Consider the following 123,422-nt stretch of genomic DNA (forward strand, 5'->3'; position numbering starts at 1 on the left):
CCTAGATGGCATAAGGAAGAAACCTTGAGAGGAACCAGACTCAAGAGGGATCCATCCTCATCTGGGTCACACTGAATGTCCATTTTTAAAAGATAAACGATGTTGAGGTGTGCAGTGATGGTGATCAGAAGTCCTGAGTCAGTGTAGCAGACTGTTGACATTAACTACAGTTCAAATCCAAATCCTCAGAGTTCCTGTTCTTATTCAATAATTTCATGGTTTCCTAGGGTGTTCCCCAGTTGCACAGAGTGGCCTCCCTTCAAAGAGAACATCATCCAGAGGCAGGCTGGGTAGAATTGGGCAGATCCAAGGAGAGGAGAGGGCCAGGAACAGTGGTCACTGAAACCTCAGGAGCATGTTTACCTGGACTTAGAAAGAGAAAGAGAGAGAGAGAGAGAGAGAGAGAGAGAGAGAGAGAGAGAGAGAGAGAGAGAGAGAGAGAGAGAGAGAGAAGGGAGAGAGACGAGAGAGAAGGATATGGATTATTAAGTATACTTATTGTTGTATGAAAGTTAGGGACACTGTGCAGTTGGGGACTCTGGCAAGACTCACTATGGCAGCATAACTAAAATGGAGATTCAGAAGGTAACACAACCATGAGTGATCTCTGGGATAAGAGACAGCCCACTACACCACCGTGAACAAACCTGAGTGAACATGTGAGAGTGAGGGGAGGACATCATACAAATATCCCAGTTCACCGAACACTATATATCCATGATCCTTCCAGATCTGCTCCTTTACCTAAGAAAAGACCTACTGGTAAAAGACGACTAAATAAATATGCTTTTAGCCTCGACTGGAACACTGAGACTGTCTAAGTCCCGAACACTGATTGGAAGGCTGTTCCATAACTGTGGGGCTTTATAAGAGAAAGATCTACCCACTGCTGTAGTCTTCATTATTTGAGATACCAACAAATAGGCTGCAGCTTTGTATACATGGCTGATCATATTGGTACACTGGTACATTGGTTCACTCAGATACTGCGGCACAAGACCGTTAAGTGCTTTATACATCAGTAGCAGTATTTTATAATCAATGCGAGATTTAATGGGAAACAAGTGTAGACTTGAAACAAGGGTGATGTGGTCATATTTCATAGTAAGAACACTTGCTGCTGCATTCTGAACTAACTGAAGCTTATTTATGCACTTACTCGAACACCCAGACAGTAAAGCATTACAGAAGTTAATCTATATGTAACTAAAGCATGAACTAGTTTTTCTGCATCCTTAAATGACATCATATTTCAAATTTTATCAATATTTTTAAGGTGAAATAAGGCGATTTTGGTAATATTATACACATGAGCCTCAATGGAAAGACTAGGTTCAATGATCACACCTAGGTTTTTGACTGCTGTACACACCGAGAGAGAAACTATTTAGAGATGCTACGTAATCGGAAAGTTTACTTCCAGCTGAATGTGGTCATAGAAAAGTACTTCCGTCTTATCCGAATTACGCAGAAGGAAGTTATCAAGCATCACCTGTCTAATGTAATTTACACAGTCCTCAGCATTTTGAAATAAACAACTGTGTATCATCAGCATAGCAATGGAGGCGAATACCATGTTTATGTATAATTTAACCCAGAGGCAGCATAAATAAGATATATAAGATATATATAAGAGAAAAGCAGTGGGCCTAAGACGGATCCTTGCAGAACACCAAACTTTATCTCAGAGAGTGTGGAGAACTCACCATTTACACCAAGAAACTGATCAGTCAAATAAGAGCTAAGCCAGGAAAGAGCTGTTCCCTTTATTCCAACAACATTCCTTAGTCTAGCAAGGAGGATAGTATGATCAATGGTGTCAAAAGCTGCCAATAAAAAGGTAATTTACCACTTTAACTAACGCTTTCTCTGTGCTATGATGAGGCCTAAATCCTGACTGATAAATATCATAAATGTATTCCTAAATATAGGTGAGAATAACTGTGTGCTACAAACTTTTCTAGAATCTTGGAGATAAAGGGGATGTTTGATATTGGCCTATAGTTGGACATCTGACAAGTGTCAAGGTCAGGTTTCTTAATTGGGGGTTGATAACTGCCAGTTTGATGGATTTAGGTAAATAACCAGTGCTGATGGAAGAGTTTATTATTTTTGGAATAGGTTAAATTACTTCTGGAATAATCCGCTTGAAGAAACTTTTAGGCAGGGGATCGAAAATACAAGGTGACAACAGATCTTTGCAGATTAGGCTATTTAGACCCAAACAAGCAGGACTAAATATATGCCTCTTTATCATACCTCTATTCTTAAATCATATTAACCACAGTTTCGAACCAGTAAAGCATAACAATCATAAGTAGTCTTAACCAGAGAAAACAATTAAGCACAGAAAGTTTATATTCATGTAAAGATAAATCAGAGATAGACATGTTGTGAATCCAAGCCTTCAAACTTTTATTGAAGGCCTTAAAATCTATTCTTTCTCAAACTTTTCTTCCATTACCTGGCCTTTCCACCCTTGCCTGTTTATTCAATAAGGTTTGAAATATTGCCTGTAGATTTAGTTTGGTGCTTTATTAACAAAGGCACAAACAACACAGCACCTAATATATTGTAGTTACAGGGATGGTAGTCCACAGTGTGGCAAGCCCTTGTGGACCTTGCCATACAGTTCAAGGTCCCGATCTGGAGAGACATTGTATCTCCTGCCCCACCAAACTGAAACCTCTTGCCAGAAAGTGGCTGTGACAGGGAATTCCCACAGGGAACACTCAATACTCTCTGTACCCAACAAGATAACAGGATATAACACCCCATCTGTAGCAACACATCTGCAGGAGACACAGTCATTTGAAGCATGAATCCTAGGCCTCACAACAGACAAACATAAACTCAAACATTCTACATGTTCTGTTTCTCAATTATTAAACATTTAAAAGATCTGTCATGGAGGAGTTATGTTGTATCTATCATCAAGGATAAAAACATACATTTAAATATAAGTGATGTGTTTTATAATTCTTACATTCTGTTCAGCTGCTTTAAGACAATCATCCATCATGTAATGAATTGTATTGCGTATATTTTTTTTACTAAATATAAATCATAATAATAATATAAAGCCATGGTTCAACCGACTTTACCATAAACCAATGATCTTTGGTCAAATTAATTACATTTTGTATGGGGTCACGTCACAGAATTCTGTCATTTATTTAATAAAAATTTTTTCCCCAATATCAGCACACGCAATCACATTTTATTTATAGCATTACTTACATAAACATAATTATTCTTGGTGTTTATTTGTTATTTATTATTTATTTGAAATTCTCATTTTTATCATAAAAACAAGTAGAATACTACTTCCACTGCTACTACTACTACTACTACTACTACTACTACTAATAATAATAATAATAATAATAATAATAATAATAATAATAATAACAACAACAACAACAACAACAACCATTATTATTAATAATAATAATAATAATAATAATAATAATAATAATAATAATAATAATAATAAAAACATTGTAAAATAAATTACTGAACTTGCAAGTTGGTAATATTGTGAAACTGTACTATTCAGAATTGGTTTGTACGGATTGTAAAAAGTGTATTTTTGTTTCTTGCATTCTAGCTTGCTTCTGAATGTACATACACATGTACATACACACACACCCACACACCCACATACACACTGTAAGCATAGTGGTAGGCACAGGATGAAGCACTGAAATAATAGCTCCAGTGTCATGGAAGTTAATGGCCAACCCCCCATCCACAAGCTTCAGCCTACCACATAACCCCCCCTTCTCCCCTCGTTCCTTAACCTCAAGTCCTGCAGAGGCACAGATCTCTATTGTCCATTCATGCACAAAGACTCAGTTTGTACATGCATGCATTTCACTCTGTTGAGGACAGCTAGAACAGTCACAGCAGCAAAACCGTATGCATCCTGGTGCAAAGAATCAGCTAAGGTAGTTTTGTAATTTTAATACAATTACAATAACTTGAATTTAGTATGAACATCAGTGTGATTAGTTTTCTGATTGATTGTGTGCTGTGTAGTTTAACATCTTTTCATAGACAAAGATTCATTTTCTTCTTATGCATCTTGGGACCTACACCTGAATATTCAACATGGAGGTAAACGAGAGTCACAATTTAAACTACCAATCAAACAGCTGTGTCTAGTAACAGTCAAAATTTAGCTTACATTCTACAAACCTAATCAAAACTCAGACCATCTAATCTGATGAAAAAATTGATTTACTAATTACAGACAAATGTATTTTACAGGCCCATACTAAATTTAAACTAAATTTAAAGCGTCCTCTTAGACTGAAATTAAATATAGCCAAACTATAGTCTCTGAAATGCATCAAATAAAGACTTTCATTAACTGGACTAAAACATTTTCCCATTAATCTCTCATTTAACTAACATAACCACCAACAGTACTAACCCAAAAACACAATCTACCACATTCAGTGTACTCATGATCAAGTTTTGGAAGATATCTTTATGAAAGTACATTTATTTTAACTATGACTTTCTCGTTTATGTAATTTTCCGTTATCTAAGTATTTGTGGAACTACTTTTTAATAGTGTTGTCTGTTGTTTAAATAATGTCAAGATATACAAGACAAATATTGAGATTATGCTAGACAGTAATTACTTTTTGTCCACTTAATTATGTCTTTAGAATGTTTTTGTAGTATTTCCTCTTTTCTTATAATTAACAGGCCTCGGTTTAGCTGGAGCTCTATTAGCAGACTGCCAATTTTGTTTAAAGGCAAAGTAAAGTAAAGGTCAGAGTTAGGACTTGTGTTATGTTGTCTCATCTTTTGAAATGTTATCCGTCAATCAGTCTGTGTCATTTGGCTGCATTTGGTGGAGATTTTGTTGCTCTTTTGACTCTGGCTATTGAACTGAGGGTGTTGTGACTAGAGTGACCTTTTTCTGCAGACATGATGTGGGTTGGAGAGTTGGCATGATTACGTCTTTGCTGTCATTTTAAGCATGTTTCCTTTCTTTCATTCACTTCTCATGTCTATCTTCTTCTTCTTTGTCTTCTTCTCCACCACAAGAAATGTATTTAAAAACACAAAACTCTGGCATTCTTATCTTTGGTGTTTTTTATTCTGTCATAGGCTCTGTGTATTTAATTAATTGTTTGTAGCAGTGTACAGACAATGTTAGTGGTTAAACCATCAGACAGAACTAACAGGCTCCTTATATGTATTATTTCCCTTATTGGTCACCACTGTATTCCGTGTATTCAATCTCAAAGCAGGGGTGAATCTACAGTTGTCTTGGCTAGTGTTAGGCTTTTACAAATATTTTTATTACATTGTTATCCTGCAAACTTTTCTAGTGGCTTCCATCGACTGTATACCTTCTCCTCTGTTTTTCTTTTTACTAAGCTGTTAAATTCATTATAATGGTATAGAACAATCAACTGGATCCAGTAGATCCAAAACTATTTGGATTTGCAGAGCCATGCAAGATTAAGTTCTATTGACTCCAGCGAAATCTCTGCTGTATCTGTATATAATTCTGAAGTCATACTAATGCAATAGGGCTGCAAAGTAAAAAAAAAATCTAATTTCTAGTTAGTGTGCACATAGTATGCAAATGCAGGAATTCATGACAAACTCCATTTTCCACAGATTACACCATATTTCTAAAATATATGTTCTGTGTTCTGTAAATTCTAATGCCTATTTCATTGGGCCACAGTATCTCTAAAACAGCAGGTCTTTGTGGGGTGTTCCTAGTATGCATTATTTAATGACTACCAAAAATAGTACAAGCCCCACCAGTTACTGTAAGTGGTGGCTAGCCTTGGGCACCCATGGCTTGTCAGATTGGTTAAAGTGCATATACTGACACCTGAGCACCTCTAGAGCACCTACAATGGGCATGTGAGCATTAGAACTGGTCATGAAGCAATAGCAGAAGGTAGTCTGGTCTAATAAACCACTTCTTTTATATCATGTGGCTGGCCAGGTATGTGTGTGTCGCTTACCTGTGATTAAGAGATTGCAGCAGGATGCACTATGGGCTGCAGGCAAACCAACTGAGGGTATATGATGCTCTGGTCATTGTTCTACAGTGTTCTGTAACTAACATAAGCATTTGTGTGTTTGTTTATGGACTTTTAGGTTTCCTGGTTTATTGATGGACTTTTAGGTTTCCTGGTTTATTTATGAACATTCAGGTTTCCTGGTTTATTGTCTGCCTGCCTGTTTTTTTCTTACATTAAAGCTTTATATGCAACTGCATACAAATTTTTTTTTTTGAGTGTACAATTTTTTTACTATAGCTTGCCTAAGGGAATAATGGCCACAATCCTAAACATACTAATTTGTATCTTTTACTTGCCTGGGCTGAACATAGTGCTTAGTTTTTCTGCTAATCCTTGAATTGCTATTTCATCCGCTTCTGTGAATACAGGGTCAATGTAATTAATGCATGTGTTGTGTATTTTTAGATATTTGTTCTAGGGATTATCATCGCAATATGTGGCAATCTCCTCATCAGTATTTCATTGAACATTCAGGTCAGTGTATCTAATGTGAAAAGATTCTAGCAGATAACTGCTAGTATCTGACTGCTACTTACTGCTTCTCTTTCTATAGAAATACACCCACACACGCCAATCGGAGCAAGGCACCAAGCCATATTACACCAGTCCTCTGTGGTGGTATGGGATTCTACTCATGGGGCTTGGTGAACTTGGTAACTTTGCTGCATATGGATTTGCACCAGCTTCCCTGATTGCTCCTCTTGGTAGTGTGTCTGTCGTTGGTAAGCCCTGATGCTTCTCTCAGCAAATAGCACTGAAATGCCAGCAGAAGTGTTGGCCCACTAGCACATATGACAAATTTGATTATTTTACTCCTCCTTTCTCACACTGATTTTGTGAGATTCAAGTTAATTCCTTTAAATGTTATTTATATAGTGCTCTACCTACCAATGACCAAATGCAAGAAAAAGAAATTGTGTGTGTATAGGGATGAAAGTATTGGGACACAAGAGTTTAATAAAACTTTACTGTTAGCTAAAAGCAAGATAGGTTTGTTAAAATTGACAAAAAAAGACAAAAATTCCCTTGAAAGCACACAAAAAGCAGAGCCAAGGTCTTCGGTATATTAAGATGCTAAATTACAGCTGTGCTCTTCATAAAATCAACAATACCAGTATTGAGGCAAAATAGAGGCAAAGATGGGCAAAGAAAAATACAAAAATAAATTCATTCATTCATTCATTCATTTTCTCCCGCTTATCCGTAATTCGGGTCGCGGGGGCAGCAGTCTAAGCAGGCCGTCGCCTTCGACTGCTGCCCAATCCTCACAGCACCGTCCCTTACGGTCCCTCCTGCAGGTGGTGAGCCCACGGGAAGGCGGCCCCACATCACTCCGACGTCACGGACCTTGATATTTCCCTCGTAAGGGACCCCCGGAGCATAGAGGGTTAAGGGCCTTGCTCAAGGGCCCAAGAGTGGCAGCCCAAAAATAAAAATAAAAATAAATTATCTCAGATAAATAATAGCGTCACTGTAAGGGATAAACAATCCACTTTGAACACTGCTGCTGCCACTCTACCAGATTAGTGCTGTAACACACAGGGAGTATATACTCTCAAATTAACAATCAAAGTGTAGTTTTTCTCTCTCTGTTTCTTTGTCTGTTTTAAAAGCCAGTGCTGTAATCTCAGTGGTTTTCCTGAAAGAGATGTTACGAGCCTCTGATCTACTTGGTAAGATCTTATATCATGATTCAATAATAATTTAAGGGAGATATTATTTGTAAGCAATTCTACATAAAAAAATTGTGACATGAAACAAATTTCAGGGCTTCAAAAAAGTGACTCTACAGTGGTCCATATGTCCAGTGTATTTGTCTTGTCCATAGGGGGTGTTCTTGCTCTAACTGGTACATACCTGCTGGTGACCTTTGCCCCACACTCTGCCCCCCATGTCACAGCCAACATGGTGGAGCGCTGCCTCATCAGTGTGCAGTTCCTCGTCTACTTTGTATGTCTCTTTAACTGGTTTCAAATATCACAACAATCTGTTAGTTTTAGAAACGTAAGCACAGTTATTGCATTGTTAATTTTGACAAACATTGAAAACGGGTATGTTTTTTTGTAGTTATTATATGTGACGTGACAGTAAGACTATGATGTTATAGCCATGTACATATTGACAATTTGTTACTACTGTTACTACAGTGTTTTCTAGTAAATTGTATTTGTTAATCTCTCCTCTAGTTTTCTGAAGTGGTTCTGTTTTGTATCCTGCTCTACCTGTACAAATGCAGGAACTTAAAACACATTGTTGTTCTCATGCTTCTGGTGGCTTTGCTGGGTAAGAGTATGCACATCTCATATAGTCAATAAACAATTGGGGTCCAACATTGATTTAAAAACAGAATTTTGGAAAAATGTGTGTATTTCAGCTTCTGTGACTGTGATTTCTGTAAAAGCTGTGTCTGGAATGATCACAGAGACAGTCCGGGGGAGCCATTTACAGCTCACTTACCCCATCTTCTACATCATGTTTATCATCATGATAGTCTCATGTGTCTTCCAGATTAAGTGAGCATGCAAGAATATTTTCAGTTCTTTTATATACTAAATTATAGCCACAAATGTATTGGCTTAGTCATATGAATAAATTATTAGACCGGCAAAATTCTGGAAATATGTTTGAAATTGTGACTGTAATAATCAATTATTTTCCTCTTCTTGACAGATTTCTTAATGAAGCAATGAAGATGTTTGATGCCACAGAAATTGTTCCTATTAATTTTGTTTTTTTCACAGCCAGTGCTGTAATAGCAGGTATCACAAATTATATTTTTTATTTTGAATTAATCAACATGATTTTGTACAAGAGTATAATATGGTATAGAACATAATCAAATCACTTAATCAAATCTTTATGCCAACAAACTTATATTGAGTTCAGTATGTTTCTTATAAAGTACAAAGCAGTCACTAGCATTGAATAGTATAAAGTGTAAGTATAAACTTTTGTAGTATAGTGTAATTGGCCAGATATCCTCAAACTAGAAAAACAGAAAACACTGAATGAACAATTCCTGAAACATTATTTATATATTCACTGAAATCATAGTCAATACTTTAAATGGACCTGAAAAGTTGCTAGTTGCAAATAACCTTTACAATACAATACATGTTTACAATACATGTGGCTCAGTTCCAGGCATTCCTTGACATTTTCTCTTGAAATATATGAGCATTCAGACCACTTGTTGTTCAGAACACAGTTCCTTTACCACTGCATCTGTTTGAAACTCAATTATTTTAGTTCAACTGGCCAATTATTGTGTTTATATATGCACAAAGAAACTGATCTGAAATCATTTGGAACACTTTAATGAACTATGACACCAGACATGTCAATCATCTATATTCTATCTTTAAAAACATCTTTAGATTCACATTGTGGCTAATTCTTCATTCTCCTTTGGTAATTTTCTTTGTGTATATTCGTCATTGTGTTCATGACAATTGTATTTAAATGTTTTGGTTATTTAATTGTTATTTAAGAGTAAAACAAAACTGATATATAATATGTTTCTTTTTAGGTATTTTATTTTATGAAGAGTTTTACGGTTTATCAATTATATACATCCTCATGTTTGTGATTGGGTAAGCATTGAATTAAAAGTTGCAGGTGAATACTTTGCACATTGTATAGAGAACAAGATTTTCCTGTGCTGACTATGGATGTTTTTCTTGATAATTAATAGGTGTTTATTAGCATTTACAGGAGTGTTTCTGATTGCTAGAAAGAGACCAAAAATAAAAATGGACAGTGTCATTATCTCTATGGGTAAAAGCTCAGGTATGTTTATTAAAGAATAGCAAAAATCCATTACAGTCCAATGTAATTCAAGTGCTCTACAGTAAGTGTTCTGTGTTTTCCAGGTAAGAACAGCACTGCTAATATACAGCCAGAGACAAAGGACAATAAATTTGGAGGTCTGGCTTCCAAACTTGTGTGCAACACTGGAATACAGCAGGATGACATTTAAATCTACCTAATGTTCTAGTGTGCAGAGTGAAGTGTGTGTATGTGTGAGACATAAAAGTCTGGTGTGTTATATGTCTGAATAATAAATGTGGGCTGCATGCACATGCATCAAACTTCATAAAGAAGCAATAAATTAGAACTGGCTGTCTTTTTTTGCATGAATTTCAAAATGCCTGTAGAGCATCTTGATCAGTACTGTTTCTCTGTCAGTTCTGAGTGGAAAAAGCTAAATGATATTTGTAAGATATATGAAACGAAACTGTAATGAGCCAATTTAATTAAAAATAATATTTATATATTAATAGATTTTTTTTAATTTATAGAAAGGGTGTTTTTTTACATTTTGATTTATTCTGTAATAAATGATTGTAGTATAAAGAATGCTTGCCTGGGTTTTGCTGAAATGTTGGAACACTATCACAACAAATGATTGAACCACAGTGAACAAATGGGGCTTTATTTTTTTTTAAAGCCTGCGTTGAATAATCGTAAATGCACACAATAAAAATTTTTTAAATAATAAGTTGTTATGTAAGGCCCTTGTAACTGAGAGCAATTTACTTAGAATTAACATTTCAATTCTGCATTTTCTTCTACAAACCCGATTCCAAAAAAGTTGGGACACTGTACAAATTGTGAATAAAAACAGAATGCAATAATGTGGAAGTTTAAAATTTCAATATTTTATTCAGAATACAACATTGATGACATATCAAATGTTTAAACTGAGAAAATGTATGATTTTAAGGGAAAAATAAGTTGATTTTAAATTTCATGGCATCAACACATCTCAAAAAAGTTGTGACAAGGCCATGTTTACCACTGTGTGGCATCCCCTCTTCTTTTTATAACAGTCTGCAAACGTCTGGGGACTGAGGAGACAAGTTGCTAAAGTTTAGGAATAGGAATGTTGTCCCATTCTTGTCTAATACAGGCTTCTAGTTGCTCAACTGTCTTAGGTCTTCTTTGTCGCATCTTCCTCTTTATGATGCGCCAAATGTTTTCTATGGGTGAAAGATCTGGACTGCAGGCTGGCCATTTCAGTACCCGGATCCTTCTTCTACGCAGCCATGATGTTGATACAGTATGTGGTCTGGCATTGTCATGTTGGAAAATGCAAGGTCTTCCCTGAAAGAGACGACGTCTGGATGGGAGCATATGTTGTTCTAGAACTTGGATATACCTTTCAGCATTGATAGTGCCTTTCCAGATGTGTAAGCTGCCCATGCCACACGCACTGCAACCCCATACCATCAGAGATGCAGGCTTCTGAACTGAGCGCTGATAACAACTTGGGTTGTCAATGTCCTCTTTAGTCCGGATGACATGGCGTCCCAGTTTTCCAAAAAGAACTTCAAATTTTGATTCGTCTGACCACAGAACAGTTTTCCACTTTGCCACAGTCCATTTTAAATAAACCTTGGCCCAGAGAAAACGCCTGCGCTTCGGGATCATATTTAAATATGGTTTCTTTTTTGACCTATAGAATTTTAGCCGGCAAGGCGAATGGCACGGTGGATTGTTTTCAGCGACAATGTTTTCTGGAAGTATTCCTGAGCCCATGTTGTGATTTCCATTACAGTAGCATTCCTGTATGTGATGCATTGCTGTCTAAGGGCCCGAAGATCACGGGCATCCAGTATGGTTTTCTGGACTTGACCCTTATGCACAGAGATTGTTCCAGTTTCTCTGAATCTTTGGATGATATTATGCACTGTAGATGATGATAACTTCAAACTCTTTGCAATTTTTCTCTGAGAAACTCCTTTCTGATATTGCTTCTAATTGCTTTATTGCTTTTTATACCCAATCATGTTGCCAATTAACCTAATAAGTTGCAAATTGGTCCTCCAGCTGTTACTTATATGTACATTTAACTTTTCCGGCCTCTTATTGCTACCTGTCCCAACTTTTTTGGAACGTGTAGCTCTCATAAAATCCGAAATGAGCCAATATTTGGCATGACATTTCAAAATATCTCACTTTTAGCATTTGATATTTTATCTATATTCTATTGTGAATCAGTTTATGAGATTTGTAAATTATTGCATTCCTTTTTATTCACAATTTGTACAGTGTCCCAACTTTTTTGGAAGAGCCCAGACATTAAACCACCCCTTTCCTAAAAAAAAGTATCCACTCTTCTTCCACGTTTCCAACTTCCCATTGACTTTTTTTGTTATAAGCAGTGGCTAAATGGAATTTTGCAGGTCGCAGAACTCTGACAGTGATCAAGGAGATTAAAGCAGATTAAGTTTTAATTAGATCTTAACGTACATAAAAAAAAAAAAAAAAACAGTTTTACAAAATAAATCACACATGACCATGGAAACCTGTTTTATGTGCTGCAGGACTGCTATAAATCATTTATGACATATTGGTTGGAAAAATTTACCGGATCGGTCGATGCCCGGGTTACCAACGACCGCCACAGGTATTGTTAGCTAACAGGGTACTGGTGGAAATTGGGTTACTGTTGAGGAAGACATCTACAGAGACGGCAGGGAAAGGAGAAGTATAGGGGAGTGGAGGTTCGGGTGGGCACTTTAAATGTTGGTACTATGACTGGTAAAGGGAGAAAGGTAGATATGTTGTGTGTTTAAAAAACCAAAGGGGAGAGGGAGTAAGGCCAGGAACATTGGAGGTGGGTTTAAACTGTTCTATCATGGTGTAGATGGAAAGAGAAATGGTGTAGGGGTGATCCTGAAGGAAGAGTACAGTAAGAGTGTAGTGGAGGTGAAGAGAGTTTCTGATAGGGTGATGAACTTGAAGCTGGAAGTTGAACGGGCGATGATAAATGTCATCAGTGCTTATGCTCCACAAGTGGGTTGTGAGATGTAGGAGAAGTAAAAATTCTGGAGTGAGTTAGATGAAGTGGTAGAAGGTGTACCTAGGAATGAAAGATTGCTGATTGGGGCGGATTTCAATGGGCATGTAGGTGAAAGGAACAGAGGTAATGAGGAGCTGATGAGTATGGATGGCATTAAGAAGAGGAATGTGGAAGGGCAGATGGTGGTAGACTTTGCTAAAAGGATGGAAATGGCAGTGGTGAACACTTATTTTAAGAAGAAGGGGGATCATAGGGTGACGTATAAGAGTGGAGGAAGGTGCACACAGGTGGACTATGTAGGAGATGCAACCTGAAGGAGATTGGAGACTGTAAGGTGTTGGCAGGGGACAGTGTAGCTAGATAGCATCGGATGGTGGTCTGTAGGATGGTTTTGGAGGTGAAGAAAAAATGAAGGAGAGTGAAGACTGAAAGAAGAATAAGATGGTGGAAACTGAAGAAGAAAGACTGTAGTGTGAGATTCAGGGAAGAGGTCAGACAGGGGCTCGGTGGTGAAGAGGTGCTGGATGATTGGGCAACTACTGCAGAAGTGATAAGGGAGACAGCTAGAAAGGTACATGGTGTGACATCTGTTAATAGAAAGGAAAACAAAGAGACGTGGTGGTGGAATGAGGAAGTGCAGGAGAGCATAAGGAGAAAGAGGTTGGCAAAACAGAATTGGGATTGACAAAGTGATGAGAAAAGTAGGCAGGAGTACAAGGAGATGCGGCAGCAGGTAAAAAGGGATGTGGCGAAAGCAAAAGAAAAGGCATATGAGGAGCTGTATGAGGTTGAACACCAAGGAGGGAGAAAAGGATTTGTACCGATTGGCCAGGCAGAGGGACCGAGCTGGGAAGGATGTGCTGCAAGTTAGAGCAGTAAAGTATGGAGATGGAAATGTGTTGACTAGTGAGGAGAGTGTGTTGAGAAGATGGAGGGAGTATTTTGAGCAGCTGATGAACAAGGAAAATGAGAGAGAGAGAGAGAAGGTTGGATGATGTGGAGTTGGTGAAGCAGGAAGTGGATAGTATTAGTACGGAGAAAGTGAGAGCAGTGATTAAGAGGATGAAGAGTGGAAAGTTGGTTGGACCAGATGACATACTGGTAGAAGCATAGAGATGTTTAGGTGAGATGTCAGTGGCCCTGACCAGTCCTGACCATTAAAAGCATTAACTTCTTCAGCAATTTCAGCTACAGAAGCTGGTGACCTTGTTGCCGGTTCACCACTGTTCCTTTCTTGGACAACTTTTGATAGATACTGACCACTGCAGACCAGAAACATCCCACAAGAGCTGCAGTTTTTGAGATGCTCTGACCCAGTCATCTAGGCATCACAATTTATCCCTTGTCAAACAAAGTTTATTCCATTATAATTTTTAAAAAAAATCTTACTTTTGATTCAACAGGTTAAATAGTAAAATGGCATGGACAAAAATTATGGCACCCTTTATCTAATCTTTTGTTGCACAACAAAAATCTCTATTCATTCATATTTTCATCATTTGAAAGTCTCTAGTAATTAATAAATCTACACTGGTATGCAAGATTACAAACTTAATATAAATATAACCCTTGAATTCTACAAACTTGGAAAATGCTAATTTAAGTATTTCAGGAAGAGGTAGGTATTCAGTCGTCGCTTGAAGATAGTCAGGGACTCTGCTGTACGGACATCTAGGGGAAGTTCATTCCACCACCTCGGTGCCAGAACAGAGAAGAGCCTTGAAGTGTACTTACCTCTCATTCTGAGAGAAGGTGGTACCAGTCGAGCAGTGCTGGAGGATCTCAGCCAAGCATCAGTGTTTTGAATCTGATACGTGCAGCTACTGGAAGCCAGTGAAGGGAGCGCAGCAGTGGGGTGGTGTGGGAGAACTTTTAAGTTGATTATAGTGATCTATCTAAATAAGGCCTTAAATGATCATTTCCAGAACTACATTTATACATAATCTTTAGTTGTTGGATAATCGTGATGATAATAGTTTATTTTGCCTTTATTTGATTTGTTTGGTTTTACACCTAATTCATGTGTCTCAGAGGCATCTTATTAAACAACAAAGACCAAGATAAAATCCTCACTCATCCAACTTTATGTAAGCAGTCTGGCTGGCTGTTAAATTGATCTAAACATGCAGGGAAAACAGTACAGGGTGTCTCATTTCTCTTAGTACCCAGGACCTCTGTTGCACACAATGCCTTCATATGTCCAACAAATGTTTGTTGTTTGGGAAATAAACTTGATATGTGCACTTCCTGCAACAGGTATTTTATCATTTTTAGCTTTCCTGTTGCTAAAATCAATGATGCTTGGTTTACTAAAGATGAACAAGCAAGAACATTCATGTAAGATAATACAGGTTTGTTCAAAGGATGCTTTCTTTTCAGTCATTTAATTCATGCTGCGGTCATTTCTTCATGCTGCAGTGACACTTCAGAAAATCAATTCATAAATGAATTTACACACTTGTGCTGATCTCCAAACTTTCCAAAGGAGCTGAACTCAAAGAAGCACATTAGAAACTTTTAAGTAGTCTATGAATGGTATGTGTGAAATAGACTAGTAAACAATCTTAAATATGAAGTAAATCAAATAAAAAAATGAATCTTTAAAAATCCTATTCATGTTTTTGTAAACAATTTTATTGGTATTTCCAGCATCACACTTTTACTCAATAACCAGAAACTAACAGATTTATTTATAAAAAAAAAAAATAAAAAAAATAAAAATAATTAGATGCTTCAATGTTTTGTAACTTAAATACTCTTTACAGTGAAATGTTTTATTTACTATACAACTAGCCTTTATTCATGCAGATATTCCAAAGCCCTTAATGCAAATCTGTATCAAGCAGAACTATCAGCTTAGATGCAGACCTGTGTTGGTACACAAGACAGGTATTGATGCTGATCCATTTGAACAGTAGTGGTGCAGAGGTCAGGCTTCTATATGGAGTCTTACAAAGCGATACTGGAGGGAAGTAGGATTGCGCAGAAGCAGGATGCCCCGCTGATCTGCTGATTGCCCGAGAAGTATTTGCAGGAGGCCCGCCAAGCTTACAAACCCTAAAGCCTCCCCAGTTCCTGCTGCAAGAGAGAAATCACCCTGCATAACCCAACCAAGGGTCATACGGGAACAGTGAGATGAGACATTGGTCGGTTGCTCGGTCCACAATCCATGCACTAAATTTGAGTTACTGCAGCCAGTGGCAGAAAGTGAGTCAACAGAAGAGTGGCCAGGATCTGTTGTAACACAAACAATAGACTCAGAACAAGAATCTTTGAGCACATCAGAGGGGTTAGAGCATTTGTCATTAGAGACAACAGTGTTTTTCTCCATATTGAAAGCTGAACTAGGGTCACCCTTTGTAGAAATGCTGCAGTCTTTATCTTGCCTAAGAGCGGTACAGCTTAGTGAAGCTTCACCACTCTTGCCCCTTTTTTTCAACTGTTGCTTTAGGTGGTCTATATGTTGCGGCTCCATAGGGCCACTCCAATGGGGGTCTTCACGAAAGTGTTGCAGGTCTTCAGTGGTGGGCACACAAAGCATGGCATGAAGTGCAGGCTGTCCCTTACTCAGAGCACGGACACGCACCCACAACACACACCGTTTCCACTGTGCCTGTAGACACATGCTGACTACTGGGCACAACGATGGGGCACAGGAACCTCTTGGCGCTCTCCGAGTGTGTGAAGATGATGGCCTGCACCAGACTGATAGCTGCCTCAACACCTTACGGCTCCTAAAGATAAAAAAAAACAAAAAACAAAAAAAACTTCCATCCATCCATTTTCTCCCGCTTATCCGATACCGGGTCGCGGGGGCAAAAAAAAAAAACTTAATTGAGAAAATCCACAGCTCAAATAATACTTTATTTAGAATAGAACTAAGAAGCTTTGGCAAGACTGTGTGTTTACCTTAATGCAAATCAAATCATGTCACATTTTATTTATAAGGCACATTCAAAATTAACCTTGGTTGGCCAAAGTGCTGTACATAATAGCAAATGATATATATATATATATATATATATATATATATATATATATATATATATATATATATATATATATATATATATATATATATATATGTAAAATTAAATGTGTATATAATAGCATATAATAATTTTCTTTCTCTCAACTATTTATTAAATGTGTTAAAAAAAAATGTTTCATCTAAAAAACAAACAAAACAAAAAACAACTATTATACCTCAGTACAGTAAAAGTTGATGTTCCAGACAGTGATGTCACATCTTCCATTTTGATTTCACTGGTGTCTTGGTTGCCTTTTTGTTGTTCCACTCTCTCCTCCCATTCCTCTACCAGCTGTTGCCAGGGGCACCGGAAAGGAGCCACAACACCATATTTGATGTAGTTTGTGCGTTTGGAAGGTGGGTGTCTGTAGATAATTACAAGGAAATCACATCACTGGCAAAATTAAACTATTATATATATTATTTTAATGCACACAAGCCATTGCAAGTTTCTGCTAAAATCTGTCAAGCCAAAGCATTTCAAATCTTAGTGTCGTTCTCTGTAGAGTGATACTAAAAAAGGAATGTTAAACATCACACGGCTCCAGAAGAGGTTCACCACACAAAGCTACAGCAACAATCTAATACTGATATATTTTTTTGCACCTCTTAAACTTTTCCAGCAGTTCCAGCTCCTGCTGCTCCTGGAAGTGGACACCTGCAAGGCAGTCTGGGTAATTGTGAGGAAAGTGGGGCGTGCCTTTATTCTGGGAGTGTTTTAAACTCATCTGAAGACCACCAACACGAACACCACTGTATACCTGACACACAGATTTACATAGGTTATGGGCATGCATTATATGGTTACCTGAAATATCAAATAGCATTTTCCTTATTACTAAAAATACATTTCACAGCTTAATACATATAATTTTTTACCTACAGTTCCTAACATTGTGGTGCCAGGATGGTTGACATTGGCAACTTTAACATTTCAATGACAAACTTTTATAAAAGAAATTAAGGGGCTTGTAATTGACAGGTAAATGGACTTCATAGATAATATCTACCCAATATAATTGACAAGTAATTGACCCCAAAGTACACCAAGTGAAGATTTCTTGGATAAGGAGCCTTATCTTTACCAAAGGTACCCAGAATGCCATGCCCCAACCCTTGGGCAGTAGCAAGTCCCAACCGGATCCCCAACCAAGTCGCTCCTCTCCCAGCTGTTTCCCTGCCTGGTTAACCAGTAGAATTGGCACTCGGCCCTGTGCAGGGGTCGTCAACCTGGAACCTGGAACGAGCAGCTCTCTTTTCATCCTGTTCAGATCCTGATGGATGTATACACACATTGTTTACTCTATAATAAGGTTAACAAAGGTTAGCTCTAGTACAATACAGGCACAACAGAACATGTTTGCTATACAGCCCCATACTGCATGCACTGTATTTTGTTCAATTTGAAATACATCTGAGTAAGCCAGCATTTAATTCAACTTATTTCCACTGTGTATTAATGTACTATTGCACACTCAGTGGCTAATCTGTTCTGTAGTCATGCTACAGAATACAAAATAATTCATAAGTCTATAATTTTAATTTTATTTTTTTTTTATGTGAAAGGAACCCCAGAACTGAGACTACAATAACCTGGTATTATGTCTATGTTCGAAGAGGGATTTGTTTTGTGAAAGGGAGTTAAGAAAAGACCATTTGACTTTTTGGACCTTTCTTTTTGTAGCTTATATAATTAAATATTATACCAATAATCACCTTTTACAATATCTTTATCAGTGCATAAGTAATTCCTGGTAGAACAATTGTAAATGTAAGGTAGTAAGAAAATATATTATAAATCTGTGCCTTTATTTACACTGTATGGACCAGGACTTACATTTGTTTGTTTGTATGTGTGTGTATGTGTATGTGTGAGTATGTGTACGTGTGAGTGAGATATACCCTTTCTGAAATCTTGTTGTTTGTAACATTCTCACGAACAGACTTATCCCATAGAGAACTCTGAGCACAGAAAGAGGGGACTCCTCTCAGTGTCAAATTTCTTCTCTGTTCCTCGTCAACACCTACCCCACACACAAAACAGCAAGCACTGATAAGAAAACTTCACTGCATTCCACATTTTAAACCAAAAATACATGTATGGTAGTAATATGGAATGGTGACATTTTGAACTGTAGTCTGCTCATAAGTTTAAGAGCGGTAAGGAGATATTGCTTTACTCAGTCAGGTCAATATACTGGCTAGTTTCATGTCATTATCGCTGTTTGCATGTTTAAAATAAAAAATAAAATAAAAAAACAGAAAAGAAAAGACGATGGAACAGAATTACAGATTTCATTTCCTGTTTTTTCCATCTAGATGTGATAACCTATTAAAAACATAGTACCTTTTGTTTAAACCCACCAATTGTGACCAGAAATATTGTACATGTAACTGACAGGTGTTATATAGATTTTGAACTTTTGTTTAAACCTGGAGTCACACTCCTACAGCTGACTCAACATTTGGAATGGCCCTCTGAACAATGGCAAAAAAATATTGTGAAAATAAAATTTTTTATTTTATATTTTACTTGTATCATATCTGCATTTGATGATAAAGATTGGCTTTCAAAATAGAATTTCCCTTATTTATTAATAGAGGTCAAGGTATTTAAAGTTGATTGCTGGAAAAAATCCATACTCCCTTTCTGGAACTTGAGCTGCATCAACAATGCATTGGGAAAGCGCTGCCCATGCTCTGAATCACGTGTGTAATCTGTCTAATGGAAAGCCTAGTGTCAACGGTGGAGTGACGTCACAACCCGGAAGCTGTAAAAAGCACAGTTGATGGCTTGTGCGTCGCTTGCTTGGGAGCGAAGCATGTTAGGTCGGTTCCAGAGGGAACCGGGCGTGTAAACTCCGCGCACACTCATTCCGCCGCGCACATTGTGCTCGCATGTCTATGCAAATGCTTTGCTTCCAGAGAGCTCTCCTCGAATGGGGTGCTCTCACTCCTCATGGTTCTGGCCCCACTCTCGCTGAGGTGGAGCGGCGGGCTGGTTCCTGGGGCTCGCAGATGGACCTGGCAGAGGGATTCAAGACGGGCTTGTCCCTTTCTCCTTCCTTACTTGCCTGACCAGCACTCGCTCGCAAATTTAAAGCATGACTTTCTGCGTTCTTACTCCCTTCCTCCAATGGCTTTGATGAGCTATTGGGAGGTTGTGACCCGAGCCGTAGCCAAACTTGATAGTTTTGTCAGCCGATGAGCAGAAAGCTGCCCGTCCAGTAAGCTCAACGAGTGCTTTCTGTGACCCAGGGGTCTGCCTTTCTTCCCGATCTGCATACCAAGGTGTCCAGGTCCTGGGCTAGGCTGTATTCGGCCCGCCTCTTCAGTTACAGTCCTTGTACTCCAACATAGTGGGACTGAAAGAGTGTGGTTACGGGTCGATGCTCTGGGTTGTAGAGACGCTGGCTAGCTATCGCTCCCCAGGGCAATAAGTCACCCCGCCCAGAGTTGTAGAGGCTGTGACTGTGGTCACTGAGGGGGCACAGCTCAGCGGTTCCGGTCTCTCCACTGAGGTGGTAGAGACGATTCTCCATTCCAGAGCTCCCTCCACGAGGAGGTTGTATGGCGCAAGATGGCGCCTGTTCAGTGTGTGGTGCGAGCATCACCGATTGGATGTTAACTGCCCGGTTGGTTCAGTGCTGGAATTGCTTCAAGAACAGTTCGCCAAAGGGTTGGCTCCGTCCACCTCCAAAGTCTACAGGTCTGCCATTTTGGCGTATCATGCCCCCTTGGGACAATTACTGGGCAGAGACCTGCTGGTGACGTGGTTCTCCACGGCACAGCCTCCGGTGCAACCTAAAGTGTATGGGTGGGACCTGGCCGTTGTGCTGGAGGCTCTATCTGAGCCCCCACATCGAGCCATTTGCAGAGGCATTTTTGAAGTACCTGACAGTCAAGTCCTCTTGGCTATTTGCTCTCTTAAGAGAGTAGGGGATCTACAGGCCCTCTCAGTGGCCCCCTTTTTCTGGCGTTTACTCTAGGCATGGCCACGGTCTTCTTGTACCCCAGAACGGGTTACATCCCCAAGTGCCCTGGGTCATCCCACGGCCCGTTAGTCTCCAGGCCACATACCAGGAGAAGCTGAACCAGCTATGTATTGGACACTTACGTCCACAGGACGATTTCATGGAGGAAGCCTGAACAGCCCTCTGAATAGAGGCCTCCCTGCAAACAAGCAGAATTTGAGCAGTTGGTTTGTCAATGCTATTGCATCTTACTACGAGTCCCCTGGTCACCCCACCCCGTTCAGTGTCAAAGCGCATTCGACCTGGAGTGTGGCAGCCTGTAAGGCCACACTGCCAGGTGATTTTGATAGCTTCCTAGTCGTGACGGCGTGCTTTCCATTGGACAGATTACACACGGGATTTAGAGCGTGGACATCGCGGAAGCGTTCCCAAAGCGTTGTTGACGCAGCGTCTCGTTCTCTCAGGGAACTAGACATTTTTAGGAGACATTTTTCAGCCTTTCAGTCTGCTGTCCTTATGAGAGTGGCCTCTAGGGGGTAAGTCACTGATGCTACATGCTGTTTGTTTTTACATGTGGGATGGTGTGCTGCACGGAAAGCACTATATTATATTTATAATTTATTAATTATATAATTATATTTATTAATGAATATATTCCTATTTATTTCCTTTAGCACATTCACGATTCAGTATATATATATATATATATATATATATATATATATATATATATATATATATATATATATATATATATATATATATACACACACACACACACACACACACACACACATACATACAGTGAGGAAAATAAGTATTTGAACACTCTGCTATTTTGCAAGTTCTCCCACTTAGAAATCATGGATGGGTCTTAAATTGTCATCGTAGGTGCATGTCCACTGTGAGAGACATAATCTAAAAAAAATAATCCAGAAATCACAATGAATGATTTTTAAACTATTTATTTGTATGATACAGCTGCAAATAAGTATTTGAACACCTGAGAAAGTCAATGTTAATATTTGGTACAGTAGCCTTTGTTTGCAATTACAGAGGTCAAACGTTTCCTGTAGTTTTTCACCAGGTTTGCACACACTGCAGGAGGGATTTTGACTCACTCCTCCACACAGATCTTCTCTAGATCAGTCAGGTTTCTGGCCTGTCGTTGAGAAACACGGAGTTTGAGCTCCCTCCAAAGATTCTCTATTGGGTTTAGGTCTGGAGACTGGCTAGGCCACACCAGAACCTTGATATGCTTCTTACAGAGCCACTTCTTGGTTATCCTGGCTGTGTGCTTCGGGTCATTGTCATGTTGGAAGACCCAGCCGCGACCCATCTTCAATGCTCTAACTGAGGGAAGGAGGTTGTTCCCCAAAATCTCGCAATACATGGCCCCGGTCATCCTCTCCTTAATACAGTGCAGTCACCCTTTTCCATGTGCAGAAAAACACCCCCAAAGCATGATGCTACCACCCCCATGCTTCACAGTAGGGATGTGTTCTCATTACTCATCATGCTTCTTCCTCCAAACATGTTTAGTGTAATTATGACCCAAAAATTATTTTGGTCTCATTTTGGACCACATGACTTTCTCCCATGACTCCTCTGGATCATCCAAATGGTCATTGGCAAACTTAAGACGTGCCTGGTCATGTGCTGGTTTAAGCAGGGGAACCTTCCGTGCCATGCATGATTTCAAACCATGACGTCTTAGTGTATTACCAACAGTAACCTTGAAAACGGTGGTCTCAGCACTTTTCAGGTCATTAACCAGCTCCTCCCGTGTAGTTCTGGGATGATTTCTCACCTTCCTTAGGATCATTGAGACCCCACGAGGTGAGATCTTGCATGGAGCCCCAGTCCGAGGAAGATTGACAGTCATGTTTAGCTTCTTCCATTTTCTAATGATTGCTCCAACAGTGGACCTTTTTTCACCAAGCTGCTTGGCAATTTCCCTGTAGCCCTTTCCAGCCTTGTGGAGGTGTACAATTTTGTCTCTAGTGTCTTTGGACAGCTCTTTGGTCTTGGCCATGTTAGTAGTTGGATTCTTACTGATTGTATGGGGTGGACAGGTGTCTTTATGCAGCTAACGACCTCAAACAGGTGCATCTAATTTAGGAAAATAAAACGTGCCAAATCAAATATGCGGATCACGAATCAGAATTTCATACCGGCTCGATCCAGGCCTGGGTTAACAACCACCACCACAGGTATTGTTTGCCAAAGGAGGCGATGGAGAAGACCTCTACAGAGACAGCAGGGAGAGGAGAAGTGTAGGAGAGTGGAGGTTACAGTGGGCACTTAAACATTTTACTATGACTGGTAATGGGAGAGAGGTAGCTGTTCAGGAGACGAGGAAAAGTGTAAAAGAAGTAAGGAACATTGGAGGTGGCTTTAAACTGTTCTACCTTGGTGTGGATGAAAAGAGAAATGGTGTAGGGGTGATCCTGAAGGAAGAGTACAGTAAGAATGTAGTGGAGGTGAAGAGAGTTTCTGAGGGTGATGAACGTGAAGCTGGAAGTTGAAGGGGTGATGATAAATATCCTCAGTGATAATGCTCCACAGGTGGGTTGTAAGATCGAAAATTCTGGAATGAGTTAGATGAAGAGGTGGAGAGTGTACATAGAAATGACCTAGGCAGATTTCAATAGGCATGTAGGTGAAGGGAAAAAAAGTGATGAGGCGGTTATGGGTAGGTACGGACTTAAGGAGAGGAATGTGGAAGAGCAGATGGTAATAGATTTTGTGAAAAGGACAAAAATGGCAGTGATGAATAAGTATTTCAAGAAGGAGGAGGAGCAAAGGGTGATGTATAAGAGTGGAGGAAGGTGCACACAGGTGGAATATTCTATGCAGGAGATGCAACCTGTAAGAGATTGGACACTAAGGTGTTGGCAGGGGACAGTGTAGCTAGACAGCATCAAATGGTGGTATGTAGTATGGATTTGGAGGTAAAGAAGAGGAGGAGAGTGAGGACTAAACAAAGAATAAGATGGTGGAAACTGAAGGAGGAAGACTGTGGTGTGAGATTAAGGGGAAAGGTCAGAGACAGGGGCTTAGTGGTGGTGAAGAGGTGCTGGATGATTGGGCAACTGCAGGTAAGCAGGTAAAAAGGGATGCTGAAAAAGCTAAGGAGAAAAGGATTTGTTCTGATTGGTCAGGCAGAGGGACCGAGCTGGGAAGGATGTGCTGCAGGTTAGCGCATTAAAGGATGCAGATGAAAATGTGTTGACTAGTGAGGAGAGTGTGTTGAGCAGATGGAGGGAGTATTTTGATCAGCTGATGAATAAGGAAAATGAAAAAGAAAGGTTGGATTATGAGATGGTAAAGCAGGAAGTGGATAGGATTCGTAAGGAGGAAGTGAGATCAGCGATTAAGAGGATGAAGAGTGGAAAGTCGGTAGGACCTAATGACATACCGGTAGAAGCATGGGGATGTTTAGCAGAGATGGCAGCAGAGTTTTTAATAAGATTGTTTAACAGGATTTTGGAAGGTGAGAGGATGCCTGAACAATGGAGAAGGAGTGTGCTGGTACCGATCTTTAAGAATAAGGGAGATGTGCAGACCTGCAGTAACTACAGAGAAATAAATTTGATCAGTCACACCATGAAGTTATGGGAAAGAGTAGTGGAAGCCAGGCTGAGAGAAGAGGTGACCATCTGTGAGCAACAGTATGGTTTCATTCCAAGGAAGAGCACCACAAACGCATTATTTGCTTTGAGAATGTTGATGGAGAAGTATACAGAAGGTCAGAAGGAGTTGCATTGTGTGTTTGTGGATTTAGAGAAAGTGTACGACAGGGTGCCGAGAGAGGAGTTGTGGTATTGTATGAGAAAGTCAGGTGTGTCAGAAGTATTTGAGGGTGGTGCAGGACATTTTTGGTGCAGGTTTAAGGTGGAGGTTAGATTGCATCAAGGATCGGCTCTGAGCCCTTTTCTGTTTGCAGTGGTGATGGACAGGTTGACGAACAAGGTCAGACAGGAGTCTCCGTGGACTATGATGTTTGCGGATGATATTGTGATTTGTGGTTAGAGTAGGAAGCAGGAGTTGAGAAGAGCCTAGAGAGCTAGAGATATGCACTGTAGAGAAGGGGATTGAAAGTCAGTAGGAGTAAGACAGAGTACATGTGTGTGAATGAGAGGAAGGGCAGTGGAGTGGTGCTGTTGCAAGGAGAATAGGTGGAGAATGTGGAGGAGTTCAGGTACCTGGGGTCAACATTAAAAGTAATGGAGAGTGTTAGAGAAGTGAAAAAAAGAGTGCAGGCAGGGTGGAGAAGAGTGGCATGAGTGATTTGTGATGGAAGGGTATCTGCAAGAGTAAAAGGGAAAGTTTATAGGACTGTGGTGAGACCTGCGATGATGTATGGTTAGAGACAGTGGCATTGACTAAAAGACAGGAGGCGGAGCTGGAGGTGGCAGAGTTGAAGATGCTGAGATTTTCATTGGAAGTGACGAGGATGGACAGGATTAGAAACGAGTTCATTAGAGGGACACAGTGTATGTAAGATGTTTTGGAGACAAGGTGAGGGAGGCTAGATTGAGCTGGTTCAAACATGTGCAGAGGAGGGACATAGGGTATATCGATAAAAAAAATGCTGAGGATGGAGCTGCCAGGAAGGAGGAAAAGAGACAGGCCAAGGAGGGTTATGGATGCAGGTAGTTGGTTTGAAAGAGGCAGATGGAGAGAACAGGGTAGTATGGAGACGGATGATCCGCTGTAGCGGCCCCTAACGGAAGCAGCCAATAGAAGTCAGCATTATTTTACATGGAGTGTTATGCTTGTTTGTTTTTTATCCAGTATCCATATATAAAACTATCTGTTATTAATAGGTTATCAGCAAGTCTGATACAACATAACTATCGGTATAATCCACAATATGCATAATGAAGTGAAATGTTTTTATTTCAAAAGCAATGAATATGAAAAAAATTGTCATTATGATATTAATATTTCTATTTTAATAGGCAATATATCTTTTGAATGATAATGCTCATTTGTCTGTACAGTACACATGAAATAATGAACTATTCTAGAATTAAGAGGCAAAATAAATACATTTAAAGTCATGATAAAATGTCCACAATATTATTGGTAGTGACTCCGGCCCATCTAATTTTCTGTTAAAGACCGACCTGGCCCCCCTTAAAGAAAGACAAAAATTATGTGGCCCTTACATAAAGTTTGGGGACCGCTGGTTTAAATAATAGCTTTTGAATATCTACTCTTAGTTTAAGCCCTTTGCATGCTCTAGAGAAGTCTGCATTTATTATTAGAATAACCTAAATTAAAGGCCAGTCTAAGTAAAAAAGCAAACCATTTTGAGCTGAGAAAAGACAGAAACTTGATCAAAGCATCTTACAGGCATTGGGCAAAGCAAATGCAACAATTTGACCCGAAAGCCTTAAAAAGAAGAAATGAACCACTATATTACTAAAACCTAATATAACCAGATCAGCAAAGGAAAACAACAGCGACTAATGGCAGAAAAAATAATTTATGCAGTAAAAGCTATAAAAATATAGAAAACTAAACTTAAAAAAAAAGTCACACAACCTCCTGGGATGGGATGTAGGAGTAACCATCCACAATTTGATGAAAACTTTAAAAGCAGAGACCATATTACAAAAAGGCAAGAGAAGAAAGAACACAGAATAAAGACAAAACATGAGCTCATCGGTCAGGCACACCAGATGCAATGCCGTGGCTTTGGGTTACATAGCTTTAACGTGAAATCATGCAGCAAGACAATGTAACAAAAACACACTCCAACAAACAGAAAACTTCATGAGGAGGGGAAAAATAGACAGTTTGCGAATTAATCACCACACCTTAACACAATTGAGCATGATTTTCACCTCCTAAAGAGTGAAAACAAATAACAACTGAAATAATTTGTGGCACAAGCCTGGAAAAGAAGAATGTAACAGTCGAGGGCAATAGGAGCAAGGTATATGTCACTAAATACTACTAACAAAGGCAAACAATTTCAATACTTTTGCTTATCTACAAACTGAGTGGTCTGCCACCAAAGCTGCTCAAACTTGTTCAACACATTGAGAGGTAAATATGAGGAATTTAATGAATGATTTAAAACCCAAACATCTTCAGTGTATTTGCAAATACAAATTTGACCTTGACATTTTACTAATACTATTGGAGGGGACAGTTTGCCAGGGTCTAATGATATTTAATTAAATGTAAAATACTTTCAATGATTGTTCTTTTTGTTCTAAGTTGTAGTCCTAAGCCATTGTAGCAATGTGGATTTGGACTGTAACTGATATGAATAGTTTGCTACAATGGCTCAGGATTACAAATGCCATGAAATGTTTTGCAAGTCTCCATCAGTGAACATTTACTTGAACATGCATTCATTATTCAGACTCTAGGTTTCTTCCTCATACCATCTCAGAGTGTTGTTTCTTGTGACCTTCACCACTTGGCTTATCAGAAATAACACTTATAAAGGCTAATTTATACATTTAAATGTATTAAATACATTTAAATTTATATTCATCATCAAGTTTTTTCTGTAAAGCTGCTATATCACAATGTGCATTGATGTGCATCCAATAAAACAACATTGAAGTCTATTGTAATAATAAAAATCTTCTAGACAATCTAGAAATTGTCATTATAATTCATTATTAGATAAACATATGCAATATGAAAGTATCTTAGCTTTCTAGCAGATTGAGATGTGATGTATAAATCAGTCAAAATATTATTACATGGCTGTAAAATTAACATTCTTAATTTGGGAATTACATTGCTTGCATTGCAAGAGTTTGACTGTTCACATTAGACAGCAGAGAGAAAGCTTGCAAGAAAAATCCACACAGCATGCAGTTGACACAGTGTTTCCAGAACATACTGGTTAACCAAACATTCATGTGATAATCACAGCACAAATATATAAACTGTGTACATAAATGTTAAAATGAGTGTTCACCTTGGGTCTGGTAAAAATCTGTTGTAACTTTTCCTCGTTTCGCAGACAAAGACAGTCTTGGGTCGTTTACGGTCATCCCCAGAACACACCCTCCTGGAAGCTCAACCGTAGAGTTTATACCTTATTCAAAAATAATTTTTTGTTACACATTTTATATTCTGCTGAATATATTGCAAAATAGTTATATGCTTGTCTGTTGATGAGCAACATTTGCTGATCTAAAGGAGAGGAATTGGTGTATAACTACAATCTTGGAAAAAAACTAATTATAGCAATAAATACAATACCTTTCAAGAGCTGAAAAATATCTGTTTGCTGGCGATGTAGGGACATGCTCTCCTCTTTCTTACACTCTTCTGGCCACCAAAAATGGGATGAAGCCATTTCAATATTGTTCTTTAAAAATAAATAAATAATTAAATAAATAAAAAATGGATATTTTACATATGAATGCAATTCCATTATTTAACGAGACACATCAGCACCTCAATATTCATGGGAATAAGCCATTTTCTTAGTGCTTAAGCTGCAACTCACCTCACAGTCAGTTGCTGGTACAAGCATCTGAGTCAGCACAGCGTGGGAAAGCGGACCAATTAGACGATACCGTACTATTTCCATGGTGAGATCACTGAAAAGGAAAACCAACATATAGAACTCGTATTGGATTTATTTTACATTTGATTCCATTACGTTGCTCACCTGATCACAATCTCAGTTTTGCAGGACGTCCAACTAACAGGAGTTGTAAGTGATCGAGTGCCATCCCCCACAATTTTTTTGGCAGTGCAGCCATACTTATGGTCAGCTTTCAATTTCCTCTTGGCACACCGTGGCTTAGAGTCAGAAGATGCAGCTGGAATGAGACTTTCTTCTACCAGGTTCTCTGAAGGGTCCACGTCTACATTAGCTGGAGCCACTGCTTCAAAGCAATGGCATACTGACTGCAATTCTTGTAGAAGATCCTGTGATATATATACACACACAGAAGAACATTCATAGAGACACTTTATAACTTTATACTCCAGACCAAAACACCCATATGTGCTGATTCAACAAACAGAGTCTAGGCAGTAATGTCAGGCAAAGAGGACCTTAAAGCTCAGACACTAGTACTTAATGTCAAAAGACTTTTCTTAAGATATTTAAATTAAATACACTAATTTAAAATGTCTGTGTGCTTTTCTATCCATGTTTTCAAGGACCTCACTTCCAAAATCTCAATAATAATACATACAAGTAAAGCATACAATATATTCAATAGATATTTTAGACAACTGTATGCTTTCATAGTAAATGTATGGGGAAGATCCACATATGGGTGTGATGCTCGTGTGTCCACAAACATATTGCCATATCAATGACCTTATATGTATATCTGAATATTATTAGTTGTAGTAGTAATAACAGTAATGCCATCAGTTGCTGCTATTATTAAGATTATGATCATTATTATTTCAAATAATATTGAAATTAAATAATTATATTTATTTAAGAGTTTGAAGGTCCCCTGGTGGTCTAGTGGTTAAGATGCAGCGCTCCCACCGCTGCAACCCGTGTTCGATTCCCGGTCAGGGAACCATCCCCAGCCACTCTTAGTGCCGGTCCCAAGCCCGGATAAATTGGGGAGGGTTGCGTTAGGAAGGGCATCCAGCGTAAAACATGTGCCAAATCAAACGTGCGGAGGATCCGCTGTGGCGACCCCTAACGGGAGAAGCCGAAAAGAAAGTTTATATTTATTTAAGAGTTTCCATATTTATGGCTATATGGTTAGTCTCCCTAAAATAATAAATGGGAAAAAATGGCCGCATAGCAATAGGTCGACTAGAAGCTGCAGTGAGCTATGAAAGGTATAACTGATAAATGGCTAATTATTGCAAGTATACCTAATAAACTTTAGCTTGCTACCTGTTTTAAAGTGGGATGTGCCCAGATCCACAACTGTCTGTGAGGTGATGCAGTAGTGCATGGTCTCCAGAGAAATTGCACAGGGCCCAGAGGTTGGTAGGGATACTGATCAGCCTTATAAAGCACAACACTCCCCTCTTTCTGCCCTGACACACATGATGCTGCAGCAAATGTTGGGCCTGCAGGGACACAGAAACCAACACCACTTATTGGGATTCCAAAATGATATTAATGACAATATTACACGTATACTGGTTATGAGGAATATACTTTTCATATTTCACAAAGGGTCATTTAATTACCTTTAAGCCATAATCATTACATTTAGTTATTTTTTATTCATTAGTATTGCTATTACAAGCTTCATAAAACAGACATTATTTTCACTCAGCATGTGCTTAGGTAAATGTGCATTGTACTAACAGTTGAATTATATTGTGCTTTGTGCTGCACTGTGCTTCGTTTAACTTATTTGTCAGCATTTCCACCTTGCTGCATGCTTCGGGAAAAGACGGCAAGTTATCTAATACAATTAACTTAGAAAACATTTGTTTGCAGCTCAGCACATGGCAGACTTGGGAATCTGTGCTTATTTTAGTTATGGCATCGAGGTGAATTGTACCACCAAGATGTGCATAATATGGCCATGGTTATGGACACCAGTCGATCATACACACACACATTTTTTGAACAGCAATTCATAATTTAAAGTGTTTTTTTTTTTGTTGTATAGGGTGGAGCTTTAAAAAGCTGGTGAAGTATTCACCTGCATCTTTGTTGGTGAGTCTGGAGAGTGCAGTGAGTAGGTGTTCCTCTGGACCATGAAGCTCTATGCAACAATAGTATGAGAGGTCCTGAATAAGACAAGAAATGTGTAAAATAAATAAATAAATTGACCAAGAAAGAGAAAAAACTCAGAGAAAAAAAATGGTTGAATGTTGAACAGCATTAGAAGCATAGAAAGACACAATTGGGTAATAAGGGTTATAATTGCTTAAGAAGCATGAGGTATTTAATGCTACTGTTAAGAGTGATAAAATCTTCAGCAAGCTGACCTGCAGCAGGCAGCCAGAATTCATGGCCCTATAGCTGGCTCTGTAGCACTTGTATGTGGGGCGGTCTCCCAGACAGTAACCCCATTTCTTCAGCATGTGAAAACGCTTGGCATGCCAGATGTGAGTCTCTAACCATTTATTCTTACGCTGCCGTCGGTTGAATTCCAGCAACAAGCTGCCATGGCGGCGACGGGCACGTCGACTTTTGGTCTTTGACTGCTCTTTTTTATCTTTCTTCCCTGTCTGCTGACTCTTCTCCAACTAGACAACAAAAATAAGGTTACAGCACTAAAAACAGTTTCTACACACACAAAACACCACTACAATAAATCAAGTCACAATAGTGTTCATTACAGTGATTTATCATGAGAAAAGGTGTTCTTAGGCATGACATGCAGCAGAGTAAAGCACACCTTTCCCATGATACAAATTACTGCAATACACACCCTTGAATGGTTTAATGTATATTTAAAGAGTAACAATAAGAAAGAGAAAGCAGTAAAAAAAAGAACCCTGATAAAATAGATTTTTTGAATATTAGTTATATCACAAGTGTGTATTTAGGCATCAAAATTGACTGATCAGAATTCAGCACCAAAACTATTTGTTATATATCTTCACAAGTTGGGCACGAAAAACAAATCAACACAACAATCCTAAATGATGAGCTGGTTTGTTACACGTAGGAAAATGTTGGAAATGGCCCACTATTATCCCTCAGAACATTATAAAGCCAATGTCAAATGTTGAGGGAAAGTCACGTTGCAACTCTAAAATGAATCAAACTTTTTATAGTCAGGGACCTCTTTAAAAGAAAAATGTTGAGTATAGTATGTCCAATGTCCATTGGTTGAAATCTATACAATAAATAAAAAAAAATTTTTTTTTTTTTTTTACTCTAATTAAATCAAATGCTCAATTAACCGTTTTCATTGTCATAACAGCAGCAGGTTATGGTTTAAATCACCCGAACAGGTGACATACAAATCCGACTTTAAACAAGAAATTGTGTACCATTCTCTGTGCCATCTCTCTCAGTCTGCAAGGCAATCTCTTGATGTTGTGGCTCATGGCTCTTCGGCGCATATGCTTTGGCAGAGCTCCGAACACATGGGAGCTACTTGTCATTTTTGTAGCAGCCCTTAACATGGCATTGACTTCTGCAGCTCGTGCTTTGGCAAAGAGTGATGCTGGAAAGAAACAAAAAAAATATGGAAAAACAAAACCATAAAAGCCGAATGCAGCAGTATCTAGCAAAAAAAGTAACAGCTATTTTATTTCATATTTTATTTGCTGTTTTATTATTCTGGTCCTTCCCAGTCATGTACTTGGGCAGTGCCTGCTCATGTCCATTCTGATGCCCCCAAAGCACATTGTATATGTACTGTTTTACTCTTCTGATCCTTACCAGTGAGGCACTTGGGCAGTGCCTGCTCATGTCCATTCTGATGCCCCCAAAGCACTTAGTTCATGTACTGTAATACTGTTCTGATCCTTACCAGTGATGGACATGAACAGGCACTATCTAAGTACATCCTGATGCCTCCAAAACCATAATAAAATGTCCTGTTATTCTGTTCTGATCCTTACCAGTGATGTACTTGGGCAGTGGCTGCTCAGGTACAGCTCTTTCACCCTGATGCCCCGTCACCCAGGTGCTGGGGTGCTGTAGAGACCCCTTCATGTGCTGCTGCTGCTGCTGCTCCTGAGAATCGGAGCTGCGACCTGAACATAAGTATTTTAATATAAATGACACACAAACTCGGCAACCCACAGCTTAAAAAGTCGGAAAGGAAGTATTTAATATATTTTTTCCACCAACCTGTACCATCATGTGACTGCGAATAAGTAACATTAGAAGGCTGATTTTTCATTTTCTTGTGTCGCATTCTGTCTTTGGCCCCCGACATCTACAGCAAAAAGAATGAGCACGTTATATTCACACACATCTCGTCTCGTCTCGTCTTCTTTAAGTTATTTGGCTGTAATGAGCTAGCCACTTCTATAGCAAATACGGGGAGAAGTTTCCTAATGTGAATACATTCGCCAAATTACAGCCTTCGTTTGTACCTGACATAAATGGAAAGTACTTACTTTGTATCCTGCTTGTTATGGGAAAACTTATAAATGTATAAATGTATTAAAAAAAATGGTCCTGTCGTCCAGTCCTCAGCATATCAGCGCTAACACCGCGCTTGTAAAACACGTGTAGCAGCACTTCCGCACCGCGATGCTCATGGGTAATGTAGTGCGTTTGTGGCTTGGACTTGTGTGTTTAATCAAAAAATATTTACATCCTTTTAATAAAGTCACTTTATAATGTAGATGTTTAGAATTGTATTGTACAGTTGGACATTTTGTGTATTGTTATTTATTTTTATTATAAGGAATTGGGTGAATCTAAAGACTATCTGCTGTCAACCATATCATTTTGATTTGTTGGAGTGGACGATGACACTTAAGAGTTTTAGAGTTTTGGCTCAGCTAAAATACATTACATGGCTAAACGTCTGTGTACACTCAACCAACACAAACACAACTGTGGGCCATAAACCGTTCTTACACAAATTAAAACACACAAGTTACACTATTAATTTCATGTGTTACATTAGTGCAATTAACGAAGACTACCATAGAGCTTCCCTGCACCGTGGACTTAATTGGCAAATATTATCATGTGCACTGCCTCACTTTTAAATAACCTGCACAAATTGTATAGAGTAATGTCTCTATCTTTATTTATTACTTTATTATTATTATTATTATTTTTATAGCACCACCACACCTTCCAAATTTCTTGTACATGCAACCCATGATACTTGGCAAATAGGGGACTAATCCTGAAATGGTATGACCAAACAGCACGTACCAGTGTTATGTGGAAATTACCACAGAATTAAGCCATGTAATTTAATTAAACGATAAGTCAAGTCAAGTTTATTTCTATAGCGTTTTTCACAAAAGACATTGTTCAAAGCAGCTTTACAGAAATCAAGTTTGGCATCTACTTCTTTAAAGGTCCACAATCTTCATGAGGTGGGACGTGACTGGGGCTTAAGCAACTTCAGGATGCCTCGGGATGGGTAGAGAAAGAGAAGCAGTGGAGAGAAATTAGCGTAGCTGCTGTTCATGATATTAACAGCACAAGTTGATAATGTGCATTTGATCAGATGTTCTGGAGAAGAAGGGTATGATGTGATGTGTGTTATGTGTACGCTTTGCTAAAAAAAACAAAAACGTTTTTAAGAACGTGTATTAATCCTTATTTCTCTCTTCCTGTCACCCCTCTGTTTTCTCTCTCTCTCTCTGTCTCTCTCTCTCTCTCTGTCTCTCTCTCTCTCTCTCTCTCTCTTTCTGACTAGTTAAATACACTCTTAAGGTACCAATGATTAGTGATTCTTTTCCTTTCTTCTTTTTGGATCTGCCTGATTCATCAATACCCTGCCTCTGGATGGAGTTCTCTTCAATTGAAGAACATGTTGTGCAGCTGAGAATAGTTCCACATGAACAGCTTAAAGATGGCTTAGGACTGCAATTTGCATGAACAGTTCTGCATTTAAATGCCAATCACTGAACAGCACACCTTCACAGTTAAGGGACTATAATAAATAGACATTCTGTGCCACCCAGATGAGGATGGGCTCCCTTTTGAGGAAAACAGGTTCCCTCTCTCTCAAGGTTTCTTCCTCAAAATATCTCAATGAGTTGATCCTTGCCACTATCCCCACTGTTTTGCTAATTAGAGATAACCTTATAAAGGATAGATTTATAGGAACTTACACATATATTCTGATTTTATAACTTATATATTTATTAACTATGTAAAGCTGCTTTGGGACAATATCCACTGTTTAACAGCACTATACAAATAAAACTGAATCGAATTAAATTGAATTGAAAGTAGTTTATGTGTATATAAGAAATCGTTTTGGAAGTATATTCGTGTTGTACATTTTCATGACACTTTCTTGACTGAGAGGGGCTTTGTAAACAAGTTTCAAAAAGACACCATTTAGCAATTACAGATAGGGATATGTCGTTGTGAGAAATTCTGTCAGTCTGTGTCTTTGGCCTCCCATGTGAGGCAAGACTTTAGGGGACTGAGATGGCATAAGACATAAGATATTTTGTGCAAATTTCATGTGGAACACTATCATTTATGGATGTCGGATATAAACTTATAGGGGGCATATACCTACATTATGACATGAATTTTCAAACAGTTCTCAGAAAGGGCAAGCACACTTAAATGTACAGATGTATCTGCAAGAACAATTCAGGCATTTCATATTTCATGTTTATATTTGTTGAGATTTTTTTTTTTTGTAAAATTTTGTTTTGTGCTCCATAGAACATACTCCGCCATGCATTTTCCATGGGGACACTGAAATGTGGGTGGGGTTAGGAGACGCGCAGCCACTAGAGGGCGTCGGAGACACTTTTGCTTCACTTTTCAATCTCTTTCTCGTTGTCTGTCTTTTACAGGCAATAAAGGTTCTCGTTTACTTCGTAGTTTCGTATTTTATTATTCGGTTAAAAAAATATATAGATCATAGCATCCGGGCAAATGTAATATATAATTAAAAAATATGTATTGATTCCTAAATTCCCAGGAAGAACTAGACTACGGAGCGGAGACTGCACTCTATTAGAAGAGGTGAAACTTTGTTTGCAGAATGTGACTAATAACAGGAATAAACGTAAGTGGGGGAACATGGGGCACAAAACAAATCAAAATAACTGTAAACCGATGGAAATTGTATTGCACAGAAAGCTGTATTTAGAGCATACACTGTATTTGGCTGTAGAAGTGTTAGGAAAACATGAAACCTACAACTGCTTTGTAATGGTCGACATGAGACTTCCGGACAAAAGAAAGCGTCCGCTTTTGTCGAACTTCGTCAAAATTGTCAAAAACCCGACCAGACTCATTCCTGTAAGCCTGAATAGTTTGGTGTTTTCAATCCGTGAACCTTTCACATTGGGTCGATGTAATTTTACAAACTGTAAATCCATCTTAGACAACCACCTTTAAGGCGTAACCTGAAAACTTCCCGACATTCCAGGATCAGCAGCGTGTCTGAACCAGAAGCCTGTAAATATGTTTAATCACAATGTTTTAAAGTATCGGTTTCTCTTCCAATTTTACATCAACAAAAAATAAAGAGTCAAATCAAGAGAAAGGTTGGTTTGATCAGATTTGCCGCAAAGTCCACTTTTATTTTGCATTAAGAAGTGTGTGCTGTTTAAGACCAGGCAATGTGAAACAGGTTAAAGTTGTGTCTCATGCTTGCTGCTTTTTGCATTTCCATGACTTTGTTGTGTGGATCTCTGTTTTAGGCTCCTTGTGTGTTGGAGTAATTTGTGCTCAAATCTGGCTTGTGGTCATAAAGTCGAGGTGTTGCTCGTCTCCATGGACATGGACGTACCTTTTGCCCAAAAGCCAAATAACACAGCCTTTCAGTTTTGCCCAAAATACTGAGCAAGTTTGGTTTTCTACAGTAGCACTAAACACCGTGGCGTAGTAGTTCACCATGTGGAGTTGCACCTGGCTCTGGCTGTATGTGTGTGCGGTGCATCTGGACACATGCCTGACACATAGCATGTTCACCTGCGAACCGGTGCACGTGCAATGGTGTAACACCATGCCGTACAACATGACCTTCTTTCCTAACATGTTTGAGCATTACGACCAGGATGTTGCTGCTATCAAGATGAAGGTGGGGCTTTATCTCAATACTAACCGCACTAAAATGTACTAGTTTCATATATACTCTGTTTTCAGTAACCCAGCATTGGGTATTTCGGTGACTGTGACATGGTTTCAGCTGTCATTTGTCAGTCATTGGAGACTGACACAGGTGTGATAGACACATTTAAGTGCTAACTGGGTTTTAACTCGCCCAACAAGACCTTACAAACTGATCAGGGATGAGTGACACATGAGTAATTATAAAAGTGGTGGGTAACAGCACTCAGTAATCCAGTTTGCCATAATTCCCTGAGCCATTAAAAAAAGAGAGAGGTGATTAAACTAGGTTTTTATCATGGTCCTAGAACAACTGGAACAATCTTCCATAACTTCTGTTTGGTCTCTTTATTGTAAGTACTAACAAAAAACCTGCACCTTTTGACCATTTAGTGCTTTATATGCCATTATTAATGTTTTGTATTTCAAATTGTATTCACAACTGAACTATTTTATGCACCTAATGTATCATTCAGAAATCAGTTCTATACAGTGATTCAGGGTAGAGGTAACCAAAGTGGGAACTGGTTTTCATTCTTGCTGACATTGTATTTGTTTTTAGCTTAGCAATGTATCTGCTTCAATGTTTCAATTGAGGTACTGGAGTCGATAAAGACACTAAAGCAGAGTTGCTCAAATTGTGGGGCATACAGTATTAAAAGTAAGTTGCAGTTTATTAAAAATAAGACAATACAAGGCTTACAACATCAAAATGTCTTAATATTAAAGCTATTAAATTAAATTCATAATAGTTTTATTGATTCACATTAAATGCATACATTTATTAGGGACTTGTGCAAGTTATCAAGAAACTAGGAAGGTGGGCTCATGCAGAAAAAGTTTCATACTTTCACTGCCGAAAACAATGTAATTGTGAGTATCTGGAGTTACTGTGGAATAGTAAGAGCACTATGTTATTATATAGTAATAATTGTACTTACAATGGGTATAAATATCTGCACACACAAACAAAACCAACAACAGATAAATAATGTCAGAAATACCCACCTCCACCCCCCCAATGTGAAATTACAATCTACATCTTGACTTGCTTATACTTTCCACTTTTTCTTGTGAAAACATTCTAGATTCATCAAAATGTAAGAGCATTTTCTACACATAGCTTGCATAAGTTTACCTCAAATATTCTTAGTTGGCTTCAGGTCTCGGCTCTGGCTAGCTCATAAAATACAATTTGATGGTTCTTAGGCCAATGCCTAAGAGGCCAATGCCTTTATCCTTTGTCTTGTTAAATAGAGGAATTAATTCCATGTTCAGTGTTTTAGAAGACAACTAAAATAATCTGGTATTTATATACAAACCATGATTCCCTCCACCTCACCTGAAGAAAAGTAATGTGGGTATGGTGTGCTTTATGGATTTATGGATATCTTTTACAGTGGTTCATATCAGACCATAATACATTTTGGCAAAGGGTTTGCTTGGTTAATTTGGATGTTTTTTTTTTTTTTTTAAACGGATGACTTTTGTCTAGTCATCCTACCTCATAGCCATAACATAAAATAGAATATATGAAGAATATGAGAGATTGTTTTTTACATATTCAACATAGTTGATGTTTGTCATGAAGCTAAAACATATACTAAATTTGCATCATCAGCATAGCAGTGAAAGCTAAAATTGTCCTTATGAATAATTTGTACACTGAGGAAGCAAATATAGGTTTTATGGGCAGTGGGCTAAGAACTGAGTAGGGCTCAGAGTATTTAATAAAAGGCATCAGAGTAATTAATAAAAGTATTAAGTATATACAAATCATAGAAACAATTTATAGAAGGGCATTTTCTGTTATGCCTGAGACATAGTTCAACCTCTTTGTTTTTGCATTTTCAGCACTTCATGCCACTGGTTAGTCTACACTGCTCACCAGATGTGCATTTGTTCTTGTGCCAAGCCTTTGTTCCAGAGTGTACACAGCAGACACAAGTGCATCAGCCCTGTAGAGAGCACTGTGTGCGCGTCCTTTCTGACTGTACAAAAGACATGCTAACCTTCGACATCACTTGGCCATCGGAGCTGTCTTGTGACAGGTCTCAAAACACACACAGCACATTCTTATTCCTTTTTTATATATTTTTTAAAAGTTTATCCAACATATAGTTATAATGAATACTTATTTAACCATTTAAAATAATGCACATTCTCGAGGTTCATAATAATTGTTTTCTCTTTGTGATTTAGGCTAAAGCCCTGTCGCACCTCTACAGATGAATCTACAGAGCTTCCTCAAAACGACATAACAACACCCAAAGCATCTTTATTAGCCAGTAGAGAATTGGGCTTCTGGTGTCCTTTACAGTTGAAGACCCGTTCTGGTCAGGGTTCCTCCTTCCTGGGTGCTCAGGATTGTGCCCCTCCATGTGATAACATGTACTTCAAAAGACACGAGATTGAGTTTGCCAAGAAGTTTATCGGCATCACCTCTGTTGTGTGCTTGTGTGCCACGCTATTTACTTTCTTTACCTTCCTCATCAATGTCAAGCGTTTCCGCTACCCAGAGCGTCCAATTGTCTTCTATTCCATCTGCTACAGCTTTGTGTCTCTTATTTACTTTATCGGCTTCCTGCTGGGTAATGAGACGGCATGTAACAAGCCAAACATGCCCACCACTGTATCCACAGTGGTGCAGGGGAGCCAGAGCAAAGTCTGTACACTGCTCTTCATGATGCTCTACTTTTTCTTCACTGCTGGTATGGTCTGGTGGGTCATTCTCACAATCACATGGTTTCTTGCAGCAAGGCCCAAGTGGAGCTGTGAGGCTATCGAGAAGAAGGCTGTGTGGTTCCATGCAGTGGCCTGGGGCCTTCCAGGGAGCCTTACCGTCATCCTGCTGGCCCTCAACAAGGTGGAGGGGGATGGTATCAGCGGTGTGTGCTTTGTTGGCCTATATGACTTGACAGCCCTGAGATGGTTTGTGCTGGCTCCACAGGCTCTTGGTGTCATAACTGGACTCTCATTTCTCCTTGCTGGCATTGTTTCACTTAATCATGTGCGACAAGTGATCCAGCATGATGAGCGCAACCAGGAGAAGCTGAAGAAGTTCATGATACGCATAGGTGTGTTCAGTGGCCTGTACCTGCTTCCTCTACTCACACTGCTGGCCTGCTACTTGTATGAACAGGCCCTGCGGGGCATTTGGGAGAACACATGGATCACTGAACACTGTCAGGAGTATAGCATCCCCTGCCCGTACAGAGTGAGCCCTGCTTTTCTTATATTGAACTTAAAGACTGATGAGCACAAATATATCATTTCAGTGAAAATGATTAGAAATGAATTCATGTATTGCAGTTTTATCTTGTGATTTTTTTTCCTTTATAGAAAATTGATGCTGCTCACCCAGATTTATCACTGTTCCTGATTAAATACCTGATGACACTTGTAGTCGGCATCTCAGCCGTTTTTTGGGTTAGCAGTAAGAAGACCTGGTCAGAGTGGGCCTACTTTTTCAACAGAACACGCAAGAAAGAGTGAGGCCTATTACCTTTCCTGACACTAATAAATAATTCTAAAGTCATGATTTATATTACATTTAGATTAGAGAAATATAATAGGAAAACCTATTAAAATTTGTGTTTTTTGATAGGAGATTAACAAAGTCAGAGATAAAATTACAGTGTTCATTAGTAAAATGACTCTTCGCTAATGTCTGTTGACCAGAACAACACTGTTTGAACTTTTACAGCAATGGTGGCTACTGTGGGTCCCTCTACTGAAAATATTTCTCATCTTTAAAACAGCATTTGTTTTTGCGCATACATAATGGTTTTACTATAAACTATACATTATAACACAATCTATTCTTTCTCTCTTCCAGTCCTATCAGTGAGAGTCGGCGTGTGTTGCAAGAGTCTTGTGAATTCTTCCTGAAGCATAACAGCCGTGTGCAGCATAAGAAAAAACACTACAAGTCTGGCTCACACAAGCTCAAGGTCATCTCCAAGTCAATGGGCACAAACACTAGTGCTGAAACAACCAACACTACTAACCATGACTTAACTTTCACCACTACCAACTTCTACAAGGGAACACCTGGTTCAGGGTCTGAGATGCGAGGTTCATCTAAATCATCTGCACAGGAGCAGGCTGCCTCGGGTAAGGTGTCCAGTCAGAACAGCAAGGATCAAAAGAGCAGCAAGTCTGGCAGTTCCATTCGAGTCAGTGGCAATGGGGAGCCTCAGCAAAATGAACTCGCCTAGTAAAGGCTCTGAACTGGTCTTACAACTGAATTTAATTTAACATCATCTTAAAGACCATAATTGAATTGAAGGATAAAAAAAAGTTAATATCTGTTCCTATTCCACTGGGGGCCAAAATAGAGCTTTAAAATCAGGGCCAGAACCCCAGATACTGAAAAAATGTGTGAATGATGCTAATGTAATTCATTATCAAAATAGAAAATGTTTTGATACTTTAAATCTTGTGCTGGAAATACTTAATTTAGCCCGTTTCAGGTTCTAACACTACCAATTTGTGGGAGAAATACAAGGAGTTTTAAACCATTAAAACTGTTACATCTATCTAAAAGCATGCCCTTATATTTCCCTTTTAGTAAGCCTACCAGTATTTTACTACTAATAAATTATTTATTGAGCACTGGAATTAATGATATTGTTTTTGGTTCCTTTTTATGAAACAATAGTAGAAGAATGTGCCTTAAAGAAATTCTATCTTGTTTTTATCACCTTTACTACATACTGTGCCTAAGAACATAAAATGACTTGAGTGTAATTATTCTCATTACTAAATAAGGTAATAAGCACAGGCCCCCATTGGCTTTCATATATTATATGTTTATGGACAAAAGGATGGCCTGTTTAACACCTGCTTTACAGAGTAAGTCCAGTTATATATCTAATTCGGCTCTTTTTTTTAACTTATTGTTTCCTGGGTTAAGGGTGTGTGATTGAAAATCTTGCTATGCAAGCCAGATTCACTTTGGCCACAAGACACTGTACCCATCACAACCAGTGCAGTGTACCCCCAAAGTAACTGTCTATGTGCTTCATTTGAAGTTTGCTGCCAAAATGACATGTAACAGTCTGTTGTTTGTTCTTATTTTAAAATCACCAATATCAGTTCTGCCCTACAGCCAGAAACAAGTCTAGTTTATCAGAAATATGCACACACTGCACAGACCTGTTCATTTTACCTTCAGCACACTAAATATAAAGAATGAGTTCAAAAATATGTTGCAATGAAATGTTACCATACATCCTAAATGGAATATATCTAGTATTTCACTCATGGAAAACATGAAAATTGAAAAATGTGATCAAATGTTTTGGAAATATTCCTGAGGTGCTGGATTATTAGTCTGCTGTTATAAAGAATTGATAAGTGGCTGTTTTTTTGTTGTTTGTTTTGGTTTTCTTTTTTAGAATTGTACACTGGATAAATAGCACACCTTTCTGGTGTATAATTATGATTGACATGAGGTGAAAGGGTATATTAACACTGTAGTTATGTGTCATATATTTAGTTTACATCTGTATAATCATCTAAATATGCTTTCCCTGCTTAATTAACCGGTAGAAAATGAGTAATGCTTTTTTATGTAGCTAATACAATGCATTTACACTTTTTATTATAATTTAGATGAAATCTAAAGATGGCACAATGCTTTTTAACAATGATCTTTTTTTTAATTTTTTTATTAAAAACATTGTTTGTTCTTGACACTTAAGGAATTAAAATTGGACATTAGTTTTTGTAAATTAAAACACTGGATGTAATTCACCATGAATTGAATGCAAGTCTGATAAAAAAAAAAAAAAAAAACATTTATTGTGTTACTGCATCGTTTGTGCTAGTTGAAAGTACTTATGTGAGAGACATAAGGCCAAATGTTTATTAATATCTAGTAAACATTTATCAAAACTTACACTAATTTACACCTCATGTTAAAATACCTTTCTTTGTTCAGAATGTACGCTTTGGAAATGTTAACTTTGCTAAGTGGGATGAGTATTTATGTGGTGATGGAAAAAAATATATAATGACATGGAACAGCCATTTGGCACTCAATTACTTCATGCCACTGTTTGTGTTGTGGAGAAATAGGTTTATCTTATTTTTCATATTTTCTATTTTATGATGTTGGTATTTTGCAAAATATTATTTTCAATCATTATGTATTTAATTTCTTTTTGTATTTTGCTATAAATAATTATAATAAAACATTTTCAGATAAGCAACTCATTGTTTGTGCTTTTATATATTTATTTTACATAAGGCTAAAGCATGTAGTATTTTCTTTTATAATATATATACAGAGAGGGAAATAATATATGAATAACATTTTATATATATATATATATCCGGAACTGAACGCTTCCGGAAACGTTCAGTTGTTATATTGCGTAAGGAAATCGATTCATTCTTTTTGAACAACCTTGTATGTACATAGTGGGGAAAATAATTATTTGATCCCCTGCTGATTTTGTGAATGTACCCCATTTCAAAGAAATGAACATTATAGTATTGTTATGGTAGGTTTATTTTAACAGAAACAGAAAGAATATAAAAAAAAAAAAATCCAGAAAAAAATATAAACTAATATTATATGAAATAGGTATTTGATCCCCTACCAACCAGCAAGAATTCTCCCACACACCCAAATTAGTTCTGTACCTTTAGGAAAGTACTCCTAATTTTAACTCATTATGTGTATAAAAGACACCCTCACAGAATCAACCAGAAATTCAAACCTCTCCACCACCATGGGCAAGACCAAAGAGCTATTAAAGGACATCAGGGACAAGATTGTAGACCTGCACAAGGCTGGAATGGGTTACAAGACAATTAGCAAGAAGCTTGGTGAGGAATAGACCACTGTTAGCGCATTTATTTAATAATGGAAAAAATACAAGATAAGTCAATCATCCCCTGGAGCGTCATGCAAAATCTCACCTCATGGGGTAAGAATGATTCTGAGAAATTTGAGGGATCAGCCCAGAATTATATAGGAGGAGTTAATGATTGTTAATGATCTCAAGGGAGCTGGGACCACAGTCACCAAGAAAACAATTGATAACACACCGAGGTCCTTCTGCACAAGAATGCACATGACCAGACCCATCTGAAGTTTGCCACTGAACCCCTGAATAATTCAGAAAAGGCTTGGGAAAATGTGATGTGGTCAAATGAGATCAAAATTGAGCTCTTTAGCATCAACTCCACTCACCATGTTTGGAGGCAGAAAAATGAAAAATATGACCCCAAGAACACCATCCCCACTGTCAAACATGGAGGAGAACACATTCTGCTTTGGGGCTGTTTCTCTGCTAAGGGTAAAAGTAGACTTCACCACATAAACGGGGCCATGCAGTGTAGAATCTTGGATGAGAACCTGCAACCAGATCACTGAAGATGGGTGGTGGAAGGGGTTGTCCAGCATGACAATGACCAAAAACATACGGCCAAGGCGACAATCTTGCAACATAGGTCTTGCCTATGGTGGTGGAGAGGTTTAAATAAAAGATTGATTCTGTGAGTGTAGTCTTTTATACACATAACGAGTTGATATTAGAGTACTTTTTCTAAAGGGGCACGACTAATTTGGTCAGGTGACAGGGAAGCTCAAAGTAAATATGGTGTTTCAAAGTAAATATGGTGTTTTAAATGACATAAATCATCAGGTCACCAAATGGAACTTTTGCTATGTTTCCACATGGACGGTTTTAATTGCCAGATGTGTGCATCATGGGAGATTTTGGTGCTTGATCTGAGACTTGGTGCATCATGAAAACAAATATTTAATAATAAAAAATTATTTTCGGTGAAGTTTATTATTATTATTATTATTTTATCTGAGTAAAGAAAGGGCGTAAATAAATCTGTATTGCATTGCATTCTTTGCCTCTTTTATATGTTTTTATATAATTAGTAAAAATGGTCAAACAGAAATTTCCCTGCATTAATCGCACATTAATAAAATGTTGTCGTTAATTTGCGTTAGCATTGTTATTAACGCATAACATTATGACTTTATAACATTATGACTGGTGAGCGAATAACACTAATTATCTATTAATTATGGCACCTGTTAGTGGGTGGGTTGATGTGTTGGAAGCAGGAACAATGGGCAAGCGTAAGGATTTGAGCGAGTTTGATAAGGGCCAAATTGTGATGGTTAGACGATTGGGTTAGAGCATCTCCAAAACTGCAGCTCTTGTGGGATGTTCCCGGTCTGCAGTGGTAAGTATCTATCAAAAGTGCTCTAATGAAGGTATAGTGGTGAACCAGCAGCAGGGTCATGGGTGGTCAAAGCTCACTGATGCACATAGGGAGCAAAGGCTGGCCCGTTTGTGGTCTGATCCAACAAACAAGCTCCTGTAGCTCGAATTGTTGAAGAAGTTAATGCTGTTAATACTCGATTAGTCAGAACTGTTTTGGCAGCAAAAGCTAGACCAACACAATTTTAGGCAGATTGTCATAATGTTATGCCTGGTCGGTGTATGCATGCATGTATGTGTGTGTGAATATAGAACACACACATATACCCACATATATACAATATATGGACAAAAGTATTTGGATACCATACCTGTCCTGCCATATGTGGTTCTTCTCCAAACTGTTACCACAAAGATGGTGGTACAGTTGTACAGGACGTCTTTGGATGCAGTATAATAACATTTTGCGTTCACTTGAACTTGGAAACACAAATCTGTTCCAGCACAGCAATGCCCCTGTGCACATAGTGAGCTCCATACAGATATGGTTTACATGGTTTATAGAGGAAGATCTTGAGTGTCCTGCTATAAAGTTTTGATCTAAACCCTACTGAATACATTTGGGATGAATTGGAACACTGACCGCACCCCAGGCCTCCACACCCAACATCAGTACCTGACTGTACTAAAACCGTGGTGGCTGATGAACACACATGTCCACATGCACATTTTAAGAATCTGGTGGAACATCTTCCCAGAAGAGTGGAGGGAATTATAAAAGCAAATTGGGACTAAATGTGGAATGCAATCCTTAAAAGCACATACCATATTTATGACCAAGTGTTCACAAACTTATATTCACACACACACACACACACACACACACACACACACACACACACACACACACACAATTAATTATGTTTATTATGTTAATGTTTATAACAAAAAGCAGGCAATGCTATCTTAACCAGATTTAACCGTGTATATACAATATATTAGCCTCTATAATACATTTTTAAAACAAACTTATTTTAAAGAGAAGGTTGGCACCAGGTTGCGCCTCAGACTGTCCAAGAGCTTAGTGATGCTCTGGTCCAGATATGGGAGGAGATACCAGGACACCAGGACATTGTTGGGCATGCATACAGCACACGGGGGCCATATATACTACTGAGTACTATTTTGAGTTGCTGCAATAAAATTTCAAATAAATGAACTAGCCTGTCTCATAATTCTTTTTTACTTTTAATTTTTGTGGTGTCCCTCTGTAGGTGGATAATCGCCATTTCTATCAAACAGTATCTTTATAGGTAACCGGCATGATTTTTTTTTACCATTGAGATCTAATGTGTTTTCAGAGTGTTCTTTAAATTTTTTGTAAGCAATGTATATTAAAACAGTTACAGAACACTTGCTCAAAGGTCTTGGGTACAGTCAAGATTGTTTTTGGCAAATGTAAGATGAGCCTTCGTGCTCTGGTCAGCAGTTGGTTTGGCCTTGGAACTCTCCCATGGATGCCAATTTTGCCCATTCTCTTTATTGTTGGATCTTGAACAATGACCTTAACCGAGGCAAGTGAGGCCTGTAGTTATTCAGATGTTGTTCTGGGTTCTTTTACGAGCTCCTGGATGAGTCATCGTTTCACTCTTGGAGTAATTTTGAAGGCCAGCCATTCCTGGGAGGGTTTACCACTGTTCCAAGTTCTCCATTTGTGGATAATGACTCTCACTGTGGCTCTCTAGAGTCCCAAAGCCTTAGAAATGGCTTTTGTAGCACTTTCCAGACAGAAACATGCCAATTACCTTGTTTCTTATTTGTTCTTGAATTTCTTTTGATCATTTTTGCTTTTTGAAATCTTTTACCATGCTTCACTTTGTCAGACAGGTGTTAAGTGATTTCTTGATTCAACAAGCCTGGCAATAAACAGTTCTGGGTGTGGCAAGTGTGACAAATGTGCAAAAAATATATAGGCTCTATACTTGTCAAATGTACCTTTTTTATGAGCACACTGGTGAAATTCTTTCTCCACATATCCCAGGATTGTTCAAACTTGATACTTCATATATTTTTGTATGAAGAGAGAGATAACATAAAAAAAAAAACACTGGAATAAAAATGTGTAAAAATCTGCTTTAATGCACACACGCTGATCGGAAACAGATAAGACAGAGAAATAGAGCAATAGCGACATCTACAGGAGAGAAGTGGGGCGTTCCCGACAGTTTTTAGTTATAATAAAACAAAACATATTTCACCAAATAACAGTTAAAATAAACTATTTGCAAATAATTTATAAAACACATTAGAGGTTCTTTACACTGAGATGTCAACACTAATCAGAATAAGCACCTGTTCCTTCCCTTTAGTTTCCCAACAGTTTGTTGTATTTACAAAACTATCTGAAGAAATTTGACACAAAATGCATACTTTTTTTTTTTTTTTTTTACATATACCCAGGATTGAAATGCCTTTAGATTCAGGACCAAAACAACTATTAGATGAACAACTAGATGAGTTGTTCCTATCCCCAGGGAAACATTTCATCTTTTTGTGCACGGGTATAGGAACTAAAAAGTTCCTTATATATTATGTAACAACTAACAGACAACTAGCTAGCAGAAGGAGTATCATAGCTTAAGCTAGCCTCATAAATTGTCAATAAAATAGTGATTTTAAATTTAGTATATCTACAGTGGGTACGGAAAGTATTCAGACCCCCTTAAATTTTTCACTCTTTGTTATATTGCAGCCATTTGCTAAAATCATTTAAGTTCATTCTTCTTCCTCATGAATGTACACACAGCTCTTCATATTGACAGAAAAACACAGAATTGTTGACATTGTTGCAGATTTATTAAAAAAGAAAAACTGAAATATCACATGGTCCTAAGTATTCAGACCCTTTGCTGTGACACTCATATATTTAACTCAGGTGCTTCCATTTCTTCTGATCATCCTTGAGATGGTTCTACACCTTCATTTGAGTCCAGCTGTGTTTGATTATACTGATTGGACTTGATTAGGAAAGCCACACACCTGTCTATATAAGACCTTCCAGATCAAAATGCATGTTAGAGCAAATGAGAATCATGAGGTCAAAGGAACTGCCTGAAGAGCTCAGAGACAGAATTGCGGCAAGGCACAGATCTGGCCAAGGTTACAAAAAGATTTCTGCTGCACTTAAGGTTCCTAAGAGCACAGTGGCCTCCATAATCCTCAAATGGAAGACGTTTGGGACGACCAGAACCCTTCCTAGAGCTGGCCGTCCGGCCAAACTGAGCTATCGGGGGAGAAGAGCCTTGGTGAGAGAGGTAAAGAAGAACCCAAAGATCACTGTGGCTGAGCTCCAGAGATGCAGTCAGGAGATGGGAGAAAGTTGTAGAAATTCAACCATCACTGCAGCCCTCCACCAGTCGGGGCTTTATTGCAGAGTGGCCCGACGGAAGCCTCTCCTCAGTGTAAGACACATGAAAGCCTGCATGGAGTTTGCTAAAAAACACCTGAAGGACTCCAAGATGGTGAGAAATAAGATTATCTGGTCTGATGAGACCAAAATAGAACTTTTTGGCCTTAATTCTAAGCGGTATGTGTGGAGAAAACCAGGCACTGCTCATCACCTGTCCAATACAGTCCCAACAGTGAAGCATGGTGGTGGCAGCATCAAGCTGTGGGGGTGTTTTTCAGCTGCAGGGACAGGACGACTGGTTGCAATCGAGGGAAAGATGAATGCGGCCAAGTACAGGGATATCCTGGACAAAAACCTTCTCCAGAGTGCTCTGGACCTCAGACTGGGCTGAAGGTTTACCTTCCAACAAGACAATGACCCTAAGCACACAGCTAAAATAACGAAGGAGTGGCTTCACAACAACTCCGTGACTGTTCTTGAATGGCCCAGCCAGAGACCTGACTTAAACCCAATTGAGCATCTCTGGAGAGACCTGAAAATGGCTGTCCACCAACGTTTACCATCCAACCTGACAGAACTGGAGAGGACCTGCAAGGAGGAATGGCAGAGGATCCCCAAATCCAGGTGTGAAAGACTTGTTGCATCTTTCCCAGGAAGACTCCTGGCTGTATTAGATCAAAAGGGGGCTTCTACTAAATACTGAGCAAAGGGTCTGAATACTTAGGACCATGTGATATTTCAGTTTTTCTTTTTTAATAAATCTGCAACAATGTCAACAATTCTGTGTTTTTCTGTCAGTATGGGGTGCTATGTGTACATTCATGAGGAAGAAGAATGAACCTAAATGATTTTAGCAAATGGCTGCAATATAACAAAGAGTGAAAAATTTAAGGGGGTCTGAATACTTTCCGTACCCACTGTAATTTAGGTCTGGATCGCTACTGTATAGTTGATAGTTGCTAGTTAAATTTTAATTGTAAGTTGTTTTTACAATTGTATAATTTTGTTATGCAATAGCTTACACACAGCACATGGAAGTTTAAAAATAAACTTATGCAATTTACATGAATACTATTATTTTGTGTGCAGGATTTAAAATGTTAGTGAGGACGGCACAGAGTATGTATTGGTGTAGCCTCAATAGCCCACAAAAGTGTGCTGTGGGCATGTGATTCATGAGGTAGGGTAGAGATTTAACTGAAATTGCAATAAATCTGCAGATTATTCCTGTTATAGGCTAAATATAAGTTTAACTACGACGGCTACAAAGTCGTAAAAATACAAGAATAAAGTTCTAGCACTATGAGAAGAAAGTGACTATTTTCATAATCTTAGATTATTATTATTTTTTTTTTTTAACACATGGCACTAAAACACCATTGTAATTAACAGAAAATGCTTTATTAGTAATCTAAATGCTGCCACAAATAATAATACAAATATAAATAAATGTAATCTTATCCCACTATTTTATTTCTGTTTTAGAGCAGGCAGAATTATAGATGTAACGAACCTCATTTAAAAGCTAACAAAAAACGTTTAATTTGATCTGTCAAATCTTGAAACTCAAAACAACTACTACTACTTCTTTCGGCTTCTTCCATTAGGGGTCGCCACAGGAGATCATCTGTCTCCATACCCCCCTGTCCTCTACACCTGTCTCTTTCCAACTAACTACCTGCATGTCTTCCCTCACCACATTCATAAACATCTTCCTTGGTCTTCCTCTTTTTCTTCTTCCTGGTGACTCCATCCTCAGCATTCTCCTGCTGATATACCCCATGTCCCTCCTATGCACATGTCCAAACCATCTCAATCAGGCCACTCTCATTTTGTCCCCAAAATATTCAACATGCTCTGTCCCTTAATGAACTTGTTTTTTATACTTTCCATCCTCGTCACTCCCAATGAGAACCTCAACATCTTCAGCTCTGCTACCTCCAGCTCCACCTCCTGTCTTTTACTCAATGCCACTGTCTCTATACCATACAACATCGCAGGTCTCACCACAGTCCTATAAACTTTCCCTTTCACTCTTGCAGATACCCTTCCATCACAAATCACTCCTGTCACTCTTCTTCACCCACTCCACCCTGCCTGCACTCTTTTCTTCACTTCTCTAACACACTCTCTATTACTATGCACAGTTGAACTCCTCCACCTTCTCCACCTCTTCTCCCTGCAACTGCACCACTCCACTGCCCTTCCTCTCATTCACACACATGTACTCTGTCTTACTCCTACTACCTTTCATCACCTCTCCAGGCTCTTCTTTACCTGCTCCCTACTTTCACCACAAATCATCATGCGCAAACATCATAGTCCCTGGAGACTCCTGTCTGACCTCATCCGTCAACCTGTCACATCACCACTGCAATCCGTAAAGGGCTCAGAGCTGATCCTTGATGCAATCCAACCTCCACCTTGAACCAATCTGTCGTTCTTACTGCACACTTCACTGCACGATCCGATGCTGTTTAGCTACACTGTCCCCTGCCAACCCCTTAGTCTACAATCTCCTTTAGGTTGCATTTCCTACATAGGATATAGTCCACCTGTCTCTGTAGACATCCTCCTCTCCTTCTCCTCCTTCAGCCAAAAGTAGCCCAATTTCCACCGGTACCCTGTTGGCTAACAATACCTGTGGCGGTCGTTGGTAACCTGGGCCTCGACCAATCCGGAAAGAATTACTGCTTTGTGATCTGCATATTTGATTGGGCACATGTTTTAAGCTGGATGCCTTTCCTAATGCAACCCTCCCCATTTATCCGGGCTTGGGACCGGCACTAAGAGTGCACTTGCTTGTGCAACCCTAATGGCTGGGTTTTGCTCTGCAGAAACTCATAGTTTAAATTTTTTTATGCTAGCGAGTGACCATGTAATTAGCAAAATAATACACTGCAATGTGTGTGTTACATGCTTTTAACGCACTATGTGGATGTCTCTGTTTTGCATGAAGTGCATAAAATCGTGTAATGCACACCAAGCCCTGGGTTATTACCTAATTAGGACTGCAAATACATTTTAATTTTTATGTTTGGACACGAGAGTTTCTTTTGTTGGCATTTTATATTTTAATGTGTCATTTGACGCACAAACTTAAGTTTTGTGTAGATATATAATATATTGAACAGCACAGTAAGTGGAAAGCACCATAAATACGTTACTCTTAGTAATGCAGTTGGCCTTACTTTTCAGACCAAGAACACCCAGAACATTTATCTCTGTAATATGTTGAACAAAGAATTAACTTGAAGGCCTGAAAAACATTGTTAGAATATGGATAATTTTATTCAATCAAATTATTTTTACTACAGTGTTTGAAATAAGACATAAATAAAGGCTTTACATATCCAAACCTTTGTACAAAACCATTTACATTGGTGCTAAACAAAACAGTGTACTATGATGATGAACGAATCATGAGTCCGTAATTTTAGCAGCCATTTGGGCTTTTTCTTCTCTGTACCCTTTTAGAAGCTGGTTAACCAGGTTCAGGTCATTCGTACGTCTAACAGGAAACAATGGGGGGAATGGGTTGCCCTTATACTCAATAACAGCCATAGCAGCCCGGTCCAGGTTTTCCCTGTTTGGAATACGGGCCATCAGTGTATATCCACTGGACTGGTTTTCAAACCTTGGAGCAAGTACTTTGAAAAGTTTCGGAATCAGATCTTTCTCCTGGAAATAATTGAGAAATCAAGTAAAACATACTATTTACTTTTCTTTAAATAAAATGTTTAGGCTCTACACTGCAGCACTTCTGAAGTTTAAGTTCTAGTTTGTGAAAGTAAAGATAAAGTGAACAATAAGCAGCACCTACCGTGAGCCAAAAACTTGCCATTTCCATTGATTTTTTATTAGTATCTCCTTTTTTGCCGTAGTCAATTAACTGGCAACACAGGCAAAAAAAACAAAAACAAAAGTTTTGAACACAATCAATTCAACAATAATTCAAGCTGATTTATTTATTTTTATATTAACTGGTCGTGATATTTATCTGTTCATCTGCCTGTTAACACATCTATGACATATTATAGCATTACATTTCTCTTATCTCCAGTGATATATTGCCATATTACCTACCCAATCTGCTCTTCTTGTTACGGCTACATTTTTTAAGTTAAAGTTTTTAAGCTGGTCACTAACAATGTATAAACCATGATTAATCTAGGTGTATATACATGTCTTTTAAAGTGTCTCCCTTCAAATTTTTTTTTTACTTTTTAGTATTATAAATATTTACATTAAGACATTTGGGAGACACACATATCCAGAGTGACTTACATTTTATCTCATTCATACAACTGAGCTGCTCTGGGGTTAAAGGCATTGCTCAGGGGGTCAGGGGTGGCAGCTTGGTATGGCTGCGATTTGAACCCTAACCCTTCGCATCCAAAGTCCAATATAAGTGATTTTTACATAAAAAGCCAGCCATTATTACAGTTTATTAATACAAAAAACTGCAGAAGGAATGTATATTTATTTAACATCAAACTGGGACATCTTCACCACTGATGATTTTTTACTCACATGGAGAAACACTACCCATGTTTACTCTGGCTTAACAATGTTTCTTGTTATTAGGCTTTAAAAAAAACACTTTTTTTTTAATTTGAGCACTAGATTCCAGCAGCTGTGTTACAAAACAGACTGCGCTTAAGTGCTGCTTAAGACAACCCACTGAAACACAGACAAGCCCACCAAATCAGGTGCAGTGTTTTCTCAGCAACCTAATATATTGATGATGTCCTTATGTTTTAAACATTTATTTCTATCATGTTCATGGTCTCATTAACAAAATCAACCACATTATATTATAATCGAATTGAGCAATTCGGAACATCTGGTGAAGTTTCTGTGCTCCAGACTTGGATTAGCAGCCAATTTATAATGATTGTATTGTACAATTGTACAAACTATTTCTATTTATTTGGACAATTACTTTCTTTGTACCTTAGAAGTCGTTGGGAAACATGTAATTTCAAAGGTTGTGTGCTTTTGTATGATTGTACGGTTTTTACCACCATGGGGATGTTTTAAGTTAAGACACTGCTGAGTTCTGATCTTGACCTGTCTGAACAGCAGTCAGGAAATCTTACCTTTTCAGCGTAAAATCTAACCTCGTCGGCTCGGGCTCGGGTAGTCTCGATCCTCTCATGTCGAACCAAACCCGTTAGGATGTTCCGAAGCATATTTATTCGGGATTCAGGGCCCAGGCCAATTCTCCGTGCCACCCGCCCGTGGGAGATCAGCGCTCGGATAGTGAGACGCATTTTGCAAAGGTACTATGAAGGACACGAAGATTGACAAGATCTCAAAGAAACGATTCCAATGTTTAGATATATATCTCTATGTATATTATTTATGTGTGGCAAATAATAAAACTTGTGTTTTCAGTATCCCTGAGTAAGTATCAATATAACTAAGAAATGACTTGATGCTTTACAGCGACAGACTAAACATTCACACGCTCTTTTCCTACGCATGCGTACCACTGTAACCGTGTTCTTCGAATTGAGGCGTAATCGAACAGTTTGGTATATTAACACCACCTGCTGGACTGGAGAGTGTACTGTATAATTTACTGTATATCTTAACCCTGTAACCCAATCTTAATCATACTGGATTGAGGGTAGTGTGTCAAAATTGTAATATATTATTGTTATGTATAATATTATAATAGGAAAGAGGTTCCGAAGCTTTCAGTTTTTTTCCCTCAAGCCATCAGGCTCCTCAACACACCATACTGAACTGTACCAAACTCACACAAAAACTCACTGAACTGTGTATTAATGAACGTGAACTCATACACATACTCAAAACTTATTTCAGTTCATACATATCCATGTCTTCAGCACCACTAATATTATACTATAACCATATTATACTGTTTAACTGTACATTGTACTGTATAACATATTAAATAGTAGGTTTACTGGTCGGCACTATTATGGGTTTTGTGTATATGTCTCACACTGTCCTGTATTGTCTTTTGACTTGCACTGTTTGCACTCGGTTGCACGCGATGCACTTTATGTGGCGAGGACACTTACTTTAGTCCTTAGCTCTGTTTTCTGTTATGTAGCTCTGTGTTGTGTGATGTAGCTTTATGTTGTTTTATGATGCCCAGGGCTCTGGAGAAATGTTTTATTTCACTGTGTACTGCGTCAGCTTTATATGGTTGAAATGACAATAAAAGCTTCTGAAAAATTGGCTTGACTTTATTATATTACTGTATTATATTAAATTGATAAAAACCGGCCAGAGCCGGAGGTGCTGCAAGGAGTGATGAGGATGGACAATATTCGAAATCAGAGGGAAAGTGCAGGTAGGACATTTTGGAGACAAAGTAAAAGAGGAGCTAATGCAACCACCTCGAATTTTTACTGTTTACTGTCATAAGCATACCATGTATATACACTTTTTTTTTCATATATATCTTTATATATTTTATATAGTTTATACTTTATTCATCTGACTTCTTTTTCTTGGTTTATTTTTCTCCCTATCCTATTCCATCATGCCGGACCGTCGTAAAAAGCATTTCACTGCATGTCATACCCTGTATGTATGTGTATGTGACAAATAAAATTTGATTTGATTTGATTATTTTATGAGATGATTTGGTCATGCCTAAAGGAGGGACTGGGGTATATCAGTAGAAGAATGCTGACAGGCAGGAGGAAAAGATGAAGGCCAAGGTGGAGCTTTAAGAATGTTGAGAGGGAAGACATGCAAAAGACATGCATTTATGATTTCCCAATATTTAGAAATAAATAGATAGAAAACATTACTTTGTAACCTGCTTAACTTTTAAGTACAATTAAAACATATAACCTTCCCGTGGGCTCACCACCTGCAGGAGGGACCGTAAGGGACGGTGCTGTGAGGATTGGGCAGCAGTCGAAGGCGGGGGCCTGCTTAGACTGCTGCCCCCGCGACCCGAATTACGGATAAGCGGGAGAAAATGAATGAATGAATGAATAAAACATATAAACAATTCCTTTTATAGTTCAATAGAGTTTAATGCCTAATACAGCTATTTAGGTTCTAAGCAACACTGGCTCTAGAGACATTAAACAGCTCTTAATTTAGTTCAGAATCTTGTTCCAAAAAAAGATTAGACATTCACTAATATTCTCTAAATTCATTTCAGTTTACATTATTTGCTGATAAACATCAAATAACATTATAATGTTAAATTAAAAAGGACACCCGTGTTAGTGAATGTTTCCATGTTTTTCCACATCTCGTGTATGTACATGGCGAGCCAAATCAAAGGTCACCATTTGCCTTAGTTTTGGCATTTCTGCTTTATACATATAAACAGTGCTATGCTTAGCCTCTGTGAGAAGTGATGTGAAAAACTTATGAGCAACCCGGTGAACAGTTGGAGCTGCTCAATACCGCTTTAAACTATATTTGTCATTGCCTGTCATCACACCTATCACATCACATTTGACACTTTTTATTATTTTCAGTGTTGGATAGTGTCATACTCACAATCTTGTGAACACAGGTTCTTCATTTCTATTTTTTTCCTGTTACTTATCCTGGCCCAACTTTCTTCTGGGCCCTAAGAAAATTATTTTTAATTTCAAAGAATAAAAAAAAATATATTTTTATATATATATATATATATATATATATATATATATATATATATATATATATATATATATATATATATATATATATATATATATATATATTTATATCAAATGGACATTTAGTGCAACCCAGATGAGGATGGGTTCCCTCTTGAGTCTGGTTCCTCTCAAGGTTTCTTCCTTATGCCATCTCAGGGAGTTTTTCCCTGCCTCAGTCGCCACCGGGTTGCTCATCAGGGACAAACTTTCACTTATAAAGAACATATTAATTTTTAATCACCACATTATCTGTGTAAAGCTGCTTTAAGACAATGTTCATTGTAAAGCCTTGTTTCAATATCCTGTCTACTGTGAATTATTTAATTGGATTATCTTCCAGAGCAATATTCTCCAATTTGCAGCACTGTTCTTCTTTTTGCCCCTTATACAAACCATAAAGTTCAGACTCTCCCAATTATTTCTGAGGTCTATAAGTATAGGTTTGTCTCTCTTTTTTTATTCCTTCAATTGTTTATGAAGTATAATTAAGCTAATCGTGATGACCAGACCATAGATCTTTGGACCCATTTGTAAATATTTTCATTTGTTGGTTTTATATCCCATTCATTTTTCTTCACCTACTTTGTTTTACTGGTGATGAAACTGGATTTTGGAGTGGAGGGATTCTGGTGTGTGAAAGTAAGAAAAGGGATGCCATGCAGAAGGCAGTTGGTTTTAACAGGTGAGTGGCAGGTTAAAGAAATGAAACTGAAAAACTGGAATTATGCAGCAAAAATTTTTTTAATATTTCAGTGTGTTTAAATACAACAAATACGTACAAATGGAAATACTTCAGTAAAGTACACATAAATGAACATACATCTACTTAAGTACAGTAAAAAAAATCTTTACTGTGCACCACTGGGTTGTCTGTAATCACTACTTAATCATTATCAATACTTGTTTCTTTAAATTAAATAGCATTGCATTTTTTCCATTGTGTTACCAAATGTTTATTTTGTCTTATATTTTTATTTAGTTCAATGCAAGTGTTTGTTCATTAGCAATGAGCCCTCCACCAACCTTAATAAGGTGTGATGACTTTTATTTTGGAAAATAATACCAGTTTTACCAGGAAGTAAACAATTGAACTGGTGTATCTTTTGAATTTTCGTAGTCTTCAGCAAGTATTGACGTGAAAATGAATGCATGTGGATGACAGGGGCGATGAGAATGATCCAGCGAGATTAAGACTGAGGATAAAGATTGAGGCTTCTGCTGATTATATTCCCTGGCAGACAGTCATCAGGTTATCAAGTGGCACCATGCTTCCAGTACAACTAATGACTTTCAGGAATCTGCACAGCGTCGCGTTTATTATACGTGTGATTTTGCTTGGCTTTGGGATTTATCAAGACAAAAACATGGTGGTCAAATACACTGACATCGACTATCACGTCTTTACAGACGCATCCAGACTTGTAACGCAGGTGAGATCTAACGAAACCAGACTCTGAAACCAGACTTCATGCCTTGAAATACTCAAACCTGTAACACCCTGGTTATTATGAGCATTTCAAAGCATAAAAATACACTGAACACCTATATAACACCCTAAAAGGTGACGTGAATAGCATTGATGATCTTGCTACATCGGCACCAGTCAGGGAGAGGGATATATTAGAGAGCAAGTGAACAATAAACAGACAGAGTAATGCTCAGTGATACATGTGAAGTTCATGAACAATCTTTAGAGGAACATCAACAACAGTTCAAGGTGTTGACTGTTGTGGGCTCCAAAATTTTCCAGATTTTAATCTGATCAAGCATCCATGGAATGTTTTTGGTCTCACAAATCCAATCCTTTAAGGTTCCCACCTCACAGCCTATGGGACTTAAAGGATCTGTTGTTTATATATTGGTGCCAGATTCAGTACCACAGTACACCTTAGAGTCCATGTCAGAAGGGGGACCTGCACAATATTAGTTTCAAAGAAGCTGTTTGGTGACTGTCTATACACCAAATATCTAAAGAAAATATCTGCAAATTGTTCTTTTTTTAGAATAAATTAAAACAAATTATTTAACTAATTAAATGTTTTTTCTAAATATCTGAGTAAAAAAAGATGTCATGAATTAATGTGTGTATTTATTTATATTTTTGATAAAAATGGTAAAAACAGAAATACGTGGTGCATTAATTGTGTTAATAACATCAGATAGATAGATAGATAGATAGATAGATAGATAGATAGATAGATAGATAGATAGATAGATAGATAGATAGTATCCCACAAAAGTAATTACACACTCATGTTTTATCATGGCATGATATGGTATGTCAGTGTCACATGTGAATGATAAAGCTCTTAAATATAGATGTGAAATCCACCCAGCCATATAACACATGCAGAGTTTCTATAGATGCATTATTTTTTTATTTTTACTCATTGAAGCCCTTATAATGCAGCTTGATCTTAAAGTATTTAGGATTTGGTATACTCTTCTGTGATCAAAGATTAATATTTATGTCGCTTTTCTGCAAATGCTCATGTACTGTGCACAGCTTAGCTGTCTATCAAAGAAGCGATAGCAAGCAATTCATCTATTGAGTCGATAAACAAATTTGAGATTTTGAAAATTGCACAATTGATTTAACTTCCCAAGTTGCTTAATAATTATGATTATCTTGCACCTTAACAATAATAATGCTAATAGAGTTCCTACTGCAAGCTGCTAATGTCTTTATACCTGCTCTATGAATATTTATAAATGGTTATCATTTACACTTGATACCCACACATCTTTGACACAAGAACAAAACATTTTATTCAGAAAGTAAATGCTTTAAAACAGTGTTTTGATTATAACTTTCCTGCTTTCATAGGGTGAGTCTCCATACAACAGGTCCACCTACCGGTATACACCACTTCTGGCGTGGATGTTATCACCTAATATCTACTTGACCTTTCACTTTGGGAAGCTGCTGTTTGTGATTTGTGATGTACTCTCCGGTGTCCTCATATACCACATACTGACCCTTCGAGGTTTATCCTGTGATGCAGCCTGTCATTTCACAGCACTTTGGCTTCTGAATCCTTTACCGATTGGTGTATCAACACGTGGGAATGCTGAAGCACTGTTGGCTATTTTGGTTCTATCCACTCTCCTGTGTTTGCAACTGAAGAGACATTTTACAGCAGCATGTCTATATGGTCTCTCTGTCCATATGAAAATATATACAGTAATATATGCCCTTCCCATTGCCCTTTTTATATCAAATCAAAAGGAGTTGAAGAATCGGTACAGAGGTGTTTCTACACTATTCCTTACCCTTTTTCATAAGGATCTGGTTCTATTTGCTGTTGTTGCAGGAGTGGTGTTTCTTGGACTGTTTTTGACTTTTTATTGCATGTAAGTTAAAATAATTTGTATAGAAATTAACCATATTTCTAAGATATTTGTACATTTTCCTCATTTTATTTTGACTGGCAACCACCAAAATTGCTTACATCTGTTTCATATATTAAGAACACTATATACACAAAATAGAAAGAATGCAATATTCAATCCAGTTCTAAAAGACAGCATTAGCTAGTAGTACAAATAACACAGTATCGACTTTGCAAAAGCAATGCAAGTTGCAATGGAATAGTAGAAAAACATAATCAAAAACTGGTTTGCATGTCCAGATATTGTTAGGAGCGTTTTATCAGTGGCAGAAACAAGAATTAATGTAACCTGAATGTCTATATTATCCTTATAGTTTATTGATGCTTTATGCTGTGCCTCTGTGTAAAAAGATTGTGTATGTGTGGAGTGGACAGTTAGATAGATAGAAGATGCAGTTCTAGTGTGTTAGTCAGTCTGATTATCCGGAAGGTTCCATGCCCATGGATGCAGGTTTTCATTCCACCCAAGCAGAAGCAACAACTAAGCCTACTGAAAGTCAAGATTAGCTTAATTATACAGGTGGAGTTAGGTGTGGCTTTTGTTTAATTAGAATGACACACCGCCCCTTTGTGGATCAGATTGAGCACTCCTGACAAGGTGGCTAACAAATCATTTTAAATTTTGAAGCTGGGTCATAGCTTTCTAAGCTTACTCGATAATCCTCAGAAGGGTACAAGAAGGAGGCAACAAGTAGTGTGTCAAGGCACCTTGACTTTTTTGCTCTTCTCAGAAAGTACAGCTTCTGGCTATAAATGCATATGAGACCCAGGGAACAAAACTGGATTCTCACTGGTCTACAGTAATTAAGACTAAAGCATTGTCATCACATTTAGACTACCAGAGACCAATGCTGATGATCTTGGTTTTTTTGGTGTTAAAAGTCAATTGCTCTCTAAACACTGTAGCGGTTCTGGAGCTTCTCTCTGTAGGTAAATTTTTTATTGCCAAAAATATGACTATTGTGGTTTCTGCAGTCATAATGATGTTTGTTGAAATTGTAAATACACCCATTCGGCACAGTACTTTTATAGTAGGACAGTTGTTATTATAACCAGTAAAGAACTAGATAGGCAAAATCTCGACAAAAATCTGGCTACATGATACTCATCACAATACAGGGGTTGTCGTATGAAATTTTCAATACAATGCAATAGCGTAAGCAAGGCGATATATTTCTTATTTTATAAATACGGTCGATTTTTAGGAAAAAAAGATCTATCTATCTATCTATCTATCTATCTATCTATCTATCTATCTATCTATCTATCTATCTATCTATCTATCTATCTATCTATCTATCTATCTATCTATCTATCTATCTATCTATCTATCTATCTATCTATCTATCTATCTATCTAGCGGTCGGGAAAAAAGCACAAAACGAAACAGCAGCTTGTATGAATTTTTTCATTATTAATATTGATATTGCTTTTTTGAGAATTGGTACAATATCGGCAAACAAAATATTGCGATACTTGCATGTATCGATATTTTCTTGCACCCTTATTATATACAATAAATGGGCAAAAGTATGTTGACACCATTACGTGTTGTTAAACACCGCATCCCAATTCCACGCATATTAATATGGAGTTGGTCCTCCTTTGCTGCTATTACAGCCTCCACAGTTCTAGGAAGATTTTGCTCTAGATTTTACAATGTGAGTGTGGGGATTTGGTTATTCATCTTAAAAGGATAAGTGAAATGAGCACTTGTGTAATATTGTTAAGACATGGCATTATGAGTTATACAGTTACACAACCATGCTATTAAAAAGAGCCCTCTCATAGTTTTAAACACACTGGGTGGGTGGCTTTTTATTTTTTAGGCTGTATCGGGTAACACTATATGCTACTGATTTGAAAGTATTTTAATATGTTAGGTGAAATCTAATTGGACAAAGGTTGCCTTGTTTTTACAATTATCATGTTGACAAACATGTTCATACAATCTCAGACAAAATTGAAGAAAGAAAATTGCGAGCTTCATTAGCTTCGTTAATCTTTATGACCAATTAGTTTCTTAATATTATTACCTAGAGGTCAAATTTACATGACCCTTGCATGTTTGTCTTCAGATGTCTTTAATTAATATCATTTATTTGGATAATATAATACCAGTATTTCTTACAAAAACTATTTTTGATTTAGACAATGTAGATCACTTGTTCTTATACCTGAGTATTAAAATTCTGTAAATTCTCTTTACATTTTTAGGTATGGCTGGGATTTCCTGCAAGAAACTTACCTGTACCACTTAACAAGGCGGGACATCCGGCATAATTTCTCCCCATACTTTTACATGTTTTACTTAACAGCGGAGAGTGAATGGAACTTTGTTCTGGGACTAGTGACTTTTCTTCCTCAGGTTATACTGTTGCTTCTTACCTCTCTGGCCTTCTATGAAGACTTGCCTCTCTGCTGCTTCCTCAACACAGCCCTTTTTGTCAGCTTCAACAAAGTCTGCACCTCTCAGGTAACACATGATAAATCATAATTTACCTTGAATTTACACAGCATACATGATATTTTATCCTTGAAATATGCTGATCCTTTTATTTGTTGTATATTGAATGGATTTGATTTTGAATAGATTTATTGCCCATTTTGTCCATCAACCTACAGTTAATTGACTTTAATCATGAATCTAAAATGTTTTTTGAGATTTTAAAACATTTTAAATAAAATTAAAAGAAAAAAAAATTGAAAGAAAAAGAAAATCTCTTATTCACAAAAGAGTTCATACCCTTTGTTTAGTACTTTTTTGAAGGCCATTTGATGGCAATAGCAAGCAGCAAGTTTTTCAGGATTTGTACAAGCTTTCCACCCTTGGATTTGGGCAATTTAATACATTTCTTCAGTCCAGACTGGATGGTGAGCATCTGTGAACTGTCATCTTCAGAATAATCTTATGCAGTTTAAGTCTGGCTTTGACTGGAGTTTTCTGAAGCGATTCTAGATTTCTTTTGGATGTTTAAGATCATTGTCATGTTGAAACTATTGCACCAGTCTAAGTTTGCCGACACTGTGAAAAAGGTGTTTTTTTTCCACGTATGTTTCTGGATTTGGCTTCAACCCTTCTTCCCCCATTGTTTACTAGTACCTGCTACTGAGAAGCACCCTAAAGCAAGCCATTAACCTGATTCATTGTAGGAATGGAAATTTCTTCAGACTTAGTGCTTGTTGTGCGCAAAAAGTAAAATTTTTTTATTGTTTTGCATTGTTTTAAAGATCACAAAATCTTACTTCTTGCCCGAGCCCTTTATTAACGACGTTATTAAGAGTGCCTTTTACTAAACATTGGCTTCCATCTTGCCACTCTTGCAGGGTCTCCTATCGCTGCACAGTATTTCTTTCTGAGTTACTGTTATTATGGGGTATTGTTGGAGAATTTTGTAATAAGGCTGTAACATAACAAAATGTGAAAAAAGTGAAGTGCTGTGAATACTTTCCAGATGCACTGTAAAAAGAATTACAACAATTTCCTATTATTCTACTACTTTTACTAATTCTACGCAATTTTGTTCTTACTCTGTAATTGGGACATGAATACATAATGGAATACCACACATTTACATTTTGAAATCTGTTTTATAAAGAGGTGTTGATTACGCTTCTACAACAACCCAGCCATTAGGGTTGCAAAAGTCAGTGCATTCTTAGTGCCGGTCCCAAGGCCAGATAAATGGGGAGGGTTTTCGTTAGGAAGGGCATCCAGTGTAAAACATGTGGCGAAACAAAAGCGGATCACAAACCAGAATTTCATACGTGATTGGTCGAGGCCTGTATTACCAACGACCGCCACAGGTATTGTTAGCCAACAGGGTACTAGTGGAAATTGGGCTGCTGTTAGCCGAAGGAGGAGTAGTAGAGGAGGAAGACATCTACACAGACAGCATTTAAAGGAGAAGTGTAGGAGAGTGGAAGTTAGGGTAGGCACTTTAAATGTTGGTACTATGACTGATAAAGGGAGAGTTAGCTGATATGATGGAGAGGAGAATGTTAGACATGTTGTGTGTTCAGGAGACCAAGTGGAAACGGAGTAAGGCCAGGAGCATTGGAGGTGGGTTTAAACTGTAAAGTAAGAGTTTAGTGGAGGTGAAGAGAGTTTCTGATGGGGGTGAAGAATGTGAAGCTGGAAGTTAAAGGGGTGATGATAAATGTCATCAGTGCCCATGTTTCACAAGTGGCTTGTGAGATGGAGGAGAAAGAAACATTCTGGAGTGAGTTGGATAAAGTGGTAGAAGGTGTACCTAAGAAAAAAAGATTAGTGATTGGGGCAGATTTTAATAGGCATGTTGGTGAAGGAAACAGACGTGATGAGGTTATGGGTAGGTATGGCTTTAAGGAGAGGAATTTGGAATGGCAGATGGTGGTAGATTTTGCTAAAAGGGTGGAAATGGCAGGGGTGAATACTTATTTTAAGATGAAGGAGGAGCATATGCTGACGTATAAGAGCAGAAGAAGTTGCACACAAGTGGACTATGTTCTATGTAGGGGATGCAACTCTGAATGGTATTGAAGACTGTAGGACAGCTACAAAGTTGCTTGGTGTGACATCTGAAAAGAAAAAGGAAGAAAAGAGACGTGGTGGTGGAATGAGGAAGTGCAGGAAATGCACGTGAGTAGGCAGGAGTACAAGGAGATGCAGCAGCTGGTAAAGAGGGATGTGGCAAAAGCCAAGGGAAAGGCTTACGAGGAGCTGTGTTAGAAGTTGAACACTAAGGAAGGAGAAAAGGATTTATACGGATTGGCCAGGCAGCTGGGAAGGATGTGCTGCAAGTTAGAACAATAAAGGTTGCAGATGGAAATGTGTTGACTAGTGAGGAGAGTGTGTTGCGAAGATGGAGGAAGTATTTTGAGCAGCTGATAAATAAGAAAAATGAATAAGAAAGAAGGTTGGATGATGTGGAGATGGTGAAGTAGGAAGTGGATAGAATTACTAAGGAGAAATTGAGAGGATGAAGAGTGGAAAGTTGGTTGGACCAGATGACATAATGGTAGAAGCATGGAGATGTTTAGGAGAGATTTTTACCAGATTGTTCAACAAAAATTTAGAAGGTGAGATGCCTGAGGAATGGAGAAGGAGTGTGCTGGTACAGGTTTTTAAGAATAAGGGAGATGTGCAAACCTGCAGTAACTGCGGGGGAATAAAGTTGATCAGTCACACCATGAAGCTATGGGAAAGAGTAGTGGAAGCCAGGCTGAGAGAAGATGTGACGGAGAAGAGTGATAGCAGTGATTTGTGATAAAAGGGTATGTGCAAGAGTGAAAGGGAAAGTTTATAGGACTGTGGTGAGACCTGCTATGTTGTATGGTTTAGAGACAGTGGCATTGAGTAAAAGACAGGAGGTGGAGCTGGAGGTAGCAGAGCTGAAGATGTTGAGATTTTCATTGGGAGTGACAGGGATAGAAAGAATTAGAAACAAGTTTATTAGAGGGGTCGTGTATGTAAGACTTTTTGGAAACAGGATGAGGGAGGCTAGATTGAGATAGTTTGGACATGTGCAGAGGAGGGACATGGGGTATGGATGGCCAAGGAGTAGGTTTATGAGATAACAGGATGGAGGTAACAGGATGGAAGGCCAAGGAGTAGGTTTATGGATGTGGTGAGTTGGTATAAAAGAGGCATATGTAGAGGACAGGGGGGTATGGAGACGGATGATCCCCTCTGACGACCTTTAATGGATGAAGCCGAAATAAGAAGATGATTACGATTCTATAACATCTTATCTCTGACTGAAGTTCTTGCTATAAGATACATTTTATGGACAAAAATAAAAGGACACTTGACCGTTGTTCTAATGGGGACTGTAATGTGTAATGAATTCGCATTCTAAATACATAGACATAAATATGGAGTTGGACCCAACCTTTGTAGCTTTCCACTTTTCTGTAAAGGCACAACATTTTGGAGTGCTTTTGTGTGAATTTAGATAGATCACTTTAGATAGAACTTTGTAATTTCTGCCCATTAATCCAGTAGATCATTTGTGAGGTCAGGCAATGATGATATTCCAATTCATCAAAAAAGGCATTCAATGGAGTGATGGTCAGGGCTCTGTGCGGGTCAGTCAAGTTCTTACACACCAAACCTATTGATTCATGTCTTTTTTGTGCACTGAAACACATTCATGTGGGTAAAGAAAGGGGCCAAACTGTTCTTACAAAGTTGGAAGCATACCATTGTCCAAAATGTCTTGGTAAGATTTCCCTTTAATGGAAGTAAGGGGTCTAATCCAACTCCTGAAAAACAAGTTCATACCATAATCCCTCCTCCACCAAACAATACAGTTGGCACAATGCAGTCCTGCAGGAAAAGTTCTCCTGGTATTCGCCAAACCCAGATTTGCTTATCAGACTGAAAAAAATGCGAAGCATGATTTGTCACTCCATAGAACAGGTTTCCTCTGCTCCAGAGTCCAGTGTCAGTATGCTTTACACCACTCCATCTGATGCTTGGCATTGTACTTGGTGATATAAGGCTTGCATGCAGCTGTTGCTGTTCTTAAACACGTCCACTATCCAATAATACCACTGGCAGCTGAACGTAGAATATCTTGCAGGGAAGAAACTACACAAACTGACTTCACAAGAGATGAAACTACACAAAGCTGGCATTCTACCACAGTACTACTTATTTCTGACCTTTTGATCTATTTTATCCCAGAGCAGTTTTCCAACCATTCAGCTGAAATACTTTACCATGCCTCTTGTAAAGTTTGCTAAAAGTGCTCTTTTTTGGTTGGATATTTTTTCTGGCGATCCAGTTCAGCCCAGAACGCGATTTAGATTTGGTGAGTGGGCAGGCCATTTCATGACAGATAAGTCTCCAGCAGACTGTTTGCTCTCTAAATATTGTTTACATAGCCTGAACATATGCTTCAGGTCATTGTCTGGTTCTATTTAAAAGTTTCAGTGTTCAGTTTTCCTTTCACACAGAAAGTGGTCAGGCAGTCTGGCAACACCTTCTCTCCTGTTCTTCTTCTCACATAAGCTCTTTTCTTAGGGGCAAAAATTGTTTCCTGTCCAAAGAAATTCTTCCCATCATTCACTGTCCAGTTCTTGTGCCTTTTTTTTGCATATAAACAAACTGAATATTCTTGTGTCTTAAAAACTATTAAAAACGGTTGTTTCCAAACTTTTGCCTAAACAACACTTGTGCTGTCTGAGTCCCTTTTGTATTTTGAATATCTTCAATAAGGACTTGAGGTCAGGGATGTGGTGGATCTTTAGCCTTTTGTGGTGACGGTATGCAAAATGGAAGAATTTACAATCCAAATTATAATCTCACTGGCAGCAAGATTTTTAATTCCAAAGGTTTATAGTGATGAAATAGTTGCAATTAAATGACTATTAACCACTGTTTTATTCAAAATCTATCTATTCATAACTACAAATGAATCGCCTCCAAACCTGCATGCATAGTAAAATCTATCAATTCTGCCCCTGTTTTGATGCAGTATTTTCTGTGGTACCTGTGTTTACTGCCTCTGGTCCTGCCACATCTGAGACTTACGATAAAGCAAGGGATTGGGCTACTGCTGTTGTGGTTCATTGGACAGGTATGAAATATATTTATGCTTTACATAAAAAAATTATGAAAAAAACCCCAGTTTCTATCATGTTAGCCTCCCTGCTGTTGTTGTTGTTGTGTGATAGAGAAGAGCAGGCTAATGGCATAAATTAGTGGGAAAATGTAGCTATTAAATAGATTTTACGTATCATGAGAGGGTCTCAGCCCAGAGACTGCACCACCATGGGGGCATGATACGCCGAAATGGCGGACGCATACACTTTTCGGGTGAATGAAGCCAACACTTTTTTTTAACCATACGGCTAGTGAACTGGATCCAAATAGTGGTGCTCACACCACGTTTAGAACACGGTGACCCACCAACGCCGGCGTTACGAATGGGCTTGGTGGGCAGTGTCTGGGTCTTAAAGAGTGAATCAACACTCCGGGAGAGATAGCTGGCTGAGCGTATACTTCAGCCCGGGGCATCGACCCGTAACCACGCACTTCCAGTCCCACTACGTTAGGGACTACGAAGAAGGTTGGCCGAAAACGGCTTAAGCCAGGACCTAGACACGTCGGTTTGGAAGAAAGGCAGACCCCGACACAGAGGTTGTGACGTAGGTGCAGTAAGCGCTTACGGGAACCAGCATGCCGCTCTGTAAAAGCACCCCCCTAAAGGATTTGCATGCACAGAATGTGTGCGGCGCAAAGAGCGCGGCGCAATATGCGCAGATCATGCAAAGAATGTGCAGAGTATCTGCACTAAATGTGCACAGAATGTGTGCAGCCCGCTCCCTCTGGAACCACCCTAACATGCTCCGTCCCAAGCAGCCTCATAAGCCAGCCACAACCTCCATAGCTCCTCAAGCCTAGCTCGCAAAGCCCCCTCCTAAGAGGAAGAGGGGCGGAGCTAAATGCTCTTGTCGCAGGGGAAAAAAACGAGAAGAAAGGCGTGCTTCTGAACCTGTGAGCGAGTGCTGGACCAAGCAGGTGAGTTTGAAGAAAGAGACAAGCCCGTCTCAGCGAGAACGGGGCCAAAACCGCCCATAGCTGTTTCGATACCAAATACAGACTACTGCCACCTGCTGGTTTTGGACAGTTATGTTCCCTCATGGTTAATTGCATCAGATTTTTTTTAAACACAAGCAACAAAAATTAATCATTGGCTTAAATAATGAACTTATTGCTAGTTTGTTATTTGGTTCTTATGATATGTAAAATGCATTTTTATTAGCAACATTTTCCCACTATTTTATGCCATTAGCCTGCTTAATTCTTATCATGCATACTTTATCTAGCCTTATATATTTCATTGGTTAAAAACATATCTTGCTATTTTGGATAAAGAATAACAATAACATTTGGAGAAAGAACATGAGTAACTTTTTGGAACTGTATTGTTTTTCCACCAACTGTAGTATAGGATACAGGTAGGTAGGGGTCTTAAAACCTAGTAACAAGTACACTGAATAGAGAGTTTTGTGGTGTGTAATAAATGTTTAATTGAATTAACCTTTTATTAATTAACTGATTTTTATGATGTGGGGTAGGCCAAACATATTGGCTAAATAAATAGTATCATATATCAGTCTTTGGCTGCCTAATTTCTAAATATTGGCATCGGCATCAGCCAGAGAAAAAGCCTCTAGTGAAAATAATTGAGAAAAATGACAGACATCGCTCGCTCTAATAACATGAATCCTTCAACCATCTGCACAATTCTAAAGAACAAGGACAAGAACATGGAACAGGTAAAGTCTGCTGTGCCAATTAGGTCAACAATATCAAAAATATTTTATTTATAGCATTTTTATGTTTGTACACTGAACAAAATTATAAACGCAACACTTTTGTTTTTGCCCCCATTTTTCATTAATGCTGAACTAAAATATCCAAGACTTTACACAAAAGGCTTATTTCTCTCAAATATTGTTCACAAATCTGTCTAAATCTGTATTAGTGAGCACCGAAAGAATCCATCCACCTCACAGGTGTGGCATATTAAGATGCTGATTAGACAGCATGATTATTGCACAGGTGTGCCTTAGGCTGGCCACAATAAAATGCCACTCTAAAATGTGCAGTTTTATAACACAGCACAATTTCTGTAAAGCTGCTTTGAGACAATGTCTGTTGTGAAAAGCGCTATATAAATAAACTTGACTTGACTTGACACAATGTCACACATGCCGCAAGATTTGGGGGAACGTGCAATTGGCATGCTGACTGCAGTTCATCATCGTAACCAACTTGAGTGTGAAAATGCTCACATTTGATAGCGTCTGGCACTTTAGAGAAGTGTTCTCTTCATGGATGAATCCTGGTTTTCACTGTACAGGGCAGATGGCAGACAGCTTGTATGGAGTCGTGCGGGTGAGCAGTTTTCTGATGTCAACGTTGTGGATTGAGTGGACCATAGTCGCGGTGGGGTTTTGGTATGGGCAGGCGTATGTTATGGACAACGAACACAGGTGCATTTAATTGATTGCATTGAGATACCGTGATGACATCCTGAGGCCCATTGTTGTGCCATTCTTTCACAACTATCACCTCATGTTGCAGCATGATAATGCACGACCCCATGTTGCAAGGATCTGTACACAATTCCTGGAAGCTAAAAACATCCCCGTTCTTGCATGGCTAGCATACTTACCGGACATGTCACCCATTGAGCATGTTTGGTATGCTCTGGATCGGCCTATACGACAGCGCGTTCCAGTTCCTGCTAATATCCAGCAACTTTGCACAGACATTGAAGAGGAGTGGACCAACATTCCACAGGCCACAATCAACAACCTGATCAACTCTATGCGAAGGACTCCACTGCGTGAGGCAAATGGTGGTCACACCAGATACTGACTGGTTTTCTGAACCCCTGGACCCCCAAATACAGTAAAACTGCACATTTTGGAGTAGCCTTTTATTGTGGCCAGCCTACGGCACACCTGTGCAATAATCATGCTGTCTAATCAGCATCTTAATATGCCACACACCTGTGAGGTGGATGGATTCTTTCGGCAAAGGAGAGGTACTCACTAACACAGATTTAGACAGATTTGTGAACAATATTTGAGAGAAATAGGCCTTTTGTGTGCATAGAAAAAGTCTTAGATCTTTGAGTTCAGCTCATAAAAATAAGGGCAAAAGTGTTGCATTTATAATTTTGCTCAGTTTATTTTTTGAACTACATTGTATATTTGTTCCAAAGGTGTATAAATCTCACTTTGTTGGATTTACGTAAGTAAACAAATTTCTGAATGTGCTCCCGGAACGGAACTCTGTGATTTATTGTATTATTATCATTATTATTATTATTCATTCATTCATTCATTAATAATGAATAATTTGGTAACTTAACTTTAATACTTTAAATATAAATGTCTTTCTTTAATAACTTTAAGGCCCTATACTCCTAATACAGGTTAATCAGCACACAATAATAATAAAAAAAAGTCCCAGCAATCAATAATTAAATTATTTATGTACACTTCTAATTGTTTGTTTACATGTTTCTTAAGAGTGGTATTTTGCATATACTAAAATGTGGTGAGTTTGACATCATCTTCCTTCATGTTACCTTTACAGGGCTTGTGGTTGGCACCAGCTTACTACTTGGAATTTGAAGGACGCAACTCATTTGTGTTTATATGGTTTGCTGGCCTGCTGTTTCTGATTATCAACTCGGTGGTAATGGTCCAGATTATCAACAATTACATACCAAAAACATTTGATAACCAACAAAAGAAAAGAAAATAAAGCCTGGAATGAAGATGATTAAATAAACAAATGATTTGTATTTTGTGTATGTTTCTTTTCTTAATTCTGCCTCAATTGTCTAGCAAAATGCCCTTAAACAGTACAAAGCAGGTACTTTGTTACAAGGCAGAATTACAGTTTCTTGTCTGTCTGCAGAATAAGCCAGAAGCACAGGTTATAAGGGTTTCCATTTGTTCTATATAATGTTTGTGTAATGGTATGTTTAGAGTTTAGAGATTACAACATGGGTGATTTTTCTTTCTTTCGTTTTTTGGATGAATAAAAGGTTTGATCTAATCAATTGCCCAAAAAATCCATATAATCTGCTCCATTAAATATTGGTATTCTTTTTTAGAATTTTCTTGGAAGACAAGAAAAATATTGACTAATATTATTTAGCATATAAATGCTATTGACTGATAAATATATAAAGCTTTTGCTGGAATTATTGAGGTTTGCAGAGGAGATGTGGATCTGATATGGATTATGTGTATGATTTACATATAATCCATATTATTTACACAGCCCAGGATAAAGACTATACACTCCCACACACGGTGGCAGCAGCAGATGGCGAGCGGCCACCAATAGCAGGTTTTACAGTTGATACATATGGAAGTCTACAGTATGTGCAGAGGGGTATCTTGTATGGCTCTTCAACATGTAAAGGCACAAGTGTTGCTTCAAAGCAAATGGGAGTGAGCCTGTGTAGTAAGGAACCTGCCTTAAAAGTGTGGAACTGGAGGTAGTATGTAAAAATCTTATTTTGTGATTTTAGTATAAGAACTATTCAAGGAAGCTCCATACTATTTGGCTGCTTTTGCCACTGAGATCTGGCAACTCTAGTCATAGTTCTTGTGTGTGTTTGTGGAGATTTGTGCTTATTCAGCCTCAAGGGCATTAATAAACTCAGAAACCGATATAGAGTTTTGCTAAGAACCACATTATGGCTGGAAGTCAGGTGTGCCAATACCTTTGTCCATACTGAGTTTATTGGGAATATTTCCCCACACCTAACTTAAAAAAAACAACAAAAATAAACAGTAAACAAGGATTTTCCATGAATTTTTTAATTCTATTCTGCATCATAAAGTGCATATTTATTAGGTCAAACATGAAAAATGGAAATTATGTAATTCCCCAAATATCCTGTTAGTACATCAGACTCCTTGTTTTTAATATTGATCTTTAGTAATTTAAGTCTAAAATATTAAAATGCACTATGACAACGTGTTACTTTTACTACATAATATCACATTTTATAAACAGCAGGTTTGAGCTCCACTTTACAGTAATATTTTGAGATTAGCTAGCTGCTTTGAAAGTGATATTTTTTACAGTCAAATTAGTCACTATAAAAATGCAAAAAAAAAAAAAACAGTTTGTCTTTCAATGGCTATTAAAGTTCTCCAGAACATTTACCTTGGTGTTAGCAAGTTAATGTAGCTTTTACTTGTCATTTGGCTCATCAGTCAGATTTGCTGAGGGGCCAAATTTCCTGTTTATGCTTGGTCCTGAATAAATTTGTAAACTATACATAAAGTAATGTGTTTGGAATATTTAACCTTTAACTAAAAAATTATTCAAACTATTTTAAATAAATAACATTCATACCAAATTACTTTTAAACTACTGTTTTTATTATCTTCAATGTAGGCTTTATCCTGTTATTCATAAAAGTAATATACCATAGATGGCAAGGCAGTCCATTGCAGGACATTATGCACACACAAGCTTATTAAATTTAGCATAGCCAATCCATGTCGGCATGTTATTTGTGAAGTGAAGAGAAACTGTAGCACATGGCCTACGCTACACCTGTTGCACCACTATGCCATTAAAATGCTATTAGTACCCCTTTGAGGTTTTGTTATTTTAAGGGGAGCATGCAATAAACAGTAACGAAAACATTTGGCAGCTAACATCAAGGTAATTCTTTCCCCTGCACTACTGTACACAGTTCAAATACCAAGAATCTGAACTAACAAATGCTACCAATTATGACATATGAGAGTTAGGTAACTATTCTTTCTTAATAATCTTATTTATAAATAATCTAATATCACAATTAAATCAAATCAGATCAAATATTCACTTAAAAGTGCCTAAAAACAAAAAAAAATAAACATGCAAATCCATCATAATATACAAATTCAATACAAACATGTATTCAATACAAAATAATCCTGCACCATATCTGAAAAATGTAAAGAACCTGTAACATTAAATGTCCTGTTTAATATTATCTTGGAGAAGTTGACCTTTGTTTTATAATAACCACAGTTTACTAAAAACTGTATTATCTTTGGTTGATTATATGATAACAGAGGTAGCCGTCATATGACAGACATTTGTGTACATTATTGCATAATAATATTTGGATTCACTTTGGGCTGCCCTAGATTCATTATGTAATTAGGCATCATATTCCATTGTCCACCATTCTGTTCATATTCCCCTTCATGCCAGGAAAAAGAATCCATAGGCTCACGTTTGATGGAATGAAGCAGTCCCTGTCCTTTGAATTGACAACCCGGTTTGTAATCCTGATGTATGAAGCCCTTGTTCTCCATAGCCCCAGCATTGTAATTGTCCATACAGTTAGCACTTTGGCTGCTACAGAGTGGGTGTAAGTGTCCCAGCCTCTGGGGACGGAGATATTCTGGATCTTTATCAAGGGCACACTTCAGAGGCTGTGCAGTTGCTCCTAAGGCATTTGGGTGCTGGCTGCTGTACAGTTGTCCATTACTTCGTGTGCTTTTTTGGCAGGGCATGTACTGTTCATAATAACTATCTTCTGCTTTCATTTGTAGGCCATCATAAAAGCTGTTATTATGCGCTTGATCTGTCCAAGCCTGTTCATAAAAGTCATGTTCGTTTTCAGCATCAGAGTCATGCTCTACTTTGATTGGTAACTCAGCTATCAGATGTGCATTATAGACTTGTCTTTGGCCTTCATAATAGGGATTTTCACTTTTGTTGCTGTCCATATAATTATTGTCCATGACTTCTTGGGATGGACGACTGGCAAAGATTTTTGGAATATAATGCTCCGGTGTGCTGTTGAGATACACTGGGGATATTTTGTAGGGCTTTCCATAGTGACTATGCTTGCTAACTCTACCACCACGTAAAAAGTTGACTCCATGACCACTAAAGATTGGACCATAAGAGCTTCTGGGAGTCCATGGTGTCTCTAAGTCATGGAGTTTCTGGCCACCTAAAGAGTCCTTGCAGACGTTCAGAGGCTCTATATTATTACTATTGTAATCCTCGTTCTTTAATTTGGCATTTGCTTTGGATAATGGTGCCCATGGTGTTTGGAGTAAGGTAGCTACAGGAGTGGAAGAATTCATAAAGATCGTTTCTTTGCCCTCATTTATCAATGAGTGCCTTCTGGAGTGCTCTTCTCTGTCACTGTAGGTGAGAAAGTTTTAAGCATTTTAAAATAGAGATTCATGTACATTATAAGGCACACACTGTTTAGTAAGAGAACATCTGTGTACCATAGCAGTGTGGTAAATTATGAAATAATTTAAGATGAGACAGTTAAGGCATACCTATGATCAATAATCATGTTACTGCCTGAGATTTTGTTCTTGCCCCTAATTATTGTGTTTTTCATCTTCATTTCTGTGATGGAGGACAAAAGCAGAGGCATGGCCACACAGAACAAAGCCAGCTGTGGGGGTAAAGAAGTGCCAGATGCCATCTTCTTCTTTTGTCCATACAAGAATTTTAGATGTCCCTGGAATTGCAAGGTCTTAAAAAAACAACAACAAAAAAATGTAAACATATATAAGTCAATGTTTTTCTTCAGAGAACAAGAACGACTTCAGAAACATGTCAATTTTGAGCAACCCACGTTGTTTTAATTCATATTCATATTAACTCATTCATAGGTCACTAAAAAGTCATCATAATTAGCAAATTACACTACAAATGCTGCCAGATTATTTCTTTAAGTTTGTATAATAAGGGTTTCAATTAAAATAAATGATTTTCTTTTCTTTTAAATGACAACTAAATAATAAGTTGTAGCTCAATGGTTAGGACTTCTGATCCGAAGATTTTGTGTTCAAATCCCATTACCATTAAACTGCCACTGTTGGGCCCTTGAGCAAGGCCCTTGATCTGAAAACTGCTCAGATAATTATGTTTCTATGAATAAGAGTGTCTGCCAAATGCTGTAAATGTGTGAACCATTCTCTGAGTTATATAGTGTATAGATTCTATTTATGATAAATTGAGAGATTAAGTAACTGCTAAACCTTGAACAGAATACATCAAACACAACTATTTATGTTCTAAATTAAATCAAGACTTGCATGAAAAACTCTTAGGGCTTCGAGCATCACTTACAACAAATCCTGAGGTGCTGTCCAGCAGACAGCGCACTCTCGCAACGAAACATCGATTAAGAAAGGATGAAAACTCTGGAGGAACACAAACTGCATTCTGGGATTGGAATAACCTGCTAACCACAAAATCTTCACCTGTGAAACAAACACTCGAGTAATTAATTATATTTCTCAGGCTCAGGTTTTCTTTTTTTAATTATATAGATTTTTTCCCCCCTGAAAGTATTGAAACAGCAAGGAAAATTATTTTTTTTTAATTAATGACTTTTGAGTTTTGAGATAAAAGGATGTATATGAAATTACATTAGAATTGTAGATTTTATTATTTGATATTTGTTTCACAATAACTGTTATCTTACTTATAATGTGTGATTTATGTGTTATGGTAGGCCTCTATATTTCTTCTTACAAAATCAAATTCTTGTATGTCTATGCCCAATGCATTTAAGACAATGCTTGTCTTCAACGTAGTTTCATACATCATTTCATATGCTTGGTTTAATCTTAAACCCAAATGTCTGACCATAGCAAAACAAATATTTTGCCCTTGCCATTCCAATACTTATGGAGGGGACTGCAAATAGACCAATAATGACACTGTGCTTAAAATACAAAATTAAATTGCAGAAATTACTTTAGGTTACTTTTGAACTAATTTATTATGTCATACCATTTCCTTTGGTTAAATCCTGATCAGAAGTCTCAGAGGGTTTCATGCACCAATGGAGCTGTTGCCTGAACTCCTGCCTATCATCTATGTGAATGTAGTCAAAGAAGTTCTGGTGCATCACATCAGTCTATACATTTAAGAGGAAAGACAGAAAGAGCCAAAAGATAATAGAATTAGATTGACACTAAACTGTTAAGAAAGAAGAATCATTTTTATGCTAATTGTGATTTATCCATAATGTAAACACAATGAAAATGTCATATAATGGGATAACTGCGTTATGCTTTTTTTACATTTATGTTGTATGTAACAATATGTTACATACATTTATATAAATGAAATTAAATAAAAATAAAATTAAATGTTGGTTTGATTAATATTTTTATATTGTATATATTTGTATATCACAAGTTTTCCATATACGTACAGTATATTTAGACCATACCATATATACAGACCACTAATCTATACCTAATAATTTAGTTTGTTTTTCTCTGCCTCACTAAATTAACATTAAGATAATACCAAACAACAGGAAATGTGACAGCTAAAACACCATCTAAAATAATGTACATTTAATTTTCTAAAAATTAATACAATTAAGTTCTGCAATCAGAGCTTTAATTTATTTGGTTTATATTAGTTTAGAAGTGAGACTTATAAGTAAAATGTAGATCCAATAATAAACTTACTTGATTAAATCCCAGATACTCCATTATAGTAGAAGAAGCATAGAAGACCATTCCATCACTGCTCACAATAAGAGCAAAGCCTGTTAGGGACTGAATAAGAGCAAAACAAATAAATATTTTACACTAATTTTCAGCTTGTGTGTTTGAAATTTGTAATTTAAAAGTAAGTGTAGGATAATAACTAAAAATTTTGCTAGTGAACTGAGGATAAGAAGTCAGGATTGGTCATCATCTGTTTTGGTTAATAAATGCCAAAGCCTTCAATAAACTTTATGCAGCATTAGTGCTATTCTAATTTGTGTTATAATGCACATAAATGTATGTAAATGGATACTATATATTGGGTCCATTTACACTACAATTAATGTAAAAGACTCACTTAAACGCTAGTGAGACATTTCTTCCGTAAAGGCCTTTATAAACATCACCAATCCATTCAAATAAACGTGTTAATTTTCTTTGCCTTCATTTATTGGTTTGTGTTGTCTCACTCTCTTTTTCATTCATTCATTCATTTTCTCCCGCTTATCCGTAATTCAGGTCACGGGGGCAGCAGTCTAAGCAGGCCCCCGCCTTCGACTGCTGCCCAATCCTCACAGCACCGTCCCTTACGGTCCCTCCTGCAGGTGGTGAGCCCACGGGAAGTCACTCTCTTTTTAATTATTATTATTTTAATAGATTGTAATCATAAAAAACAGCCGTGTTCACAAATTGTCCAATGGTATTCTTACTCAAGTCAAGTCAAGTTTATTTCTATAGCGCTTTTCACAACGGATATTGTCTCAAACCAGCTTTACAGAATTTGGCACTTAGTCCATGTCCTAGTAAAGTAGCATAAGCACATGCTTTAGATAGAGACTCTAAAGCACTCCTGTACGTCGTTCTGAAAAAAGGCCATTTGTTGTAAACATAATAAAAATCAGCTAGTTAAACTTGATAGTGTCTTCTGAATATAAAAGTGCAGTAATCCATGAAAACAATGTAATCTTAAATCTGTACAATACGCAGGAGGGCTCCTGAAAAGCACAAGCTAGATAGGCTAGATAGCCAGGCTCATATCCCATGCAATAACAGCTTGTATTTTTAGAAATCTAAAATGTCCTAATAATTACAAGTACATAAGTTACTTAAAAGTACAGTAGATATTGTAGCAGAAAGTGGAACTTGGGCTCTGAGTATTATCATCTGTTACCAGCATTTGTTTCTACTGGGAGATGATTATTGCGTGAGTTGAAGTGTGTTGTGGGCCAAGCCCTGTCACTTCCACTTTAATACGAGACAAAGCAGGTCAGCAGTGTGTTATAAACCAGAAACTCTGAAGACAAAAGTCTAATAATTCTGTCTGTTTTGATCATCTTATTGGGGTGTACGCATCACATTATCATTGTGTGCATTCAGAGACTTTGGCTCATTCCATCTGAATGTATTGTGTTTCTTTAGTACCTGCCAGATTAAGACACACATTTGACATTTAAAGACACACAAATCTAAGGTTTATTTTTTTTTTATGGAGGCACAGCAGTAGCGGCCTCTCCTTATCCAAAATGTTGCTTTTCACGTCTTTAGCCCGACTTTTCCAAGTGCAGGGACACCAGAGACAGCTGCGTTCATGTATATGACCACCAGGCTCTATTACGGTACAGAAATCATGCAACAACAAATCTGCATAATTAGGTTACAAAAACTTGTCTCCCAGCCCTCGCTTATGCAGGTGGCCGGCAGAGGGAATGTCGGAAGCGCTGCTCGAGGAAAGGCTAACCCATTCTACTTTCAAACATCTGCTCACTGGACAATAAATTGGACTCCATCTGACTCCAATGAGAGTTTAGAGACTGCTACGTCTTTGTTTTAACAGAAACGTGGCTCAACGACAGAGTTCTGGACGCTGCCATTCAGCTAGATGGGCTAGCCGCATTTCGTCCCGACAGAAATGCAACTCTGTGCGGTAAGACTCGTGGTGGTGGCATGTGTGTTTATATTAACACAGAATGGTGCAAGTACTCTTTGCTTGTCTCCAGCAATTGCTCATCGCTAGTGAAATTTGTGACTGTAAGATGCAGGCCATTTTATTTACCATGGGAATTCACCACTGCTTTCATTGTCGGAGTGTACATTCCCCCCAACGCTAATGCTAACTCTTTACTCTGCACTGTGTGGACTCTATGGGGATATCAGCGACCTGCATAATGCTCACCTGACGGACTGTTTATTTTTGCCAAAGATTTCAACCATGTGAATCTCAGGACTGTGTCCCCTAAACTCCATCAGCATGTGGACTTTGCAACAAGAGGGCTGAAACATGCTGGATCATCCCTGGCACGTATTGTGCGGAGCCCCGCCACCCACCTCAGCTACTCAGACTACATCTCGTTATGCTAACTCCAGCATACATACAGACGCTCTAAACTGGTTCTGAAACAGGTGAAAACCTGGCCAGCAGGAGCCACCTCTGCTCTTTAGGACTGTTTTGAGTGCACTGACTGGGACATGATTAGGGAGGTTGCAACCAACAGCGATTCCATCAACTTGGAGGATTACACATCATCAGTGACCAGCTACATTAGCAGGTGTGTTGACAATGTGACCATCTCCAAGACCATCACCACACGCACCAACCAGAAGCCGTGGATGACCGCAAAAGTGTGCGCTGCTAAAATGTTGTGACTCCGCCTTCAGAGGAGGGGACAGGATGGCATTGAGAATAGCAAGGGCCACACTGTCCTGAGCCATCAGAGAGGCAAAGCGTGCACACGTGTTTCCGCCACTTCCAGTACGGCGGAAACACATGGCACGTGTGGCAGGGCATCCAGGCAATAACGAACTACAACTTCACCTGCTTGTGACCTCCCTCCCCGATGCGCTGAATGACTTCAATGCCCAGTTTGAGGTGCAGAACAACGTGACCCAGTGACCAGGTGCTTTGTTTATCCACAGCTGAAGTGAGGATCGAAAAATTCTATGCAGAGTTAACCCACAGAAGTCTGCTGGACCAGACAACATTCCTGCCGGAATGTGCAAAACAGCTAGTGGATGTCTTTACTGACATCTTCTACATCTCCCTGAGCAGCACCGTTGTTCCAACGTGCCACTTACATAAGAACACTTGCATACGAATGCTGTTTATAGACCTCATTTCAGCATTCAACACAGTCATCCCTCAGCACCTTATTAAAAAGCTGAGCCTACTGGGCCTGAACACTTCCCTCTGCAACTGGATCCTGGACTTCCTGACTGGGAGACCTCAGATCGAGAACAGCATCTCCTCACAACTGTGTAGCAATGCACAGTTTAAATCACATCATCAAGTTCACTAATGACATCAGCAAGAACGACGAGTCAGCATACAAAGAGGAGGTGAAACAGTTAACAGCCTGGTGTAGAACCAACAACGTTGACAAATCCAGAGATAATTGTTGACTTTAGGAGAGCACAGAGCAGCCACTCTCCACTGATCATCGATGGATCCTCCTTGAAGATCCTCAAGAGCACCTCTACTTCCTGAGAAGGAGGAAAGCCCATCTTCCTCCCCCCATCCTAACCAAGTTCTACAGAGGCACCATCGAGAGCATCCTAAGCAGCTGCATCACTGCCTGTTTTGGTAACTGCCCCGTCTTGGATCGCAAGACCGTACAGAGAACAGTGAGGACAGCCAAAAAGATCACTGGAGTCTCTCTCCCCTCTATCACGGACATGTACACCACATGCTACACACCCCTCAGACACTCTTCACTCTCCTACCATCAGGAAAGAGGTTCTGAAGCATTCAGGCCTCACATCCAGACTGTGCAACAATTTTTTCCCTCAAGCCATCAGGTGATCAATACACATAACTAAAATGTACACACACACACTCAGCTGCTTGTTACTGAACTGCACAACCTGAACTCAACACACACGCTGGATGCTACACATGAAGGGTTAGCTAAACCTTCCCATTCATCATCAATAATATGAATATCAGAAGGCATGAAAAAATACTGTCTTCAAATAACATTTATGGTTTATACAACCCCAATTCCAAAAAATAGGAAAATGTAAAAAAAAAAAAAAAAAAAAAGTTTTGTTTAAACTGAGGGAATGTACAAACCCGATTTCAGTTGGGACACTGTACAAATTGTGAATAAAAGAGGAATAATTTACAAATCTCATAAACGTATTTATTTTATTTTACAATAGAATATAGATATATCAAATGTTGAAAGTGAGACATTTTGAAATGTCATGCCAAATATTGGCTCATGAGAGCTACACAAAAAAAGTTGGGACAGGTAGCAATAAGAGGCTGGAAAAGTTAAATGTACATATAAGGAACAGCTGGAGGACCAATTTGCAACTTATTAGGCCAATTGGCAACATGATTGGGTATAAAAAGAGCCTGTCAGAATGGCAGTGTCTATCAGAAGTCAAGATGGGCAAGGGATCACCAATTCCCCCAATGCTGCAGTGAATAATAGTGGAGCAATATTAGATAGGAGAGAGTTTGAAGTTATCATCATCTACAGTGCATAATATCATCCAAAGATTCAGAGAATCTGGAACACTCTCTGTGCGTAAGGGTCAAGTCCGGAAAACCATACTGGATGCCCGTGATCTTCGGGCCCTTAGACAGCAATGCATCACATACAGGAATGCTACTGTAATGGAAATCACAACATGGGCTCAGGAATACTTCCAGAAAACATTGTCGGTGAACACAATCCACCGTGCCATTTGCCGTCGCCGGCTAAAACTCTATAGGTCAAAAAAGAATCCATATCTAAACATGATCCAGAAACGCAGATGTTTTCTCTGGGCCAAGGCTCACTTAAAATGGACTGTGGAAAAGAGGAAAACTGTTCTGTGGTCAGACAAATCTAAATTTGAAGTTCTTTTTGGAAAACTGGGATGCCATGTCATCCGGACTAAAGAGGATTAGGACAACCCAAGTTGTTATCAGCGCTCAGTTCAGAAGCCTGCATCTCTGATAGTATAGGGTTGCATGAGTGCGTGTGGCATGGGCAGCTTAAACATCTGGAAAGGCACCATCAATGCTGAAAGGTATATCCAAGTTCTAGAACAACATATGCTCCCATCCAGACGTCGTCTCTTTCAGGGAAGACCTTGCATTTTCCAACATGACAATGCCAGACCACATACTGCATCAATTACAACATCATGGCTGCGTAGAAGAAGGATCCGGGTACTGAAATGGCCAGCCTGCAATCCAGATCTTTCACCCATAGAAAACATTTGGCGGATCATAAAGAGGAAGATGCGACAAAGAAGACCTAAGACAGTTGAGCAACTAGAAGCCTGTATCAGACAAGAATGGGACAACATTCCAATTCCTAAACTTGAGCAACTTGTCTCCTCAGTCCCCAGACGTTTGCGGACTGTTATAAAAAGAAGAGGGGATGCCACACAGTAGTAAACATTGCCTTGTCCCAACTTTTTTGAGATGTGTTGATGCCATGAAATTTAAAATCAACTTATTTTTCCCTTAAAATGATACATTTTCTCAGTTTAAACATTTAATATGTCATCTATGTTGTATTATGAATTAAATAATGAAATTTGAAACTTCCACATAATTGCATTCGGTTTTTATTCACAATTTGTCGTTTTTGTACTTTTTTAAAGGAAAATATTAAGTAATTTTGAATTTGATGACTGCAACATGTCTTAAAAAAGTTGGGATAGCAGCTCAGTAGCTGTGGGCGTTCTTTGTTTTATTTTCCCTTTCATGATGCACCAAATTTTTCTAATAAATGAAAGGTCTGGACTGCAGGGAGGCCATTTCAGCACCTGGACTCTTCTACTATAAAGCCATGCTGTTGTAACAGATGCAGTATGCATTTGACATTGGCTTTCTGAAATATGCAAGGCCTTTCCTGAAAAGATGTCTGGATGGAAGCATTTGTTGCTCTAAAACCTGTATATTCCATTCAGAATTGATGGTGCTTTTCCATACCATCAGTGAGGCAGGCTTTTGAACTAAGCACTAATGATAAGCCAAATGGCTTATCTCCTCCTTAGTCCAGAAGACTAAAGATGGTTTAAAAAAGAGTTCAAAATGCTTACACCACTGAACAGTTTTCTACTTTGTTTTAGTCCATTTTAAACAAACTTTGGTCAAGAGAAGACAGCATAATTTCTGGATAAGAGCTTTAATATGTATTTGTGGATGACATGGCAACTGTGTTCACAAACAATTACTTATGTAGGTGTTTCTTAGCCCATGCAGTGGAATCATGCTTGTTTTTAATGCAGTGCTGCTTGAGAGCACAGAGAGATTTTTTCCAGATTCTCAGAATCATTTGATGAAAATACATACTGTAGATGATAATATATTAAACGTCTTCACAATCTAATGTTGGGGAACATTATTCTGAAATTGTTTCACAATTTTTAGATGTAGTTCTTTACAGATTGGTGAACGTCTGCCTATCTATACTTGAGAGAGACTGTGCCTCTCTAAGATCTAAGTCTTTTTATACCCAGTCATGTTACTGACCTGTTGCCAATTCTTACTTTTCCAGCCTGTTGCCCTTGTCCCAACTTTTTGAGACATGATGCAGCCATTAAATTCAAAATTGTTATTTATTGTTTTTATTTATTTTAAATAAAATATAGGTTTATGAGATTTGCAAATCAGTGCATTCTGTTTTTATTGACATTTCACCCAGTGTCAAAACATTTTTTTAATTGGGTTTGTACATGTTGTGAAATATTAAATACAGTAAGAAGTATTAGGAAATACATTCAATCAAGTAAGATTATCAATAAACATGTTTAAATAACTAGGTTATAGGAAGATGGACACAGGAAATAGACACACCTCCAGGAGTAGCCCACTCTCAGAAACACAAGGCATAGCTTCACCCGTGATTTCGTTACTGGATGAAGGACTGAGGTGCTTCATCATCTGCTTCTCTTGACTGGCTATAAAGAAAATATAGACCAAAATTATCATTAATGCTCAATACTTATAAATGCACTTGTGTTCTTTAGTTACAAACTTATATCAATTTTGTTGTCCTCTCAAATCAGAAAATTAACAAAAGTGCAACAAAAAAGAAAGACTTGATTTACTGCTGTTAAAAATAAAGGTAGTTTGTGATAAATGTGACTGTGGCTGGGTATTGTTAAATTCACTTAAACTCCTAAATGGTGCCACATGCGAATCACTAGCATTCATAGTTTTTACACAGCTTGCTAAGCTGCTACATGTTGTACACTGTGGTGTACAGAATCTTTTTTTTTTTTTTTCAAACAAGTAAGTGGATGGATGAAGATAGTGAAGGTGCCCATACAAAAATGTACTATAAATATAAGTTTCACACTTCATTCTCCTTTATGACATTTTTTTCTGGGCCAGCATTGTGGTTTCATTCTGAACCATTTGCTCATTTCCTTCCTTAGTAGCAAAGATGACATTTCATGTTTATAACCATGAACCAATGTAAATTCCCTACAAAATCGCTCCACTATTATATTCCGTGTCTTGTGGCAGAGTGGAAATAAATTCACAAGTTGCTCTGAATAAGGGGATTTTAACTAGTATGTTTCTGCAAAATGTCATAAATGTAAATGTAAATCCTTTGTTTCTTTTTGTAAGTCCAATCATGTTATTGTTAAATCTGCACCATCTGAGTGCACTAATGTTCACCTTCCATGACAGTAATTCTAATATTTTACTTTTTTTTTTTTTTATCTCTGCTGCTGAAACAAATATATGGCCTGTTGTTTGACCCAAACATTTTAATGCCATTAGTATGTTTATGCTTGTGGATTATTTAACTTCGCCAAGTTTACCAATCAACTGTAATTTCCGGGTAAAATGTGCAATGATTATTCTGCCACTTTTTAGCATCAGAACATACACTACTACCACAAACCAGACTTTTCCCACATTGCCACTTAATACCGATAGCAACACATAATGTGTGTTTTGCAGGCAATGGAAATACTGCTGGGTATTTAAGACATTCCTCTAATGCAGCAGGGAGTGAAGAAAACAACAGACAGTGTTAGTTTGCTAGATAGATCTTAAAACCTCTCAAAGTAACCACCAAACTAAAATCAGTCACACTTCAAGTTAAACTAAACATTTTACTCAGATGATACACAAACAAGTAAAACACACACACACACACACACACAAACACATTTGTAATGCACAGAATCAGGATAAATATAGACGACTACACTAATCCAAAAAACAGTTAATACATTAAATCAGGAATAACCTGCTAACAAAAATAATTGAAGATCCATTGAACAACATTATACTACAGCCTTCAAAATCCTATGTGAACTTACGCAGATACTAAGTTATGCAAGTTAGAAGTACTGTCAAATGCAGAAAAAATGCCCAAACAAATAACTGGAAAATCCATCAAAGTATAACATCAACAACAATCAGACACATTTTCCTTTGGTCTGTACAGTATATTGGTATATTCACATGGCTACACCTACATCACACAAGATGTTTGCCATCCCAATGGCGAAAATGATCTCTGACTCTGCTCTGAATTTTTTTCAATGGTAAATAATGATAATCACCATGACCATGTTTACAGTCAGGGTTCACTGTTTATTAGTCATTGTCTGCCTCTATTACAGTTTCTGCTGAAATGTGCAAAAATTATATGCACTGTTATATAACTGGGATTTCATTCTTAACAAGCTTATACGTCATATAGGACAAAAAGTTCATGGGGTAAAATAAGTACTGTATATTCAACTCAAGTAAAAATGTACACTCATTGGTATTCTTACATGTAGTACACTGAACTACAGTATTACAGTACAGTACATAGAATATAAAAAGTGACAGTTACAGTATAGTCCTTAAATGACAACAAAGTGAAGCACTATTGTTTGTGTGGTGTACAGTAAAGTACTGTACTAACAATATACTGTCATGTAAGCAGAAGATTGCAAGTTTTGCTTAATTTGTGGACTATAAAAGATGCAGTTCAAATTTGCTCAGCTAAACCCAAGGCCAATTATATGATTATTCAAAATCGTCCAAATTTCATTTCATAAAGATTCTGTCCCTGTCTCTTCCTCTTCCTCCTCACATTCTTTATTGTCTTCTGTTATCGTTTTGGAGCATTTTTGAACAGACGTGTTGTCATTTTAATAGCTCTAATGTGCATGCAAACCATTTAGTGTAGTGATTTATGTGTAAAATTATGCTTATATAGTGCAGTCCATCTGTAGCACAAATTTAAACACATAAAGATTATTAATAGTTATGAGAAACCATTAACTATTAGTGTGTATGCAATTAAGAAACAAATTGTTGTGTTACATAAAAAGTATACCTGACAGCACTGTACAATAGATTTGAGGTTTGCTACTGGGAAAAATTCTACACATCTTCAAATTTCATACAAGGACTCTGGAACCATTCCTGGACTAAGCTGTTCATGCAACTTACCACATGAATCAGATAACGAAGATGTGAACATAATGTTTAAAAGTTTATAGAAAAATTATGATATAAATAAAAATATAATAATATTAAATATTAAATGTATGAAAAAAACATGGTTGTTACCTGGTTGTTAAGAAAATTATGCTAAAATGTGGCATATGATTGAATTCAAAAGTATGATGAGCTTATTATGGGTTTAGGAATTAAGTGAGTACTTGGGCAAAGTGACTTTATAGAATGCAGTCATTATCTTCAAGTAAAAGGTTTAAGGCTTATGTTTTTCCTATGATCATTACTTTGTACATAATGATGTTTGTACATAATTAAGTTTGTTGGCTTAATAAAGTTTGCATGAGTCAACTGTGTGTTGTGGCATATTTTAAATTATTTTTAAACTTTCTATAATTATATACAGTAGTTTCTATTAGATTTGTAAGACACACCTCTGTCCTCATTAAAAATAAACTAAAATGCTTATCTACACTGCATTTAAACAGTTATAGATCACTTTTTGCTTTAATAGTTTTGGAGAACCTCTAATTTAATAAAAGTCATGCAAGTCTAGCTATGTGTTGTGTATGAATTTTGCAATGTAAGCAACATGAAATAGTTAATAACCTATTAAACAGTTCTGACAATTTTCATGCTCTTTTGCATGCACTTCCTTTCTATTTGTAGCTACACTACATTATATTTGAGTAGGCCTATGTCTCAGAGGAACAGAGACAGTTTAAGCCAACTCATTTAAAGAATGTCTCTTGCTAAAAACCCTCCTTCTTTCAAAGAGGCTGAGTAGATTATAGTAGAGAGGCATAGACACAGCTAGGTGCTGTTTTTAGAGACTGGAGTTGGCTGACCGAAGTACTGTTGTCACGCGAACAAGCTTTCTGTCAATCTCCTGGTGTCCCTGACAGACTATTGGCACACAGCCAAGTCCTTGCGTGCAAGCGGGTAAAGCCACATTAGCAGTAAAAAAAAAATCATAACAACAGCAGCTGTTAAATATTGATGACTACTGGCAAAGCATGAGTACGCTATGTAACAGGTTAAGACTATAAAAAGTAATTCAAACTAATTCTTTGACATTTGCAAAAGAATGTGTGTGGGTGTATTTTCTTTCTTTTACAATTAAAACTACAGTTCTTTACACAATAAGGAATTATCTTTTCCCATGTTATTTTAAATTGCTTACTGTAGTTTCTTCTCTCATCATCTCTCTTTATTTATTCACTCTGTTATTGAAGAAACATTTTTCAAATTGAATCCCATTTTCTGCTTTATAAAAGACATACATGCATTAGTGGTATGGGTAATTATATTCCTGTTTATGCTTTTGAAATTATAGTTTGATAAATGTATAGATATCCATACATGAACTGGCATTTACACTTGAATTTAAGACCTTGTTTTTATTTGTATTTTGGCATCTTGAGAGATTCCAGAGAATCCTATCCCTCATAGAAACTAAAAGTTACTTACAAAATTCAACCACTTAATGACACAGGCATAAAAAATTCAAAAATGTTCTGTTCTGGGACTAATCCAAATTAAATATTTGTTAGTAGATTATAACATTTAGTTTGAGTCATAAAAACAATAGGCAAAGCCTTGCAATTTCCACTAATGAGTGCGGTGAATGAGTTGTTTCTGTTGTCGTTGTACAGGGATAATTACAAAACAAACACAAAGTCACCTCTCTGGTGTTTTTGTAAAATTCATTACTGCTGAACAACTTTTTTTCATGACAGTGGCTTTGTGTGAATTGTACAATTGTACAATCCTAATTCAAAGGTTTCAAGATCCCTACCGAGCTTTTACTGTAGGTAAGTGCTATGGTAAAATGCTAGTATTAGGGTCTGACTTCTGTCTGTGTCTATGCAGCTGTATCCTGAGACATTATGAAAGCACAATAAAGCCTGACCTCGATGTTTAAATTAAATAATCACCTGCATCTTCATAACAAAGCAACGGAAAACTGGCAAAGGTTCAAATTCCCAATGCTGATGTTATGTACCCGCTCTTCAATTCTTTCTTTGGTTTCAATAGATTTGTGTGTGTGTGTGTGTGTGCGTGCGTGCGTGCGTGCGTGTGTGTGTGTTTTACTGGCAGCCTCTACATCAGAAATGCCGAAACTAGGGCCCATAGGTAAGGGGAAAAAAGGAAAGGGGGAAAAAAGGAAATAAACTGTAGAGAATATAAGTGAAGACCAGCTTCATTACAAACATGTGGCTGTATTGCTAATAGCTTCAATAAGCTGAATTCGGCATTGAACTCTACTGTATAATAAATGGGATTGTTTATATGTTTTCACTGTACTAAAAAACTACATTAGAAAATAAAGCTGCATTAGTTAAGAAGATTATGGTTTCTATTTATTTATTTATTTATTTATTTATTTATTTATAAATGGTATGAATTATAAATAAGAGGAACGACAGCACCAATTTTGTATTAAAAAACAGCTTGGTGTAATGCAACATTTATTTCAGCCCACGGCCTTCAATCAAAACCAATTTCTGGCCTTTTATAGATAAAAAAATTGGGCACCTCTTCAACACATTTTGACATATATTAGTTGAAATATTTAAAGCAACTTTTAATAGACATTGTAGTCTACATGTGAATATAAAAGGTCTGTGAAAAATATATTAACAATTTTATAAATAATTCAACTTATTTATCTTCTGTTAATAAACTCCAAAACTTGGTATCACACTCTCATTAATATAGTTATATTAATTTCTCTACAAAGAAGAGCTTAATTTATCGGCAGACCACGTTAATAGGTTATAATTAAATAGCAAAAGAAAACAAAGGCAAAAACTATTAATTAAAATAAAATGTATCATCCCTCTGCTGCTGTTTCAAATGCCAAACAACAGAAACGGCCTTCATCAATCACAAAAGCTTGTTTTAATGTTATTCTCATGAGTAATTGTACAATAATTGACTTCTTTCCAGTTTCCCAGTTAAGGAAGCAAGACAAAAGGTTATATATTCTGGGCCAACAATAGGCAGCTAAAACAACATATAAAATGACGCAAATATAAAGTTGAAACCTGTTAGTTCAGCTTTAAAGAAGATTGGTTGAATTAGTCAAGTCAGATAAGCTAAAATGCTGTATTTTATGTTTATTTTAAATATACAGTATATATATATATATATATATATATATATATATATATATATATATATATATATATATATATATATATATATATATATATATAATGTTGCATTTTTTTTAATGCCATTACATTCATTCCTTTTAAATTTTATCAAATTTGAGCAATTTTGGCAAGGGCCAAATTGTGATGGCTAGATGACCAAAGAAGCAGACTCAATAAACCGGTTCTGAGTTATAAATTAAAGGAGAAAATTGAGATTTTGAGAAGGCTCTTTGGAAGTGAATTCTATAACTCTAAAAAACATGTTGCCCATAGAGGAATGTATTAATCTCTAGTTTGTTTTTCAGTTTTTTTACTAAACTAGAGCCAGTTGACACATGAAAGTAACACTTCAGTCAGGTAACCTGTGGTATAGTCATGAAAGGCTGTTTAGGTGAGGAGGAGGGTTTTGGTTTAAATACAATAGGAGCTGGGTAACCAGTGTAACTTAAAGAGTGTGGGTGGAACATGTGTAGAACCTTTAGTGTGGGTTTAAGTAATCAGTTTTTACTATGAGTATTGTGAGTAATTTGGAAATTATGTTGGTAGGGAGACCAGTAAACACAGCAGGTTGTAGTGAAGGCATGGATGAAAGTTTAAGTGTTCCTAAAGGTGAGTATCGATCAGAGCAGGGCTATTATATTAAAAAAAAAAAAGATGCAGTTTTACTTAGATAACTGATAAAAATAAATCTGCCTGGACAACATGTGGTTGAACTTCCTAATTGTTCATGTTTAAGTAGCTGCCTAATTCTTTGAAGGAATTTCATGAACTACAAAATCTTTATGGTGGATTCTGCTCTACTTCTGAGTCAAAGCAAAGCTTGAATAATGTGGTGTAAAATCAGTTTACAGTTTATCATTTGCAGGTTTCAAACTTAACAGAAGCATTACAAAAACATTTAAAATAAACAACATAAAGAATACACATTAACAGCAGACTAACAAAGTACAACAAATACTATTCACAAACCACTATTCACAGAGATGCCATTATAGTTTTATCATCTTAGAATAGGTAGATATACTGATAAACATGTAAACTGGTTACCAGCAAATACCAGCAAAGAATTTTTGAAAGATAAGAATAATCATTTAAACTAAGAGGCAATTTTGTTAATTAATTTCTTCTGACATATATGTAACATAATTCCTAGTAATAAATAAAAGAGTATATGCATTACTGTAAAAATTTGCAGATAATCAATAGTGACACTAAAGGTTCTAACCGCTTCTGCATTTACATGATTGTTCTAACCTTTTAAACATTCTCTCTTAAATGGGCTCTGATGAGAACCATCCTGGTCTCTCTTCCAAGTTCACATGCCTGCAACTAACCAAATTTCAGAACAGAGGTCCTTTATTTGTGAAACATTACTTTTAGGCCTGATGTCTGAATACAAGCCAAAACATACCAAGTTTATACATGAGGACACATATTTGTATGGGAATTCTATATGACTTATGACCTCTCCCACATTAATTTAATATATAGGTTCACAACTCAAAAGCAAATTGCCAGTTGTTGCACAGTTGCACAGTGAGCAATTAAGACAACACAGTCAATTAGTCAAAGCTCTGAACATCTCCAGGTTACGTATGTTCAGGTTACAGTATGCAACCAACCAACAAGACGATTCGCCAACAACGCCTTGGGAACTCTTACGCATTGTCCATGCTCTGAAACAGGTGTGTAATCAGTCCAATGGAAAGGTGATGTGACAACCTGGAAGCTATAAAACGCACATGGAGTGAAATTGGCACTAGCTTCTAAAAGGGAAGGATGCCTGAAAGGATTCAGGCAGTGTGGCATGGAGATGCAGTGACTTGAGTGGCATTAACAACGCTTTGGAAACGAGAGTCCAATAACGCCAGACTGACCAATCTCTGCCTAGTGTGGATGGGCACAGCTAGGTCGAAATACTGAGGGGCCAAGAGTGGCAATAAGGTCAAGGCTATAAATCTGACACAGGTCAGTGGGGTGGACCAGACCACAGCGTTGCAGATGTCTTGGAGAAAAGCTCCAGAGGACAAAGGCTTAGAGGCTGCCACACTCCGAGTAGAGTGAGCTCTGACCCTAAAAGGAGCGGGAGACCAGAGGACTCATAAGAGAATAAAATCGCTTCCACAATCAACCTGATGAAAGTCTGCTTGTTCACAGGGAAACTTTTCCTTTGAGGGCCATAGCAAACAGCTGCTCCGACTTCCTCCACACTTCCGTTCTGTAAACATATGGACACAGTCGTTTAGCTTCTCCTGGTCTGGGGCCTGAAAGGGAGGGGGAAAGAATGCCTGGAGCATAACAGGTTATGGGAGAACAGAGAGTACCTTGGGAACATACCCTGGCCTTGAGTAGAGGAAGGCACTGGCCATACCTGGAGTGAACTCTAGGGAAGAAGGGGCCACAGAGGGCCTGAAGGTTTACCACTCTTTTGAGAGACCATGGCAAAGTCCCACGCAGGCACTGAAAATCGTACCGGAGGTGACTGCCCCACGAGGAAGGCATGATAAGCTGCAATGGTGGACACATAAACCCTTAGGGTGGAAGGAGCCAACCCCTTGGCAAACTGTTCTTGAAGGATTTCCAGCACTGAGCCGACCGGTGGGTTAACTGGATTCAAGGGGTGTTGTTTGCACTAAACCATGAACAGGCGAAATTTGTGGAGGGAGCTCTGGATTGGCTGATGGACTCTACCACCTCGGTGGAGAAGCTGTGCTCACCGGGTGGGGGTGACATACTGTGCCTAAAAAAATCCCCCCCGAGAAAAATCTCCCAGGGAGGGTGTTCGAGAAGGGCTAAAAGGTCCATAAACCATGGCCTGCCTGGCCACCATGGGGCCACCAGAAGAAGACGGACTCCGTCCTGGAGAACTCGCTCCAGAACTTCCGGGAGCAGCGCAACAGGGGGAAAGGCGTGCAGGTGCAGCCTCGGCCACGCCTGTACCAAGAGGGGCTGGGGGTGTCATGGAGAACCAGAGGGGACAGTGCTATGTCTCTCAAATGCAAACAGGTTCAACTGTGCTCTGTAAAATCTCAGACAATTTGCTCCACCACCTCAGGGTGGAAATGTCATTCCCCTCAAGAAGAGCAGCTTCCCCTGGGCCCACAGGAGTATCTGATGTGCTAGCTTGTACAAGAGGCGAGATCGCCCATGAGCTCTGGAAGGAAATGCTTCAATGCTTGAAGCACGGCCAGCATCTCAATTGATATGGCATGTGTGACGAGGCCTTCCCCAGAGCTCCAGCATGGGGCCCCGAGATAAGAATATGGGATCTCTCCATACATCTAAGGCATGTGGGGCTCACCGCATGACCTTGATCGTACGGAGTGGATTGCCCCACAAAGTGTAAAGGTGCGGGGTGAGAGGGTAAGACGAAATGGAGGACCCAGGTTTGGGAAGCTTCGGCCACAAAAGCAAACCTCAGGAACTTCCTATGTTCCATGACCAGAGCCTGCTCGGGCAGGGCGACATGGGAGATACCAAGTCAAGTCAAGTCAAGTCAAGTCAAAAGGCTTTTTTCGTCATTTCTACTATACACAGTGGTACACAGTACACAGTAAAAATGAGACAATGTTCCTCCAGAACCCTGGCGCTACACTAAACAACATAGAGCTGCAACACATAACATAAAGATGCATCGAGTGCAACCTAGTGCAAACAGTGCAGACAAAAAACAGTACAGACAGACAGGCAACACAAGACAACACAATTATTAAAGGTCTACCAACCAGCCAGAACTCTCCGCTCCTCTGGACTTACCTCTCTGGTTGTTCCTAAATGCAAATATAAAAAGTTTGGAGGCCGGTCATTTGCTATCCAGGGACCAACGCTGTGAAACGCACTTCCAGCACACATACAACGCGTCACTGAGCTGAGTATTTTTAAATCGCAGTTGAAAACTCATTTATTCAGACAAGCATTTAACACGTAGCCCTGATTCAACTGCTATTTTATGTTTATTGTGTCTTATTTTTTATTTTAATTTATTTCCTAAGTATTCATTTATTTTTTTATATATTACTTTTAAATAACATTTTTATTTTATTTTTAATATTTATTTTTTGCTTTACTGGAAAGCGCCTTGTTGCCTTTCAGTATATAACATATACATATACATTATATACCAGTAGACACAAGAGTGGCTATGGACCGGCCAATGGCCCTAGAGGTTTCCTTAGATGTCCTGAGAGCTAAGTCTGTCGCACAGCGAAGCTCTGGCTTTCTGACCACTTAATGTGTCTCCCACATCTAGCTCCCATAGTGGGTCAGCCTGATAGGACAGGCGAGCTTGCTGCTGATCAGCCGGCCGATCTATCTCAAGCATGGATCAGCATGGGTCACTCCCTCTAATAGCTCCTCAAAGAGGACTGGGTGAGGGGTTGTCTCAGAAGAAGAGAAGCGGAGCTGGGCGTTCTCAAAGCAAGGAGACGAAACCGCCGAAAGGCGTGCTTCCGAGCCTTGTGACAGAATGCTGGCCTTGTGACAGAATGCGAGCCACAGGTCCTTAAACGCTGCTTTGCCTAAGCGAAAACAGGGCCAGAACCATGAGAAGCAGGAGCTCCCCTCAAAGAGTCCGCTCCCAAACAAGCGAGGAACACATGAACGAAGGGAATGCTTAGTTTCTTAGTCACTTTCGTTTTATATTTTTTCTGGACATTTACCACTTACCATTGACACATACACACATAGAGCGCTTCATGAACAAACAGAAGTGCCAGTTCGACTCCAGGTGCCTTTTACAGCTTCCTGGCAAAGACGTCACCCTGCGGTGATGCCGCGCTTTCCATTGGACTGATTACACACTTGATTCAGATCGTGGACAGTGCAGAAGCGTTCCCAAAGGGGAACTGGCTGCTGAACATTTATTACATTAATCGCTCATAAAGGGCTTATAATATCTTTCACCTGACTAAATTATATGTGAGACATGGTCTGCCAGTTTTTATTTCTTGGACTTACGAAAACCAATATAAAATACTAAAACTCAATCTCCTCTTACTTTGCTTTGTTATTATCTTAATGTCATATGCGCTTTTGCATCTTGTTTATTTTTATTCTCTATATTTGGAAACTAACAAAATAAAGCTGTTTTTTCTGATCCTCATTAGACACTGTGTGTGTGTGTGTGTGTGTGGAAGAGGAAGTACTCTGCCATTTTTGCAGTGCTGGTCTCCTGTGCATGATTTGTCAGATCGTTTTCATAACCACTTCTCTGAGGTCAGCTTCTAGTCAGCTCCAGTCACGCAATCCCCCCCTTCTTTCACCACTAATACTACACATACTCTCTCTCTCTCTCTCTCTCTCTCTCTCTCTCTCTCTCTCTCTCTCTCTCTCTCTCTCCCTCTCTCTCTCTCTTTTTCTCCCCTCTTAAAGAGACAAAGCACAACTTTTTCAAAGCCTACCACTGCAGCTCATTAATCCCCTGTTCTCAGTGATGTCTCTCAATCAAAAGGAGTTTGACTGCCACACAACCAAAGATATTCATAGTATGTTTTAAATACCTTATGTTCATCCACCAAAGCGGGATAAAAGATAGGAAACACTGATAGTAGCTTTCTAATGAGCTATTTTTGTTTGTATTAATAGTTTAAGTGCAAGGGAAATACAAGGTGGAAGAAGAAATCTGAGAGAGTTGCGTGTGAGCACAGAGGCTAATGTCACATCTGGCTGAGTTAAATCTCTTAATTTAATCCAAACACTCCAACCACAGCAAATTCAAAAGCCTCACAATGCATGTACCACCATGGTGACTACAGATGGTTAAAGAATTTTGGTACACATTCTGTTGAACTCCCCTAACAACAACAACAACAACAACAACAACAACAACAACAACAACAACACATCTTGGTTACTATATAATAATATCCAATCTGCAAAATCCCCTATTTAAATTATATTTTTGTGAAAAGGGTAAAAATATGAACATTGAATTGTTATTGACATGATGAAGTAATTAATTTGTTAAAACATTTATTAATTGAATAAACAAATTAATACATTTATCATAATAGGTTTATTATGACTGACTGATAGAAAAAACAATTATTAGTGTTAGATATGGAGGAACGCTGATACAGGCCGAGGTTTAGTTAATGTCTTACATGGTAGCAAAAATAAGGTGATGAGACGAGAATGGTCAGAGCTGACCAGAAAGTAGCTCATATAATCAACCTTATCTATGATAAGCAGGAAAATTATCTCTACGTTTATCAAACTTGTGTTGCACAGTAGTAGGTAGATGATTTTTTTTATTAAAGTTGCCTGTAAGTGTATATAGTCATAGACATGTGGTATGGGGTTAACCACCATTTACATTTACGGCATTTGGCTGACATCATTATCCAGAGCAATTTACAGTTATCTCTTTTATACAACTGAGCAATTGAGGGTTAAGGACCTAGATTATGAGACCAGAAGTGGAGGTTTGTGGTGTAAAGATTTGAGCTCCTTTCAAGTGTTTCAATAAATATAGTTATATATGTTGAACAATAATTTGCAGCTCTATATACAGAAATAAAATATCTATTGCCTTAATATTACTACAGAGCACAAATTAAATAAAACCAGTATATAAATAATTAAATATATTGTATATGTAATAAACATCCCAGAGATGCATTCAAACTGTCTATTGCAAATCCTGTCTATTATGGTATAGTCTATAGTGGTGTGGGAGTCATTGTTTTTTTTTTTATAATTGCACTTCAATGTTAACAGCAGGAAATCGTATTTACAAAACATTGGTTTCTCCGATGGTACCTTATAGTGTTTTCAAAAATTCAAGATGACAATGGAGACAAGCACTATTGATTTTGAAGAGCTTGTTCTACAAAATGACCGGATACAAGCATCATTGGCCAGTTGTAAAAGAATAAATAATTGAAAAAATAAAAAGTGGTAGAAAACTATGTTGAAAATGTTTATATTAACACCACACCAATCTGGAGAGAAATATGTCCCATTTTTACAGGCATTATGAGGTAAGCAAAAAACTAAACAAGGAACAAGGAAGTGTATCATGACATGAATCAACTTCACAGTAATTTTCTCAGCAAACCTAATAAAGCTTTCTAACAGTTCCACACGGTGAATGCATGATTTAAAAGTAATAGAAAGTAATAATAAGCCTATAATTTCTTATGTGTTGTAATACTATTTCAAATGAGATCAAATACGTAAATAAAACAATGCACATATTATTTAAATGTGGTACACCAATGTGGCTCCACTTTATTATTTAACAAGAAAAAAGGGCCTTTATATATTTAGACCACACTGAAGTCTGAGACCCAAAGTAAAAACATTGCGTGCAAAGGACTGGCTAACATGGAGATCTGGTGACCAGCTAGAGGAGAAGATGCATCTTCATGAATGTGTCCTTTGAGTGGTGCCAACCATAGATTGGCTGCATTTTTATTCTAATGGAGGGTAATGAAACTTCAAACAGGCCCCTTCAATGTGAGTTGTGTTATTATGGTCTAACATAATAGGCTGGCTTAGTCATATCCATGGCCTCTGCTATTTGTGTCCTTAAATTAGTGTTACAGTGAATGAGTGCAAAGGTTACTGTGGAGACAGAACAGACAAAAGAAAGAAAGGAGAAATATATAAAGGACGCCACACAAATCTCATGCTTACTCTCCCTGTCTGGGAAGCATTCATTTTTGTTATACATTGCATTAGAAAGCTTTCAAATCCCTTAAATTTCTCTACCATTTCTGGTGGTTTTGTTTTATTTATTGTTTTATTTACACCCTTAGTCTAAAATTTAGTAAATTAATTACAAATGCACTATAAACTAGGTTTATACTAGGTTTTCATGAAGTTTAATAAATGTTTTTGTCCGTTCCGCCTTCCAGTCCCTGCTGTATTCAACATCCCCACTGTGTCATGCTGCCTCTACTAAGCTTTACCCTAATAATGGCAGTTTATGAGCAGTGTCTTGTTTCCCATCTGTGACCCAACGGAATCCTTGCATCTACAGACCTAAACACTGATCATTTTTGCTCTGACTCAATCAAGTTAATCAATAAGGTTGATTAGTGGAAACCACATGTACCTAAACATCATAGAAAACATGTTCTATTAAAAAACCTAAAAAAAAACCTGTTTCATCTATGTAAAGCAATGCAATAAACTGAGAGAAACTTTAAGGGGCTTGAATACTTTCTGAATGTAAGGTTGCTTCAGACGCTTTACAAACAGTGTCTCATCTGCATGCAAATATTACAATGGTCAGACATTGACAGCTGCACCATAAGCACAATAATCCTCCAACATCAAATCAGCTTTTAAACATCACACTTGGGGCCATATCACAAAGAAAGCATCAAATTTAATGAATTCTGCATATAGTAAGTCATTGATTCTATGCCTCAGGCAGAACATTCACCATTCATTCAACTTGCTATTAATGAATAAGAGGTTAACAAATGGGTAAAAAAAAATTTGGGGGTATATAAAACTTTAAATGTTTAGACTTGTTTGTTCTGATGTCTTTGCAAATAATATTAAGTCTCTTGAAATCAGAAAAACCTCAAATGAGTCAGCTCAATTAGCCAGGCTGCAAATATAACCATGTGAAGTAATAATACAGAAACATTAATATGGTGCCCTCCGGTGGACTGGCAGCCTATCCAGAGTTAATTCCCACCTCAAGCCCAGTGTTCCCGAAATAAATGTCAGTAAAAAACGATTATTGTATTAAAACAGGATATGAAGATTAACTAATGCATACTGAAAATTAAATATTTACAAATATTACTGGTAAACTTTCTTTCGGCTTCTCCCATTAGGGGTCGCCACAGCGGATCATCCGTGTTCATGATCCGCATGTTCGATTTGTCACATGTTTTTACGCTGGATGCCCTTCCTAACACAACCCTCCCCATTTATCCGGGCTTGGGACCGGCACTAATAGTGCACTGGCTTGTGCAACCCTAATGGCTGGGGTCGGTTCCCTGACCGGGGAGTTAACACGGGCCGCAGCGGTGAGAGCGCCGAATCCTAACCACTAGACCATACTGTTACTGTTATTATTCCAATTTTTCTTAAAGAAAATTCATAGATCTTTTTGCATGGCTTGTGTAATGGTTAAAACTGGTGTGAAACACTATTAAACACCGCATTACCAATAAAAAAAATTATAATATTATATATTAATATTACCACCATATACACTCATTGACCACTTTAACAGGATAATCTGAACACTATACATTTTTTAAAAATTATCCAATTAGCCAATCATTTCAGCGGTAATGCATATAAACAAGGAAATACAGACCAAGACAGTGTTAATATTAAGATCAAATTGGGAAAAATGTGATTTCAGTCACTTTGACCATTGCATGGTTGTTTGTGCCAGTCGGTCTAGTTTGGGTATTTGAGCAACTGCTAATCTCTTGGAAACAACAGTCTAGTGCATAAGCCATGTTGATTAGAGAGGTCAGAAAACTTAAAGGAAGTTTGAAAGTTGCACAAAATGTACAACATCCTAAACATGTGGAGGGATAACAAAAACAGACATGTAGGTTTACACTCCTGTAAGCCAGAACAAGTATCTTAATGCCTCAGTGGCCACAATCTCATTAAAACTGGACAGATGAAGCCTGAAAAAGCATCACCTGTTTTTTTCTCCAATCTTTAAATGTCCATTTCAGTATTCCTGTTTCTTTATCTCAACTACATGTTGGTATATACACTTTTTCTTTACATGACCCTACTAATTAAAGTAATAATTAATTCATTCATAATTCATGAATTAAATACAGAACACTGACAAGTGTGTTAAAATACTGTGACATATTGTCATGATAAAGTATAACCCAGAAATCATTAAATGCTTTGAATTCAATAGGAGATTTTGTTTTTTACCACCAGTCCCAATTCTAGTTACTGCTGACAAATATCAGGATCATTTATTCTTTCTTAGAATCCCTAAATACCCTAATTTTACTCAAACCTAACAATGTGAATTAAGAGTTAACATCAAATGTATTAGCTACAGTACATAACTAATAATATATTTACATAATATTCATAGGGGTGTAGTATGCAGTATTTATCCTGGCAAAAGTTCAATTTGTAAACAAATGTCCTAAGTTTTTTGGCGTTCACCCAAAATGTACCAGCCAGTATTTGAATAAGAATGAAATAAAATAAACATAGCATAAACCTTTTTATATACTGTGTGTTCCTTTGAAATCACATTCTTCTAATGCTTGTGGCTGCTATTTCCTGCTCCCCCTCACTTTATCTCACTTCTTTATTTGTCTATAACTTCCTTTTACAAGATGTTTAGTATTAAGTAGAATATGATGGACATTATTAATAATCTTAAACCATTTGATTTAAAATTATTTGCCAAAAGTGATTGACACTGTATTGGAACCCTGAAAACCTGACTAGGTTACTAGCAGCACCAAGTTTAAATTATTTGATTTAGGCTATAACAGATTTCAGTCTGATGCTAATTGACATTAACATTAAATGCCAAATAACATGTATAAATTAATAGAAAATTATCCAAAAATATTTAGACCGAAAAAGTATATATAACATGTCAGTCACAACATTACAAGGAGAGTTTTTCAGCACCAACAATAGATGGTGTAGATAGGACCAGATATAGTCTTAAAGTTCTAATACTTTATCTTGTCCTATCTACAGGAATAGGGAATAAGCAATAGCAATGTTTGCCTATTTCCTACTGCCAACAAATGTCTGAAAACTTTGTTAATGCACTGAAAACATAAATTCCCTGGCAAAGATGGCAGAATCAATAAAAACTTGGAAGCACTCTAAAATATCTTTTGTGTTGTACAGCAGCAAGTTTGGTATATAATTTAATGGATTTAGTGAAAAAAATATCTGATTAATATCAAACAAGAAAAGACCACAGTGGAAGTGGAAAATTTTACTTTAGTTTGTTTTAAATTAATTATATATGTTCTTTATATTAGAAAAAAACTGATTAAAATGAAATAAAATATTTAATACCGTTTTGTGGAAGTTGTTAAAAGAATACATAAATAAGAAATTCGGTTTAAATAATGATAGAACATAAAATACATACTGCAGTTACAATCCTATTGCATGCATGTAATGGGAAAGCTTTACAAATGATGTGTTTTCTTTCAAACTTGAGTGACAAATATGGGTTTCCCCGTATTCAATGTGAGTCACAGGCAGCAAATGTCTAAACAAGATTTTTCCACCTATAAAAGCAGGTATTTTACCATGGAAGAAGCTCTTGACACGAAGATAACTGACACTGAGACGCAGCACGGAAAGCTTGTCCAGCTTGGAGATGATCTCTGGTGGGAAAGGCAGCAGACTGGCCAGCCGGTCTAGCTCTGCATTCAGCCGGTCTCGGTGCCGTTTTGATGGATTGGACTTCTCACTCGCAGGTGTAGTCTTTCTGCTAAACAGAACAAAATACTATACAGTCAACTGATGTAAAGCCATGTAACCACTACGATAGGTGATGACACTGATTTAACAGTAAATTGTAACTGTCTATATATTAAAAAATATTTTTATGATTTGAATTTCAGGATGTCGAGACACTCGTGTATCACTGGGTATTTCTTCGACAAATTAGACAGAAATGATTAAAAAAGCAGTTCTCACCCTCATTAGGACCACTGAAATACAGACTTAAGCACTATAATTGTATATAAATAATTCATGTTTAAAATTTTATATGTACCAAACAAATCAGTCACCACTTTATTCTGGTCAAGATTACAGTGAACCCAGAGCCTAACATTGACTGTGAGGGAGAGATACACCTTGGATGATATGATTATCCATCTCAGGGCATACGGCACACACATTTACACATTAGGCCCACACTAATCCACTAACAATACTAATACTTGAACACTATCTAATGTAACTGACAGTAACACATGTATAGGACAAAGCAGCACAATGCACAAGGTTAAACAAAATTTGCGTCAAATACAGCGTTAATACAATATTTAAAAAATGCAATAAAATGACACTTAACTGCTTTTGTATGGGTTTTCTCCGTTTTCGCCCAGCATACATGCAGTCTCCCGGGGGTATCATCTCGCACTCACTCTAGGGAAAAGGTGCTAGAATGACATCCAAAAGTTTTCATCTCCTAAAAGTTAATTTTAACAAATCAGAAAGAAAGAATTCACATTTTTACGTTTAAAAACACAATAAACTTAAATATATCCCATAGTTTTAGTCAGTCGTGTTAGTCAAGCTGTAAATTTGCCTATTAAATCTACAAAATCCATATTTAAATTAGTTCCAAATGGTACATCACCATTCAGTCATGATACATACAGTATACTGTATTTACTCCAACAAGTAAACATGACCTAAATGCTCTGGCACTGAGTAATGTCTATGGAATGCTCATTCCATCTTAATATAAACCACTAATATCTGGTTAAAATACTTACCAAGATACTAGACCAGGTCCCAAAAAACTTAAGTCTCATTCACAGAATTATTGTAGAAATGTTATATTCCAAGGACTTGAATAACTGTTCAATTATTCAACGAGAATAACTTTGATCAGTTTGTTGAGCTCCAGGCAGATGACTGTTTTATACTCGACTTCCTCGCGTTTCAGGTGGCGGATTCCTCTGAATGACAAGCTGCTCTCTTCGCACGCAATGCTGAGGCTCAGCACACACACACACACACACACACAGACACACACACACACAGTCTGGCGCGCGGATTCAGTTTCACTCCTACTTTCTCTCGTGCTGCACTGTCGTTCCAAATCAAAATGTGCAAAAACATATTTTTTCGTGTGTTGACACTGCAGTGTAGAGATTATTAAAGTTATCTTTGAATGCATGGTATTTTTTAACATTAATATTTGATAGTTTACATCTCTACTAATAGTAGACTCGCCAGTGTCTCCACTAGATGACTTATGTAGTCATCTAGTGCACCACTGGAGCTCTATAATGCAGTTTGCAGTTTCTTTAATAAACGTGTTAACTATATTTTCTTGTACTTGAAAGCAGGCTGGGGGTTGAAAGTTTAAAATCGATATTTATTGGTAGGGTTGATATGTTTTATTGAAAACTTTTAAGTAATAAGTAACATTGCTTTTATTTCTGAACACTTTGAATACTTAATAGATTTGCGTTTACCAGTGCAATCTGGTGGCTTTGAAACTACAGAAACGGTAAGAGGAAAAGGAAACCATGCAATTAAAACCACACTAATGTGTTAAAAGCCACATATTTGTTCTTTTCATAAACCTTGAGCCTCATGAATTTTAATTGACAACACTCCTTTACTGTTTCTTCAGCAAGTGAGAGAGGGAGGAGGCTTTATTTAGCCCTAACAAACCCTGGTAGTTGGAGTAGAGAAACAAGATTTTGCACGCAACCTGGCAAATTTTTAGTGTGTGGTCAATGACACTGCTGTATTGTCAAATGACTTCCAGCTGTCAGATTCAATGAATGGATAATTTCATGTGTACTGAACAAATCAGTCACCACTTTATTCTGGTCAGGATCACAGTGAACCCAGAGCCTAACACTGGGTGTTAGAAAGGGATACACCTTGGATGAGGTGATAATCCATCTCAGGGCATAAGGCACACAAATGTACACACTCCTTTACACCTGGGGGTAATTTATCGTAGCTAATCCACCCACTGCCATGCTTTTAGGAGGTGGGAGGGAATATAAACAAAAATCTCAGACAGAGAGTAATCTGAGCTCTGGACTGAATAGAAAGCAAGCTGAGAATTTAGTTAATGCCTCAAATTGTTAGTTGTGTTGATTTGATTGTATTTAAGGAAAGGCACAGTGTACAATGTACAGAAGGTCACCTTAGTCCTGATTAATGCCAGAAGCTTTGTATTCTATTGTATATAACAAAAAAGAAATCTATTTCACTTTCACTCCCCTAACTCTTATTGGAATTAATGTATTGAAAAGAGACTTTAACAGTGGCTTCAGTATTCCAGAAACTGATTTCTAGATTTTGATCAGTCTGGAGTAAATAAAAAAATTCAGTGAGCGACAGTTTTGTGGGTGAAAATGTCTTATTGCTATTAGAGGTCAGAGGAAAATAGCCAGATCGGTTCCAGCTGCTGAAAGGATATAGTGTAATAGTTTCATATAAGTTTTTCAACAATTTCCCTCACAGGATCAATTAACAATATCTATGTGTAATCACTCTTTATAACCATAGTGAACAGAAAAGCATCTCAGCATGCATTAAACATCAGAGCTTGAGGTGAATGAACACTGAGTTCCATTCCTTTTAGACAAGAACATGAATCTGAGGCTCAGAATAAACTCCAGAAATTTCCAGGTGATCAACAGTTTCTGAAATACTCAAACCAGTCCATCTGGTACACCAAGTAAAAGTCATTTTGATCTAATTTTTACCTGATGTTTGATGTGAACATTAACTGAAACTGTAGTATTTGCATGTTTTTATGTATATGCTGCTGCCAGATGATTAAATCGGAGAGCAGGTGTACAGCTGTTCTTGTTAATCTGGATGGTGAGTTTTTTAGTGATGTATAAACAACATATTTTTATCAAATCACACCCAGGACAATTTCTTTTTCTCTATTTAAAAATTAAGATACAAATCTAAATTTCTATTCATTTTATACATATGTCTGCATGCTACCAAAACTACTGCTTTGAAAGAAATATAACAAAGAACACAATTATATTCTTTATAGCACTGCACTGTTGTATTCTGAAATCTGATCAGAAGATGCTTAATAATGTTGATTGATTTAAACAAAGAATAGCGCTGACAAAGACAAATACCAGGTTTATATTAATTTACAGTTTTAATAAATTCTTAAGTGACAGCTAATTCACTGGTACTTTAACAATATGCTCCTCACAATCTAATTTTAAATGCATGGGGGAAAATATGACAAAGAAAGGCATTTAAATCATTAAGGTTTTTTTTTAAGCAAAATATTCAATAGATATTTCTATAACAATATTTGCATGTCAGCATTGAAGAAAATAGAAAAAGATTGGCTCTGGTACAACAGAAGTAAAACACTTCAGGTTTGAGTTCTTACCCTATTCTTTACTCTTTAAAGAGTGTATAGATAGTAAAATATAGTGAACAATAATACAAAATAACAACCAGTTTAGTTGCATTTTGAAGTTTTGTTTTTGTTTTTTTTGTTTTTACAGAGAATTAAGTATGATCAAGTTGAGAATATGAGTCCTGAGATGAACAATGCACCAACAAATGTTTCATAGATATTTTATATTATACTATTGATTTTTCAGAGCAAAGGGCTGTTGACAGCCAACAAAATACAGTCATCAGGGATACGTTCTAACAGCTATTTTGAATTGTATTTAAGCCTTTGTTTAGCTGTGTTTCATACAGCAGGCATATTTAACTAGCCAGGGTTATCGGGTTTCAATACAATTTCCAGTGCAATCTCAAAAAACAAGTAAAAAAAACCCCAATCATCCATAAATGGATTTCTCCTTCTCTTTATTATGGATTATATCCACTGTATACACCTATTTTCCTCCATGCAATCTTTACACTGTCATACAAATTAAAAGTCTCACACTTTGTGCACGAACAGTGATTCCTTGTCGAGTTGGCCTTTATCAGTGCTGTTCCATTTCTCACCACTAGGTGAAAGAATAACTCTCTGGAGCCAAATGGTGCAGTGCATACACTGTCCAATGACCTAGACATCTAGAAAGGTGGACAAATCGATAAAGCATATCTTTTTATAAAAGTAATAAAGATTTTCTTTGACCAAACAAATATATAAATGTATAGATATTAAACCTTTCATTTTATAAACTTTTTTTTATTTTAAACTTTAATGAAAAATCCTCCCCTAGCATGACAGGTTTGAACACTCCATCTGGACACATAGTTTCTCCAAACATTCAGCTAAAATACTTTGCAATGCCTCTTATAAAACTTGGCAAAGGTTTTTTTTTTTATCTAGTTGGACATTTATTTCTGACTTTGCTAATCCAGTTCATCTGAGAGCAGTTCAATAGGATTTAGGTACAATGATTGAGATTCCACTCCATTATAAATATGCTTTGGTTCATTGTTTTGTTGTATGGTAAAGTTGCTTCCACTTACATAATGGTAGCCATGTTGGTTCAGTAATCCTTTTAACTGGAATAAGTTTCCAACCTTCCTTGTTGATAGAGCAACCCCAAACCATTAAGCTTTCACTCCAATGTTTGACTGTGTGAGGCGGTCTACTAACATCTTCTCTTCTGTTGTCCATCATACTTAAGTTTTCTTAGAGCCCAAACTTTTCACATTTAAACTCATCTGTCCACAAAACTATCTTTTTTGCCTTTTACATTGTTTGTTGCATATAAGCAAAAGAAACATGCAGTCTCATGTTTTGGTGTTTCCAAAAGACATTTTGTTTTTAATTGTACTTTTTTTTTTTTACTTTTAAAAGCATTAAATTATTTTTGATACATTGTTTTTATAAACTTTTATGTTTATTGTTTATAAACGTAAAAGTAACTTGTAACATGTTAACAGTTAGAATTTTTATTTTCACAAGAAATAATACTGAACCTTTAACATCTGTAGAAAGCAACAGATTATTTATATAACTGTTCTGTTCCACAGATTTGATTAAAAAAGCAACATTTCAAGAATGCTGATATTTAGTATTACAGCACTAATTAATTGGCATAGCAATGCTCTATTCAGCTGTGGAATCTTTGGGATTTGTTGTCAGAGCACAAATAAACAAAATATTTAGCCATGTTTCATCTGAAATATCAGTTTTTCAATGTTGCAATTGTGCTGTTATACTAAATACTAGCATGTCTGTGATTTCCTATGGTCAAATCAGATCTTTGTTAGTATTCAGTGCAACGACACTCTTGCTCTAAGCAAAAAGCATGCTCTTTTAGATTCCAACGTTTCGCCTGTTCCTGGTGAAGAATGATTTAAAATCTCCAATTTGCATTGGGCTTACTCAGAAAACCTCACCTCATGAGGTAAAGATGATTCTCAGAAAGGTGAGGGATCAGCCCACATGGGAGGAGCTTTTTTTTATGATCTCAAGGGTCATCAAGAAAACCATTGGTACACAAAGGACTCTGCTCAAGAATGCACATGAACAGACCCATATGAAGTTTGCCAAAAAAAAAAACTGAATGGCTTGGGAGAATGTAATGTTGTCAGATGAGAACAAAATGTAGCTCTTTGGCATCAACTTGACTCACTGAGTTTGAAGGCAGAGAAATGCTGAATATGCCCCCAAGAACTCCATCCCCACTGTCAAACATGGAGGAGGAAACATTCTGCTTTGGGCCTGTTTCTCTGCTGAGGATACAGGAAGACTTCACCACATGAACAGGGCCATGCACTGTAAAATCTTGGATGAGAACCTGCTGGCCTCAGGCAAAACACTGAAGATGGGTCATGGATGGGTCTTTTAGCATGACATGACCCAAAACATATGACCAAGGCAACAATCTGATGGTCTTGTAGCCCATTCCAGCCTTGTGCAGGTCTACAATCTTGTCCATGAGCTTCTTTGAGCTCTTTGGTCTTTCCCATGGTGGTGGAGAGGTTTGAATGAAAGATTGATTCTGAGACAGGCGTCTTTATACACATAAGTTGATATTATCAGTACTTTCCTAAAGGTACAGGACTAATTTGGGTCTATGGAAGTCAGAATTCTTGCTGGTTAGTACAGGGTCAAATACTTATTTCACTCGATCAAATACAAATTTGCAATTTATAACCTTTACTGTTTTTTTAAGGGTTTTTTTTTTTTTTTTTTATATATATATATATATATTCTGTCTCTCTGTTAAAATAAACCTACCATAAAAATTCAAGACTGTTGATTTCTTTGTAAAAGGATAAATCAGCAGGGGATCCGAAAACTTTTAATGGGAACTTCATCTGCAGAATTTTGGAAATATTCTAAGTTGGAAAGTTACCAGGAATTACTTTAAAATTTTGGACTGAATTTATATACACTGTATCATATACAGACATAAATATTACATTTCATTTGTTCATAAGCTGACATGCAGGCAAACTAATACAGATTTTAAACAATGAAATTTTTTACTTGTATTTGTTTCGTATCATTTTGTTGAATGTCCAGAAAAGACAAAATCCACTGATAAACTAAAAATCCGCCATCAAACAGGTCAGCCAAGCAAAGATTCAGTCTCTATTTAAAAATTTATCAAATGCAAAATGAACCCTAACTATGCATTCCTTTCCCAAACTTTAAAAATTTTATGAAATTATCTCTATTGACTTTAAAAAAGTAAATCAGATAAAGTTTATTAAACTGTTGCAAGTTGCCCTGGCAAGCTTGTAATATTCATTCACACTCAAGTTCATTTTGGCAGAAACTTTTTGATTATCTGAGAAATCATGACCCAACTTGGCTGTACACAAAGCCAATGGTTGAACAATATTCAAATAAATCCGGAAAAATGCACACATCATAAAAAAACTAAACAAAAAAGAGAGGCATAAATACAAAAGAAAGTACCTAAACATTATCAATAACAGTCTAGTATTGTATAAGCATTCCCTATTATGACCTTTTACCTCATGCCATCGCAGCTTTATGACCTAACGTCAGTGCATGTATGTATTATACTAAAACTAGTCTGCTTATGCAGATTAATGTGTGAGGTCCTTTGCAATTTCTCTTTTGCTTTTTGTAGAATGATGTTATTTGTTTTAATGATGATATTCTTTGTCTTGGAGGTGGTTCTCCAGCAGCTTGTCTGAATTTGAACTTCAGAGTTTCTTGAACTTCAAAGTTAGAAGGCACCGATCTCCAATCCCTCGTCTGGCCAAAAGTGTTACCTTTTGTTCAGGGTGTGCAGCTGATGTCTTGGCCAAACTGTAAAGAAAAAAATAAAGAAAAACTGAGAATATATTAGAGCATCCAGATACACTGAAAAGTTAATTAGGTAATAGCTTCTGCAAAAACCATGAAAATAAACATTGTCATTAAAGACTTAGTTTTGTGAGTAATACTCAAAATGTGAAAAACCTGCAGGGTGCTGGTTACTTGCACTACTCCCAAAAGACGACTGGAAATTGTGAATAGTTTCCTGCAATATCTGTCTTTCTCTTCCCTAAAATGAATAGATGCTGTTATAAAAGCAGTCTATAAACATGCCAACTTTTTGGAATTTCAGCAGAAATAAGTACTGTATAAAAATTAAGACAAAGTTCATGATTGCTGTCTTTCAACAGGAAAGAAACACACCTTTCCAGCATTTAGTTCAGAAATTGCAGCCAGAATCTGTTGCCTGGGCCCGTCAGTTTTAATCCCCAGCTCCTGCAGATCTCTGTCAGTCAGAGTCAAAAAGGCCTCCATGTCTACCTGCAGGTACACATTAAAGTAATTTACAAAAGATGAATAAACAAAAATATGCAATTATAGTGTATGGGAACAAATGTAACTTAAGAAATAAAATTGCATTTATTTGTTAACTCCACTGTATATCTTTGTGCTTTTTCTCAACCTTTTCTTTTGTAATAGAAGTTAAATAGCATGTAAATAAGAGTTATATTTATATTATGTTTGTAATCTTGCGTACCAGTGTAGATTTATCATTGCTAGAGACTCAAAGCAATTTTGTATGTCGCTCTGGATAAGGGCGTCTGCCAAATGCTGCAAATGTAAATGTAAATATAAGAAAAATGCCTTTACCTCCTGTTCTTCAAATATTGGCTGATATTTCTCCAGGGAAAGTTTTTTCAGTATACCAGAAAGTTCATCTGTAAAAAGGGATAAGTACACATTGAAAAGTAAACAAAATATTGAATGTTTAATAATATTGCAAACCACTTCTCTCATAATTTGCACACATTTCCAATTCTTCTAGTCTAAATATCTTCAGTATCTATAGTCTTGGTGATATTTTTTTATGTTGTTGTGCTAAAAGATTTAAAATAGAGTCATATGTGATGTGAAAACATGCCTTATGTGCTCCAGACATATATATATATATATATATATATATATATATATATATATATATATATATATATATATATATATATATATATATATGTGTGTGTGTGTGTGTATATATATATATATGTGTGTGTGTGTATATATATATATATATATATATATATATATATATATATATATATATATATATATATAGAGAGAGAGAGAGAGAGAGAGAGAGAGAGAGAGAGAGAGAGAGAGAGAGAGAGAGAGAGATATGTAGGGATAGTGTAATATGCTCTCCCTGCCTTTGGAGGGAGCTGTGTGTTCTTTATCAATATTGGATTGAGCCTTTATTCGCAAGGGTTGAGCCCTTTTTTTTAATTTTGTTTTTCAGTAAATTTGTGAACCATGACTTACTATTAAGCTGTAGCCACACCCATATTTAGTTTAACTCTAATTTGTTATGAATGTGTGTGTGTGTTTGTATGTATGTGTACATGTATCTATATTGGAAGTTGTAATGAACCCAGTTCTATTTCCTTTGTAGAGAGAGTTCTAAGGCCCAGGACCAAGAGCACATACTGGTCAAGCTTTAAACGCTACCAATTATTACAGGCTGATGATACTGTCTCATGTTTTAAAAATATGATATTACTAACACACACAAACAAATTACAGTAGTGTAAATGGCATTATTAACACAATTAAGTCTCATAATTATTAGCACTGACCTTCATCAGTAATCGTGCCACTGCTGGATCCACCACTACTCTTAGAACATGGCTGGGAGGAAGCAGAAGACAGGGTTTCACCAATGAGTGGTTTAGGAGTTGGGGATGGCGACGGTGTCAGGGTTGGGGATGTACTCTTGGATGTGGAGGAATTCCCAGACTGCGGCCTCTTCTTTAGATCAACCTTCTGGTGAAATTGAAGTCAACAGCACTCATAAAACACACTTATTTGGAGAACCTGCAGACCCCTCCAGAAGTATGGCAGGTAACTGAACACAATTTAGATTTGATGTTTGAAAAAATTACAAATATTAGAAGGTAGATCAGAAAATTCCTTTATATTTAAATCGAGATGTGCATCTTTTTTTTATTTTTTTTTAAGGTTTTTTTTAACCTACAAATATATTAACCTACAAATTTCAAGTGATCACAAATATCAGAATCAGAATACTTTATTGATCCTATAGGTTGAAATGTGTTTTATGACTGTGTGACGAGTGTTTATTGCTGCCCAGGTGTACCCTGTTGAACAGGTTATTTAACAGCAGCAGTTAATGACAGAAAAGCTGAAATAGCTGTGAAAAAAAAGCCCTAAAACAACGGTCAGTGATATCAGCAGCCTCCACAGGGCAGTGGTAAAGGCATCACAATACACCACTTGAACAAGACTTGATAGCAGAAATATAGAGGTCATGCCACAAAAGGCATCATCAGAAGTAGAATTTAGAAAGCCAGATTGGAACTTGAAATTGGAACAATGAAGCAATGAGCAAAAGTATGAGAAAGAAAGATCATCTTATGATCCGAAACATACAAGCTCCTCAAGCAAGAATAATGAGAGTAGTGGTACAACTTGGGCATGCTTGACAAACAATATACACTGACCAGGCAAAATATTATGTCATTATAACATTATGAACGGTGGGTAAATAACACTGATTATTTCTTCATTATGGCACTTGTTATTGGGTGAGATATATTAGGCAGCCATCAAACATTTTGTCCTCAAATTTGATGTGTTGGAAGAAGAAAAAATGTGCAAGCGTGAAGATTTGAGCGAGTTTGACAAGAGCCAAATTGCGATTTCTAAACGACGGGTCAGAGCATCTCTTAAACTGCAGCTCTTGTGGGCTGTGCCCAGTCTGCAGTGGTCAGTATCTATCAAAAGTGGTTAAAGGAAGGAACAGTGCCACAGGGTCATGGGCAAAAAAGGCTGGGTGGGAAGCGAAGACTGGCCCCTGTGGTTTAATCCAACAGACAAGCTACTGTATCTCAAATCGCTGAAGAAGTTAATGCTGTTAATGCTCCATGGGTCAGGACTGTTTTGCCGCAAAAGGGGGACCAACACAATATTAGGCTGGTAGACATAATGTTATTAATAGGTATGCACCGAATATTCGGGCCACCGAAAATTTTCGGCTGAAAATGGCCCAAAGGTTGCATTTTCGGTTTTCGGCCGAAAGACTTTGATCACCGAAAAAACACGGCCGAAACAGTTTGTTGTGATGATGCAAACAGAAACCGCGGCCTGCATGTGCTTGTCTAAAACAACATGTCTGCGGTGTGGATGTATTTCAGTATATCTAAGAAAGACCCACGGATAGCGATTTGCAAAACATGTAATGCCGAAATTTCTTCGGGTTTAATTTATCACCTGAAATCCAAACATCCCGATCACTATGCTGAATATGAGAGAAACGCGGCACAGAAAAGCAAAACCCCTCCGAGCATGCGCACTCCGTCTGTGGCGGACGTTTTTGAAAAGGCAGCAAGTTTCCCAGTGATATTGTTGTATCTTTAAGCAGTTGCACTTGTTCTGAATGCACTTTGTTTTTATGCAAAAACATATTTAATTTTACAACCTTTCAGCAGGCCAGAGGGCCTGTACATTATTATTTAATGTACACATGAGTGCATTTAAGTTAAACATTTAAGTTTAAAATGTAATTTATTTTATCCTGTGCATTGTTGCAATGTGCTATAAATAAATATTTTCATAATTTGTAATTGATTTATTCTTTGAAACTTTAATATTAATTTATGCAATTAAAATGCCTTGATTTTAGTAAGTTTAGTACACAGTCATAGCCATAAATACAATGGTAATAATATTTGGCATAATTTCTTTCAGTGTTTCGGTTTTCTGCCTTGTTTTCCTTTTTTCTGGTTTTCGGTTTCGGCCAAGATTTTTCATTTCAGTGCATCCCTATTTATTAATCTTCAAATTAACAAATAAAAAAATCTGAGGGAAATTTAAATAGTCAAACACCTTATTAACTTCCTAAAAGTTCATCATAAATTGTGTCCTTACATTTGCCCATTTTCCTGCTTCCAACAATTCAGCTTCGAAGAATAACTGTTCACTTTCTGCCTAATATATCCAATGCCTTGAAAAGTGCCAGTGTAATTAGATAATCAGTAATATTTACTTTATGAGACAGAAATGTCAGCAGAACCATACCCATCTGGAATGCAATTCACTTGTCACCAGACTTTGGTTGCTTTGAATGTTGGGCAGGCTAACATCAGGCACGGTGGGCAGGGGTGTAGCAGTTGATGCCTCTTGGGTTGGTGCTTTGACATCAAGCAGGCCTGCGGCCCTCTTCCTCTGAGCAGCAATTTGAGACAGTACGCTGTCAGCTGCACTACCTCCTGAGGAGAGAGTTGAATTAAGACAAAATAGGTCAAATGACTGAAAAAAGATCTCTGAAGCAAGCACCCAGAGCAGTGGTTTCTTTTTTTTTTATTAATCCTGGTGTAAAACAAGGTGTATTATGTGTCAAACAAGCTTAACTAAGTACAAATCTTTTTTCCAACAAAATCAGTTTAGACCTATTATTAATCAGCATGTCTCTTAATAAGCTGGGTTGAATGACGAAAACGGAAAACAACCACGGTTCTCAAGCAGCTCTGTGACCAGGAGGATACGCCAATGTTTGTTTTCAGTCAGAAATTAAGCGTAAAAAAACACATTTACACAGACCTAAAAACCATGACCCTGTCGTCAGTTCACCACTGTTGTTTCCTCTAGCACAATAGTCTAGCCATCACAGTTTGGCCATTGTCAAACTCACTCAAATCCTTACACTTGCCTATTTCTTATGCTTCTACAACATCAACTTTGAGGACAAAATGTTCACTTACTGCCTAATATATCCCACCCACTAACAGGTGCCATGATGAAGAGATAATCACTTACCAGTCATAATGTTATAATGTTATGCCTGGTCAGTATATACTATATGTTTATTTGTACCTGAACGGTTGTGCAAGTCTGATGTATGACGGTTGACCCCTCCTACTCCGTTGGAACCCCCTGATGAATGAGGTGAGTTATAGTTGCCCGAGTTGGAGGGGGAGGAGGATGGGACCTTACTGATACTGGGGAACTTCATGGATCTGCTCACTACTCGACTTATGGATGTCTAAAACATTAGTAGAACATAGGTACAGATAATAAGGGAAAAAAACATCTCAAGCTTGCCAACACAACTTTAGCACCAACATCACTGCACTCCCTTTTGTATGAAATTCAACTCCTTAACTATGACTGACTGCTACTATTTTAGAACACTGATTGAAATGTGTTCTTCTAAACTCACAAACCAAAGAAAAATTTTAGGAATTCATTTTCTGTCTCAGATCCCAAAATTCAGTCTTACTATTTGTCCTTTTTACAGGAGAATATTTAACATTGCTTCTATAGTTCTATAAGACAATGATTTTTCATGTTACACATTAATAATTGTTAGGAACAGCAAAAAGGCAGAAAAGAAACAGCCTAAATAGCTAAATGACAGAACCAAAGTAAACTTGTGTGAGCAATATTGCAGTCATGTATAAACAAGGCTAAACCAGACACTTACAATATCAGAATTTCCACTGGTGTTGAAGTTGGCTTTGCTTGGTCTTTGGGGCATAGTCAGACGAGACTGCTCACTTGTTTTGCCTCCCTCTTTTAAAACCCTTGAGCGGTCTGAGTTCCATGGTTCAAAGTTAGATGGAGGTAGGAAGGGTGGAATAACGGCTTTAAGCTTGTCGTTGGGTAAGCGAGTCAGAGGTGCACCATTTCTCAGCTAAACAAAGAAATAATTATATTAATTGCAAAAATGAAAAGGTTTCAAACCCATAAGTGCTCATGAAAATGCTTACCATTGTGGTAATGAGAAAGTCATCTTTGTCACTGCTGTTTCTTCCAAGACCTTTAAAAATCATAAAACACCACAACTTACTTATATTTTTATTTCTTTATTTTTACTTTTACTTATTTAGTTAGACAAGTTATTATTCTTTTTTATAAACAATTTAAAACCATCCAGCAGTTTACAAAGTAAATTGCCAAAAAAGGTAGACATTGCTTTCCTATAAAGAATCTTAAATTAACCTTAATTTACAATTATGTCCATATGTATATGTTTATCTGTATTTAATGCTAAGTAAAAACATGGCAATAATCTGAATAAGTGTTGCAATGACAATGAATAACATCTTACCGCTTTCTTTGTTCTTATCCGTCCATGCAATGGTGAGATCATCTATATGTGCTCCAGCAGGAGAAACCATTGTACCACTTGGTTTAGAGCTGTTGTCTGTTCTGTTCTCTGCTTTCATTGTAGCATCCAACAAAATCCCTGGGTTATCATGGAATGGAGCTAAGCGATTGGAAGGGAGCCCATGCCTTAGTGTGTGTGTTAGCTTCAGTCTACGAAAGCGATTGGACATGCGATTCCACCAGGACTAGAGAGGAAGAGAGGAGAAAAAGAGTACAAAAGAACTAATTGTAAAGCTGTCTCTAATGTGTCCATATTCCGGCCAAGCTTTAGTAATGCCTTTACTGTGAGACACATTTTGCATAGACAAGACAGACCAGTCAGACATTCAGATATTAAATTAGATACACAACATCTAATATATCCAAGATATACAAAGCAACACCTTTAGGCCTCCTTTATCATCTGGTGGTACAAGTACATTGGAAGGAAGATGTTTCTTGGTGGAGATCTTGTCTCTATGCCTGCTCTTGTCTTTATCCACCATCATGCACACAGCAGCTAACAGTCTCACTAATTCAGTGTCTGGGGAGAGAGAGAAAATTGGTAAAGAAAAGTAATGAGACTATTTCATTTTTCCTTCAGGATAATAATAATTACCAAACAGAACATCATGATAAATAATTTTACTCTACCTGGGTCATTTAGTAGCATGACTAAGTCAAAGGCTGTGTATCCATTTTTGGCCCTTAGGTTTACATCAGCTCCCTGACTCAGCAGATATTTCACCACATCCTTATTTCTGTAAAAAGGAAAAAAAGGAAGACATCTAAACATTCTGTGCATCTAAGACATTCAGTATATACACTGCCTCTCAAACCCTTGCAAAACAGCTAGTCTTTTATTGTTTTTAAAACACATGTATGCTCCTTTTGTTCATATGCAACAAACAAGGTAAAAGGCAAAAACTAAAGAATTGGACAGGGACTGACAAGAAGAAAGTTCTGTTGAGAGATTAGTCCAAATATAACATTTTCCACTCTTACATAGGAACCTTTTTATGATGGAGAACTGAAGATATGATGTTATCAAACCTACTGTCAAACATGGAAATGGTTTGCTTAATGGTCTGGGGTTATTTGGAGCAGGTAAGTTTGAAGACTAATTCCAGCTGAAAGGAATACTCAGTCAACACGGTTACCTTTCAATAGTTTAACACCATGCAATTCTGTCTGGTCTGCAGCTTATTGGACCCAACTACAACAAGACAATGTCCCGAAGCAGGTCAGCTAGAGTGCTGGCCATCATGGAATGGCCTGTCCAGTCACTGCACCTAAATCCTATGGAACTGTACTGGGATGAACTGGATCGCAAGATCAGAAAGAAATATCCAAATAGCAAAGAACACCTCTGACAAGTTTTAAGAGAAGCATGGCAAAGTATTTCAGCGGAATGTTTAGAGAAACTAAGTGTCTGCATGTGTCTAGCTGTTATTTATGTTAAGGCAGGATTTCTCAAAGAAAAAAGTTTTTACCGTTTATTAGACCTTTGTTCCAACACCTGAACATTTGTGTATTTGTTTGGTCAATGTAAATTTTCATACAATTAAATTACTCTGTGTTTGATATATAAGCAAAAGAAACATACATTTTTCTCTTTTAAAAATGATAAAAGACTTGGTTTTTCCAAACCTTAGTACAGGCACTACATTCTAAACATTTTTTGTGTTAGGGAAAATTTAGGGATTCAAGCCTTACCCATGATATGTTGCCTGCATAAGTGCTGTCCAGCCATGTACGCCATCCTGTTTGTCTATGTCTGCATTCCTTTCAACCAGAAGCTGCACCACTTCCAACAGTCCACTCACAGCTGCTATCATTAAAGGTGACGCCCCGTCTGCATTGGCCATGTTCACCTGTGATGGATCCTCCTCTAGTATTTCCTTCACCAGTTGGGCATTTCCTGTAATACACACACAAACAAAAAACTGTAAACACATTGCTGGAGCATCAGTACAAATAAACTGTTCATTCAATTATCCATGGCATATTACTATCAATAAAGAGCTATTCTCTTGGATATTAAAAAAATACTCATTGTCCTCAGTGGCACTTACCTAGCTTTAGAGCACTGAAAACATCCGGCCTTTTCTTCTCATCATCTAGAGAGAAAATGGACAGAATAAAATAATTTAAAACATATTTATCGATATATTATATCGAACCCAATGGCTGTATTTCAAGCAGCTGTAATTTTGGGGGTTATATTGAATATATCAGTTACAATGAATATATACACTGATATATGTATAAACGTGTCTAGGTTACATATGTCGAAACGTAATGTGTGTAATCAGTCAAAAAATGGACGCCGGCCGTCACCGGTGAGGTGACGTAACGACCAGTAGTATAAAACGCATATGCGTGAGGGCAGCGGCAACTTCTGCAAGGGAGAAGGAAGCGCTGCAGGGACGCCGGAGGTGTGGCATAAAGACGCAAAGTCTCTTCCTTTAGGGAACTAGGGTTACATACGTAACCTAGAGAGGAACTCAAACTGCGTCACAATGCTTTGGGAACAAGTGTCCAATCACACAAGACTGACCAGTCCCTGCCTAGTGTGTGTCTGTCAACACAGCTAGAGAAGGACTGAGGGGCCAGGAGTGGCACTGCGGTCTAGGTTATAGGACCGCGCAAAGGTCAGCGGGGTGGACCAACCCCCAGCATTACATATGTCTTGGAGAGGAACTCCAGAGTACCAAGATTTTGAGGCAGCCACACTCCGGGTGGAGTGAGCTCTGACCCCGAAGGGAGCGGGAGACCTGCTCAGAGTCTGCTTATTAGCAGAGAGGCCTCTCTTGGGAGGGCCGTAGCGGACCAGCAGCTGCTTGGTCCTTCTTTAAGGACCCGTCCTGTGGACGTAGGTGTCCAGTGCACGGGTTTAGTTTCTCCTAGTCTTGGGCCTGGAATGGAGGAGGATAGAATGCCTGTAATCTTACGGGTCGTGGGACGACCAAGGGCACCTTGGGGATGTAACCAGTACAGGGGTACAGAAAGGCACTGGCCATACCAGGGGTAAACTAGAGGAAGGAGGGGGTCACAGAAGGGCCTGGAGGTCCCCTACCCTTTTGATGGGGCAGATGGCCAACAAGAACGTGGTCTTGATTAAAAGGCGCCTCCAAGATGCCACGGCTAGAAGCTTGAAGGGGGGCTCAGACAGATCCCACCCAGGCACTCTAGGTCATACATCTAGGCCTCCGGGTGCCGCGGAGAAAACGCATTACAAAAATTACATTTGGGACTCGTAGACTCGGGACCAATCTTACCTGGTTGTGGACGAACTGTCGTGATGGTATCCAAATAGCTCTTTACCTCTTTTTGCTTAAGATGCATTGCCACTTCAAAAGCTGTTTTGGACAGAACATTAAGGTGATCAGGGTCAGCACCTCTCTCTACCAGCTGCTGAGCTATACTAGCTTTCCCACTCAATGTGGCTAGCATTAGTGCACTCCAACCGGTGGTCTTCTGTGAAAAGTTCACGTCAGCACCCCACTCCAAAAGCAGTCTGACCATAGCCTCATGACCCTGCTGAGCACTAACCAATAAAGATGTAATATCCATGAAGTTTTTCCCATTATCACTGAGGTTACTGTTGTTCCCATTAGCATTTCTTTCAGCTGTAGAAAGATGGTCAAAGTCATCCACAAATGCTCCATGTTCAAGAAGGTGTTTGGCGACATGTGTATGGCCCCCTCGGGCTGCCATAGAAAGTACACTAGCTCCCATGCGATTCCTTCCATTGATCTCTGCCCCATTCTCAAGTAAGATGTGAGACACATTCAAATGGCCAAACCTGCACAAAAAACACAGAAAGTTAATTCACAGAGATCTGGGAAGTGAAAAAATCATACATAATTTAAGAAATACTGTACTTGTTGTACACAGGCTATAGTAACAAGCGATTTAAATTTGCACCTTTGGTCAAAATGAGCAAGGAAAATGTATTGTCTAACCTTTTGATTTTTTTGTTAAGGTTTTCTATAGGGTTCCAATAGAGGGATTGAAATAGCATTAATTTTGAGGATAGTATGCCATGTTTGTGTTGGTTTTAGTTAATGTTTTGGATTATTGTCCTGTTGGAGGATATAAACCATGGCCCACTTAAACTCTCTGGCAGAGGCAGGCAGATATCCATTTAATATCTGTTGATATTTGATATCAAATCATGTCATATATCCCAAAATAATGTCCATGTCCTGTGGAAGAACACAGTCCCAAAAATTTGAAGAGCCACCGCCATATTTTACCATTTGCATGAGGAAATTTTCCATATGGCTACTTTACTGTGTGTGCCAAACCAACCTCTGGTGTTAATTGCCAAAAAGTTTTATTATATCTGACCAATTCCATTTTTACAATCCCAAGTTTTAGTTATGCCTGTCAATCAGAAATAACTTTAGTTTGATTTTTGACGAAAGTAGATGCGTTTTTTGTTTTTAACCCTTCCAAGCAGCTTGTGGTGATGTTGGATTGTAGTTTTGGAGACCTTCTGACCCCAATATCCAACTAAGTTCTGTAATTCTCCAGTTATGATCCCAGAAGATTTTTTGGCCATGTAAACCATTCTCTTCTCAGTGCATTGAGGCACTAATATAAACACCTCCTCCTCCAGGTTAATTCAAAAAATTTCCAGTACAATTTACCTTTCAAATTTATTGCCCTAATGGGCATTTTCAATTATTTTGCTATTTTCTTATAGCCACTTTCCATTTGGTAAAAATTAACAAACTTTTGCCACACATCTCAGCTATATTACTTGGTCCTACCCATTGAGATGAATGACTAAGGGAATTTGTACTATGTAAAGTATTGCCTTATATTTATACACCTGTGAAACAATAATTCATAAATGAAAGTAAATTTTTGGTTCAAATCATCTAGTAATAGAAAATATAAGTAACATCAATAAGAATATACTTCCAATAGATTTAAATAATAAATAAGGGTGCCAATAATTGTAGCACACATATCTTTAACAAAGATTCCGTTTATCAAACTGTGCATTTGTTTGATATCCAAGACTACAGAGAATCTTATAATATAAAGAGAATCTAAACAATAAAGAAACAAATAACATGTTCCCAGCCTTCTTTGCTTGTAATTGCTAAGGGTGCCAATATTAGTGAAGGGCACAGTGGACATCTACGTCTTTTCAAACACCATATGTAAAAAAAAATATACAAATATTAGTGATATAACAATATGATACAAGGCTCCTGATTCACTATGTCTCTGTTTTAAACAATGCATACAGCAGTCAGCAAAATAAAAAAAAATTGCAATGAAAAATAAATTGTACATTTTAATATATCACTTATATCATGCAAAGTGTAATAAAAATCTATATTTATTCAAACCCAAATTTCTTCATCTAAAAAAAGTTGTTGAACCTCACAATTTTTTAAGCTCAGAAAAGGCGAATTGAGTTTAAAAGAAAAAAGTCACAAGTTCATTGGTTACCACAGCAATCCGAGCTTGCTAGTTTTAAGCACACCCATGCCCCAAAGCCCCCAACCACAAGAAAAAGTATTAAAAAGTATTATTAAGTACTAGTAGAAAATGTTGTGTTTGTTGTTTTTTAATAACTATTACTTATTCAACAAATAGACAATCAGAAATCCATGAGAACAGAATGAGAACAGATTCCATTATTCTGGGAACATTCACAGATGTTACCTAACATAAAAATGCCTCAAGGTCAGCAAGTTCTTGTAAATACAATACAATGGTCTAGCACCAGCAGAAACTATGGTGGCAAAAACTAGTGGGAAAAACAGTATGTCGAAAGTTTGGAAACACTTGGTCTTTTATCAGTTTTGAGACACATCTAAGTTCCTTTTGTTCATGTGCAACAAAATAGGTAAAACACAAAAACACAAGAATTGGACAGTGATTGACTGGAAGAAAGTTCTGTGAACAGATGAGTCCAAATTCGGCATTTCTTTGTATCTAAAAGTAGGACTTGTGTATAAAAGGAGGAAAAAGATTAATGGTTTGGGGTTGTTTTGGAGCCGAAAAGGTTGAGACTTATTCCAGGTAAAAGGAATACTAAAGCAACATGGCCACCATTCTAAATTTTTGTGCAATGCAATTCTGTTTGGACTGTGGCCAAATAAAAACAACTTCATCGAACAGGACAGACACGTGCAGAACAGAAAACTAGTAAACACCTTTGGCAAGTTTAACAAGTGGCAAAGTATTTCAGTTGAATGTTTGGAAAAAAACTATCTGTAAAATGAAGGGTGTAAAGCTGGAATTCATGCTAAGGGACACTAAACTTTAACTGTGTATTACTTTTAATATTTATATATATTATTTTATATATTTGTTCGGTCGAAGTAATAGTTATTGCATCAAAATAAAAGGAACGATGAAAGATGAGCTTTTTCCAAACTTTGGGCTGTATTTTTTTCACCCATAAGTCTTCAGAAAAACAAACCCAAAGAGGAAGAAGCGTAATCTGTACGCAAAGGTAATCCACACAGAAACCCAAGATGATGGAGAAATCTTGCTAAAAAAATACAGCTTGAACACAAACAAAAAGAACAAAAAACAAAAGAGAATTTCCCTGGACTATAGTACAACACAAAACAGCTTTCAAGATTACAAACAGAAGCAATAGTAGGTAACTGTCTTGTTTCCCGCAACAAAATCCCCTTATAGTCTAATTACACATTTATTAATGATTAATAAACTAATCCCAAAACGTATAATTAAGACTTCCGATGCGGGGAAAATACACCATTGTGAGATGAGTATAACACAGAACAAGACATTAAAAAATATTAGGATTCATTCATTCATTCATTTTCTCCCGCTTATCCGTAATTTGGGTCGCGGGGGCAGCAGTCTAAGCAGGCCCCCGCCTTCGACTGCTGCCCAATCCTCACAGCACCGTCCCTTACGGTCCCTCCTGCAGGTGGTGAGCCCACGGGAAGGTGGCCCCACGTCACTCTGACGTCACGGACCTTGATATTTCCCTCTTAAGGGAACCCCGGAGCATAGAGGGTTAAGGGCCTTGCTCAAGGGCCCAAGAGTGGCAGCTTGGCGATACCGGATATATATTAGGATATTTAAATAAATATTTTGCTTTTGCTCTGAACTAAATTTGGACTGTTTTAAAATTAAAAAAATTAAAACTGTTTAAAAATAATAAAAGGTGTAGTATAACACCACTGAGACATTTCACATTGTACTCCCGCTGCTGTATCACTCCGCCAATTCACTACACTGTCTGTAAGGCAGTCTATGCGTTGCCATGGCATCACGCAACGCTCTATTCAGTTGTGGCTTCTTTGGGAACTTAAGTTTAAGGACCAAAATTAAGGAAACTATTTAAACATGAAAAATCTCAAGTTGGAAGATTTTAAATACTTGTTTAAAGACTGTTTTATAAAAGTGATATGACGTTCGGCCTACAGGCTCGAACCTACAGCCGAAGCCGTACTACAAGAACACTCAGGTTGTTTTCTGATAAATGCACTTATTTGAAGCTCAGACCTGCTGATTATTGATTAGATAAAAACGGAATGTCCTACCTCGCTGCCTGCATTAGCGGCGTCCAGCCATAATTATTCCGGCTATCCACAGACGCCCCTTTCCTCAGTAAGAAACGGACTAAATGCTCGTGTCCGCCCGCAGCCGCGAAGTGTAAACCCGTGTTCCCTTCTTCGTCCGTGCTGTCGACGTGGACAAGCGGCAGTCCCCCCCGCGGGATGTCCACACCGCATTCCGACACCGAATCCAGACGTGCCTTGGACTGTCTCCCTGAATCATTCCCAGCAGGCTCCAGAATCCTCTTCGCACTCTCATAGTCGCCCTCATCGCAAGCACGAAGCAACAAGAGCGAATTCGCTGGAACGCCGAAATTCATGTTTTTATTAGAATATTTCAGTAAACGCGCAATTTTTTTCTCGTCCGACGCATCGGTGTGAACTTTAAGGACATCATCGGCATACAAGAGGCACTGATAACCGCAGGAGCAGAAAAAAAAAAAAACAGGAATCAGTAACAGTCAGTACTTGGAGAATTTGGAAACTTTTCTTCCACGCGTTATGCGCATGCTCACTGAGGGGTCTGAAGGGTCATTCAGTCTGCACTGACAAAAAGCCTGTTCCGTTTGTCAAAATACATGTGGAGGAAAAACATGAGGACACTGTGGCTTGTACATCAAACATCCATGAATTTAGAACTTAGACATGATCAGATATTCGGTCATTGAAGACTTCTGAATGATAAAGATCCATCAACATTGGATATATTTTAGTCAATGTGCAGCTTGTATAGCAGTATAGATTTAGAACCCGAAGTGATAACAGCAGTACCTTGTTTAACAATGTAAAGCCACATGTCCTATCCATCATGTTCATGTTTTTTTCTGCTTGACAGGATCATCAAAATGTGTGTATCTTGTATTAGAGCAGTTAGAATTTGGTGCATTGAGTACAGTTTTCTCATACCGACCACTGTATGTTTAACATGGCACCTCATGGCAAAGAACTCTCTGAGGATTTGAGAATTATATTTGTTGCTCCCCACAAAGATGCCTAGGCTATAAGAAGATCAGTAACACCCTGAAACTGAGTTACAGTACAGTGGCCAGGGTCATGCAGAGGTTTTCCAAGACGGGTTCCGCTTGGAACAGGCCTCGCAAGATTTGATCAAAGAAGTTGAGTCCTCATGCTGTGCATCAGGTGCAGAAGCTGGCTCATAGTTTTCATGTGTGTGTTTACACACTCTTTTGAAATTGTAGTTTTTTTAAATACAAAGACAGAAATAACAAAAATTTGAGACTTATTACATCTTTAATGTGATCTTTTAACAAACAAACATTCAGAGAAAAAAATTAACATTTAATAAATGGGAACATTGTAAGCAAAAAATAAATAAATAAACTACAACACCAATTGCATTAGTCTGAACCTCTCCAAAATAATACTCTGTTGAAGCACCTATCGCCCTTATTACGGCTTAATTACTGGCTTTGTGAATAAGTCTCTTTTAACCTCACACCTCTAAACTTAAACTTAAACTCGAATTTTATCCCACTCTTCTCTGAAAAAAAAGTTCAAGTTCCTTTAAACTGCAAGACGATCTCCTGTGTTTGGTATGTTTTAGGTCATTCCATATGATTTAGATGGGATTTTGTAAACCAAGAACTTCAAGTGACATCCTGCAGCAGTCCTGCAAACACTCCCCCTGGTATGGTTAAGTGCCAGTGCCTCTCATTCTATATTGATCAAGGAGCAGACACTAGTCTACAGTGTTCCTCAGCCAGGAGTCACAGATGAGGTGACACACTGGGCTACAGTGCTCCTTGCCCTATAGTCATGGATGAGAAGGAACTGGGTTACAGTGGGTTACAGATATAAGAACAGATTAGGAACAGGCCACTTACATTT

At 37.7% G+C, this 123,422-nt stretch overlaps 7 protein-coding genes across 13 annotated transcripts; 3 read left to right on the forward strand and 4 right to left on the reverse strand.

Moving 5' to 3' along the window:
- Positions 1-3,863: 3,863 nt before the first annotated feature.
- Positions 3,864-10,421, forward strand: nipal2 (NIPA like domain containing 2). Its single transcript, XM_083530011.1, has 11 exons — positions 3,864-3,950; positions 6,471-6,539; positions 6,619-6,787; positions 7,679-7,738; positions 7,894-8,015; positions 8,252-8,348; positions 8,440-8,578; positions 8,736-8,824; positions 9,595-9,658; positions 9,760-9,854; positions 9,938-10,421. Exons 1-11 carry the CDS (start codon positions 3,870-3,872, stop codon positions 10,042-10,044), a joined length of 1,092 nt encoding a protein of 363 aa, XP_083386137.1. The 5' UTR covers positions 3,864-3,869; the 3' UTR covers positions 10,045-10,421.
- Positions 10,422-15,491: 5,070 nt separating this feature from the next.
- Positions 15,492-33,021, reverse strand: pop1 (POP1 homolog, ribonuclease P/MRP subunit). Its single transcript, XM_083529881.1, has 16 exons — positions 32,890-33,021; positions 32,618-32,705; positions 32,386-32,520; positions 31,810-31,985; positions 30,796-31,056; positions 30,507-30,594; positions 29,741-29,919; positions 28,535-28,797; positions 28,370-28,463; positions 28,120-28,228; positions 27,833-27,952; positions 18,806-18,927; positions 17,989-18,177; positions 17,510-17,664; positions 17,080-17,268; positions 15,492-16,607 (listed from the first exon to the last, which is right to left on the reverse strand). The coding sequence occupies exons 2-16, from the start codon at positions 32,703-32,705 to the stop codon at positions 15,803-15,805; spliced, it is 2,973 nt and encodes a 990-aa protein (XP_083386007.1). The 5' UTR covers positions 32,890-33,021; the 3' UTR covers positions 15,492-15,802.
- A 2,142-nt stretch (positions 33,022-35,163) lies between these two features.
- On the forward strand, positions 35,164-42,762 carry fzd6 (frizzled class receptor 6). The gene is made up of 7 exons (XM_083529670.1): positions 35,164-35,289; positions 35,409-35,495; positions 36,136-36,515; positions 38,399-38,595; positions 38,747-39,761; positions 39,887-40,035; positions 40,383-42,762. Exons 3-7 carry the CDS (start codon positions 36,330-36,332, stop codon positions 40,762-40,764), a joined length of 1,929 nt encoding a protein of 642 aa, XP_083385796.1. The 5' UTR covers positions 35,164-35,289; positions 35,409-35,495; positions 36,136-36,329; the 3' UTR covers positions 40,765-42,762.
- Positions 42,763-51,420: 8,658 nt separating this feature from the next.
- mrpl17 (mitochondrial ribosomal protein L17) lies at positions 51,421-53,706 on the reverse strand. The gene is made up of 4 exons (XM_083530507.1): positions 53,622-53,706; positions 53,254-53,439; positions 51,975-52,043; positions 51,421-51,832 (listed from the first exon to the last, which is right to left on the reverse strand). The coding sequence occupies exons 2-4, from the start codon at positions 53,425-53,427 to the stop codon at positions 51,572-51,574; spliced, it is 504 nt and encodes a 167-aa protein (XP_083386633.1). The 5' UTR covers positions 53,428-53,439; positions 53,622-53,706; the 3' UTR covers positions 51,421-51,571.
- A 3,152-nt stretch (positions 53,707-56,858) lies between these two features.
- Positions 56,859-70,510, forward strand: pigm (phosphatidylinositol glycan anchor biosynthesis, class M). The gene is made up of 5 exons (XM_083529982.1): positions 56,859-57,233; positions 58,631-59,157; positions 61,413-61,671; positions 66,659-66,760; positions 70,300-70,510. Exons 1-5 carry the CDS (start codon positions 56,949-56,951, stop codon positions 70,468-70,470), a joined length of 1,344 nt encoding a protein of 447 aa, XP_083386108.1. The 5' UTR covers positions 56,859-56,948; the 3' UTR covers positions 70,471-70,510.
- A 1,578-nt stretch (positions 70,511-72,088) lies between these two features.
- ahrra (aryl-hydrocarbon receptor repressor a) lies at positions 72,089-101,472 on the reverse strand. Of its 6 annotated transcripts, none has more exons than XM_083529936.1 (9): positions 101,234-101,472; positions 100,807-100,880; positions 100,031-100,212; positions 83,011-83,114; positions 76,194-76,283; positions 75,502-75,628; positions 74,833-74,966; positions 74,031-74,233; positions 72,089-73,887 (listed from the first exon to the last, which is right to left on the reverse strand). In XM_083529936.1, exons 1-9 carry the CDS (start codon positions 101,270-101,272, stop codon positions 72,831-72,833), a joined length of 2,010 nt encoding a protein of 669 aa, XP_083386062.1. In that variant the 5' UTR covers positions 101,273-101,472; the 3' UTR covers positions 72,089-72,830. The 6 variants fall into 6 exon arrangements, with proteins under 6 accessions (XP_083386062.1, XP_083386061.1, XP_083386066.1 ...); XM_083529935.1 differs by having other exon boundaries at positions 100,031-100,215; XM_083529940.1 differs by having other exon boundaries at positions 100,807-100,894; positions 101,234-101,471.
- Positions 101,473-107,072: 5,600 nt separating this feature from the next.
- anks6 (ankyrin repeat and sterile alpha motif domain containing 6) lies at positions 107,073-122,300 on the reverse strand. Of its 2 annotated transcripts, none has more exons than XM_083529887.1 (16): positions 121,560-122,300; positions 117,288-117,814; positions 116,082-116,126; positions 115,723-115,927; positions 114,661-114,767; positions 114,411-114,550; positions 113,969-114,212; positions 113,628-113,677; positions 113,342-113,551; positions 112,732-112,900; positions 111,937-112,127; positions 109,476-109,659; positions 108,496-108,563; positions 108,049-108,165; positions 107,830-107,914; positions 107,073-107,676 (listed from the first exon to the last, which is right to left on the reverse strand). In XM_083529887.1, the coding sequence occupies exons 1-16, from the start codon at positions 121,892-121,894 to the stop codon at positions 107,636-107,638; spliced, it is 2,718 nt and encodes a 905-aa protein (XP_083386013.1). In that variant the 5' UTR covers positions 121,895-122,300; the 3' UTR covers positions 107,073-107,635. The 2 variants fall into 2 exon arrangements, with proteins under 2 accessions (XP_083386013.1, XP_083386012.1); XM_083529886.1 differs by having other exon boundaries at positions 109,476-109,662; positions 121,560-122,298.
- Positions 122,301-123,422: the final 1,122 nt, after the last annotated feature.

This window comes from Silurus aristotelis, assembly GCF_946808225.1.
Source record: "Silurus aristotelis genome assembly, chromosome: 25".
NCBI classification, from domain to species: domain Eukaryota; kingdom Metazoa; phylum Chordata; class Actinopteri; order Siluriformes; family Siluridae; genus Silurus; species Silurus aristotelis.

Bases quoted from the DNA above. Each gene is read 5' to 3' on its own strand.
- pigm (XM_083529982.1), top strand. From the start codon at position 56,949: ATGCATGTGGATGACAGGGGCGATGAGAATGATCCAGCGAGATTAAGA. The intron at 59,158-61,412 runs GTAAGTTAAAAT...TTACATTTTTAG, and splicing joins TTTTTGACTTTTTATTGCAT to GTATGGCTGGGATTTCCTGC. The intron at 66,761-70,299 runs GTATGAAATATA...TTACCTTTACAG, and splicing joins TGTTGTGGTTCATTGGACAG to GGCTTGTGGTTGGCACCAGC.
- mrpl17 (XM_083530507.1), bottom strand. From the start codon at position 53,427: ATGCGTCTCACTATCCGAGCGCTGATCTCCCACGGGCGGGTGGCACGG. The intron at 52,044-53,253 runs GTAAGATTTCCT...CTGTGTTGCCAG, and splicing joins TTAGATTTTACGCTGAAAAG to TTAATTGACTACGGCAAAAA. The intron at 51,833-51,974 runs GTAGGTGCTGCT...AATTATTTCCAG, and splicing joins TGGCAAGTTTTTGGCTCACG to GAGAAAGATCTGATTCCGAA.
- anks6 (XM_083529886.1), bottom strand. From the start codon at position 121,894: ATGAATTTCGGCGTTCCAGCGAATTCGCTCTTGTTGCTTCGTGCTTGC. The intron at 108,564-109,475 runs GTCAGTGCTAAT...CCCTTTTTACAG, and splicing joins TGGCACGATTACTGATGAAG to ATGAACTTTCTGGTATACTG. The intron at 107,677-107,829 runs GTTTTTCACATT...TTTTCTTTACAG, and splicing joins AAGTAACCAGCACCCTGCAG to TTTGGCCAAGACATCAGCTG.
- nipal2 (XM_083530011.1), top strand. From the start codon at position 3,870: ATGCATTTCACTCTGTTGAGGACAGCTAGAACAGTCACAGCAGCAAAA. The intron at 6,788-7,678 runs GTAAGCCCTGAT...CTGTTTTAAAAG, and splicing joins TGGTAGTGTGTCTGTCGTTG to CCAGTGCTGTAATCTCAGTG. The intron at 8,016-8,251 runs GTATGTCTCTTT...TCTCTCCTCTAG, and splicing joins TGCAGTTCCTCGTCTACTTT to TTTTCTGAAGTGGTTCTGTT.
- fzd6 (XM_083529670.1), top strand. From the start codon at position 36,330: ATGTGGAGTTGCACCTGGCTCTGGCTGTATGTGTGTGCGGTGCATCTG. The intron at 39,762-39,886 runs GTGAGCCCTGCT...TTTCCTTTATAG, and splicing joins GCATCCCCTGCCCGTACAGA to AAAATTGATGCTGCTCACCC. The intron at 40,036-40,382 runs GTGAGGCCTATT...TCTCTCTTCCAG, and splicing joins AACAGAACACGCAAGAAAGA to TCCTATCAGTGAGAGTCGGC.
- pop1 (XM_083529881.1), bottom strand. From the start codon at position 32,705: ATGTCGGGGGCCAAAGACAGAATGCGACACAAGAAAATGAAAAATCAG. The intron at 31,986-32,385 runs GTAAGGATCAGA...GTTTCTTTCCAG, and splicing joins ACTGCCCAAGTACATCACTG to CATCACTCTTTGCCAAAGCA. The intron at 17,665-17,988 runs GTAAAGATAAGG...TCTGTGTGTCAG, and splicing joins TGGCATTCTGGGTACCTTTG to GTATACAGTGGTGTTCGTGT.
- ahrra (XM_083529935.1), bottom strand. From the start codon at position 101,272: ATGAGACTTAAGTTTTTTGGGACCTGGTCTAGTATCTTG. The intron at 100,216-100,806 runs GTTAAGTGTCAT...TGTTCTGTTTAG, and splicing joins AGAAAACCCATACAAAAGCA to CAGAAAGACTACACCTGCGA. The intron at 76,284-83,010 runs GTGTGTCTATTT...GCTCTTATTCAG, and splicing joins AGAGTGGGCTACTCCTGGAG to TCCCTAACAGGCTTTGCTCT.